The 118,620-nt window shown below is 38.8% G+C and overlaps 4 protein-coding genes across 4 annotated transcripts; 2 read left to right on the top strand and 2 right to left on the bottom strand.

Annotated features, from left to right (window-relative positions):
- Positions 1 to 9,703: 9,703 nt before the first annotated feature.
- On the top strand, positions 9,704 to 11,203 carry LOC308550744 (germ cell-less protein-like 2; the record flags this gene model as incomplete). The annotated part of the gene is made up of 1 exon (XM_081124889.1): positions 9,704 to 11,203. One exon carries the CDS (start codon positions 9,704 to 9,706, stop codon positions 11,201 to 11,203), a length of 1,500 nt encoding a protein of 499 aa, XP_080981015.1.
- Positions 11,204 to 16,299: 5,096 nt separating this feature from the next.
- On the top strand, positions 16,300 to 22,255 carry LOC308550742 (zinc finger X-linked protein ZXDB-like). Its single transcript, XM_081124886.1, has one exon. It carries the CDS (start codon positions 16,375 to 16,377, stop codon positions 18,844 to 18,846), a length of 2,472 nt encoding a protein of 823 aa, XP_080981012.1. The 5' UTR covers positions 16,300 to 16,374; the 3' UTR covers positions 18,847 to 22,255.
- An 18,933-nt stretch (positions 22,256 to 41,188) lies between these two features.
- Positions 41,189 to 51,430, bottom strand: LOC308550741 (zinc finger X-linked protein ZXDB-like). The gene is made up of 2 exons (XM_081124885.1): positions 48,891 to 51,430; positions 41,189 to 41,510 (listed from the first exon to the last, which is right to left on the bottom strand). Exons 1-2 carry the CDS (start codon positions 51,354 to 51,356, stop codon positions 41,391 to 41,393), a joined length of 2,586 nt encoding a protein of 861 aa, XP_080981011.1. The 5' UTR covers positions 51,357 to 51,430; the 3' UTR covers positions 41,189 to 41,390.
- Positions 51,431 to 68,694: 17,264 nt separating this feature from the next.
- Positions 68,695 to 109,726, bottom strand: VAMP7 (vesicle associated membrane protein 7). The gene is made up of 8 exons (XM_081124891.1): positions 109,589 to 109,726; positions 102,103 to 102,257; positions 96,022 to 96,079; positions 93,913 to 94,050; positions 91,485 to 91,575; positions 81,200 to 81,267; positions 74,178 to 74,270; positions 68,695 to 70,570 (listed from the first exon to the last, which is right to left on the bottom strand). The coding sequence occupies exons 2-8, from the start codon at positions 102,246 to 102,248 to the stop codon at positions 70,502 to 70,504; spliced, it is 663 nt and encodes a 220-aa protein (XP_080981017.1). The 5' UTR covers positions 102,249 to 102,257; positions 109,589 to 109,726; the 3' UTR covers positions 68,695 to 70,501.
- Between the last annotated feature and the right edge of the window lie 8,894 nt (positions 109,727 to 118,620).

The following is a 118,620-nucleotide window of genomic DNA, read 5'->3' as shown; positions in this document are numbered from 1 at the left end:
ATATCAAAATTACATAAGAACAATTTAAAGTCTCTCACTGGCCAAACATGGGACAATTTTAGTATCAAAATGAATGACTGGATGAATTATAACTCAAGTGGAGTGGAGATGAGGAAAAGTAGATATAGATCTGGATATTGACATAGATATAGGTAATATTTTTTGATGGTTGCAAAATGATGACTTTCTAACAATATATGAAACAATAGAGTTATATATGTTTATAATTTATAAATATATATATAGTTATATGTATATATTTTATAGATATAGCAGATATAAATACGTATAAATAAGTGTATATAATGTACAAAGTTATTTTATATTTATATATAACAAAATAATGTAGGGTTAGAAATGCATAACAGTAAATTTAGAAAGTCATCATCTTGCGACTACCTAAATATTTAATTCAGACATGACTCATCAATGGATGCTAATACCATTGGATAAAAATTAGGGAACAGTTTTTAGGAAACTGAAAAGTTGTTTCAGTCTTAAAATATCTCTTGTAAATACTCATTAATTACAAGAGTGTGGGATACTGACTTTCAAATGGAGATATATGAAATGGAGATATATAACCATCTTAATCAAATGATTAAAATTAACAGGAATAGCCCTGGCCAGTGTGGCTTGATTGGAGTGTCTTCCCATGCACCAAAGGGTTGCAGATTCGATTTCCTCTCAGGGCACATACCCAGGTTGTGGGTTTGATCCCTGGTCAGGGCTAGTACCAGAGGGAACCAATCGATGTTTCTCTCTCTAAAATCAATGAAAGCATACCCTCGGGTGGGGATTTTAAAAAATTAGCACAACAAATTAATATCATGTGTCTTCTGATGAAATGCACCTAGAAGGATGTATCATTACTTCTGTGATGCTCCTTCCAAAAATGTATCACTTGGGGGGAGGCTATGTATGTGTAAGGACGGGGTAAATGGGAAATCTCTGCACCTTCCCATCAGTTTTGCTGTGAGCCTAAAATTGCTCCAAAACAAACTAAAGTCTTAGTAAAATGAAAATTCAGGGTCAATGATTATTAAGGATTTTAAGATGGCAACAGCAGAGCATTAAACCAAGCAGGATGGTCTTCAAAGCACAGTTGCATGCCCATGAAGCCATCCCCATTGCCCACTGGATTCCTGAAAGTCACAGGGAGAAAACCAGAGAAGCTGAGTCATGTCCTCCACCCAGCTCCATGGGGATGCCCACTCATTTCCTCCACCAGATCACAAGGACTTCCCTGGTTGTCCTGTTCTCCAACTTTGCCTATAATTCTGTGAGCTCTCAGCTCCTTTCAATAAATTCCCTTTTGGTTTTGTAAACAAAAAATGAAAGAGAGGAAGATAGGAAGGAAATAAGGGAAGAAGAAAGGAAAGGAGAGACAAAACAAAATTTATGGACACTTTACAAAATAAAGGGCCCATATTGTTTAAAACAATTCAATGAATTAGAGCCAAGGACAGGCTGAGAAGCTGTTTCCAATTAAAGGTGACTAAAAGCACATTATAATGCAATGCGTGATCCTGGAAAAATAAAAAAGGACAACATTAGGACAACTGGCAAAATATGAATATGGGCTTTGTATCAGATAATGTGTGGTTGAAATTTCTGAATGTTATTGTTGCACTATAATTACGTAAAAGAATATCCTTATGAAGGGAGGAGCTGAGAGCTTAGTGAGGGGGGAGTTGCTGCATGGGTGAGACATTGTAGTAGGGTAAAAACTTGGAAATAGAGAATACAAATATATAACTATGTTTTCTGTTACGAAGATACCTTTATAATAGTAATAAAGAGCTTGACAAACATTACTTTATTTAAAGCTTTTAAGAGGAACTCTGTGAAGTACAGGTATTGTTCTTACTTCACATGTGAGGAAACTGAGGCACAGAGAGGTTTAATTCTTTGTCCATGACGACACAGCTTGTAAGTGGCAGAGTGTCTAGCCTATGATCTAGAGACTAGCTGCCTCCCTCAGAAAAATCTACATTTATTGTGTCAGTTAAGAAGCTTTTGGCTTTAAATAACAGAAAACCTTGATTCAAACTAACATAATAACCTATGTAACAGGCATCCCAGTGGTAGGGTGAATTCCAGGCAAGTTGGTTATGATTGCTTCAGGGATGGTATCCAGGGCTCAGATCTCGTCTTTCTCCCTGCTCTGCCATCCTCAGTGTTAGCCTCCTCTTCAAGCTAGTCCCCAGATGGATGTCTCAGATCCAATCTTCATATCCAGATCAGGTAATGTTCAGGGACAGAAAGAACCATCTTTTTCTGGGTCTCTTTTTTGTTTTTAATTTATCTTCATTGTTGAAAGTATTACAGATATCCCCCTTTTCTTCCCCATTGATCCCCTCCACCCCGCATCCACCTGCGCCCCCCCCCCCAGGCCTTCACCACACTATTGTTTGTGTCCAAAAGTTATGCATATATGCATATAGATTCTTTGGTTAATCTTTGCCCACCTACCCCCCACCCCCGCCTTCCCACTGAAATTCATAAGTCTGTTCCATGCTTCGTGTCTCTGGATCCATTTTGTTCTTCAGTCTATTCTGTTTATTAGATTCCACATAGGAGTGAGGTCATGTAAAACTGAATCAGGAAGAATCAGAAAACCTGAATAGGCTAATAACAACTGATGAAATTGAAGCAGTAATAAAAAAACACTCCCAGCAAACAAAGGCCCTGGTCCAGACGGCTTCGAAGGGGAGCTTTCTAATTCTTTAAGTTGTAGGGTTAGTTCACTAAAAATTTTTCTTGCTTTTTGAGATAGCCCTGCAGTGCTATGAACTTCCCTCTTAGGACTGCTTTCACTGTGTCCCATAGATTTGGGGTGGTTGTGTGTTCATTTTCATTTGTTTCCAGGAAGTTTTTTATTTCTTCCTTGATCTTATTGGTAACCATTCATTGTTTAATAACATGCTATTTAGCCTCCATGTGTTTGAATGTTTTTGAGTATTTTTACTGTATTTGATTTCTAATTTCATGCTATTGTGATCTGAGATGCTTGATATGATTTCAGTCTTCTTGAACTTGTAGAGATTTATTTTGTGTCCTAACATGTGGTCTATCTTTGAGCATTATCCATGAGCACTTGACAGGAATGTATGTTCTGCAGCCTTGGGGTGAAATGTTCTGTAAATATTAATATCAATTAAATCCATCTCATCTATTGTGCCATTTAAAGTCACTGTTTCTGTGTTGACTTTTTGTCTGGAAAAACTGCCCAGTGAAGTCAGTGGGGTGGTAAAGTCGACAACTATGACTGTATTGCTGTTGATCTCTCCCTTTAAGTCCTAAGGTTATTATTGATAGGTCCTTATTTATTGCATTTTAATTCTTTATGCCTAAGTTTCTCTATTTCTTCTTCTTATTACAACAGTCCCTTTTAACACTTCTTGCAATGCTTCTATTTCTACTTCTAATTGCAACAGTCCCTTTAACATTTCTTGTAATGCTGGTTTGGTGGCGATAAGCTCCTTTAGCCTTTTTTGTCTGGGAAGCTCTTTATTTCACCATCTATTTTGAATGACAGCCTTGCTGAATAGAGTAGTCTTGGTTTCAGATACTTGTTTTGCATTACCTTGAATACTTCATGCCATTCCCTTCTGGCCTGTAGAGTTTCTGATGAGAAGTCAGCTGACAACCTTATGGGAGCTCCTTTGTAGGTAACAGATTACTTTTCTCTTGCTGCCTTTAAGATTCTCTCTTTGTCTTGAATTCTTGGCATTTAAATTATGATGTGTCTGGGCATGGGCCTCTTTGGATTCTTCTTGCTTGGCACTCTCTGTGCCTCCTGAACTTGTGTGACTTTTTCCTTGACCAGGTTAGGGAAGTTTTCTGCCATTATTTCTTTAAACAGGTTCTCTAACCCCTGCTTATTTTCTAGATCTTTTGGCACTTCTATGATGTGAATATTGTTATGTTTCATGTTGTCCCACAGCTCCCTTAGACTGTCCTCCTGTTTTTTGTTTTTTCTTTTTGGCTCTCTGATTCATTGATTTTTTTATACCCTGTCTTCTAATTCGCTGATCTGATCCTCAGCTTCCTCTAACCTGCTGTTATTCCTTCCAAATGCATTCTTTACTTCTGCTATGTCATTCTGCATTTCTGACTGGTTATTTTTCATAGTTTCCATATATTTTTTCATGCTGTTGAGCATCCTTGCCATCAGTATTCTGAACTCTATATCTGATAGATTGCTTATCTCCATTTCATTTAACTCTTTTTATGGAGACTTCTTTTGTTTTTTCATTTGGGGCTTGTTTGTCTCCCTATTTTTGCTGTCTATTTGGGTTTGTTTCTATGTATTAGGTAGGCCTGCTAGGACTCTCAGTCTTTTTGAATGGTCTCTGGTGCAGGCCAATGTCAGACACTGTTTGTGACTGGCCTTGAGTACCTTGTTTCCAGCTATCAACAACCCATGGCTTGAGTTTCCGTCTTTTGGGACTGGGTGCATTTGGACAGGACTGAGATGCACACCAAAGTTTGCTTTTCCAAGGCATGGGTCCAGAAGCAGATCAGGCACAGACTCAAAGCACTCTGAGGTCTATCTCTGCTTGCAGGCTGATTAATCTGTTTCTCTTAATGAGCCTCAGGCTGTAGAAATTGCACCTGGTAGGGTGTGAAATTTCCAGCAGGATGGGGCAATTGCTTTCCCCTCACGGAAAAGCTGCTTGGAAGGTAAATTTCTTCCGAAGAAAGATGTCCTCTGCAGTACCGGGGAATGACTCAGCACAGGAATCCAGAGGGGTGCCCTCTGTGCTCTATCTCCAGAGCCCACAACCCTAGATTCTCCTCACACAGCTCCACTCTGCCCTCCCTCTTCTGGAGCCCCAGGTGATTGGCTGCACATGAAACTTTGTGCCTTGGCCCTTTAAGAGGGTGCCTGCATTTCCAGGCACCTCTCTCTGGCAGACAGAAACCCTGCTGCTTTTAACAGCCAGATGTTTTGTGGGCCCCTTTCTTAGTTCTGGTGCTCTGGGCTGGGAAGCCCAGCATGAGGTTTAGTGCCCAGAGTTCTCAGTGGGAAGCCTCCTCCACAGCTGAGATAGCCCTCCAGACCTTCTGGGGCTGCCTGTGGGAGCCCAGCCAGCCCCCTCAGGCCTCTATACTTCCTACCAGTCTCTATGTGGTTTCCACTTTTCCTCCTTTGTTATGAGAGTCCTCTCCAGCTTATCTTCAGTTTCAGTTGATTATTCAGTATGGTTTTTCTATATTTTAGTTGTAATTCCAGTTTGGTCATGGGAGAGTGTCAGTGTAGCTTCTACTCAGTCCACTGCCATCTTTAATCTACTCTGGGTCTTTTTTTATGGGGAAGGAAACTGTTCCAACACCAACCCCTCCAGGAGATATCGCCCATCAGCACATTAGGCAGCAGTGGGTCACACACTCATTCTAGAACTGTTCTATGCTTGGGTCTTAATTTATAAAAGTGACTGACAACATGGAGAGGTCAGTGTGATTGAAAGAAAATTTTAATGTTACTCAGAGTTTCCCTGGAAACATGTGGCACTGCTCACCATACAGGACCACATGAGGAACTCCATATTTGGTCAAGAAAGCAGAAGGAACAAAGAGAGAGGCTAGGCCAAAAGCCTTTGTTGGGGTTTCTCAGGGAAAGGCAAGGCAGGGTAAAGTACAGAGTTTAAGACTGGCTAGTTTGAATAATTTCAGTGGGCTTTGGGTTATAGGGATGGTCCCTAGTTGCCTGACAACTGGCCCTGGGGTTGTTTAAGGAAGAGGGTTATATCCCTGGGGCATAAGGGCCAGATATAGGGGATATGGAAATTGATTGATTAGTTTGCATATCACAGGCATGCTCTAGGCTATCCTTTATTATTTCGAAAATTTGGCTAGCCCTGAGGGGACAAGTCTCTCTCCAGCCAAATGGCTTTTTAAGATGTCAAAACATCATAACATAAATTGTAAAAATCACACATGGGATTAATACATGAACCTGTCAATGACAATAGAAATGACGTTATCTTGACTTGTTTCAACCAATGACTTTGCAATAAAATGTACATGGCGATGTCAATCCCATTGTCCGCTGCACAGAACTGGGCACTAATGTGAGGAAATGTGTTGTGCAGTATTCGTGTGTGTATACAAAGGAGAGCTAATTTCTAGAGCCAGGCTAAAACAGTGAAAACATATTGTTGCATATAGTAACACAAAAAGGATGAGGGTGGGGAGAGCTAACATCTGGTTTACATGTAATTTCATGTTTAATGGCAGCAGGCTTAACCAGTGAAAGTACAAAGATTCAACATCCCTAGGCCTCTATTTACTTTTCCCTTGAAAGTGCTCTGGTTGAGTATTACCCAGGTTTCATTCCAGGGGTGACCAACCATCCTCCTTCAGACTGACAAATTCTGCCTGTAGCTTTCATAATACTTTTAGTCAAGATTAGGTTTTCTTCAGATGGGGTAAGCAGTCTTTTTTCTTTCTCTTTTTAAAATTAAATTTATTGGGGTGACATTGCATAATATGATCATATAGGTTTCAGGTGTAGGTTTCTATGTGAGAAGATGTGTATATTGCACTGTGTGCCTACCACCCAAAGTCATATATTCTTCCGTCACCATATATTAGGACTCCCTTCACCCGCCACCCCCTTCCCTCTGGCAACCACCACACTGCTTGCTGTTTGTGTCCATGAGTTTCAAGGGGTAAGCAGTCTTATTCCCTAAAATAATTTTACATATCTCTGCTCTGATATTGTAGCATAATCTTAGAGAGTAACCTAATTCCCTTTATTTCTGAGTTCTGGGTCATGACATCATCCCCCCCCCCCCCTTCCTGTATTTAAACAATACATCTGCTTCTCGGTCTTTTCTATCGGGCTTCCACATTTATTAAGTGCTAGTAATAGATGTCCTTTACCTTTAACCTTACTACTATAGATCTCAAATATCAGGGCAGGATAATATTTTAACAAATTACAGAGATCTTGGGAATATTGTAACATTGTGAGGTACTGTTTAACAAGAGAGTTTTTGCTGCCTACTAATTAGCAGTTTAAAGATGGCTGATTCTGCCCTGCCGGTGTTGCTTGATGGTTGAGTGTCAACCCATGAACCTGGAGGTCATGGTTTGATTCCCAGTCATGGCCCAAGCCCAAGGTTGTGGGCTCAATCACCAGTAGGGGGCGTGCAGGAGGCAGTCGATTGATGATTCTCTCTCATCACTGATGGTTCTCTCTCTCTCTCTGAAATCAATAAAAAACATATATATTTTTTAAAAAGATAGCTGATTCTTTACAAGATGAGTAAACTGAGGACCAGAGAGCTTAAGAAATTTGCTCAAACTTCACTGCTGGGTAATGGTGGAATTAGTTTTCAATTCTAGGTCTGTTGGGTTTTATGCCATTATATGTTTTCATTGAAACCCATCAAAAATATTTATCTTACAATGGAAGTTTGTACCTTTTGACTTCTAGTTATAAATTAACTAAGTACTGGGAACATAACATACACAACATGATGACTATAGTTAACACTGCTGTATTGTGCATTTGAAAGTTGCTAAGAATGTAAATCTTAAAAGTTCTCATCACAAGGAAAAAATTAGTAACTATATGAGGTGATAGATGTTAACTAAACTTACTGTAGTAATCATTTTGCAATATATGTATGTCATTATTATCCTGTATACATTAAACTTGTCCATCGTTTATGTCAATTATATCTTACTATGGCTTGAAGGAAAAAAACAAGCACTTGCCTCTCCTTGCTGAACAATTACTCCTACTCTTTGGAAGTTAAGACATTTGATCAAGAGACAGTTTCCAAAGAAATACTGCTGGAAGCCTCTTTGTATTTTCTTGGTACCTCCCAGCAGGTGGGCCCCAGAAGCGAATGTTCTTCCCAGCTGTAAGTGGTGCAGGGCTCAGAGGCAAGATTTTCATGCCCCATTTCCAAGTATCAGCTGTTTGGAGGGAGCTGGTAACTCTGAGGATTTGACCCTGCTTAAAAGATAGGGGGAACTTCATATTTCTTGCACTGAAAACTAACTCATCTTCTCTGGAAAGGGCCTCAAGAGTTAATCCTTACAACTTCTTGATTCAGAAGATAAATCATGACAGTACACCTTAGGCTTAATGGTTTCAGCACATCTCTTCTGAGGTCTCATCCAAAGCATTGGGGAAAATACACATTCTCTGATTCCACAAATATTTAATAAGCATCTAGCAGACACTGTTCTAGTTGCTGGGGTTCTTACAGTGATTGAAACAGAAAAAAAATTCTGCAAAAATAATCTTGGACAGCCCTAGCCAGTTTGGCTCCGTGGTTAGAGCATCGGCCCACGTACTGAAGGGTCCTGGGTTCAATTCCAGACAAGGGCTCGTACCTTGGTTGCAGGCTTGATCCCCGGCCCCGGTCAGGGTACGTGTGGAAGGCAACCAATCAATGTGTCTCTCTCACATCGATCTTTCTCTCTCTCTTTCTCTCTCTCCCTCTCCCACTCTCTCTGAAAAAGTAATGGAAAAAATATCCTTGGGTGAGGATTAATAATAATAATAACAATAATATTGGACAATTCATTTTCTTTGTCCATGCATATTACTGCTACTCTTTGAAAGTGAGAGGAGTTGTCCTGCTTTGCGAAGAGGTAAAGGAGCTTGCACTAGATGACGAGAAAGCAAGACCCACACAAACTGCAGCTAAGAAGAATGGAGAATACCACGAAGCCAATCATTCACTGTTTATAGGCCCCACTGTACCTGCTGTGTGGGCTTCATTATGGTACTACACATAATTCCAAAATCCAAAGATAATGCATGGTGGACTCTTGTCTATTACTTGCAATATCTTCTCTATGCATGCATATACATATATGTGTATTTTTCTGTTTGTATTTGTCTATACTCTTGTATATTGCTTGTGTCACTTCAAATTGTAAGAACTTCCAAATGCTTTAAACTTTAATATCTAGATGTTAAAAATGATTAAATAATATTATGAAAGTTCAGCAAGGAAATACAGAACAATATTTATCTAATTTCAGATAAGGGAAGGCTTTCTAAGCAGAGATGCAAAAACCCATATTTGGAAAATCTGATTTGGCCTCTTAAGAATGCAAATGTCTTAACATAAAAGAACACCATAAAAATTAAAAGGTAAGTGAAAATTGTTAAAGGAAGCTTTTAGCAACCCATGGGACGAAAATATATGTAAACCTTTCAGAAGTCAGCAAAGAATATGCAGATGTAGCTTACTGGAAAATTTTGTAAATATCTTCCCCCCTAGTAATCAAAGGCAAATAAAATAATGAGATACCACAGTGTTCACCTGCAAGTTGTAGGTAAATGATTGTACTCAGTACTGCTGACATTGAATTCTCTCATACGCTGGCACTGGGAGTGTGTGAATGTGTTACAATCTTTAACACTGATCAAAAAGCCTTTGGTTCAGTCATTTCCCTTATAGAGAAACACTCTCAAGGAAAACCTGGAGGCGGGGGCCCTGGTAAGGTGCCAGGTTCCATGGAAGACAACAGAAGCAGGGGGCGGGGCCACAGGGATGGAGGGGCGGGGCGAACAATGAAGAATGCAGGGACTCCTCTGTGACGTTTGGAACTGTTTCTTAGGGTCTCAGTGACACTAGGGCGTAGGCAGAGGTGGCAGACGCAGCAATGCCATGGCAAGAAAGTTTGCAACAGTCTCCTTAGGGAGTCTGAAAAGTCATCATCTATGGGGTCCTTGGGCAGCCGTATCCTGAGGCGCAGGGAATCAGGCATAGCTGATCTGCATCAGCCAGAAGCCCAGGAAGGCCCCAGTTATGTACCTGCCGGCTGTAAACGCAAGCGGAGCGGAATCTCTTTGGGCCCAGTGTCTGAGAACAGCCGCGGGTCTCTAGAGCAGGAAGAGAATCTACAGTATGTCATCACCACAAACAGCGGTAAAAAAATTAAGATCACATCTGAATATGCTTACCAAACTTTATTTCTGAATGGGAAAACCAGTGACATTAAAATCTGTGCTCTGGGCAAAGTGTGGTGTTTACACAAAATATTTTTATTTCAGTCAGGCTACTTTGCTACTATGCTTAGAGATTCTTGTGAAGAATCTGACAAAGATATTATCGACCTGGAGATTAAGGACCACAATATAGATGCAGAATCCCTGAACTTTGTACTGGGTTCCTTGTACAGGGATGAATATGAATTAAGGGAGCCCCTTCAAGTCCCAAGAGTTTTGGCAACAGCATGCCTGCTTCAAGTAGATTACTTAATTCAGCAGTGTGAGGAAACCATGAAGGAAACAATTAATGTGAAAACTGCATGTGGCTATTATGCAGCAGCAGCAACCTATGGGTTAGATTCTGTAAAGACAGAGTGCTTTGACTGGCTTCTCCACAATCTGATGACACATCCAAGTGTTGAACTTTACAAAGAACTCAGTATAGATCTCATGAATCTGCTCATTTCTTCTGCTAATTTATTAGTAATACAAAAGGAAATAGATGTATATACCACACTTAAAGAGTGGATGTTCCTTCATCTTAATCCAGCTTGGAAAGGATCAATAAAACAGCTTTTAGTTAATGCAAACAACTGGTTTTCCAGTCACAGAGAGCATGTTAACCTTGCCTTCCTTGAAACCAAACGAGGTATACCATTTCAATCAGTGTTTAAAAATTTGAGGTTTCAGCATATCATCTGTGACCTGGCCTCCACAAGAGTTATTGAGCAAGATGCTCTAATACCTTCAGAATGGTTATCACAAGTTTATAAACAACAATGGTTTACCTTGCTTAGAGCACAACAATGCAAGGAAATTGGTCCCCGATACACCAATGAAACAGAACTTGAAGAACATAGCATGAGATGCGGAAAAATGATTCTCAAGGATGGAAAATACTCCTGGAAGTGGTCAGGTTTCAACTTTGGCTTTCCTTTACATGTCATTTTCACCAGCGATTACATACTTTTCAAGCAAAATACCTTCACTCAGTCATGTGATGGTTCAGTTTGTTCACAATCTCTAAGAAATATTGCATTCAGGTTAACTTTGGTATATTTCGATTCCAGTGGAAAAATAAGTTTCATGAAAACAACTGGTTATAAAACCCTTACCTTTGAAAATGATGAGGAACAACTGGTAATGAAGTTGGATAGCACAGCTCTGAGCTTCCCTTTATATATATTCTGTAACTTCCTGTTTATATCATTAGAAAATTCAGGAAATTGATCATCTTGTCAATTAGGATATATCAGCATTTTGAGAACTTCTGATGTTTCATTTCATTGAATGGCTGTTAAACACAATAAAGATGATGAATAACAGTAATGAAAATCTTTCAAATGTGGAAACTATCATAAATGACCATCTTATTTCTGTGGATTTAAGAAGAAAAAGTTTAATTCAAAGAAAATATCTGTGAAACCAGTCTTTGATGCTGTCATCTTTTGTTTTTTATTTACCATCAATAGACATGCTCCAAATGGAAATGAAAGACTACATTTCCAAGGAATAAAAATAAATTAACTAGTTAGACAAATTTACCCTAACTAATATTGATACAAAATATAGAATTCTCTTCCTTGCTGAAATTGTTGTGCAAATATGGCTTTTATTGCGGCAATATTACAGGAGAGAGTTAATCATCAGGTAAAATCTGAGATTAGGGACACTTTTGGACTCTAATATGTAGTTTTAAATAGCCAGACAATCTCAGATTTTTTAACATTACATACTATATAATTTAGTGTTATTTTACAGTTAATTTACCACATGGTCCATTTACTGTATGGTTTGGAGGACTCATATTGCTGTTTATCTGGAAAGAACTATATATATATTTTCCACACTTAAAGAGTGGAAAAATGGGTTAAAGAATATATACAAATAATATATAATTATATATTATATAAGTATTATATATTATACAGTATATAAATATATATAAATGTGTATTATAAAAATATATAATTATAATTTTATAGCAACACATATAAATAATAATGTTAGGTGCAATTTTATAGATTACATATAAATAAATACATGCAAATAAATGTTTTTATTGCTTGTAAAGACCAAAGAAAAATAATTTTTTAAATGGTTGAATAGGTACTGTAATCTAGAAGCAGCCAGTGTCCATCAGTAGATGAGTGGATAAAAAGCTGTGGGACATTTATACCATGGAATACTATGTGGCAGCAAAAAAAGAAGGAAATTTTATCCTTTGCAACAGCATGGATGGACCTAGAGAGCATTATGCTAAATGAAATAAGCCAGAGAAAGACAAGTATCACACAATCTCACTCATATGTGGACTCTAATGAACATTAATTAACAAGCAAAATAGAGACAGACTCATAGAGAACAGGCTGACAGCTAGTGGGGGGCTGGGTGAAGAGGGTGAAGGGATTGAACAAAAAAGAAAAAAAAAGAGAAAGAACTCATGGACACGAACAACAGTGTGGTGATTGCAGGGGGAGGCAGGGGAGGGGAGGTGGAGGAGTGTACAGGGGGATAAATGGTGATGGAAGGAAAACTTGACTTGGGGTGGTGAACACACAATACAGTGTATAGGTGATGTGTTGTAGAATTGTGCACCTGAAACCTGTATAATTTTGTTAACCAGCTGTGGCATGTCTACCCTGATATGCTCCAGAGGGTTGCTTCGCTTCCTGCTTACCTTTCAACTGTAGACCAGCTATGGTTCTGTAGTCAAGCTCTGGTGTGGACAAACCAGCAAACTTCTCTGCCATCCAGTGGCATCTTCTACACTTTCTCCAATGAGGAGGGAACTCCATCCTTGGGGAACAGCCCCCATTCCAAGTTTGTCTTTCCTTGGGTACTTTCCCTCAGCCCTAAAATATCTAATATAGAGTTTTCTTATATCCTATGTATTATACATTTGTCATAGTTTAATAATTATTTATGTTAAACTTCCCCTGCCCACTGTGTACTTTCTATCTCCTGCTTGGATCAAGATTACTACAGAGCAGCCTGGCCAGGTGTGGTTCAGCGGTTGAGCATCGACCTAGGATCCAGGAGATCAGAGTTCGATTCCTGGTCAAGGCACATGCCCGGGTTGAGGGCTTGATCAATGACTCTCTCGTCATTGATGTTTCTGTCTCTCTCTCTCCCTCTCCTTTCCTCTCTCTGAAATCAATAAAGATATATTAAAAAAAAAAAAAAAAGATTACTACAGAGCACAACATCTATAACAAATATCATTCTTGGAATTACTGAAAGTTTCTCTTTGAGAGCGCATCAAGTAAGGATGTCCACCATCACCCAGAGAGAGCAGCAAGGGAAAAAAAGAAACAAAATATTAGGAAATAATTAAGACTGGCATTATTTGCAAATGATATGATTGTGTACATTAAACTCTATAGGTATTTACAGACAAACTGTTGGGCTCATTAAAAGTATTCGGACACTTGAGGATAAAAAAAAATCAATATATAAAAGCCAATTGCATTCTATTTACCATACCAGCAACAAATTCAGAAAATAAAAATTTCAAAAAATAGTATTTTCAAAATATGAAGTACCTAGGGTAAAATGTCCTCTTATGGAAAAAATATAAAATATTATTGGGACACATTAAGTAAGTTCTAATTAAAAGGAGATATACGAATAGCCACAAATCAAACATTCAATATTGAAAATAAGTCAAATCTAAAAATTTAACACAAGTCTAAATAGAACTCCAAGCAAGCTTTTGGTTGACCCTTTTCTAATGGTTGGTAATTTAAATGGAGTCAAAAAGGCTGAAAATAACAAAGATAATTTGATGAACAAGGTAGAACTGATGGCCTTATCCAAATAATCAGGATTGATTAGAGATCTGTAGTAATTAATACTGATAACATGGTATTTCAAATAGATGAATCAAAGATAACCCATACATAGATACTTGATTTATGATACATGTGGTGCTGCAAATAAGTTGCAAAAGTGCAGACTTATTAATAAATGATTCATTGAGAAAATGGGGTATCCACATGAAAAAAAACACAAAACCCCTCTCAACACCATATACAAACAACAGCTGCAAGTGGATTAAGACCTAATTGTGAAAGGCAAAATCATAAATGTTTTAGAAGACAATACAGAGAATATTTTCATGTCCCTAGGACTGCGACAGATATCTTAAAACAGAAAGCACTAATGGTAAGATTGATAAATTTGACTACAGTAGTCCTCCTTTATCTTCAGTGGATACATTCCAAGACCCCCAGGGTAAGCCTGGAAACTTGTATATATTATGTTTCTTCCTATACATACATATGATCAAGTTTAATTTATAAATTAGGCACAGTAAGAGGTTAACAACTGTAACTATTAATAGAATAATTATGACAATATACTGTAATAAAAGTTAAGTGACTTTGGTCTCTCTCCCCACTCCCCCCTTTCTCTCTCTCTGAAAATATCTTATTGTACTCTATGTACGGTGTTAATATCCTGGACAAAGGGATGGTTGACATCCTGGGCAGGAAGAAGTAGGGTCAGTATGAGATTTCATCACATGAGAAATGCCCAAGAAAGTTCATTGCAGCATTGTTCACTGCGCTAGTCAAACACTAAAAACAACCCTTAGTGTCCATCCCCTAGAGAATGGCATAATCAGATCATAATCACTAACGTCATACACTGGACTTCTAGTCCACAATGGAGACAAGGGTCTACGGCTGCTATGGATGACATGGACAAATCTCTCAAATTTGATGCAGAATGACAGAAGGGAGCAATAAAAGGAAGCATGCAGTAAAATCCAGTTTATGTAACTTCATATAAAGTGGTAAACCTATGAAGAAAAGCACTGAGATGATTATCACAAAGTCAGGATAATGACCATATCCATCGGGGAGGGAGTGGGTTGAGACTGGAAGGACTTCTGGAAGGCTGGCAATGGTCTATTTCTTGACCTTGGTCCTGGTTACATGGGCGTTGGCTTTCATCAAGTATCTAAATCTGGCAGATCTGTTTTATGCACTACTCTGTATCTCAGACTTGAAAAAGCCTCCCCCCCAAATGCAACACAAAGAAAAACACATGAAGTAGAAATTTTGATGAGATTTGAATTGTTACGGATGAAAAAGTTGACCTCCTAATCAAGAGATCAGCAAGTGTCCATTATCATTACAAGAAGGGGAAGCAGGGATTCTTTAAACTATAGGTACCCCATAACCAAGTCATCTCTCTAAATCTCTGTCTCGCTAGATATTTCACTCTATATTTATATCAATTCCCAACTCACTGATGACAAGTTGGAGGATCATCTGCCTCAATGATAAGATCATCAGGCATCACAGGCCAAATCCATTACAGTGAGTCTGGGCCACCACAACTAAATGCAAGCAGGTGCAGGGGGTGGGACAGGGGGGTGGGGGTGTATCTCACATGGCCATCTGTGCATTCTTCTGGGGAGACTTCACTGCAGTGACTTAGGGTTTAACCTTATCACATTGAAGTGGTACTCCTGCCCAGAGAACTCCCTGTGCTGGAGAATCTAGAGTAAGCTGACGACTGTCCTCGTTGTGCGGTGAGACCGGACATAAAACTTACCACGGCATAACCAATGGCCGGAAGGGCAAAGAGTCGGTTTAGGTCGTGCACTGTACAGGGAGAACCCTGCATGGGTCGGGTTTTCCAGACTGCAGGGTAAACTGCTTCATCCTCCAGGCTTTGCATTTCTAGGCCAAACAGTGCTCGTCTGTTTTGCCCTCCCTCTCACCGGTTCTACTCTCCGCATGAGCAGAACAACAACAAAAGTATGGACCAAATTTTCCTGCTCAAGACAGTTCTGGATGTGGAAGTTGTGCAGGGAAAGCAAACCAAACAGAGACACCATTTTCAGTAGGAACTGCTAGCACTATGGTAGCTTAACGTTGACACATAGTGTATCCTCTGAGGAATATTGTCTCACGTATTAATCCGGCCGGCCGGCCGGCCAGTAAACGGTTTTTCACACGTGAGAAGTACTAAGCACCATGCTTAGCACTGGGAGGGCCCGGGGGGTTGTTTCGGTGTGTACACAGCGAGGTCCGGGCTTCGGTTGCACTGAGCAGACAGACACCTAGGTATTCCAGCACCATTGACCAAACGAACTGTCATTTCCCCACTGCCTGGGAAGATCTGCCGGATTTCCTACTAATATTAACTGTGGAATGTATTTATGCATGGCAGGCTCTGCCTCTGGGCTTTCTGTTCTGTTCCAGAGACCCAGGACCACAATATTTAAATCACTGTGGCGTTAAACACGTTTTAATATCTGATAGGGCCAGTTTCTGCGCATTGCACATTTTTTTTTTCCTTTCAGGAACGTGTTCGGGCCCGCGGCAGGGGGCGGGGTCGCACCTCCTCCGCGGCTCTGGTTCCAGCGGAGCCTCACGGACGCCGAGATGGAAATCCCGAGGCTGCTCCCGGCTCGCGGGACGCGACAGGGCGGCGGCGCTGGCAGCCCCGCGGGCGGCGGCCGAGTCCACGGAGGCTCTGACCCGCGGGCTGGCCAGGCCCCCGCGCGCCGCCTCCTGCTGCTCCGGGGCCCCCAAGATGGCGGGCCCGGGCGGCGGCGCGAGGAGGCCCGCGCGGCCTCGCGGGGCCCGGGCCCGAGCCCTCTGGCGCCCAGACCCGATCAGGCTGGCGGCGGCGGCGGCGACGACTTCTTCCTGGTGCTGCTGGACCCGGTGGGTGGCGACGTGGAGACCGCGGGCGCCGGCCAGGCCGCAGGGCCCGTCTGGCGGGAGGAGGCCGAACCGGGCCCAGGGCTCCAGCGGGGCGAGAGCGGCGCGAACCCCGCGGGCCGCCCTGCGCCGGGCCCCCGCGGCCTGTCCGCTCTCCCGGCCCCGACCCCGGCCCCGACCCCGGCCCCGGCCCCGGCCCCGGCCCCGGCTCCGGTCCCCGGCCCGGCCCCGGCCCCCGGCCCGGGCCTGGGCCCCGCCGCGGCCTTCGCGGGCACCGTGACCATCCACAACCAAAACCTGCTGCTGCGCTTCGAGAACGGCGTCCTGACCCTGGCCACGCCCCCGCCGCCGGCCTGGGAGCCCGGGGTCGCGCCCGCCCCGCAGCCCGCGGGTCTGATCGCCCAGCCAGCGGGGGTCCCGCACGCCGCGCAGCCGGGCGACTGCCCCGAGCTGCCGCCGGACCTCCTGCTGGCCGAGCCGGCGGAGCCCGCGCCCGCCCCTGCGCCCGAGGAGGAGGCCGAGGGCCCGGCCGCCGCCGAGAGCCCGCGCGGGCCGCTGGGCCCGGGCTCGGGCATGGTGCTCTACCTGTGTCCAGAGGCGCAGTGCGGGCAGACCTTCGCCAAGAAGCACCAGCTGAAGGTGCACCTACTGACGCACAGCAGCAGCCAGGGCCAGAGGCCCTTCAAGTGCCCCCTGGGCGGCTGCGGCTGGACGTTCACCACCTCCTACAAGCTCAAGAGACACCTGCAGTCGCACGACAAGCTGCGGCCCTTCGGCTGCCCGGCGGAGGGCTGTGGGAAGAGCTTCACCACCGTGTACAACCTCAAGGCGCACATGAAGGGCCACGAGCAGGAGAACTCGTTCAAGTGCGAGGTGTGCGAGGAGAGCTTCCCCACGCAGGCCAAGCTCAGCGCCCACCAGCGCAGCCACTTCGAGCCCGAGAGGCCCTACCAGTGCGCTTTTTCGGGCTGCAAGAAGACGTTCATCACGGTGAGTGCCCTCTTTTCCCATAACCGCGCCCACTTCAGGGAACAGGAGCTCTTCTCCTGCTCCTTCCCTGGCTGCAGCAAGCAGTACGACAAGGCTTGTCGTCTGAAAATTCACCTGCGGAGCCACACCGGCGAGAGACCTTTCCTGTGTGACTTCGACGGCTGTGGCTGGAACTTCACCAGCATGTCCAAACTGCTAAGGCACAAAAGGAAGCACGACGACGACCGGAGGTTCATGTGCCCCGTGGAAGGCTGTGGGAAATCGTTCACCAGGGCCGAGCACCTGAAAGGCCACAGCATAACCCACCTGGGCACGAAGCCTTTTGTGTGCCCCGTGGAAGGCTGCTCTGCCAGGTTCTCTGCTCGCAGCAGTCTCTACATTCACTCCAAGAAACACCTGCAGGACGTGGACACCTGGAAAAGCCGTTGCCCGGTCTCCACGTGTAACAAACTCTTCACATCCAAGCACAGCATGAAGACCCACATGGCCAAAAGGCACAACCTCGGCCAGAATCTCTTAGCTCAGCTAGAAGCTGCAAATTCCCTGACGCCCAGCAGCGAACTTACCAGCCAGGGACAGAGTGACCTCAGTGACGCAGAGCTGGTGTCTCTCTTCTCTGATGTGCCCGGCAGTAATAGTTCTGCTGCGGTGCTGGACACGGCATTGGTGAACTCTGGCATCTTGACCATTGATGTCGCTTCTGTGAGCTCAACTCTGGCCGGGAACCTCCCCGCTAGCAGTAGTGGTAATTCCTTAGGGCAGGCTCTGGACCCTCGGGCCTTGATGGCCACCACTGACCTTCCTCAAAGTCTGGATACCTCTCTCTTTTTTGGAACGACAGCCACCGGTTTTCAGCAGAGCCCCTTAGATATGGATGATGTCTCCAGTTCAGGTGCGGGGCCGTTGGGCTCCCTGGGCTCTTTGGCGATGAAAAACTCCAGTCAAGAGCCCCAGGCTTTGACCCCCAGCAGTAAGCTAACAGTGGACACAGATGCTCTGACTCCTTCAAGCACCCTCTGTGAAAACAGTGTCTCGGAACTACTGATGCCAACCAAAGCGGAATGGAACGTACACCCGGACTCGGACTTCTTCGGGCAGGAGGAGGAAACCCAGTTTGGCTTCTCCAATCCAGCAGGAAACCATGGTTGTCAGAAAGAAACAGATCTTATCACAGTGACTGGCAGCTCCTTTTTGGTATGAACTAACTCCATTCATTCCTCGCCACGTGGCTTACTTTTATTAATTACACTCAATGTTAAGGATATTCTGCACTAAATGTGTAACTGGTCAGTTTTTATAGGTTTGAAACAGAACAGAGCCCCGGGCTGCAAGTTTGGAGATTTAAATTCTGATCTTGAGTCTGGAACTGACAAGTTGTGTGACCCTGAGCAAGTCACTTAACTTATCTGAGCCTTAATGTCCTTATTTATAAAATGAGGTGGTTTCAATAGATTGTTTATAAGGTCCTTTAAGCTCTGTATTTTCATAATTTTGTGCTCTTTTTTGAAAAGTTTAGGAAATTTGTAATGATTAACTGTTGCATGAGCTTCTAATGTGATGAAAACTGCATTGAGAGTTAATAATCAGAAATCATGGAAATGCTGTTTAACTTTAAAAATAATGGAAATTTTACATAATGCCAAAGTATTTCTAAAACTTAGTGGTAGAGCTTGAAAATAGGAAGCTAAAAATATGGGCTGGTTCTTTTTGCCTGTTTATCTTTATAGCCTTTTTTTTTTTTTTTTTCAGTGTTAAGCCTGTGTTGTGGAATGTGCCAGCGCTTTGATATAACTCAGTCCCAGAAAAAATTTACTTGTGTTGAATAAGTGGCCTTAAATAAGTTATTTAGTCACACTAAGCCTCAGTTCCCTGGCTGTAAAATGGTCATTGCAGTGTACATATACATGGTGCATCTTAGACTTCTTTTTCTATACCAGTAGTTAGTGTTGGAGGGAAAATATTATGTGTTTTGGCATGTTTTAGTGAATCTATCATGTTTCCTGCCTCTCTCATTCCTTCTTTTAAGAGGACAAATGGGCATAATTTAATATCACACTTGTGCAGTCAATAAAATTTTATGAAGGTTAAGGAGTAGGGAAGGAAATCTTTTTCCCACAGATTAAGAAGGATTTTTCTCCTCAAAATTCATTTATCACATTGTCCATTAGACCAAATTATAGTGTCTTTGCTTTGTATTCAAAGGCAGCCCTTAGAGTGACTATAAAGCCTGCAGTTCCAAGAAAATCTGGGAATGGACCAGAGTGAGATTTTCTCCCCTCTCTCTCGAGAGCTCATTGTGTGCCTTCTCCCAGAGTTGGAATGAGAGGTTTTGTTTGCATTTGGAGTAAATAGTGTCTGTCTCACATGAGTATAGCATTTTACAGTTTATATAAGTCTTTCAGAAATATTTGATTCTCACAATTTTGTGAGATAGTTGTGGCCAAGATTTCACAATAACTCATATTAAAATCTACCTAACTTACAATTGAATTTTGCTTAGTAACACACACACACACACACACACACACACACACACACACACACACACACATCTATATATATATATATCATGCCCCCATTCTACTCTTCTGAATTTCATGATCTCTTTTGTTTTTAACCACTTGTTCTGGTACACTTAAATTGATGTCTGTTACCTTCTGTCAGCTCTGCTCCCTCCATAACCTATTCTCTAGCATGTGCACACCAGCACTTGCCATGATCTCTTTTTTAAAATTTTAATTAGGCTTTTTAATATTCATCATCTCTCAGCCTTTATCCTCATGGCCCATTTTTTGGTCACAAAATTTACCACAGGTCTGAGTGTGCACTAAGAAATTATTTTCTGGATTTAGATGTCATTGCATTTATATATGAATCAATAATGGGGATATTTTATGTAAGATTTTAGTGAGATATGTACTTCTTTTAGTTTCCTAATTTTTTTTGCCATATAGTTCTGCTAACAAACACTATTAGTTGCTCTGAAACATTCTAACCCAGTACTGCTTGCATGTAGATGTTTGTGTATAGTAGTTATCATAGCAGTTTGGCAGTGCACTTTAAAATTTGCCACTTTGAAATGCATCTGTACTGTCTTTCTAATTTTTAAATTGGTTGTACTCATTTCGTGAAAAAGGAAAAGTATACATAAATTTGTAATCCAAGCAAATGGTCAGAGTTTGATTGTTTCTAATCATTTCAAAATTCCCCCTTAGCAGTTTGGAAGTATTTTTAAGTCCATTTTGGAAATGTGTTGTCATTAATTTCTCTTAAATATATTACTCTTTTTTTCCTACAGAATGGAATGCAGAGGCCTGAGGTGAACATTCAGGTCATAAGCATCTGTTAAGATATGTAACCATAAAATATTTTAAAATCCATTCACTTTGTTTCCTTAATCCCTCATTCCTAGTTCCTCCCATTAAACACTACCAGAAAATACACTTTTGTTATATTGTGTGGAATTTCCAAAGGACAAGTTTTACTTTTCTTGAAGATAATCTTGTAATTGTTTGTGGTTTCACATGGTTTCTTTCAGTCAGTTTGTGTTTGTTCAAAAGATTTCTCTTTTAATACCATTTTCTTATCTGGGTGATGAAAATGGCATGAAATTATAGTCAGACCTGTGACTACAAATTAATGGTTACATTTCTCTTGGTGTTGGCACAAATTTTCCCTTTAAAAAATAATGGGATGTGATTTAATGTTAATTATCTCATTTGCCTATTGTGCCTCTTTAGTCTTTGTTTTATTAAAATGTTGACAATTGAAAACATGCTTTTGCAGGAAGGTTTGTGTCCAGGGGACTGTTGGACATTTTCATCATAGTTAAAATATGTTCATCTTGACATTTTTACCATTATCTCATTATAGTATTACACAATTGAAAGCCTTGAGTAGTAGATGTAAAACTGGATAGACTATGAGGATCATTTTTCTCTGTGGATTAAATGCTTTCTATTCCCATCCAAGAAAAATACGAGAAGGCTTCGGTAATAACAGGGTATTTATGACTATTCCTTGATTCCAGGTAAAGCATTGATTAACTCCCTGTTTGGGAATACTCATAATCCCTTAGTAATTATTGATATCAAAAAGATTCACCTGATGATTTGTTAATAAAACCTAATTTATATACAGCTCACTCAAAGTATGGGCTAATTGAAATATAAGGCTGAAATGAAATGTATGTATGTATTCCTTTTGAACAAAATATTTGCTTAGCAATTTTTTAAAAGTGAAATGTGTAATGGGGATTTAGAGAACAGATTATCTAAGCACTTTGACAGAACACAGCTACATATAAAAAGCAAATCACCCATTACAAATGAATTTTTTATATTTCTCAAATTTGAGTTGATTTTTAAGCTAGGGACCTTATTGTATATTTTAAGTTAACTTACTGACTACATGCGAAATATAAGGTGTAGTACTAGGGATATTGATAAGAGGAGGAAAATGTGGAGCCCAGCCGGGCTGGCGTGGCTCAGCAGTTGAGCACTGACCCATGAACCAGGAGATCGCAGTTTGATTCCCGGTCAGGGCACATGCCTGGGTTACGGGCTATGTCTCCCTCTCCCTTCCTCTTGTTGAAATCAATAAAAATATTTTTTTTAAAAATGTGGAGCTGAATCTTCTCTTTAGAGAGGACATAGGAATTCATATATTAAACACTGCACAGCTAAATAATTGCAGCAAACATGTTTTCCGACACCAAATTAATGGTTTGGAGGAAAAAGCAGAGCAGTAGCAATGTTTTAATGGATGGTTGTATGTAGTTATGTAGAGAAGAGAGTAGATGAATTCCAGCCAAGGAGAGAAGCACAGAATTTGAAATGGAATTGACCATACAACACTGGTAAAGACAACCTAGCTCAAATACAGAGCTCATGTTTTGTAAGCGCTGGGTGTTAGGGTTGGACTTTCAGTATGGAAGCAAACTCCGGAGAGCTGTAAAAACTAGTCACAGTGGACAGGACTTTTTTCTGGACATGATTAAGAGCCAGTGGAGATACGTAAGAAGGAAGTCAAATGATGAATATTTGTATAGAAAGTTTAATACAGTAGACATGTACAATGTGTATTTAATTGAGGGAGGTAGGAAAATCATTTAGAAGTCTATTGTAATAATTTCAGGACGTGATGATGAAGGCTGGGACTGGAGTTGTGTCAGGGAATGACACATATTGGAGATGTTTCCAAACTGAGGAAACAAACTGGGGGACTCATTGAATATATGGGGCATCCATCAGAAAAAGAAAGATCAAAAAGGATCTCTAAGGATTCCTTAGAGACTGTAAATAACATTTCATTAACATGAACAATAAGTTTGAGTATTGAAGTTTTTCAGAAATATATATGGAAAAAAGATGAGGGCATGTTTAATTCATTGGGAAATGATAAGTCTTGGTTATCGCTAAATGAACTGTAAGTCTTGTTGTATTACACGCCCTATTATACAGCAGAGACCATTTCACCTCCCTTGGCCCCTCACGTTCTCCGGTTCACATTTCATGTTTGCCTCTTAGTGTTCACAGGCTTCTTCAACCACACACGGTGCCCTCCGGAACTCTACCTCCAAACGAGCTCTGCCACCTCTGTCTGACCCTTCTTTCTGCTGCTGCTCCCTTCCCTCCTAAGGATATTCAGTGGGTATTTTATGTGGTACTTAATAATATAATAAATCATTTCTCCATAAGTTGGGAGATGCTGTTTAGTCATTAATCTCAGTAGTTCCTCAGTATTAACTTTATTAGATTGAGTTTTACCCGTATTTTTCTTAGAATAGAAGAGACAGGGCTAGGATTGCCCGAAACTTTCATGTGGTCCTTGGGGCTTCTTACTTATAATCCCGGCCACTAATTAACACGGTATGGGAACTCAGTCACAGGAACCATATCCTGTTAGCTACATACATATTATTACCATATGTATGTATTTTCTCTTAACACATTTTCTCTTTTTCATTGTTACCCTTACCAATAATGGTGATCACTCAGAAGGAATGGAGTCCAAAGAAAAAGTGAGAGTAAGTAAGCAGCATAAATGACTATGTAGCAATTACATTTTGTTTGATGGTGAATTTGCTGCCCTGCCTTGTCAACGGCACACTCCATCTCACAGTAGTTTACCACTGACATTTATAGACCTAAAAACGCATTGCCTGTCACTTAGCTACAGAAAATAATTCAGTATTTTAAACAAAGCAGACAATGATTCCTAAGAGTACTAATAAGGTGTGAATCCCTTAGGAATATCTCTTATTGTTACCAGCTTGTTAAGCAGCTGGTAATTATTGAGTCCTACTCTGTGTGAGGCACTATGAGGTTTAACACAAAAGTATATTTCATCAATTCATTCAAACAAACATTTTTTTCCTTTTTGAACAATTTTTAAAATTAAATGTATTGGGGCGACATTGGTTAATAAGATTATATAGGTTTCAAGTGTACATTTCTATGATACATGATCTGCATATTGCATTGTGTGTCCACCACCCAGAGTCAAATCATCTTCCATGACCATATATTTGGCCCCCTTTACCCTTTACAACCCCTCCAACCCCCTTCGCTCTGATAATCATCAGACTGTTATCTGTGTTTATGACCATTTTTGAGCATATATTTGACAAGTTTTGTCCTTGTACTCACATCCATTATGATCGAGACAGAGAAACAAAAATCAAGCAATGAGCTCGGCTGGCGTGGCTCAGCAGTCGAGTGTCGACCTAGGATCAAGAGATGGCGGTTCGATTCCCAGTCAGGGCACGTGCCCGGGTTGTGGGCTCCATCCCCAGTAGGGGGCGTGCAGGAGGCAGCCGATCAATGACTCATCATTGATGTTTCTGTCTGTCTCTCCCTTTCTCTTCCTCTCTCTGAAATCAATAAAGATACATTTTTTTTAAAAAAAAGCAATGAAAAATAATATATAATATATAATCAAGTTTTAAATAATTACATTTTGGAACAATATAGATTTAAATAGAATAGCAGTTCTCAGAGTATGGACTAAACATTGTGATGAGGAAAATTCAATGCATAGATTATCAAAAGCTATTTAAAAAATTCTAAGAATCTAAAATTTAATTTGGGATACAGCAAATAGAGTCAACTCTCCTATTAAACTAGAAACAGAATTTTGGGTGGTAGCTTAAATAATTATAGCAAAATCCATTGGGAGATACATTTTAAATTACGTTTTCTCTTATTTATTCTAGATGGGAATACTGGATGTAACAAGTGTTATATCTGTTAGTGATCTTTTGGAAATGATATAAGACAAATAGGTTATTTTCAAACAAGGAAACTATAGTACTTAAATAAATGGTATTAAGCTAAATAAAATTCCCTCATATTATACACAAAAACAATATTTAATTTTCTGAAACAAAAAACAAGGACCTTAATTAAAAAGTAATTATTTCATATAGCTACATAGTTGAAAAGAAGGGGATATAAATTTCATGTGCTATTTAGGACTGAGAACTGAAATTTAGAGAATTTCTAGAGAATCCTGAGAATTCACCAATCTTGGTGAGAGTCAGGGTAATCATCAAGCAAGTATTTAAGATTCTGAATAAAATTTAAGTAGCTTAACCCATTTGGAAAGGGGAACAAAGTCCACCATAATGAAACAAAACTCTCTTTAGTGACAAGCAACACTAGGTCTCCAAGATGTAAAACAGTTTAAAAATGGTAGCAAAAACAAAGACATTTCAACTGTCAGACATTTTCACTCTGGAATAAAGCCAAGAAATCAATCTTTATCAGGATCTATTTCCCTTTCCTGTTTACACATACAGTGGAGAGATATAACTGCAGTATGAGACTGTATTATGTTGGATGTGGAAGAAGGAAGCTGGGTCACATGTCTGTTTGTGGGGAAATCAGCCAAAACAAAGAGCTGAAATGGAAATTTCACAGGCAAATGACTCAGGGAACAGAGCAGCAGTTCATTCCAGGCTAGTTCCAATTTTAGAGTATTTGCTGCTGGTAGCAGTGAGTACTTCTTTCCCTGCTCATTCACGTTGGCATTGGTTAGGAATGCTAAACTTAGCACTTGGTGTTTCTAAGGAAATGCAACATTTCCCCCCTTAAATCACTTATTTTCCTGTGCTGCTTAGAGCCAATTATTATTGTCAGTTACAACTTGTTAGTTACCAATAATAGCAATAATAATTGTATCAGATGCCATGACAGATTAAAGGACCAAAGAGTTTTATTTTTGCCTCACGTTTTAAAATGTCATTAAGTACAATTTGTTTCTCTCCTTTTTTTTAATTTGAGGACTCACTTTCTCACTTGGAAATGCCACTGTCTTTTATGTACTTAGAAAGAAATAGAACTTGGGAGCAATGTTAAAGTAAGTGTTTGCAATGATAACTTTAGAAATTTGGCTGCTTTGAAAATGGAGAAGCCTAGGTTAGCTGCACGACTTTACTAGAGAACTGAGAAGGCTTACAGAACAGAATGAGGACAAATTCTTTGGGAAAAAAAGATTCATTTTTGATATTAAATCAAATTTTGTATTTATCAAACTTGCTGATTAATCTCATATATTTTATACCATATCATAGTCCATTTTTAGCACTGAGTCTTTAGAGGCGACCTTAAAAATTTGGCAGACTTGTATTATATTTAATTTTGATTATAGACATTAGATGGATAGTTCTTTTTCACTGCCAAATCTATGTACCAAATATACTGAATAGTATAAAAACTCACTGCAGAGATCTTGTTTACAAAGTGGTTCTGGTTGTCCTTCACCTTAGATTCTTTTGGGGGAAAAAAGTTCCTCAAAGATAAAATGTTACCTGGATTTGCAAAAATTACTGAAGATTGTTCCCAAAAACATAAATGAGAAAATAAAATTTAAACAGCAAAAAAGGAGGTTAAGTGTGCCCTATGGTCAAGTGTTTTGGCTTTTCCTAAGTGTCTTTGGTCAACATCTGGGTACACACATGATGGCAATTTTGAAATATGCCCAATATTTTCCAGTTACAATTACCAATATGAAAATCTTCAAATAGATGTTATTGCAGCATTGGTCATCTGTCTGTCTAAGACCATCTGGCTTTCAGAAGTAAGAAGTGAAGAGAAAAGTTTGCCAAATTTAGGCCCTGCCTGTGAAATGCCAATATATGGTCAAATTAGATGCTGTTGATTGTTCTACATATAAGACACATGAGCTTAGTAGTTAGTGCTTTTAATTACTTCTACTCCAAATAGTCTTTAAAGTATTTTTAAACTAAATGTGAGTATTTGATCCATGCCATTAAAGTTGCTAATTCATTTTTTATTTGATTTTCCTTTTTAACATCAATGCATTATTCAATTCAATAAGCATTTAGATAATCTATAGGTTATCAGTCTTGAAGCTGTATTGTATATTTTAATTGTTCCTTGCATTATTTTTAAGCTACTGTATACTGCAACATTTCATTTGTAGAACTTTTTATAATTTTAAAAAATGAACCATAATCGTAAGGGTATATCTCCATGAATTTTTAACCACTAAGCAGAGCAAGAAATAGAACACTACAGGAACCTGAAAGCTCCTGCCTGTCCTCTTCCAGTCGCTACTATCCTGAACCAAAAGTAAATATCACCTCTACTTCTAAAACTACAGATTAAGGATTTTGTTTGTTTGGTTTTCATCATATTTTTATTATTGAGATAAAATTCACATAACATAAAACATACTATTTTGACCATTTTAAAGTGGACAGGTCAGTGGTTTTTAGTATATACACAGTGTTGTGGAACTATCACGACTAATTCCAGAACATATTCATCATCCTAAAAAGAGACCCTAGTACACAGTAATCAGCCTCCCCTCATTCCTTTTATCCCCTGGAAATCACCAGTTTACTTTCTATATCTATGGACTTGCCTATTCTTCATGTTTCATATGAATGGAATGATACAATATGAGACCTTCGTGTCTGGCTTTTTTTAAGTTAACTTGATATAATGTTTTCAGTGCTCATCCATTCTGCAGCATGTATCAGGGCTCCATTCTTTGTATGGCTGAATAATATTCCTTTGCATGGATGCACCACATTTGTTTATTCATTCATCAGTTGATGGACATCTGGGTTGTTTCCACTTTTTGATTATTATGAATAATGCTGCTATAAATAGTATGTACATTTTTTTGTATGCATATATAACCATAGGTTAGTTTTTCTTGTTTTTAAGCTTTATGGTGTGTAGTCTTTTGTGTTTGACTTATTTTACTCAGTATTTTGTTTGTAAGCTTCAGTCATGCTTTCGCATGTAGAAATAGTTTATTCAGTCTTGCTGTACAGAGTTCTATTGTATGCCTATATCACAATTATTTTTATATGGGCATTTATGTTGTTTCAGTTTGGGGAAGTATTAATTACTCTATCAACATTCAAATATACTTTTTGGTGAGTACATATATTTATTTCTGTAGGTTACATACGTCTAATTTTAGTAACTACCGTCATATAGTTTTTTAAGGTTATTATACTAATTTACATTCCCACCAGCAGTTACGAAAATTCTAGTTACTCAAAATCTTCATCAACACTTGGCAATGTTTAGCTTTGTTAAAATTTAAATTTATTGGGGTGACATTGGTTAATAAAATTATATAGGTTTCAATTCTACAATATATGATCTGTATATTACATTGTGTGTCCACCACCCAAAATCAAATCTTCCATCACCATTTATTTGACCCCCTTTACCCTTTACCACCTCCACTCCCTTCCCTCTGGTAACCACCATACTGTTGTCTGTGTCTATAAGTTGTTGTTTTTCTTGTTTGTTCATTTGTGGTTTTTAGTTTTATATCCCACATGAGTGAAATCACATGGTTCTTGACTTTTTCCTGACTGACTTATTTCACTTAACATGATATTCTCAAGATCCATCCATGTTGTCGCAAATGGCAGTATTTCATCTTTTCTTGTGGCTGAGTAGTATTCCATTACATATATGTATATGGACATTTTGGTTTTCTCCATGTATCGACCATGGTGAATAATGCTGCAATGAACACAGGGGTGCATATATCTTTGTGAATAAATGTTTTCAAATTTTTCAGGTAGGTGCCCAAAAGAGGGGTTTCTGGGTCATATGGTAACTCTATTATTAATTTTTTGAGGAACCTCCATACTCTTTTCCATAGTAGCTGTACCAGTCTGCATTCCCACCAGCAGTGAATGACAGTTGCTTTCACATCAATGTGAGAGAGAAACATCTATTTGTTGCCTGTCATATGCACCCTGGCCAGGAATCGAACCCACAACCTAGGTATGTGAACTGACTGGGAGTTGAACTCGTGACCTTTTTGGTGTACAGGGACAATGCTCCACCAACTGAGCCACCCAGCAGGGCAGTTGCTTTTTCTCCACAACCTCTCCAACTCTTGTTATTACTTGTTTTGTTGATAAAAGCCATTCTAACAAGTATGAGGGTGTATCTCATTGTAGTTTTTTTCTCATCCCCATTTCTATGCCTCTTTCACCTCCACCCCCCCTCCTGCAATCACCATGCTGTTGTCCATGTCCATGAGTTCTCTTTTTTTCTTTTTTACTTAATCCCTCCACCCTCCCCCCAACAGCCCCCCAATACCAGAGCTGTCTGCCTGCTCTCTATGAGTCTGTCTCTATTTTGCTTGGTAGTTCAGTTTGTTCATTAGATTCCACATATAAGTGAGATCATATGGTACTTGTCTTTCTCTGACTGGCTTATTTCACTGAGCATAATGCTCTCTAGGTCCATCCATGCTGTCCCAAAGGGTGAAATTTTCTTCTTTTTTATGGCGTAAATGTATCACAGCTTTTTTGATTTGCATTTTCCTAATAGCTAGTGAAGTTGAGCATTCTTTAATATATCTGTTGGCCATTTGTATGTATTCTTGGGAGAAGTGTCTGTCTGTTCAGGTCCTCTGCCTATTTTTTGTTGTTGTTAATCTTCACCCAAGGATATTTTTCCCATTGCTTTTTAGAGAGAGTGGAAGGAAGGGAGGGAGGGGGAGAAGGGGTGAGAGAGAGAGAAGGAGAGAGAGAGAGAGAGAGAGAGAGAGAGAGAGAGAGAGAGAGAGAGAGAGAGAGAGAGAAACGTCCATGTGAGAGAGGCACACCGACTGGTTACCTCCTGCACATGCCACGACTGTGGCTAGGGATTGAACCTGCAACCCAGGTACATTCCCTTGACTGGTAATCGAACCTGCAACCTTTTGTTGCTCTGGCTGACACTCCAGCTACTGAGCCACACCAGCCAGGGCTGCCCATTTTTTAATTGGATTGTTTGGTGTTGAGTTGCATGAGTGCTTTATATATTTTCGATATTAATCCCTTGTTGGAGCTATTGTTTGCATATATCTTCTCCCATTTGGTTGGTGGCCTTTTTGTTCTGTTGGCCCATTCTTATGCTGTACAGAAGCTTTTCAGTTTGATATAGTCCCATTCATTAATTTTGCTTTTACTTGCCTTTGGTGTCCAATTCATGAAGTCTTCTCTAACACAAAAGTCTATAATTTAGTAATTTATTGTTACAGGTCTTATATTAGGTCTTTGATCCATTTTTAGTTAATTTTTGTATATGGGGCAAACAGTAGTGTAGTTTCAGTCTTTTGCATGTGGCTTTTCAGTTTTCCCATTCATTTAGCCATTCTGTTAGGTGGTTACTGGAATCTCATTGTAGTTTTAACTTATATTTCTCAACTAAAATCAGGAATTGTTCCATAGATATTTATAGAAGAAAACTTGAAGCTTGTGAAAATATTTAAATGTAACAATTTATTTGAAAGCTGCTTTATAGTGAATTTTCTAGAAATTTCTGTGTTTGAGGGGTATATAGTAGAAGGCTAAAGAAATAGATATTAATGTGCTTTTAGTAATTAATAATCACATTAATTGACATACTGATGTTTTAACTGTATTTCTATATAGTGCCGTTCTCTATTCATATTGGTAAAGGTTTTAAAAATAGCTAATTGCAAATTTGTTGGAGATAAAATTGAATTTGGCTTGTGGTTTTAAGTTTCCTTTGTAAAATTAAGAGAAAAACAGCAATTTTATATGGGGTGGATGAAATATCGTGCACATGAGGCACACGTTTCTATGTGATAGAAATATATCCATATTAGTATACAGCACATAGTTTGCCTGAAAATGTGTCTCTGCCTTCTCCATGCCATCTATGGATGAAGAGCCTTAAAAACACAGCAAGGTAGAAACCCAGTGCTGTCAGAAATTGTAAGACGAATGTGAAAACTTTGCAAAGAATACTGTATGTTTCAAACGAGTTCCATAATTTAAGATTAATTCCTAAGTAAATAGAGGAATACAACAATGGAGACATTCCCTTGATAGCAGTGATTATATTTTAAAGGAAGGAAATAGTTTAGAAATTGACTTTATTGAAAGTGCATCTTTTCAATTCAATTTATTATTATATTCATTTTGGAAACTAGTTTGCATTGTAGAGACCGAGACTGGTCTAACTTAATCACATTTATAACAAGGCCTTAGGAATTGCATGATGTGAGTTCAAATCCTAGCTCTGCTTCTTACTCATAATGGGACATTGAGCAAATCATTTCACCTTTCTAAGCCTCTATTTCCCTACGTGTGAAACTAGGTAATAAAACCTGACTTTTCAGGGTCACTAAGGGTTGGATGCATATAAAAGTCATTGAATATTGTGAGGTGGTACACAGATGTAAAGGAAAACCTAAAACTAAAAAATTTTTAAATCTACTTTTAGAATAAATAAACTTTGCAAAGCATTAATTTAGAAAGAAAGCAAGCAGCAAAATTTCAATCTAAATAGAATAAAAGGCCAGGTTATATTAGAATCAAGGTTAGAAAAAAAATATGATTCAGATTGGGGTTACAATAAGACAGTTATTAAGATGAGACTTTAAAAATAATATATTACTTATCCATATTTTATGAATATTTGTAGCAATATATGTAGTACAAATACATACATACACCTTAGTACAAATCTATCTATACGTATATATATATGGACTGACATATTTATTTAACACTCAGGAGAACTTAAAGAACTTAATATACACAATAAACTTTTACCTAATGATAATTGTTTCATGTAGATAAGACAAATATGACTGTTCCTAATTAACAGATGAAGGAACTGAGACAAGGAGAGATGCAAGGATAAGAATGAGTTTACGTTTTCATGAGGGGCACAAGGGTCTCTGGCCCAGTGAGTGGAGTTTAATAGTAATTCTTGCTACAACTGTGATTTCAATGTATGAGAACTTTAAGGAGAGATGAAAACACTTGAAAAATGGTCTGTTTTCTTCTGCTTTTCTCCATATTTCTTGTTTTACTTGGGTCTCTCAGGCATTACTTGGTCTTTCTGTTTTCAGACCAACTTGATGAATCCTGTTATAAGATCCTGAAAAGGGGGCTCATTCAGCGGGTCTGATGTGGTGGATGCTGTCCCTGAAGTTCTGCACATGCACGGCACAGTCTTCCATGAACACCCAAGGGAGGTCATGCTTGATCTCTACTTTTACAGAGATCCTGAAAAGATTGAAAAGGAAGAGAAGGCTATTGCTGAAAAGGCTGTGACCAAGGGGGAATTTCAGCTCCTGAGTTCACTGCTGCTCAACCTGAAATCGCAGACTGGTCTGAAGGCGCAGGTGCTCTCCGTGCCGGTACAGCAGTTTACGACCGAAGACTGGAGTGCGTGGCCTGCCACTGAAGACTGGTCTGCAGTCCCCACTGCCCAGGCCATTGAATGGGTAGGAACAACCACTGATTGACCTTAAGCTGTTCATACACAAACTCTTTTAAAAAGTGGAAATAAGGTTGACAGAAAATAAAATTTCTTTAAAAAAATGAGTACACATAATTACAGAACAAGAGTGCAATATCAGGCTCTCCGACTTCCTGTTATATGATATTATTATTAACGCTCTGCACCCTGCAACCACTTAAGCGCTTAAGCACACTTAATATCCATGGAGCCAGGCAATGCCTACTGCTACTGTTTCCAAGTTAAAAAAATAGCCCTAGCTGGTGTGGCTCAGTGGTTAGAGTGTCATCCCATACACCAAAAGGTAGTGGGTTCAATTCCCAGTCAGGGCACATACCTCACTTGTGCGTTCAATCCCCAGTTGGGTCATGTGTGGGAGGCCACCAATCAATGTTACTCTCTCACATTGATGTTTCTCTCTCTCTTCTCTTTGTAAAATCAATTAAAAATTTAAAATATATACAGGGTGTCCCCCAAAATGTATACACACTTTAAATAATCATTAATTCCAATGGATTAAATTTGAAAAGAAAGAAACATAAGTTGAGCTATCACAAAATGTGTGATGTATGTGTATACATTTTTCAGACACTCTATATATATACGGAAAATAAAGAGAGATGTATATGTATATATGTATATGTGTATATATTTTGCATAAAAACCAATGCACACACACAAAAACCCAATAGTTTTATGAAACAATGGTTAACTTTTCTAAAAGCCATGTACTCTGAAAAGTTCTATTCTATCCTATTCAATTCTATTCATTTGTTTAAAAGAAGTGCTGGGCATGACTCCATCAATTGATTTTATGACTATGTTAATTTCTGTCAACAAGAGTTTGCTGACATCGATCTAATGTCAACAAAAGTCCCAAGTCAGGGATTTGGAAAGAGGAAAAACTTTATTCAAGAGAACAGTTTGCAAACTGGGGGAACAAAGCCTCCTGGTGGAAACTGAAAGCGTGCTGCACTGAGACAAAGGGGAGGCCGCCCTTTTTAAATAAATAAATAAATCCTCACCGTTGCACTTTGTGTACATCCTTATTGAAGGTAATAAGTAATTATTTCATATATCATGGTTATAAATACATCTGTGTCACTCATTAGCTGCAGCTACCTGAGGGCAGAGATGTCATCTCTTCATTTTTGGTGTTCCCAGAACCTAGTTCAGTGCTAAACATATAATAGATGGTGAGTACATTTTTTTTTTTTATTGTTTCCCATTGCTTTTCAGAGACAGTGGAAGGCAGAGAGAAAAAGAAACATCAAAGTGAGAGAGACACATGGATTGGTTGCCTCCCACACTTGCCCCTACTAGGGCCAGGGAGGTACATGCCCTTGGATTGGAATCAAACCCCGAGACCCTTCAGTCTGCAGATTGACACGCTAACCACTGAGCAAAACCAGCTATGGCTGGGGGAGGCCACCTTTTGAAAAGAAAGTTCCCATCCTGGTTCCTAATTGGCCCATTTTTATGCACATGAGGAATTCAAATTTGTATGATTGGTCCAAATAGCACTGTTTAGTTAACTACGAGGAGTCCTTCTTGGTAGATAACTTTCTTCTCAAGGTCCACATTCCCCCTTTTGATAAAAACCTGTTACAGACAGAGTTAATGGTCATTTAGGTCAGCTTGTCCCATGTCAGTGCTGGAGTGGTTTGGCTAACTGCTCTGGGTCCATCTAGTCCCTCAGTGGGACTCCTGTGGTTGAGCAGTGGACAATAGAGTGCTAGAGCCATTTGCTTACAAGAAGTCTCTCAGGCACCTGTCAAATTCAAGGAAAATTTAGTTGCCTATAAAATGGCCAAATCAATTTGGGAAGGGTTAAAGTATAAACAAAATCAATTCATAACATAAAGAGAAATCAGGGATAATCTGCAAAAGGTAGTTAGCATCAGGAGTAAATGTTTTAACTATTGTGGATTACAAAAATGGAGGGGATGCAGTGGGTTGATGGATCATTTCTATCTTTCCTGCAAACATTTTTCAAGTCTTTGTAGGGGGCTTAGGCACCTGGTTATACAAAACATCAATAGGTTGAAAAATAAGGATATTAAATTAGAACAACATTGAGTAAAACAATTTGCAAACCACATCTTAAATTAGGCCTGAGTCAAGTTGAGAGACAGCTGAAAATATAAAATTTAAATCCTAACAAGCCAGGAGTGCTAAAGGAATGACCTTAAGGGGTTTTGCAAGTTTAAGGAGATTGTTTCTATGTTACAAACTCCTTCTTGGTCTGTGAGAAAATAGTCAAGGGTAATTCTATTGTCAAGAACCACCTAGGCTAAAGAGTTTAAAGGTGTTTGCTGAACTTGAATGGCTATTTGTTGAGCCAGCAATCCTGTCCACAGTTCTGGTTAGATTTCACATCATTATGTCTAAGTGGTGGCAAGACCAGTCCATGAGCCTACAGTTCTAAGTAAGCAGTAGAGCCCATATTAATCTCAAAATTCTACCTGCCATCATTCTATATTGATCAAGATTCAGCTACATCTAAGAATGGCTAAAAGTAATGAGACTATCTTGGATTTTCTCTCTCATGCAAAGGAATTGTTTTATGTCTTACTCTTCAGTCTTGCTTTTGTTATGACACGACACTGGATAGGAAAGAAGTGTGGGGGTGGGGGTGGAAGATTTGGGCCTCCACTTACTTCCAATCATCAAAAGTACTCTTTACCAAAAAAAACCTGAAAAATGTGGAATGTCAAATTGTGTCATAAACCATCAGCTCAGCTCAGGGACCAGCTCAGCTGTATCACCATTTGGTAAGATACAGATGTACGGATTTATTCACCAACCTCACCATCCTTGCCCAATGTACAGGGCCTCTGGTCATTGTGGGGGCTCCTGTATCATGAAGCTTCAGTGCCATGCCCCTCAGCTAACCTTGTCTACCTACTCCATTCCTTTTTCTACTCCCCCTAATCTCCAAGGTGATAGTACTAGGAGGTGGGGTCTGTGAGAGATGAATAGGTCACGATGGTGGAGCCCTTCTGAATGGGATTAGTTCCCTTATAAAACAGACTCCAGAGAGCTCCCTCACCCCTTGCCCTGTGAGGTTACCGAAACAAGATGGCTGTCTAGGAAGCCAGTTCTCAGTAGACATCAAATCTACCAGTGCTCTGATCTTGGACTTCCCAGAACTATGAGAAATAAATTTCTGTTCTTTATGTATATATAAAAGTAATGAGACTGACAAATCAGGAGCTATAAATAAAACCATAGACTTACAGGATTCTAATGATGACATTTAAAGTTATACAACAGGATTTATCTGCTATATATATAAACTACTATTGGAATTTAGAAAAAGCACCATTTACATATAAAGAAGTATCAGAATCATATCAGATTTACAGAGGGAGATAATAATCTGTTTACTATACAACTAGCTATTTGTGACACTTGTAATGGTTAAAACAAATTTTAATGAACATAGTACTAATGTGTAGCAAATTATACCAATTAAATAAGCAGCTTGAATATTTAAGGGTAAAGACCCAATATGCCCAAATTTCTAAGCATTTATCCCATTGTCAATGTGGTTTCACCTAAATATTACCCCATTTGAAAAGAAGTTTAAAATCGTTTTTCCTTTTCAATATATCATTATGCTTTCAGACTTGAAAGGGAACAATTCAATTTCTTTACCAATTTACCCATTTTTTGTGTGAATCTGTTAGTTTTATTACAATGTTTAGGCTAAGGTAGGTGTTCTGAAGAGTCCAATTAATTGAACTTCTAGGTTGCAGAATATTGCTGGTATTGTACAATGAACCTCTCAGCCAGAAAGCCATGTCTCTGGTAGAAATATATTCCTGGACCAATGATTGAGAAGTTAAGACCAGCTGCCAATGAAGTCAGACTGGTCTCTAATTGTCATATAGCAGTCTGACTACATTGCATTCAATCCCTTGGTGAATAGAGCCAGACCTCGTTATTTTCATCTATCTTCTGTAGCACCCACTAGAGGAGAACAAACTACTTAGGCTCTTTATTTCTTTGTCTTAGTCACTAAGATAATACATGGGCATGAATACCATTTGGAGTGATAATATCAGGAAAAAAAGGTTTTTCTTTCTGCCCCAAGAAAGTGCCAATCTATCACATGATACACTTTAACTGCAATAATACATCGTACAGAACCATTAACTTTCAAATTATGTTAAATGTTGTCCATATAAGTTTTTTTAAAAACATTAGGCTTATTCTTTTTGACATCACTTAAAAAGCATTCCAATTAAAAAAATTTTTATATTGATTTTAGAGAGAGAGGAAGGGAGAGGGGTGAGAGAGAGAGGTCCATGTGAAAGAGAAACATCCACTGGCTGCTCCCACATGCACCCTGACCACACCCTGACTAGGGATTGAACCCGCATCCTGGGCATGTGCCCTGATGGGGAATCAAACTGGTGACCTTTTGGTGCATGGGACGAAGCCCAACCAACTGAGCCACATGGGCCAGGGCAAAAGCATTCCAATTTTTAAACATTGGCATGAGGTCAAGACAAGGAACTCACAAAGGAAGTAATATTCAAAATACTTACCTCTATATAATTAGCCCTGAGTGAAGTATAAGACAAGTTAGAGCATTAAGCTGGCAGACTAATTACTCTCAAGATCATCTGAAGCAAATTTCCTTATATTTGAACCTTTCCCTTTTCAATTTAAGATACTGGGGAAAGAACAACACATATCTTAAAATATTCATAAAGATCATATACAACAGTTTTTCTTGGCCAACAATTTTACCTTACCATATTGTTCTAAATTACTTCAATTGAAATATGGGTCTTTTCCACTTGGATGACTGATCAAATATCAACATAGGTGTTAAAAATCCCTCTAGCAAGATAAAAGGAATGATTCACATTTAAAATGATATACTTTTCCTAAACACTTAGCAGCACTTTATCCTACCAAGACATACAAATTTGGCTTCATTGATTGGTCAGAAACAAGGAAAAAGGCATAGGTCCAAACCAACACCTTGTACAAGGGAAATGTGAGGCTGCAACTTCTCCTTAATAACTAACTATTTCCTCATTAGGTGGTTTGTGAAATAACTGGGATGTCACCTTTGATGGTAGAGAAGGAGTGCACTGAATAGGGATGTTTTCTGCCATAGTGGCTTCACAGAGGGGTTTTGTAAAATCTACAGTAAAGTTGGGGATGGTTGAAAAATTGCTAATAAGAATAACTATGGGATCATCAGTTTTACAAGAGGTAGAGGCAGGCATCAGATGTCAATCCACCATTCAGACAGGTTCCCTGAAGAGGCTAAAGCTTGAGAGTATTGTATCATATTTCTATGCTAAGGTTTCCCATTTACAGGGATTAAAACTGAAAAATATGAGGAAGTACTGTATAGTCAAGGGTTAATGATCAATATATACAACCTAACACACAGGGAAGGTGACAAGCTTGTCACAAGAGAATTAAGATCACTAATATACCCAGGAATATAATCATTATGACAATTATGAAATAAACAAGGATTACCCATAGCAGGAGTTGCCTTTACTGGCATGGCCCGGGATCTTAGAATAGGCCATTTGCTTTTCATCTGAGCAGTTGTCTGCTCTAGATAAATTTAATTTGAGGTCTCCTACAGGTCCAGTCAAGTGAATGGGATGCAAATGTGGGAGCCATTTTAAATGAGAACATAAATCCATGAGTCAATACCTTTTAACTTTGTAGCACAGGAATTTGTCAACAATATCCAGTATGGTCCCCTCCACAAGGCTGAAATGAGTTCTTGTGGGTATGCGCTTTTTAGCAGACTGTATTTCCAGATTGTAGGCCATAATATTTGATGTCTTCATTTCCCAGGAGTATGATGTAAAAAGAATTAATTCCAAGAGTTTTATAAGTTCCTTGCTATAGTCAGAAGGTCTCCTTAATAAGGAAACTTCATATATTCCCTGATCTAGCCTCATAGGTCTTCCAGTAATAGTTTTAAAGGGGGATGATCAATTTACCAAATGATGTAGATTTTAGGTTAAGCAATACCAAGGAAATAGCTTTAGGTCTAAGCAGATTAAAAGATTCAACAAGTTTTTCCAGTTGAATTTTGACTACCTCATCAGTTTGTTTTATAAAACTAGAGGACTGGGTATGATAAGCATAATGAAAATGCTGCAATATTGGCCAAATTTTGCATATCTGGTGTACAATTTGTCTTGTAAAGTCAGTCCCCTGATTGCTATGGGGCTCTGTGGGGAGTTTTGCAACTAGAACCTTTTAATGTGGAAATGGTTCTACTCAATGAGAATACATACAAATCTTGATTAGTACCTTTTTATCCTTGAGAAGGAGGGCATTTTATTAGTATCCACTTTTTGAACTTTAAAATTCTAGCACATCAAATATGCCTAATTTCCCCCTTTATAAAGACAGAGTCCCTTACTCAAATTATCTATTAAATCATGGTGACAAAGACTTCACAAACAATTACAGAAAGCTAAATTGTTAGAAGCAAAATTTAGCTCTTTTAATATTAAGGAGGTTTGGTTTACCTAAGCAATCAAAAACCTGATGATATAGGGCACAGGAAATAATTATAATAAAACATAAAATATTTACTTTCTCTTCATATTTTTTAAAATTAAGAATGTACCAATAGTATAGGAAAACTTTGTCCTTTTAATAGAGAGAAAATAAAGTTCTAATTTTGTATCAGTGTGCTACTTTTGATATGAAAAGAAATTAACTTAAATATTTTCCAATCTTAGCTTACCACACATAAAATTTCATTTTTAAGATTCCCTTTCCATGAACCGTACATCTTATTTAATATTATCTATAGATTTAGAGAAGACTTACTTTGTCAAAGATTATATTCTGTAAAAAAAAAAAAAAAAAAAAAAAAGACGAGAAAGGCTTTAAAAAATTTCCATAGTTTATCAAAATTATTTTCACAAAATATGAGTTGGATATGTAAATAGATTAACAGTTTAGATATACTCAGAAAAATAGGTAGTGTTCATTGTTATTCGGCATTTAACCAAAACATTAGAAATATTCTAATAAAAACACCAAATAAACACAATTTCACAAAATGGTCTTGAAGATTAAGGATTTGAATACAAAAACACAAAGAATTTTGAAAAAGAGTTAATATTGATGTATTTCAAAACAAATATACTGTAACAAGAGAAAAAACTTTTGAGATCATCCAGATTTGTATAAGTCTCTACACATAAGGCAAATATCTGTCTATATATATATATATATATATATATATATATATATATATATATATGAATTTATATATGAATATCAAGTGAAATTGTAAAAATACCTAAATGGAGGGAATATACTATATTCATGGATAAAAAGATCAATATTAAATCCCAAATAAAATCCAAGAACTTTCGTTGTGAAAATTGACTAGGTACAGTAATTCTAAGCATATATGAAAGACAAAGGACCAATAATGGTCAAGATATGTAAGACTATGTAGTATTGGTGCAAGGACAGACAGTTGTAACAAAATAGCACAGAAACAGACTCAAACATATATGGACACTTGATATGTGACAAAATGGGCACTGCAGAAAAACGATGGCAAGGCAGTGTTTTTTATTAAATGGGGCAGGGTAAACTGGATATCCAAATGGGGAAATAAATGAATTTTGTTGCAGCCTACCTCATGCCATAGGCAAAAATTAATTCCAGGTAGATTGTGGATAGAAATGTGAAAAGAAAAACAATAGAAAGTAGTATTATAGTAGAATACCTTCATAATCTTGGGGTATGCAGCAGTATTTTTAAAAGACAAAAGGCACAAACCAAAAAGGAAAATATATAAAACTGGACTACATTAAAATTAGAACTTCTGTTCATCAAAAGACACTGTTTACAAGAGGGAAAGGAGTAGGGTTAATATATTTGCCATATATCTAACCAGTAAGTGCTTTTATTCTGAACATATGAACTCCTAAAAATCAATAAGAAAAAAAGACAAAAGTCTTACCCACTTAACAAAGCACAGGGCTGGAACAAGAATTTCCAAATGTCCAATAAACATGTAAGAGTTTTCATCTCATTAGTTATCCAAGAAATGTGAATTTAAAACCAGAATAAAGTACTACTAGACAATCAAAATAGCTAAAGTTTTTTTAAAGATGTAAATGCCAATAGTTGCCAAGGACATGGAACAATTGAAACTCTTGCACATTTATTTATAAACCATTTTGGAACTAACAGTAACTAACGAATTCAAAACACGTTATCGTGGCTCTACTATTCTACTCCTAGGTATCTAATAAACAGAAACCTAAATGCATGTGCACTGAAATATATACACAAGATCGGCATTATTTGGTGTAGCCAAAATCTAGAAACAATCCAAATACCCACCTACTTTTGAATGCACATCATGTGATTCCATAGAGAAATTCAAATGACTGAACTGCTATACTCAATAACGTGAATGGATCTCATAAATATAATGTTGAGCAAATGAAGCTAGGCATAAAATAATATTTACTATATAATTCAATTTATATAAACTTATGAACTAGGCAACACTAATCTATATTAGAAGTCAGGATAATGATTATCTTTGGGGAAATATATAGACTTTGAAAGGGAGAGTATGTAACAGGAGAAGCTGAAGAAGTCAGTAGGGCTCTATTTCTTGAGCAAGGTGGTGGTTACACAGTTCTGTTTTTCATATTTGTGAAAATTCATCAAGTTATACACTTTTCTGTGTGTATGTAATATTTCAATAAAATATTTAAATATAAATTCTATAAATAAAATAATATGTGAAATGCTATGTGGTTACTTGAAATAAAACAAGAAATAATTAAAACACATAATATAGTTTCAAAAATGTTTACACGTAAGTTGTCATTTGATTAAATGCTCAAAATAATCAACAAATCCCCAAATAGGTAAAAATTTTTCTTGAATAGAACACCCTAAGAGGTGAACCCCTTGAGTTCAGTAACACATTCACAGGAATTTCACTAGGTTTCTCTGTTCTGGCCAATTTCCAAGCAGACCTGTGGCCAGTTTCCTTCTGTCACATGAGCCAAATCTCACCTTGAGGTTATCTTCTGTCTCTGTTGTATACTGTAAACAGAAGAGAAGGTTAGTGTAAAATCAATGGCATTCTTTTACGATCATGCTACAAGGAGAATGTTTGACATTTGAAATCCTGTTTGTTTTCATTACTTTTTTTTTTTTTGCCTGTTTTACATCTTGTACATTTAAAATTGCTTATCATTAAAGAAAGTTTTAGTTTGCTATTATGGAACAGACTGAAAGTGTTAAGCTATTGTTTTGTTTTACCTGGAAATCAAAACGCTTGCTTGCTTACCTAGACATTCCCCCACCCCAGAGCATTGGTGAACATTTAGGTTCTTCCATGTTAAACTCTGTCTCAGCCTGAAATGTTACATGAAATTAATTACTATTTCCTTCCTTCCAGCTAATGTGCCTATGTTATGAAGTTACATTCAAAATGGTGTCCTTATTATTCCAGAAAATTAAATTTTGTGATCATATAAGAAAATATTTTTCACATACATAAGTGTAGGCTATAATATTTTCTCATTCATAAAATGAGAGAGAAAAGTATAAAATCTCCAGGATCACTTCCAGCACACCTCAAGTCAAAGATTATACTCTAGAAATAAATAAAATAAAGTCTATTTTATAATTGATTTAAAATTTTTTTCATATAGTTTGTCAAATCTACTTCCAAAACACCTGTCAAAATTTTAGTTTAGAACCATTTTGTTGTAATGCTTATATCTTAAATGAAATTTTAGATTCTACTGAAATAAATATTTGATGATATTCTGTATATTGATTTACCTTCATCAAATTTATATCTACTCACAGAAAATGATACGTCTTATTCTGGTAAAATCTATAAAGTACGTCTTAGAACTCTGTAATACATTGGTTTCAATAGTTTTCCATCTAGATCATGTCTTTGAACATAAGTACAATACTTATCACATCAGAGGTAAAATATTTATTAATAGATTAATGAGCAATACTTAGGTGTAATGCCTCATATATTAGGTAATTTGGTAAATAACTACAAAGGATGGTATTAAGGGATTCAGAGATTGCCAGTGCTTTTAGGGATCCCTGTATACTTCTTCAAAAATACTAAGTTAGGATGTTTTCTTTAGAAAAATTGACAGTTAAAAGGTTTTGTATGTCTTCAAATGTTAGCAATTAACAAGAACAAAAAATTATTCTAGTTAACAATGTAAGACTTTTATCAAATTTGTCACTAAATACAGTGTAATTCCTCAAGAGTTATTTATGCTCCTTCCTTAATTTTTCACTTTTTTTTCCTTCCACTCCTAGGGTTATCTGTTTTAGTGAACAGGGAAATTTAGTCGAAATAAAATAGAGATACTACAGCAGGGATTCTCATGACTAGGTTCTCATGCCATTATTTGTCTCATGATTCCCTCCAGTGACTTAAGCAGAAGTGACTCTGGCTAAGGAGCCCCAAGCCAATTTAAACTTTGACAATCTTACTGCAACAGAGACAAATGCAGATAATACTCACTGCAAAAAAATTTATGACAAAACTTCACCAAATGATGGTGAAGTCTGCAATAATACATAGATTATTTTTACCTCAAAACAAACATAAAATACAACAACCACTGAATTGAAAGCAGTAGCAGAAAAGACACTCAATGGACAGCACAAACTGCCGAGCTCATTTTAATGCACAGTAAGCTACAAAGGTAATGTAACATCCAGATATGTGCTGGCCAATAGAAATATAACAAGAGCAATATATGTAATTTTTAATTTAAAAAAGTAATCGTGATAATATATGTAATTTTAAGTTTTCTATAGCCACATTAAAAAAGCAAAAAAAAACCCCTAATAAATTAATTTCATTATATATGTATTTTAATGTTTTTATTGATTTTAGAGAGAGAGGAAGGGAGAGGGAGAGACAGAAACATCAATGATGAGAGAGTCGTCACTGACCGGCTGCCTCCTGCACGCCCCCAACCGGGGATGGAGCCCGCAACCCGGGCATGTGCCCTGACCGGGAATCGAACCAAGATCCCCTGGATCATAGGTCCATGCTCAACTGCTGAACCAGGCCTGCTGAGCCTATATATTTTTAAGCAAATATATTCAAAATAAAATGTTCTCACAAAAAAAAAAAAAAAGATAAATATGTGAAATGATGGATGTGTTAGTTAGTTGGTGGGAATCCTTTCACAGTGTATAAATATATCAAATCACCACGATGTACATTTTAAATATCTTACAATTTTATTTTACAATTATACCTCGATAAAGCTGAAAAATATTCAATTATTATTCAATTTGTAATTAATATATAAATACTAATAAAATATTTTAATATTTTGTACTAAGCCTTCAAAATCTGGTTTGTACTTTACAGCACATCTCAACTAGAATGCTAAATTTTCAATGATTAAAGTAAAATTTAATTATATTAAAATAATAAATTGTGTTTAACAGATTAAGTTTAAATTAAATTAAAAATTCCGTCTCTCAGTCATGCTAGCTGCATTTCAAGTGCTCAATAGCCTCATATGACTAGTGGTTACTATATTGATCAGTGTGGATCTAGATCATTCCGGACACAATGAGGGGCTTCTGGTAATTCAAAGGCAAGTAAAAGGAACAGAACTGTATAGGAAGTTCTGAGCACACCTGAGGGAACCAAGAAAGAGGAAGTGACCCTCTGTTGGCCTCTAGAAAGTGGATTAACCACAATATGGATAGTTTGTGGAGGGATAACTATGATTTATCAGTTATCATCTAAATATACACCATCTTTACACATTAATTTCCAAAAAGGACATGTTGTTACTTCCCTCATCGTTAGTAAAATACAGAGCTGGGTGAAAGTGGGTTTACAGTTGTGAGCATGAAAGTTTATTCTCGAATTATTGTATTATTTTCCATACGAACAACTGTAAACCTATTTTTGCCCCACCCTGCATGTTTAAACTCCCCAAGGAAACCTAAGCTATTATTCCTGATTTCTCTCTGTCTCTCTATATCTATCATCTATCTCCCTACTAAGGCACTAACTAATGTTTCCTCTTCAGTTTGAAAATATCTTCAATAGCTGTTCCTTCCTTTCCTTTCCCACTGTCGCCACTCTAGTCCAGGGTCCCACTTCATCACATCATACCTGAATTGCTGCAAAAGCTTCCCCACTGTTTTTCTTATTCCAGTCTTTCCAGTGTAATCCACAATGTATACCTGTATTACATTAAGCTTTCTAAGACATCATTTTCATTAGCTGAGTCGTCTATTAAAACATGTTCACTGGCTCTTGCCCTGGCCGGGTGGCTCAGGTAGTTAGAGCATCGTCCCATACACCAAAAGGTTGTGGGTTCGATCCCCAGTTGGGGCATGTATGGAAGACAATGACCAATGTTTGTTTCTCTCTCATTTCCTCTCTAAAAAAAATCAATAAAAACATATCCTCGAGTTGACAATTAAAGAAAAGAAATAAAAACAAATAAACCATGTTCACTGGCTCACATCTGTGCTCAAAATAAACTCATTATTCTGTTTTTTTCACTTCTTAGTCATTTTGGTACCACATTAAACTTTTCCTGTTTTTGTTCTCCATTTGTTTAATATGTTTTTTTAATCTCTTCTCATCGACTATGATCTTAAACGTCAGAGCTGCATGTTACTCTTCTCATAGAACCTGCAATATGTTATGTTGTATTTTACACAACGATGCTCATAACTATTTATTAATTTGAATACAGTGGAATTCCCAGGTAACAAACTGCCTTCTCATGTGTTTCCTGGATAAGAACATGAAGAGTTTAGGCTACAGAGACAAATAAACTTCATAATCTATCCATGTTTTACTCTTGCTATTCAAGTGTTGTGTTATATTAGTTATACTACTTGGTAAAAATGTCAAGGCCAATGTATTTTTAACTTATGATCAACAGAGGCCCTAGAAAGACTTCTTTTTAAGTCATCATGCTATTGTGTTTTCAATTGGCAAGATTTTTAAATAAAAACCAATAACTGAGGAGAAACAGAAAGGAAATAGAATTAAATTAAAATACGTACCATTATTTAAAAGGAGCAATGGGACCTTTATGCCACCACCAACAGAAATTAAACTGCTTACATTGAAATTATAAAGGTTTTACCATTTTTCTAGAAAATGATGTTGAAAGAGAAATCATTTGAACAAATTTGTTTAGTGAAACTGTGAGCTCATAGACAAATAAAAGGTTTTAGTTTTGAGAAATGTAACATGTCCTTTGAAAATTCCAGCAAGGAGTATTAAAAACATAGATTATGATTTTTTATTGAAAAGAAGTTGGTTTAAGGAATTAAAAAATGAAGTCACAGTATTAAGTTCTCTTCATGTTTAAATAATTTATTTGATGTTTGCTACTTGTGTGTTCATGTCAATACTTAACACACATATCTGTCAGACATGAAAAATAGTGGTCTATTTAAGAGGCTTTAACGATTGACAATATTTTTGAAATGCACTTTATGAATATAAATATTTCCAAAGCAAAGAGAGAAAACCATTGAATGAGTAGACACAATGAAATTCTGAGCATTTCTTTGATTTACAAAAGTATGACTAATTTTTGTTTTTCAATAAATGAATACAACCACTGTAAAAATATATGTGTGTCTACCCCTACACACATAGTACAGAAACATTTCAAAGTGGAAAATTTTTAGTACACTGCCAAAGTGCTACAATAACTGTCATCCATAGACATTCACATGCAAACACTATTGGACAAATACACTAGAGCAAATAAGTACTAATTAGCAGAACTCCTTTGCAGAACTTTTAAAAACTGGAAATAATGAAACAAATCTACTTCTCATCTGAACAGTATAGAAAATAATCTCCTATTATCTGAGTCACATCACATACACACACATTATTATCTAAGATCAGAAAATAACTTCTTACTGTACACACAGAACTGCAGCGTACGTACACTCAGCAAATGTTATCACTGGTAGAAAATGGGCCATGAGGCAAATGTCTGCGGGGTAGTGGCAGGAAGAGATCTAACTATTAACAAATAAAAAAGGAAGGCATGGCAAGAATTGGAATGCACGTGCAAAGGAGTGAAGTGGGAAGAAAGCAGAAAGTAATAAGCCAATTAAAGTGGAAAACAGCAACTATTTGACACAGGAACAAATCATGAAAGTTGGATAGGTGGGAAGGGAGAGGCGAAAAGAATTTTCTTTTTTTTTAAGCTATATATAGAACAGTCAGTCACTAGCCAAAGCCCATTTCAAAAGTGAGTTGGCTAAATTGTCACATGAGCCAAAGCACAGACTTTGCCAAAACTACCACACAGAGTCATTCTGAACAACAAATAAGATTTCTTCATCTTCACCAGCTGTGAAGATGTTCCACAAAATTCAAAATGCTACACTCATATAAGGCGGCAGTTTACACAATATGCAGATTCAATCTTTCCTTCCAACTCTGGGAAAGTGCAAACAATGAGCTCTCCAGACCAGACCACAGAGAGGAGGAAACCTTATCTGCTCCATTATCAGTGATTCACACAACAGCAGGACCCACAGTCACAGTGAAGTCTAACTTGGGAAGCAGAGCAAAGGTGGTGTCAAACTGATCTAATGGAGAGGGATAGAGAAATACCTGTGAGGAATGTCTCCGAGCGTCTTCCCACAGAAATTCCTAGGGAGGAAATTATTCAGTGGAGGGGAAAAGAGATTCCCTGTCCTGATTTGCCTTAACCCTCACAAACCTTACTGTCTGAACATAAATAGGACTAAATTATTCCAATGTTCTCCTTAAAGCAGGAAAGAATAATAGGGTAAAAAGATTATATAAGTTCATCAAAATATGCCAAAGCACAAATTTTTCCTTACATATTAAAAACTGGAAAAGTTTAAGGTATGTTGGCTATGGGTGCATTGCTATGACCATTTGACAGCTAGGAAACTGAGGCTTTGTGACACTGATTTATTCAAGGTCACTTATCCATCACAAATTTGACCCTGGGTCGATTTCATGTCAAAGTCCTTGCTGGCCATTTCTACAAGGAAGCCTCCCATATCAAAAGAAGTAAGAAAGATAACGGCAAGAACAGCCAACATATTTTTTGTAATATTTTTTTCTTGTTAGTTCTATCATTATTTAACAAAATATTTTGGCATTGAATAAAATTTCTATTAATCCTTTACAATGCCTTAAACAGCATATCTTCCTCCACTAATAGTAAATCTACAAGAATAATTCACGGTATCAGAAGCATACGTAATCATGAATTAATGCAATGAACAGCACTAGCTGCGGATATCACAACACGAGACAGTATGAGCACCTGGATAAAAGAGCATAACACAACCAATAAAATATTCTTACACAAAAAGTCGTATTTCCAATCTGATCAAGTCTCTAGATCCAACGAAAAAGTTAAGAAAACAGAGGGTAGAGGAACTTAACACCACAGGGATGTAATCAACAAAACTTAAGACTGTAGCAAATGCTACATGTGAAACCTCATTTTTTAAACTAATAAAATTGCAAGGAAAGTAGGCAAAGGGGAAATGTAGAGATTAAAGACACTTCTTATGGGGGGTGAGCACTTTGTAACTTATATAAATGTCTGATAACTATGTTGTACACCTGAAATATGTTGTATGTCAAATGTATTGAAAAATAAAAAGTTAAAAAAAATTTAATGTAAAAAAAAAAGAGTAAAAAAGACACTTAAGAGATTATTGGTATCCTAATTATTAAAAATATTAAAACAACTAGCATTTATGAGACAACTGGATATTGGAACCCTGACTGAACACTTATTAGTATTAAGAAATTATTGTTAACTTTAAGTATGATAATGGAATTGTACTTTTTTTTCTAAAAGAGCCCATAACTTATAGAACAATATATTAAGTATTTATGGTTGAAATCAACCATAAAATGATGTGATATCTGGTATTTATTCCAAAATAATACTGGAAGAGGGTTAACGTGTAAATAAGATAAACAAGATTGCTCATGAATTAATAATTGTTGAAGATGGATGCCAAACATAGATGCACATTATATAATTATGTATTTTATACATGTTTCTAAAAAAGCACATGCAACACCATTACTGAAAAATGTCATTTTTTTAAAGAAAAGAAGCATATTATCAAAGAATCACAGAGCTTAAAGGACCTTATAAACAATCTATTGAAACCACCTCATTTTATAAATAAGGACATTAAGGCTCAGATAAGTTAAGTGACTTGCTCAGGGTCACACAACTTGTCAGTTCCAGACTCAAGATCAGAATTTAAATCTCCAAACTTGCAGCCCGGGGCTCTGTTCTGTTTCAAACCTATAAAAACTGACCAGTTACACATTTAGTGCAGAATATCCTTAACATTGAGTGTAATTAATAAAAGTAAGCCACGTGGCGAGGAATGAATGGAGTTAGTTCATACCAAAAAGGAGCTGCCAGTCACTGTGATAAGATCTGTTTCTTTCTGACAACCATGGTTTCCTGCTGGATTGGAGAAGCCAAACTGGGTTTCCTCCTCCTGCCCGAAGAAGTCCGAGTCCGGGTGTACGTTCCATTCCGCTTTGGTTGGCATCAGTAGTTCCGAGACACTGTTTTCACAGAGGGTGCTTGAAGGAGTCAGAGCATCTGTGTCCACTGTTAGCTTACTGCTGGGGGTCAAAGCCTGGGGCTCTTGACTGGAGTTTTTCATCGCCAAAGAGCCCAGGGAGCCCAACGGCCCCGCACCTGAACTGGAGACATCATCCATATCTAAGGGGCTCTGCTGAAAACCGGTGGCTGTCGTTCCAAAAAAGAGAGAGGTATCCAGACTTTGAGGAAGGTCAGTGGTGGCCATCAAGGCCCGAGGGTCCAGAGCCTGCCCTAAGGAATTACCACTACTGCTAGCGGGGAGGTTCCCGGCCAGAGTTGAGCTCACAGAAGCGACATCAATGGTCAAGATGCCAGAGTTCACCAATGCCGTGTCCAGCACCGCAGCAGAACTATTACTGCCGGGCACATCAGAGAAGAGAGACACCAGCTCTGCGTCACTGAGGTCACTCTGTCCCTGGCTGGTAAGTTCGCTGCTGGGCGTCAGGGAATTTGCAGCTTCTAGCTGAGCTAAGAGATTCTGGCCGAGGTTGTGCCTTTTGGCCATGTGGGTCTTCATGCTGTGCTTGGATGTGAAGAGTTTGTTACACGTGGAGACCGGGCAACGGCTTTTCCAGGTGTCCACGTCCTGCAGGTGTTTCTTGGAGTGAATGTAGAGACTGCTGCGAGCAGAGAACCTGGCAGAGCAGCCTTCCACGGGGCACACAAAAGGCTTCGTGCCCAGGTGGGTTATGCTGTGGCCTTTCAGGTGCTCGGCCCTGGTGAACGATTTCCCACAGCCTTCCACGGGGCACATGAACCTCCGGTCGTCGTCGTGCTTCCTTTTGTGCCTTAGCAGTTTGGACATGCTGGTGAAGTTCCAGCCACAGCCGTCGAAGTCACACAGGAAAGGTCTCTCGCCGGTGTGGCTCCGCAGGTGAATTTTCAGACGACAAGCCTTGTCGTACTGCTTGCTGCAGCCAGGGAAGGAGCAGGAGAAGAGCTCCTGTTCCCTGAAGTGGGCGCGGTTATGGGAAAAGAGGGCACTCACCGTGATGAACGTCTTCTTGCAGCCCGAAAAAGCGCACTGGTAGGGCCTCTCGGGCTCGAAGTGGCTGCGCTGGTGGGCGCTGAGCTTGGCCTGCGTGGGGAAGCTCTCCTCGCACACCTCGCACTTGAACGAGTTCTCCTGCTCGTGGCCCTTCATGTGCGCCTTGAGGTTGTACACGGTGGTGAAGCTCTTCCCACAGCCCTCCGCCGGGCAGCCGAAGGGCCGCAGCTTGTCGTGCGACTGCAGGTGTCTCTTGAGCTTGTAGGAGGTGGTGAACGTCCAGCCGCAGCCGCCCAGGGGGCACTTGAAGGGCCTCTGGCCCTGGCTGCTGCTGTGCGTCAGTAGGTGCACCTTCAGCTGGTGCTTCTTGGCGAAGGTCTGCCCGCACTGCGCCTCTGGACACAGGTAGAGCACCATGCCCGAGCCCGGGCCCAGCGGCCCGCGCGGGCTCTCGGCGGCGGCCGGGCCCTCGGCCTCCTCCTCGGGCGCAGGGGCGGGCGCGGGCTCCGCCGGCTCGGCCAGCAGGAGGTCCGGCGGCAGCTCGGGGCAGTCGCCCGGCTGCGCGGCGTGCGGGACCCCCGCTGGCTGGGCGATCAGACCCGCGGGCTGCGGGGCGGGCGCGACCCCGGGCTCCCAGGCCGGCGGCGGGGGCGTGGCCAGGGTCAGGACGCCGTTCTCGAAGCGCAGCAGCAGGTTTTGGTTGTGGATGGTCACGGTGCCCGCGAAGGCCGCGGCGGGGCCCAGGCCCGGGCCGGGGGCCGGGGCCGGGCCGGGGACCGGAGCCGGGGCCGGGGCCGGGGCCGGGGCCGGGGTCGGGGCCGGGGTCGGGGCCGGGAGAGCGGACAGGCCGCGGGGGCCCGGCGCAGGGCGGCCCGCGGGGTTCGCGCCGCTCTCGCCCCGCTGGAGCCCTGGGCCCGGTTCGGCCTCCTCCCGCCAGACGGGCCCTGCGGCCTGGCCGGCGCCCGCGGTCTCCACGTCGCCACCCACCGGGTCCAGCAGCACCAGGAAGAAGTCGTCGCCGCCGCCGCCGCCAGCCTGATCGGGTCTGGGCGCCAGAGGGCTCGGGCCCGGGCCCCGCGAGGCCGCGCGGGCCTCCTCGCGCCGCCGCCCGGGCCCGCCATCTTGGGGGCCCCGGAGCAGCAGGAGGCGGCGCGCGGGGGCCTGGCCAGCCCGCGGGTCAGAGCCTCCGTGGACTCGGCCGCCGCCCGCGGGGCTGCCAGCGCCGCCGCCCTGTCGCGTCCCGCGAGCCGGGAGCAGCCTCGGGATTTCCATCTCGGCGTCCGTGAGGCTCCGCTGGAACCAGAGCCGCGGAGGAGGTGCGACCCCGCCCCCTGCCGCGGGCCCGAACACGTTCCTGAAAGGAAAAAAAAAATGTGCAATGCGCAGAAACTGGCCCTATCAGATATTAAAACGTGTTTAACGCCACAGTGATTTAAATATTGTGGTCCTGGGTCTCTGGAACAGAACAGAAAGCCCAGAGGCAGAGCCTGCCATGCATAAATACATTCCACAGTTAATATTAGTAGGAAATCCGGCAGATCTTCCCAGGCAGTGGGGAAATGACAGTTCGTTTGGTCAATGGTGCTGGAATACCTAGGTGTCTGTCTGCTCAGTGCAACCGAAGCCCGGACCTCGCTGTGTACACACCGAAACAACCCCCCGGGCCCTCCCAGTGCTAAGCATGGTGCTTAGTACTTCTCACGTGTGAAAAACCGTTTACTGGCCGGCCGGCCGGCCGGATTAATACGTGAGACAATATTCCTCAGAGGATACACTATGTGTCAACGTTAAGCTACCATAGTGCTAGCAGTTCCTACTGAAAATGGTGTCTCTGTTTGGTTTGCTTTCCCTGCACAACTTCCACATCCAGAACTGTCTTGAGCAGGAAAATTTGGTCCATACTTTTGTTGTTGTTCTGCTCATGCGGAGAGTAGAACCGGTGAGAGGGAGGGCAAAACAGACGAGCACTGTTTGGCCTAGAAATGCAAAGCCTGGAGGATGAAGCAGTTTACCCTGCAGTCTGGAAAACCCGACCCATGCAGGGTTCTCCCTGTACAGTGCACGACCTAAACCGACTCTTTGCCCTTCCGGCCATTGGTTATGCCGTGGTAAGTTTTATGTCCGGTCTCACCGCACAACGAGGACAGTCGTCAGCTTACTCTAGATTCTCCAGCACAGGGAGTTCTCTGGGCAGGAGTACCACTTCAATGTGATAAGGTTAAACCCTAAGTCACTGCAGTGAAGTCTCCCCAGAAGAATGCACAGATGGCCATGTGAGATACACCCCCACCCCCCTGTCCCACCCCCTGCACCTGCTTGCATTTAGTTGTGGTGGCCCAGACTCACTGTAATGGATTTGGCCTGTGATGCCTGATGATCTTATCATTGAGGCAGATGATCCTCCAACTTGTCATCAGTGAGTTGGGAATTGATATAAATATAGAGTGAAATATCTAGCGAGACAGAGATTTAGAGAGATGACTTGGTTATGGGGTACCTATAGTTTAAAGAATCCCTGCTTCCCCTTCTTGTAATGATAATGGACACTTGCTGATCTCTTGATTAGGAGGTCAACTTTTTCATCCGTAACAATTCAAATCTCATCAAAATTTCTACTTCATGTGTTTTTCTTTGTGTTGCATTTGGGGGGGAGGCTTTTTCAAGTCTGAGATACAGAGTAGTGCATAAAACAGATCTGCCAGATTTAGATACTTGATGAAAGCCAACGCCCATGTAACCAGGACCAAGGTCAAGAAATAGACCATTGCCAGCCTTCCAGAAGTCCTTCCAGTCTCAACCCACTCCCTCCCCGATGGATATGGTCATTATCCTGACTTTGTGATAATCATCTCAGTGCTTTTCTTCATAGGTTTACCACTTTATATGAAGTTACATAAACTGGATTTTACTGCATGCTTCCTTTTATTGCTCCCTTCTGTCATTCTGCATCAAATTTGAGAGATTTGTCCATGTCATCCATAGCAGCCGTAGACCCTTGTCTCCATTGTGGACTAGAAGTCCAGTGTATGACGTTAGTGATTATGATCTGATTATGCCATTCTCTAGGGGATGGACACTAAGGGTTGTTTTTAGTGTTTGACTAGCGCAGTGAACAATGCTACAATTAGGCAAGAAAAGAAATAAAAGTCATCCAATTCGTAAAGAAGGATGTGAAAGCATGTTTGCTGATGATATGCTCATGGAGATAGAAAATCCTAAAACTCTTCATTAAGACTTTTAGAACTTATAAAGGAATTCAGTATAGTTGCTGAATACAGTATCAACGTACAAAAACCAATTGTATCTAAGCATTAGAAATGAACTATCAAAAATAAAAATAAGGAAATAATCCTATTCAAAATAGCATCAAAAAGTATAAAACATTTAAGACTAAACTTAACTAAGGAGACATTTGTGGAAAACTACAAAATATTGATGAGAGAAATTAAAGAAGACCAAATAAAATGGAAAGACATAGTCATAAATTGGGAGATTTAATATTGTTAAAATATCCATCTGTGAAATTGGACCCTTACCTAACATTATTCACAAAAATAAATCAAAATGGGTTAGAGACTTAAGTGTAAGACCTGAAATTATAAAACTCCTAGAAGAAAATATTAGGAAAACTAATCTGGTCAACAACGAAAAGCACAATCAAGCAATAGAAAAAGTAGACAAGTGTGACTACAACAAACTGAAAACCTCTCTGTACAACAAAAAAAAACAATCAATAGAGGAAGAAGACAACCCATGAAATGGAAGAAACTACTTGGCACCCATTTACCCGATAAGGGGATAATATTGAAAATATATAAGGAATTTCTATAATTCAATAGAAAAAAATACAAATAACTAAAGTGGGCAAAGTACTTGAATAGACATGACTACAAAGAAGACATATAAATGGCCAACAGGTATATGAAAAGATGCTCAACATCATTAATTACCAGGGAAATGCAAAACAAAACCACAATGAAGTATTGCCTCACACCTGTTAGTATGTCTACATTAAAAAACAAAACAAAAATGTTGATGAGGACTTGGAGAAACTGAAACCTTTCTATGGTATTGATGGGAATGTAAAATGGTGAAGCTGCTATGGAAAGTAGAAAATTAAAAATAAAATTACCATGTCATCTAGCAATCCCACTTCTGGGTATATATCCACAAGCATTGAAATCAAAATCTTTTAAAAAAATTATTGTTGAATGAATTACAACCCCATTGACCCCTTCTACCTCACCTCCACCCCCCTCCCCAGGCCTTCACCATACTATTGTCTGTGGCCATGGGTTATACATATATGCATATAGATTCTTTAGTTAATCTCTCCTCCCCCACCTCTCCACCCACCTTCCCTCTGAGATCCCTCATCTGCTCCATGCTTCTCTGTCACTGGATTTATTTTGTTCATCAGTTTATTTTGTTCATTAGATTCCACATATAAGTGAGATCACGTGGTACTTGTATTTCTCTGCCTGGCTTATTTTGCTTAGCATAATATTCTCTAAGGTCCCTCCATGCTGTCCCAAAGGATAAGAGATCCTTCTTTTTATAGCTGCATAGTATTCCATGGTGTAAATGTCCCACAGCTTTTTTATCCACTCACCTACTGATGTGATGGGCACTTGGGCTGTTTCCAGATCTTAGCCATTGTAAATTGTGCTGCTATGAACATAGGGGAGCATATATTCTTTCTGATTAGTGTTTTAGGATTCTTATGATATATTCCTAGAAGTGGGATCACTGGGTCAAAAGGCAGTTTCATTTTTAATTTTTTGAGGAACCTCCATACTGTTTTCCATAGCAGCTGCATGAAATCAAGATCTTTAAGAGATATTTGTACTCCCTAGATTATTGCGGCATTGTCTACAATAGCCAAGATGTGAAGGCAACTTAAATGTTCATCAACAGATAAACTGAAAAAGAAAATGTGGTATGTACATACAATGGAATAACATTCAGCCTTAGAACATAAGGAAATTCTGCCATGTTGATCACCATGAATAGCCTTGAGGACATTATGCTAAGTGAAGTGAGCCAGTCACAGAATAACAAATACTGTATGATTCCATTTATATAAAATATAAAATAGTCAAACTCATAGAGGAAGAGATTTATTTTTATTAAGACTTTATTTTTTAAGAGCAGCTTTAGGTTCATTGTAAAACTTATGGTAATGTACAGAGATTTCCTATATAACCATGCCCTCAGGTATGCATAGTCTCCCCCATTATAAACATTCCCCATCAGAGTGGTGCATTTGTCACAATTGATGAACCTACTTGGGCACTTTATAAGCACTCAAAATCCATAGTTTACATTACAGTTCACTCCCGGTATGCATTCTATTGGTTTGAACAAATATATAATGACATATACCCATCATTATGGTATCATACGGCGTAGTTTCACTGCCCGAAAATTCCTGTGTCTTCCCTATATATGCCTCCCCCAGCCCCTGGTAACTACTGATCTTTTTCCTCTCTCCATAGTTTTGGCCTTTCTTGAATTTCATTTAGTTGGAATCATATATTATATAGCCTTTTCAGATTGGCTTCTTTCACTTCATAATATACATTTACAGTTCCCTCATGTCTTTTTAGCACTGAATAATTTTCCATTGTTTGTATGTACCATAGTTTATTCATTTATCTGTTGAAGGACATCTTGATTGCTTCCAACTTTTGACAATTATGAGTGAAGCTGCTATAAACATGTATGTAGGTTTTTGTGTGGATATAGGTTTAAAACTCATTTTGGTAAATACCAAGGAACATGATTGCTGAATACTATGGAAAACGTATGTTTAGATTTGTAAGAAGCCACCAAATAATCTCCCAAATTGGCTGTACATTTTTGCATTCCCCACCAGCAATGAATGAGAGTTCCTGCTCTTCCACATTCTCACCAACATTTGATACTGTCAACATTCTGGATTTTGCTATTCTAATAGGTGTGTAATGGTATCGCATTTTGCTTTAGAAGCAGAGATTTTTAATGGTGTTTGCCAGGTGCTAGTGGGATGGGGAAATGGGAAATTGCTTTTTAACATGTAAAAAATTTTAGTTTCACAGGATGAATGTATATAGGGGAAACATAATTCAGCCCATAACACCACACCAACTTGTGTTGGACTATTAATGTTGCCGTGTGTCCTCTAACACTCTAGGATCCAATTATTCCCCATTATGTTTAGGTTTCTCAATTCAGTGTTATCTCTTCCCACTGCAAACTCTGGCCTATAGAGAAGAGTGACCACAGAGCTCTTCAAGCATGTTTGGGTTACCCTCATAAATTTACCTTTTACAATCATGGTATAAGGTGTGACTTCTGGACCTTCCTAGGTTAGGTGGGCAGTTCTTAAATGATAAATCAACTATAATAACCCCATCTCTCTAGTTTTTTTAATCCTTTCCTTTAGTCTAAGCCACATTTTGGTCCATGTTTCAGCCAAACAACAAAAAAACTTAGAGCCCTTTCTCACTCCGAGTTGTAACATCAAATTGAAAATCTCTGCTTAGTAGGCCCATATCAATGATTTTGTCCCGATCCAACTTTGTTATCTTCTACCATTATCCCAGAATTGTCTGTATAAACTTGAAAAAATCATGCAGTTCTCTTGGAGTATTACACACGTACTCATGGGTCATATTTTGTACCCCACATTTCAGGGCCTGCCGGTATTTGAGTCTAGTTATAGGACTAGATACAAAGAAGGATTGTGAGGTTGGGTCCTAAGGGCAATCAGAAGTGTGTTGCAAGGCAACTACCTCAATGAAGACCATTAGAGATTTCTCAGGCAATATTTTATATATATATATATATATATATATATATATATATTAATATAGAGGAACCTCAGTTCCAAAAAGCTGTTCAAGAAGCAATTTGTTTGAAAACTGAATCATTTTTTCCCATTAGAAATAACGTAATTGAGTTAACTAATGATTGTCTGCTTTAACATTTCTTATATACAGTAGATATCTAATGTACTGTTTAATTTATAAACACTTTAAAAACAAAAAGGACATGAAATGTAAATGAAAATTTAACAAACAGGAAATGAAATGTACAGTAAAAAAATGAAAATTTAGCCCTAGCCGGTTTGGCTCAGTGGTTAGAATGTCGGCCCATGGACTGAAGGGTCCCGGGTTTGATTCTGGCCAAAGGCACGTACCTCGGTTGCAGGCTCTATCTCCAGCTCTGGTCAGGGCATATACGGGAGGCAACCAATCAATGTGTCTCTTTCACATCGATGTTTCTCTCTCTCTCTCCCTTCCACTCTCTTTGAAAAGCAATAGAAAAAATAACCTCAGATGAGGAATTAAAAAAAAATGAAAATTTACGTACACACTAGAACTTACCTTTAATGTTGAAAGCTACCGATGACTGAATATGGACAGGAGGGATGGAAGGATGTTTTTGTTTGGAAGGGGAGCCTCGTTTGTCTCTTTGCCCCGCTAGAACTTGCTTCAGGCTCACTGGGCCTCTGTCTCACTAAGAACTTATCCAAGGATGTTTGTTTTTTGTCTGTGTTTTAACACTTGCCTGAAGTGAAACACTGCACTGTCATTGAACAAGTTTATGGGAAGGTTTGCAACTTCTTTGTCAAGGTGACATGTCTCAATAAATATTCACAGCACAATTTCCTGAGATGTTAACTGTGCGAAGTTTGGTGGTAAACTGACTCATACTAGTGCATTCTCTCTTTTGTTTGTCACCTGAGAGACACGTGACATGATCATACAGGTATCAGCACGAAAGGGTTGTCTAGTTGAGAACCAAAGTATTTTTTGACAACCAAGACATTTTTTCCCTGTGAACAATTTGGTTGAAAACCGAATTGTTTGAGATGGGAGGTGTTTGAGAACCAAGGTTTGACTGTTAGGGGGGGAGAGGTTTAAAGAAATTAGCTCATGTGATTGTGGGGGATGCAAGTCTGACATCTTCAGGGCAGACTGACAGGCTGGAAATTCTGGCAAGAGTTGATGTTGCAGTTTTGGGTCCAAACCTTCTGAAGGCAGAATTTTTTTTCTATTCTGATTATCTCAAACTTTTCTCTTAAAATCTTTTACTGATGGAATGAGGTCACCACATTATAGAGGGCAATCTGCTTTACGCCAGGCTTACTGATTTAAAATGTTATTGTATCTAAAATCACTTTGCAGCAATATCTAGACTGGTATTTGACCAAAAAACTGTGTACTATAACCTCACCATTTGCCACATGAAATTAACCATAACAGTGTTAAGCATTAGTTCATAATAATTATGAACATAAGAAGTTGGCGGATATTGATATTTTATTCATAATGTCTGAATATTTTCATTTTCTTATTAATTTTTCACTCATTATACAAATACTCATTGATGAATAGCTTAGAATCTAGACATATCTATGCATGACAAAGCAGAAATTCTTCACCCTAGGCCCCCTTTTATTACCCCAATGCAAAGATCTTCAAAATGCAAAGGAAACAGGTGGCTATTCCTCTTAAATGTTAAAAAATAATAACACAAGTAACACTCTTTTTTTACTCTCGGTATGGAAATAGAGAGTCATTTGCACAAGAGCCACTTGTCCTGACCAAGATGTCAAAGGTAAACACAGCTCAATCACCACTTTAAAAAACCTGCTTTGGTTCTTTATGACAGTGCTTGTGTTTGAATGTATATTAAGAGAGCACAGCCTTCTGGTTTCCAGGTCTACATGTCAGGAGCTTGGAAAGCAGCAATCCTATTCTTACACACACACAAAAATATGAAAAATCAATTCTTATGCTTATCAGAAAATTGAGGTCACAAGGGCAAACCGCTTCCCTGAAAATTGGAGAGTCAGGCAAATACAGACAAATGTGCCATACCAGGAGCAATGGAACCAGCCTCTGGTAGGAATACTTAGAATAATTGCTATAGATTTATCATGGATTAACTTGGGAGATAAGAAGTCCTGGAAGCCCAGACTTAGGGGGACTTCCATACTTTCCAGAGTTTTCTTCCAGAAACCCAATCAGGCTCTCATTGTAAAGACCATAGAAAAATCCCTACATTGTTACAGAGGGGAAGGAAAATATCCATTTTGAAATATGCTCGAAGTATTCTGTTCTTCTTAACAAAGGCCTGCCTCCAAAGGAAATTATTTTACCAGAGCCTAGTCAACCCATGGGAGTGGAAGTACCCAACTGTAGCCCTGTTTAGCCTTCAAGGTAGGAGAATGATAATAGGAAACCCTGACTCCTTTCATCCTGCTTGTTGCACCTAAGAGGTAAAAAAAGGCTGAGAAGTCCTTGTGGAAGTCATGAGCCAGGGCAGAGGGTCCCCAAAAGGCTGAGGCCTAATCATGGGCTGCGGATCACTTCCACTCCCCACCACACATCCTGCCACCATATCAATTGTCCTCCTGCACAAGAACAAAAGATGACAGCTAAAAAGAATTGCAAGGTTTAGATCCTGTTTAAAAAGGAGGTTTTAGGGCAACCCAACCCAAGGGAAGATAAACAAGGACAGCAGAGGCTTCTAGCCTCTGACACCTGCAGCTGCAGTAAGCACAGTCTAATTTCTAGCCTGATAAAAAATACATTGAAGGCCTTAAGAGTCATGCTAATATGCAAAAACAATCTGAAGAGATGGAGTGAGCATCACAGCCAGACTAAGACATGGCAAATATTTAGGAATTATCACACTGAGAATTAAAGATAACCGTGATTCATATTGCTAACGGGGAAAGTGCAAGACATGCAATGGCAGATGGCTGAAGTAAACAGAAAGGAGACTCTGAGACTCAAAAGGAAATGGTAGAAATAAGAAAAAACACTAACAGAAAATTAGAAAGTATAATTTTTAAAATAGATGTGTACCTCTTACTGTTTCTAAGAAGTGCTACCAAATTCTGAATAATAGTAACCATCAGACAAACCAGGTGATCTCTTTTTGAATTTTTGTTAATAAGCTAAGCAATATGACATAACTTGACAGAATCCTACCATATAACTTCATGACTTCTTAACTAAAATAGTAGACTACAAAATCTTAAGGTGTTTTAACTATCAGCAGAGGATTTTACAGATCCCCAAACCTAAATGAAGTGGTATGCTGTTTTTATCACTTGTTTTGAAGATAGTTCATTTAATTAAGTCTTTTATATATGAAGAAATTGTGTTAAATGACAGATGAGTTCTTCTTGTATGTGAAATTATATGAAAACTACATTATACTTGACATATTAAATTATCATTAGGGAAGTTCCAAGTAGCCTTTTCAAAACTAGTAAGGCAAAGAGATCCTGATGGAGAAACAGAACATATGGAGAAACAGGTGTAAAAAGATGGAGGAGCTTGAGAAGGATAGAAATGGAGATCCTAACTGAAAGGGAAATTATGTAACATATCTTAAAATGATTGGTGATGTGAGAAATTAATAAATGAGAGTCCATTTCTTTGAGGAGATGCTGATTGTACTGAACCAGGTATCCAGAGAGTGAGTGGTGGAGGAGGCATAGCAGGAGAAGCTAAGACTGGATGAGAAAATGTTTTACACCTTGTGGGTTTCACTAAATTTCTTCTTCTTCTAGCGTTCTCATGACTGCGAATAAGACTTTTGCCTCACCTCCCTAAAGGTACAAAGTGTTTTCTTTCTTCAGCATGTCTTCCATGATTTGCAGCTCCAAAAGAATATGTTTGTTTTTTAAAAATGTTAAAATTGTGTTGTTAGTCTTAAATCTCTTTCTTCTGCTGCCTAAAATGAGCCAAATGATTTATTCAAATTATCATGTTACCTTGTAGAGCTCTTGAGTTAAGGTCACAGAGTGGCTATGCACCTAGTCTGGGTGGAGGGAGGAGGTCTTGCTCTTCCTCAACAAACCTTCCTCGATGCTTCCCTATATTTACTGCTTAAGTAGAAATGGTTATAAGGAGAATGAGAAGGAAAGATAATTTCTTTCTCCCGAACATGTGTTAAACCTTTGGAATCACCTGAAAAAACACACATGATGTCTAAAATTACTTTTAAATGTATTACTTGTAATGACAAGCCTGAAGCTGCAATTCGTTGCACTTTATTCTAAAAGAAGACAACCAAAAAAATATAGTTGGAGAGAGAACTTATAATTAATAAGTAAACACACTTCAGATTACAATGTTGATGCTTAAAAATGACATAAGATGATTTATTTGGATACCTGACTGCTGAATTGACCATTTCCACACAGTGATAGTGTTTAACCTGTAATAGTCAGATTATTTTTTTAAAATCAGACTTTTGGGTTGCCTCTAAACAATTTTTGCATACGTAAAAATGAAATCAGGTTATCTTTCAGGCAATTTTTCTGGTAACATTGAAAAACATCTTTGGTCCAACTGAGGTCTTGGGAAAATATAGAAGCAGTGACATTTGTATTTTTCTTGTGAATAACCACAAGTAAACTTTCAGAGGGAATTTGGAAATGATAAGATCTTGTCATTTACCCTGAAAATTTGCTGGGAATATTGGGTGGAGGAGGTAAAATTAGACTATTTATTGTGTACAAACTATGAGCAGATATGTTATAATGCTGACATAGGGATTGCATCTCCCTAATGGGCATCCGTCCACCTGGGGTACATTTTTGCAGCCCCAGCCAGAGTAACCTAGGGAGCTGGGCTGTTACTGGTCGAGAGTGGTAGTGGGGACCTCACTGTTGGTGCTTCACTTTTCATTGGGTTGAGCAGCAGTCTCTGAAGGTCCCTTTTGGATCTTGTCTTCCCTTCCCTTGGGGTTGCTGACCCGGGCTTCCAGTAGTCACTCTGGATGTCAGCACAAGTCATTGAATCGACAGGGTCTACAGCGCAGCAGGGGCCTATACTGTGGGTTACCAGCATCACACAGGCTCTCCATGGCCTAAGCTTTAGGCTTCTTGGTGGTGGTTGGTGAGACTCTTGGTCCTGGAATGGTGCTGGACCCTTTGGTTGGCTCAGCAAGTAGCTGGGGCCCAGCCACCAGCACAGCCTTCCGCTGCAGCTCAAGCCCATCCTCTCCAGTTACTGGGGGCTGCCTCTCCAGTTATGCGATTCCACCCTCCGGAGTACAGGCCCCAAAAGTCCCTAGGGGCCAGAGAGCAGAGTAGAGGGTGAGGAGACTGGCTAAGAGGTTAAACTACTCCACCACAGTGATAGGGAAGCCACAGTGGCAGTGGCAGAGATGAGAGAAAGGGCCAATACCAGCAGATGGGCCAGCGATAACAGATGCCCAAGGCTGATCCAGCTGATGGGTGGCAGAGATGAACTGCAGTGGCAAGGGCTGAAGAAATGGTCAGATGTTGACGGAGAGGAAGGCCACGGGTGCTGTGAAGAGCCAGCATAATTGGAGAATGACGGACAGAGACGGAGATTAAGGAAGGGTAAGGAGGGTCAACAAAAAGTGCCAAAGCTGGTGATGTAGAAGAGGGATGAGGACTGGCACGAAGCAGATATCTAATGACAAAGTGAAGAAGTGATAGGGAGGAAGGGACAGGAGAGAGGGAGGGGGGATTGACCAAGAGCAGGAGTTCAGCTTTGTTAGAGAGTGAAGATGTGGGATGAAAAGAGTGAACCTTGAACCTAGTGGGTGAAAATGGACATTGACCAAGAATGATGGAAAATGACAAAACTTGACTGAGATGGTCAGATAGAGATGGAAATAATGTAGCCAGCCTATGGTTGTTGACTGCGTGCATGGCCTATGGGTTTGGGATCTCTTGGGAGAGTCTTCACTGTTTTCCCAGGTTTTCCATATATCCCTTTAGCCGCCCCCCACCCCAGCCTGAAGTTCCCACACCAAGGACATCTCTCTGAACCTGAGAGTGGCCTTGGCCAAGACACGTTCTGACAGGACAAAGCTGATGGATTCTACCTCAACTCTCCAGACACGTCCAGCTACCACAGGTGTGCAGGAAGGGGCAGGGAGGGCTGTTCAAGAAAAGCTGTCAGAGGACCCTGGTGTTCAGCTCTTTCTGAAAATATTATAACTGGAGTTGAGCCCCCAAGGTCCCTTCAACCCCAAACCCCAGTCCAGAGCCCACGATTCCTCCACAGCTTGCCTCCCCAGCTCTTTCTTGGGACTGCAGTCTGGCTCATGTAGGCATCCCCGTGTTCTTTTCATACCAAAACTTTCTGCTTTCAGACATACCTTCCTCTTGATTAGGTTCTCCTGGGCTACCTCTCTTACATGCAAAATAAATCTTTAGTTTGCACCCCACTGCCCCCAGATATGGTGACTACAGAGGCTCTATAAGCACACTGTTAGTTCAAAAACTGACCTGGGAAAATAGGGAGACATGAGGGGAGGGTGCGCCCCAGGTTTCACCTAGAGGACTCCACACTGGTGTGGGAAGCTTCCAGGGCACAAATGACTGAATCTGGGGCATGGCTTTAGGTCTGACATATTTTTCATTGGCTTGGAAGCCTTTGGAGAGAGAAGAGCTTTTCCAAGAGGCCTACACCCTGAAGTTATTTCCAAGGTGACCACTAGATGGCACCAGAAAAGAGCTTTTCCTGGTTACCTCCGCTAGGGTGTTATTTCCAAGATGCACACTAGATGGCGGCAGAGAAGACCGTTTCCCTGCCTTAGGGACTCTGCCCACTTGGTTTATTTTTTTTAAAAAATAGATCTTTATTGATTTCAGAGAGAGGAAGGGACAGGGAGAGAGAGAGATAGAAACATCAGTGATGAGACAGTCATTGATCTGGGGATCAAGCCCACAACCCGGGCATGTGCCCTGACTGGGAATCAAACCTTGATCTCCTGGATCATAGGTCAATATTCAACCGCTAAACCACACTGGCCGGGTTGCCCACTTGGTTTAAAACGAGAATCCAGACCCTTGGTATTAAGCTCACTTTGAGATAAATCCTGCTTTAGGCCCTTTACATGCCTTATCTCGCCAACTGTGCCCATTTCCCAGATGAGACAGGGACAATTATTATCTCCATTTTATAGGTATTTAATCTCAAGACTGATTCTAGCACAGTTCAAAGTCCAGAACCATTTATGGGCCAAGATGGGCCAGAAGAACATGCACACACAGTATCCTGGACAAGCAGAGTAATCCAAATAGTCCTTGCAGCTTTGGGTTGAATCTTGTTCATTGTACTTAAAGAAAACCTTCACATAACCTAATCGTTCAGCTTGCCATTCACTCAAGCTGGTTTATGGGATGGGACTAGGGCAGGCAACTGGGGATGGGGACCGGTCCAGATCCCTATAACAATGACTTCCTGTCTTCTACACCCTGCCTGTCCTCTGACCTTTTACAATATGTTCTTCAGTCCAGAGCACTGGTCTGCTTCTGCCCATGATTCCTTCCTCTGAGGTCTCAACTGACAAGAGCTTTCTAGCTACTCAGAATGGAGTCTAGGGTGGGGTTTTCTTTATGGGAAACAAGACAAACACAGAGCTCACTACTGGCTCTACCATCCACTAGCTGTGTGACTTCAGGCAAAGAAATGGAAACTCAGTCTCCTCATCTGGCACATAGGGATAGCCATTCCCTCTCAGGGTGGCTGTGAAGATTCAGTGAAGTAGTGCATGTTTGCTCCTGCCCAACATGTGATCAGCACTCCCTTTCTCTCCCTTTTCCCTCCTTAGTCCTTTCTTTACCTTTTATGGGCCAGATGAATAAAAAATTTAGCAAATAGTCTCCTTTTAGCAGAATGAGCTATCCTATTAGTGTCAAAGCAGCCAAAGCCCCCCTAAGTACTAACTCTTGCATCTGCGCTAGCTTTATCCTCAGGATAGTATTAACCACAGCCTCTCTCTGGTCTTTGTGCTCCTGCTCCTCTTCAAAGACATGATCCCTGTCTCAGCCCAGGCCAGCATCACCTCTGACCAGTCTTCTCAGTGTCTCTCTGCTTTCTGCTCTGTCTCATTCAGTCCAGCCTCTACACTGTGACCAGTTTGAAATCCAGCCACTTCCTGTGTATAGAACTACTAACAGCCCCCCCCCCCCCCAGCGTAGAGAATAAAGTCTCAATCATCAACACAATGTTGAGACTATCAGGCCAGTTTCTTCTCCTGGTCTCATTTCCTATCATACCACCACAATCCAGTCACCCACCAGGTACTCCAGCTATCACCATTAACCTTTTTGGTTGATGATCAGTAATGGCTTTAACAGATAGAGGTGCTAGCATTGAGACTGAGCCTGAATGCTGGAACCTGAATAAAATATAGACTTTCGTGAATAATAATGCATCGATATTTGTTCATTAATTGTTAACAATTCTATTAAAAAAACTAGAGAGGAGAAGTTAAAAGTGAATTAAGATAAACCTATTGAATTCGAACTGGAAACCTAGAGGAAATGAGTGATTTCCTAGTAAAAATAAACACTAATAAACTAGACCCTAAAATAAGGAAAATATGATGATAATTTACCCATCTAGGGACCTCTTCCCGCAGCTGGTGCTCTTCTCATTGTTCTGGGGTTTCCCTTTCCCAGGACAGAGAAGGAACAGGAACAGAGGTGTTCAGCAGCTCCCCTAAGAGCTGACCCCACACAGGTCTTCATCCCCCCCAGCTGTGCCCTGCCCAGTGAGGACACCATCCTGGAGGGAGTCTCAGGTATTATCTTTTTCCTTTTTATTGAATTTCCTGGGGTGACACTGGTTACAAAATTATCGTTTTCAGGTGCACGATTCCACAACACACTATCTGTACAATGTATTGTATTCACCCCAAGTCAAGTCTCCGTCCATCAACATTTATTCCCCCATCCCCTCCTCCACCTCCTCACACCCCTCTCCCCCCAGCAATCACCACACTGTTGTCCCTGTCCATGAGTTTCTTTCTCTTTATGATTTCACTCATATGTGGAATCTAATGAACAAAATGAACTAACAAGCAAAATAGAGACAGACTCAGAAATAGAGAGCAGGCTGACAGCTGTGGAGGGGAGGAGCTGGGTGGGGTGGGTGGAGGGATTGAGCAAAAAATTCTCAGGGATTATTGATTCCTGTGTGTGTCAGCTAGGACTTGTTTTATTGCTAGGAACTGGACACACTTACTAAAGAAAAATAAATAATTTTTTAAATGGTAAAAATATTTGCAAGAGGCAAGTTTAAGAGTGGGTTTGGACCTGGCAGGTCCAGGTTCTCACATTGTTGCAGTGGGACCTGGTCCCTCTCCAACCCTGCACCCTGTTAAGTGCCTTTGGGGGGTGCCATTCACAGGCACAGGCTCTCTCCCTGCATGGAGAGTGTCCAGCAACTCCCAGCTGACACCCACTCATGGGGAAGAGGTGTTTCCCTTCCTTTGGGCTCCATGAAAAGTCACAGTTTAAAAATGCCAGTAGGGTACTGAAATGTCAGGGGGACCACTTTGTAAAGTATGTGATTGTCTAACCACTATGCTGTACACCTGAAGTCAATACAAAGTAATATTAAGTGAAAAAATATATCAAGCAATCCCTTTGGTCTGGCTTGGTCACATTATCATCTTTGAATCCATCACAGCGCTCAGAGGATGGAACATGGGTTCGGCTAGGCATCGGGTCAGCCCTTTCGAGCTGCTTGGACTGGGAATAGGTAGATGAATTCCCGAAGGAAAGCTGAGGTGCTGGATTTGCACATGAGGACAGATTCTGGGTTGGGTAAAGCAGCAGATTCCACACCACCGATGGCCCACTGCAGAGGTTGGAACCTGAAGCCCAAGAAAGGAAGGGGTTCACTTAGGGTCAGGAGCTCAGCCACCCATCCAGTTCTCTGCCGTCCTCCCACAATGACAAGAAGCAATTCCACTTGCTGAAAAGGCAACGCTGTTAGTGGTAAACTCAAAGCTTCTGGCTTTGGCATTGGGTCCTTGCATCTCCTTTTTGGAGAAGAGATATATAAAAAATCACAACATATATAAAAAATCACAACATTTAGATGTTTTTAAAAAACAGCATGAATCCAAAATAATTTTGTACAATGTATCTTGACCAAAAGAAAATAGTCTTTGTCCGTAAGATAAAGCAGTTAAATTGATCCAATGAATTAATCTGGGTACCACTAGGCTTTACTGGACTGGCACCATGGCCCTTGACAGAAGCTGGGTATTTCATAGGGAACCTATACCCCTTTAGGATTATGTCTGCCAGTGAAATAAACTTGTGTGACTCGGAAAGCAGAAGGGAAGTGGAGGCCAATACTCTGATGGTCATGGCAGTTAACCACGAAGATGCCAAGATGCCCACTGTACCCCAGCTTTTTCTTAATCTCCTCCACTCAACATCTAGCTCATCCTCCTGGTGACTGGCTCTGCTGACAATGTGGGCACAAGTTAGGTACTTGGTATCAGGTCTACTGAGGCTGTGGCTTCCACAAACCTTTCCACGTCAATCTTCACACCCACTTTGGCAAATAGATATGTAGCAATCCTCAGGTTTTTCAGCAAGCTCCAACATGCCCACCAGTGCCAGTGCTTCAAGTGCAAGTGCTTAGGACAGTTCCTCTGATTCCTTGCTGCCTCCATTTTAGACTTTCCTTTCCAAGTTTGTCAGACACCTGTGTAAGCTTGAATCCTGTATGAAACCCCTTGTTTCCATAATACTTGTCTTGGCTGTTTTCCTCACTGAATGCAAACTGAATCATCAGTCAACCACATCCACCACCATTCTACCCCATTTATTATTCTTGAAAGATGGAGCTGTCAGAAAGAGACCTGCTTCTAATGTAGAACATTGTAGGGGGGCGTCTAGGGCTATTATTGTTGATACACCTATTTCCATCAAGATACCCTGGGAAGCAACCCAATTTCTTCATCTATCTCAAGGTCAGGAAAGGTAAGCACTAGCAGAGTTAAGCGAGGAGAAACCATTATCTGATGTACAAGCCATATCAATTCATTCAGAAGAAAACATATAAATTATGACACTATTTGACCTTGTGGCCAAGGGTTTGAGGTGAAGTGAAACTTACCATCCTTGGGGTCCTTTTTTTGTTCTGTCTCAACCACGGTCTCAAGATGATGGTTGTGGACGCTGCATGGTCATTTCAGGATCTTTCATTGCTTTCAGCATGACCTACATATTTTATTAAGTTCTTTTGTGTCTTTCGGTTTTCAAGAAATTTTATAAACCTAAGACAATGGTATTGCTCTATACTGAAAAGCTACAAGTTGCACTTCTTTTTAAAAATTTTTAAAATTGGCCCAGCCGGCATGGCTCAGTGGAGGAGCATCGACCTAGGATCTAGGAGATCACGGTTCGATTCCTGGTCAGGGCACATGCCCGAGTTGTGGGCACAATCCCCAGTCTGGGGCGTGCAGGAGGCAGCTGATCAATGACTCTCATCATTGATGTGTCTATCTCTCTCCCCCTCTCCCTTCCTCTCTCTGAAATAAAAACATTAAACACAATTTTTAAAACTGATTTTAGAGAGAGAAAAAAAACATCGATTGGTTGCCTCCCTCATGAGCCCTGACTGGGAATTGAACCAGCCACCTTTGGGTGCACGGGATGATGCTCCAACCAACTGAGCCACCCAGGCAGGGCACAAGTCACACTTCTTAATGTATTTTCAGCATAAGTAAAATACTTTTATTCTGTAAACTATGGCAAAATGTCATTGCAAGAACTTAGATTCCAGGAAGAAATTCTAAAACAAGCAACTCATCATATTACTCTTAAACTTTATTAATGCCTTCAGTTTGTGCATCATTTAAAACAAGATATGTGCTTTATAAAGCATTCTTATACATAAACAGATCAAGGGACTGTTGAGGAATTTATCCCTAAAACATGCACATCAGTTCTTTTCAGTCGTGTATAAGAAAGGGAAATAAATTTTAAGTCTTTTTCTTTGGATTAAAGATATTTGGAACTTATTACTCAGGAATGCCAGCTGTTTTCCTGGAACATATGTGTTTCTCAATAGGAAATGCTGATGTAATTAAAAGGCATTAGTGTTGATAAACAGAACATTTGGGGAAAAAAACATTTGCGCTATGCCTGATCACCAGGAAAAGTGTTCTAGTGGACCTAAAGCACACGTCAAATAAATGAATCTGGTAGCATGAATCAAACGGTTTAGACTGCAAAACAGGTAGCATGAGCCAGATTATGTGACATATATATATTCAAGGCACATGACTAGGCTAAACAGGTGGCTGGGTTTTATTGAATAATTTGTTCTTTCATTGGGAAAATAGTCAAATGTAATTTAATTTCCATTTACTGGCACTTATTGATAAATAAATGCATTTAGATCGAGGGCAGCAAATGTCCCTTCAGATACACATTAAAGGTATGTACGTACTAGCTAACAGATGCCAGACTAGCCAAAGCAGTATGACTACACTCCAGTTTTGCTACAGTGCATTTAAATGAATGTTAAACTGTCTTGCATTGTTTCGATACATCATACTGCCTGCCCTCGTTTCACAAAAGAATTATTCAAAACCAGGCAGTTAAAGAACTTCTTAAACCACAAAGGAAGTTCAGACTATTATTCAATAGCAGTCGAACCCAAACCCTGGAGTTGACTGTTGATTATATTGTTTGGGATTTTCCCAGACTGGAAAAAAATTCCCCCACTACCTCCCTTCATACAGCAAAAACGCCAGCATATTCGCTGTGGTTTTCTTTTTCTTTGGCGAGGCAGGGGAATTTGCCTCCCCACTCCCTCCACGACATACTCCATTAACTATACAATTGCCCTAAATATCAACTGAAGAAAAATATATAAAGAACCATAACCTTCAATAACATTTAAACCATCCTCTTCTCAAATCAACTGCAGTGGGGAAACAGAATATCAAGCTCTGTGAGGTTTGTAAATGGTAAAACTTTCTTCTTGAAAGTGAATATTAGGAGGCCAAAGATAACTCCGTGCACTTCTAATGGGCTAGCAAACTGTTCTCCATCTGACTGAGGTAAAACGTCCAATACTTCACCTGCTTGGGCTCCTAGGAGCAAGCAGCACCAACAGTTTAATTACAATTCCCCAAATAACAATGCCTCTCCATTTATAGTTTTGAAGCACCTAAAACTCTTCAAGGACAAAAAAACAACGATGAGATGTTAGCAATACTATCTGTCTCTTGAATACTTTTGTGTGCACATACGAAACTCATCTATAGTTATAGTAGACAGCTCATAAGACGGGTGCTTTCCACCCTGGTGATAGCTTTGTGCAATCACAGACAAAAATTTCTTTTAAGTAGATGACAGTAGTTAACCAAAGAAACAAAACAAAAAGCCCATTAAGGCTACTGTTACAATAAATGGTTCAATCTGAAGTATATTGGAATAAATTGGTTGACAGGACAAAGATCAATCTGGATGCATAGAACAAGATTATAAACAGAAAAAGAGGAGAGTTGAAGAGGCTGGCAGACACCATCTGTCAGTATTAAAAGGCTTAAATCGCGTGGAGCTTTCAACTTTTTGTTCTCGCATATTCTTGGTTGATGATAACTTTTTATTTCTTCACACAGCTTGGCCATGTAAATCCACCACAGAGAGGTGACACGATGATATAAATGAACACCTGGAGGGAGGAGGAAGGCAATTTTATTTTTTTGAATCTATCAGAGGCCCCTAAATAATACATAAAACAGTGTAAAGACCTACTAACAAATACTGGTTCTATCAGAGTAGCAGTTGTGTAATAATACAATACACTAACCTAGTATTTTCAAAGATAGAAGCTGAATTAAAATGATACTTTCTGATGTGATTCTCACCAGTTTGAATTCCATTATGCTTTCTTCAGTGGGAGAGAAAGCAGTGGGGTTGTTCCTCTTTACTGGAAACTAGAAAGAATCCATTTATATGACCAACTCTTACTGATTCACCATTAGTAGTCATAAAGCTCACAAATGATAATTCCTTTGACGTATGATTTTACTACTAAATACATTCTTAGGTTTTACATATGGATTAATTTTTCATTTTTAGGATAAAAAATTAAAAAGCATGAGTAGAGACTCCACATTTATATTACCTATGAGCAAGAATGTTGTCACTAACCTTTCAGCGGATAATGACACAATAATTATAATTACTAAATCAAAGGAAAGCTGATGATAAAAGACAGCAAAAACACTAGTTTTATTATAGATGTGCTAGCTCTTGAGAGTATTGTAATTTTAAATCATGACAGTTTAATTAATTTTTTAATGAATTTATTGGGGTGACCTTGGTTCCCAAAATCATACAGGTTTCAACTATACATGCCTGCTCACGTTACATTTCAAAAAATAGATTTATTTTAAACATTAGGTTCACTGTATTAAATTAGTCCTTTTGTTTTGCTTGAAACTACATTTTGAGATCTTTTAGTGACTGATTTCATTATTCACGTGCTTGGAAAAAAGGTTCTAAACTCTATGCCCCCTCCCAAAAGTCATCAAAGTGTTTTGCCTTACTTCTCTACAAATGTTGGGGGTGGTTTACGGCAAATTCCGATTATTAAAAAGCAGATTACACTACTCACATCATATTCATTCACACACACTCACACATATTCCAATATGATGTGAAGTTGACAACTGGCCAGATGAAATATAAGGACTTTTAAAGCTGAAGTACAATATGTTAGGTGAAACCACCTTTGGCAAAGACTGATTTTGCAATTAGAGTATTGTTCTCCATGTAATTAAGTAATAAGTATATATAATGTGAATTTAACAATAAACCGGCTTCAGAAATCCATCTAAATTCCCACACCAAAGAAAAAGAAAGAAAAAAGCTGAGGAGCCTAGAATGTGCCACCTGAGCATCCTGAGCAAAAAGACATTTAAGGGCATGACACAATTTCCAATGTAACACCAACAGATCTATGGCTGTCCTTCTCTGTTAGGTAGGTCCAGCTGTCTAAGGTGAAGGACCTCCAAGAAGGGATGAGGAAAAGTGGAGCCAAGTCAGTATCTGCTCAGAGTTAACTTTGGGCTTCTGCAAATGACAAGAAGAAAGGCTGCTTTGCCCCAGTCACAAACTACCTCCGAAGTAAAGCAACCCCCTCTCAGAGCAGCAGCTCTAACTTTTGGTTCAGGGTACCCATACTCTTAAAAATTAGTGTGGACTCCAAAGAGCTCTTGCTTAGGGGTGTTATAACTGTCGACACCATGTTAGAAATGAAAATTTAAAAAACAGCTATATAATTCACTTAAAAATTAAAATAATAAATCCATTACATATAAACAACTCTATTTCCGTGAGGTCAGTTTTATGTGTCAACTTGGCTATGTTACAGTGTGTTGCTTTATTCTGCACATGTGATTAAAACTCATACATAATATGAATGAGCCTGACTCAATCAGTTAAAAGTCCTTAAGAGAAAAGCTGAGGTTTCCTTGATGAAGAAGAAATGCTGCCTGTGACTTACAGCTTTCCTCCTGCGCCAGAGGCCCAGCGTGCCCTTCCTGACAGCCTGTCCTACAGATGTTGGATTTGCCTAGCCAGCTCTCACCAGCATGTAAGCTATGTAATTTCCTGTGATATATCTCTTACTATATATCTAGAGAAATTCAAGGATAGAGTAACATCTGTTAACAAATACGAGTTCCATGGGAAAAAAAAAAAAAGATTAAAGTATAATAAGAGTTCTTAGAAATTTAAAACATGGTTATGAAAAACAAATAAAAGAGCTGGACAGCAGAATGAACAGAGCTGAAAATAAATTTAGTTTGCTGGAAGAGTTAGCAGAATGATTCTCTGAAAATGCAATGCAAAAAGAAGTTTAAACATACTAAAAAGGTTACAAGACATGCAGGATAGTTCAAAGAGGTCTAATATCTGCTTACATGGGGTACCAAAAGGAAAACAACACACAGACTAATTTATACTTATAGATAAGAGAACTACTAAGTAAAAATTAGGAAATTGAACTCATCGTGCATTAAAAAATACTACATAATAATCTCTTAGTATTTATTCCAGAAATGAACGAATAGTTCGTCATAAATGCATTTATTAATGTAATTCAATCTATTAATATTAAATGTAAATAGTCACATTATCAATTCATTGGGTAGAGAAATATCATTTCCTAAAATTAAATGCCTATTCCTGATCAAAAGCTTTAGCAATCTAGAAATAAAATCATAGCTCTTTAACTTGATAATAAAAATCCAACAAGAATTCATAGCAAATGTCACTCTTAGAAATAAAATATTAGAAGCATTTTAATTAAAACTGAGAATAAAGACGCTCATTGATATCATGATTCAACACTTGCTAGTAAATGCAAGAAAAAATATATAATTATATAAAATTATATACACAGTGTATGTGTGTGTGTATGTGTGTGTGTATGTGTGTGTGTGTGTGAATTTGATAGTTAAAATTATTAACAGATGGTATTATAAATTTTCCTCTATAGCAGGGGTCAGTAAATACAGCCCACGGCCTATGAGCTAAGAATGGTTTTTATACATTTTTTTTTTTTTTTTTACATATCCTTATTGATTTGAGAGAGAGGAAGGGAGAGGGAGAGAGTCATTGATCGGCTGCCTCCTGCATGTCCCCTACTGGGGATGGAGCCCACAACCCGGGCATGTGTCCTGACCAGGAATCGAACTGCAATCTCCCGGATCATAGGTTGATGCTCAACCGCTGAGCCATGCCAGCCAGGTGATATGTGACAGATTGTATGTGGCTTGCAAAGCCTAAAATATGTATTATGCTTGCTGACTCCTGACATATAGTATACAGAAAAATCAACTGACAAACCATTATCACTAATGAGTTATGCAAATTTGCCAGACATAAAATACATCAATTAGAAAAGAGAAAACAGCAATAAGTAGAAAACAAAATAAACTAGAAAACAGAAATATAATTAGAAAGTATGGAATCAATTAGAAAGTGCAGTTTTAAAAGAATCTCATTTCAGTAGTGACAAAAACATTAAATGTCCAGGAATATTTGGAATGCCTTGTACAATTCCTTACATATAAAAATTCTAAAAAGGGATATGGGGCTTAAGGAGAGATACTATTTCAATGTGACTTCATAGGAGAGCCTGGTCATGTGTTTCACTATTAAAAGGTATATGTAGCTCATTTTAGAGTGCTAATTATTAGAAAGAATTCTAGTACCTAGTTTCTTAGAGATTAAAAAATAAAATCACACACAAAAAAGACAAAACTTACAATTGATACGATGATGATGATAATAGTGAGCTTGAGATTCTTCATACACATGGCTCGGGCAAGATTTCTGCTGGTTGTTTTGAAGGTGACAGACTAGGGGGGGAAAAAGAATTGTTTGAACCTTGGCACTGATTATATGATTGATTTGCAGTAATACCTCCAAAATTTTTACTTTCATTAATTCTGTTTTGCCCCAGTGTTCTTTACCACTTCCCTCTCTTCCCATGTAGAGAAAGCCATCCGTAATCACTAGTTCCCCAAAGCAGACTCTGCCAGGTCTATGGTAAGCAGCGTGAGCCCATCAGAAGGCTTCCCTCCTTTCTCTTCTCCACCATAGCTATGCAGGTGATATGAAGCACCAGAAGTGGTTTTTTCCTGCTAGTGGAAAAGCCTTACCCTCTTTATGCTTCCAATAAGAAAGGCTCCTTTTAAACCAGTGTCTACAAACATATTTGCCTATTTTGCCCAGTATAATCCGGTGATTTTTGGGTCATAACACCTGTTCAATTTCCATCAGAAGATATGTATTTACTTGTATGAGGGCCAAAACCCAAAGAACTTTACCCCTTCAGTTATCCAATTTCTTCTGAAACATCGATTTCTCAAAATATACTGAACTATTCCCACCAGAACAGAAGCAGTTCAAAACAAGCAAATAACAAAATTCCCTAATAGCCCAGCAATTCCACTCATAGCTATATACCCAAAAGAGATATATGCACAAGTTCACCAAAAGACATATACAAAAATATTTCCAACTGTACTATTTGTCTTATCTCAAAACTGGAAATGACTCAAATGCCCATCAACTATACTGTGTAGTGAAGAACTTGCACTTGCCCCAAAAGGGGGTCTGACCTTTGCCCTTAGCTCCCGGGAGTTAAAATCTCTGCCTGTTATATGGGCTAGCCAAATAGTAACAATGTGATTTAGTGTGGGAGCTATTCACTACTGAAAGACCGATTTACGGTGGAGGCTTTGGGTCACACAGAGAAGCTGGAGACTGAAGACAAATCAAGCAAGTGGGCAATCAATCAATTGTGCCTACATAATAAAACCTCAATAAGAACTGAACACCAAGGCTTGGGCAAGCTTCCCTGCTTGACAATATTCTATGCATGTTGTCACACATCTATGCTGGGAGATTAACGTGTTCTAACTCCATGAGGACAGGACAACAGAAACTCTGGGTTTGGTAACTGCCCAAACTCCCCACTGTGAGCCTTGCCTCTGCTTAATCTATATCCTTTACCTGTAATAAATCATATGGTGAGTATAACAGCCTTCATGGAGTTCTGTGAGTCCTTCTAGTCAATTATCAAAACTGAAAGTGGTTTGGGAACAAACTTGCAGTTGGTGTCAGAAGTGAGGGCAGACTCGGGGACCGTGCCCTCTAAACTATATAGTTTGTGAATTTCTCAGCTGCATGAACACTGAAATTACTCAGAAACTAAATCACAATAAAGAACTCAAGAAAGAAGAAGAAAATGTGGATAAAAAAAGGAGTGAGCAATGAAACTAATAAGCCTAAATATAGTTACGTCATTCAATAGGTTGGAGTGGAGATTCCTCCACAATCCTCAAGTCAATATTTGAACATTGACAAATCACCTACTGTTTTAAAATTTTATTTTATTATTTATTTTCTAATTAAATTTATTGGAGGTGGCACTGGTTAATAAGATTATATAGGTTTCAGGTGTACATTTCTATGATACATGATCTGTATATTGCATTGTGTACCCACCACTCAAAGTCAAATCATCTTCCATCACCATATATTTTACACTTTACCCTTTATTACCTTCCTACCCCCTCCGTCTGGTAACCATCATAATATTGTCTGTGTCTATAAATTTTTGTTTGTTTTTATTGTTTGTTCATTTGTTTCTTTCAGTTTTATAGCCCACATATGAGTGAAATCATATGGCTCTTGACTTTTTCTGTTTGATCTGTTGTGCTGAGCATGATATTCTCAAGGTCCATTCATATTGTTTGCAAATGGCAGTATTTCATCTTTTCCTATGGCTGAGTAGTATTCCACTACATATATGTACCATACCTTCTTTATACAATCATCTATTGAAGGACACTTTGGTTGTTTCCATGTCTTGGACACTGGGAATAATGCTGCAATAAACATAGGGGTGCATATATCTTTATGAATACATGTTTTCAAATTTTTCAGGCAGATGCCCAGAAGAGGGGTTGCTGGGTCATAAGGAAACTCTATTCTTAATTTTTTGAAGAGCCTCCATGCTGTTTTCCATAGTGGCTGTACCAATCTGCATTCCCACCAGCAGTGAACGGATGTTCCCTTTTCTCCACAGCCTCTCCAACACTTCTTATTGCTTGTCTTGTTGGTAACAGCCACTTTAACAGGTGTGAGGTGGTATCTCATTGTAGTTTTGATTTGCATTTCCCTAATAGCTAGTCAAGTTGAGTATCTTTTCATATATCTGTTGGCCATTTGTATGTCTTCTTGGGAAAAGTGTCTGTTCAGGTCCTTCACCCATGTTTTAATTGGATTGTTTGTTTGGTGTTGAGTTGTATGAGTTCTTTATATATTTTGGATGTTTAGTATCTATGCTTTCTTCTATATAATTTATTGTTTCAGATATTATATTTAGGTCTTTGGTCCATTTTGAATTAATTTTTGCACATGGGGACAAATTCTAGTCTAGTTTTGTTCTTTTGCATGTGGCTTTCCAATGTTTCCCAGCACCATTTACTGAAGAGGCTTTCTTTTCTCCATTGTATGTTTTTGGCTCCTCTGTCAAAAATAATTTGCCCATATACATATGGGTTTATTTCTGGGCTCTGAATTCTGTTCTATTGACCTGTGTGTCTGTTTTTCTGCCAATGGCAGGCTGTTGTTGTTTTTTAAGTTTATTTTTTATTGTTGACAGTATTACAGATGTCCCCTACATTTCCCCCACTTCCCTCCTCTACCTAGCTTCTGCCCCACCCCAGGCCTTCACCACAGTATTGTCTGTGTCCTTGGGCTATGCATATAAGTTCTTTGGCTAGCCTCTTCCTGCCCCCCCCCATCCCCTTCCTCTCTGAGATCTGCCAGTCTCTTCCATGCAATACCACGCTGTTTTGATTACTGTTGCTCTGAGGTATAATTTGAAGTCAGGTAGTGTGATACTTCCAGCTTTGTTCTTTTTTTTCATGATTGCTTTGACTATTCAGGGTCTTTTGTGGGTCCAAATAAACCTGATGATGTTTTGTCCTATTTCTTTAAAAAATGACATTGGGATTTTGATGGGGATTGCATTAAGTCTGTATATCACTTTGGGTAATATGGACATTTTAACTATGTTGATTCTTCCATTTCATGAACACGGGATACCTTTCCACTTCATTGTGTATTTTTAAATCTCTCTAAATAATGCTTTGTAGTTTTCAGTATATAGGACCTTCACATCCTTTGTTAATTTATTCCTAGGTATTTTATTATTTTTGTTGCAATTGCAAAAGGAATCGTTCTATTTTCTTTTTTCCCCCCTGAAATTTCATTGTCACTATATAGGAACGCAATAGAGTTTTGTACATTGATTTCGTATCCTGGAACATTGTTGTATTTGTTTGTTTTTTTCTAACAGTTTTTTGGTGGAGTCTTGACGGTTTTCTATATAAAGAATCATGTGACCTGAAAAAAGTAACACTATTCTTCATTTCCAAACTGGATGGTCTTTTATTTCTTTCTCTTACTTTATTGCTCTGACTAGGACTTCCAGCACTATGTTGAATAAGGGTGGTGAGAGTGGATTTCCTTTTCTTGTTCCTGATTTTAGAGGAAAAGCTTTCAGTTTTTCACCATTAAGTATATTAGCTTTGTCATATGTGGCCTTTATTATGTTGAGGTGCTTTCCTTCTATACCTATTTTATTGTTTTAGTTATACATGGATGTTGTATCTTATCAAATGCTTTTTCTGCACCTATTGATAAGATCATATGCTTATCCTTTGTTTTATTAATGTGGTCTATTGCATTGATTTGCATATGTTGAACCATCCTTGTGCTGTATTATTTTTTAATATATTGTTATATTTGATTTGCTAATATTTTGTTTAGAATTTTTGCATCTGTATTCATCAGACATATGGGACTAGTTTTCTTTTTTTGTGTTATCCTTGCCAGGTTTTGGTATCGGGCTTGATTGGCCTCATAAAATGTGTTAGGAATTATTACCTCTTCTTCAATTTTTTGGAAGAGTTTGAGAAGGAGAGGTATGAAATCTTTGAATGTTTAGTAGAATTCACTAATGAAGCCATCTGGTCCTGGAGTTTTTTGGGGGTGATGTTGCTTTTGCTGTTTTTTTTTAAAATATGTTTTTATTGATTTTTTTAGAGAGAGAGGAAGGGAGAGGGATAGAGAGAGAGAAACATTGATCAACTGCCTCCTGCACACTCCCTACTGAGGATCCATCCCACAACCTGGGCATGTGCCCTGACTGGGAATCGAACCTGTGACCTCTTGGTTCATGGATCGATGCTCAACCACTTAGCCACACTGGCCGGGCATGGGGGGAGGTTTTTGATGGTTGTTTCAATTTCCTCACTGTTAATCAGTCTATTTAGATTTTCCAATTCTTCATGACTCAGTCTAGGAAGGTTATATATTTCTAGGAACTTATCCATTTCTTCTAGGTTATTGAATTTGGTGTTATATAGTCTTTCATAGTATTCTAATATGATCCTTTGCATTTCTGTGATGTATGTGGTAACTTTTCCTCTTTCATTTCTGATTTTGTTTATATGAACCTGTTGTCTTATATTATCAATAAATATTGGAAAATGAAACTTAAAAATTTACAAATAGGATATAAGGGCATGAAATTCTCAAGGGTAAATTTCACAAAGTATGTGCAAAACCTGCACACCAAAAACTACAACATTGCTGCAAAAATTTAAAAAATCCTACACAAAGCAGAAATGTGCCATGTTTATGGATAGGAAGACTCCACGATACCAATGCTCTCTAAATTGACCTATAAATTAAATGCAATCACAATCAGAGATACAAAATTTTTCTAAAGATGGAAAACAACAAGCTTATTCTGAAATATAAATGGAAATGCAAAAGACCTAAAATAGTGAAAATAATCCTGGAGGAGAACATAGTGGGAAGACTTAGGGAATTCTATGAAGCTACAGTATCAATACAGCGTGGTATCAGCCTAAAGGTAGACAAACAGATCAATGAAATAAAATACAGTATCCAAAATTAATGCTCCACAAAGGAGAATGTATAAACTAATTTTGGTAGGTAGATTTATATAATTGAATAGTAGAAAACAATAAAAAAGAATAAACTATTACTACATCCAACAATGTGGATGAATCTCACAAATATAATAGTGAACAAAAGAGGCCAGACACAAAAGATTTCATTTCTATACATTTTAAGAATAGGCAAAATATTGTCTAGGATGATGTAAATCAGAAAAATGGTAATAGTTTCAACAATAAAAATAAAGTTAAAAAAATGGTTATCTCTATTGGGGATTATCAACTGGAAGGGGCATGAGTCAGCCTTCTGAGGTGTTGGAAATGTTTCATATCTTGATCTAGGTGGTTGTTACAAGGGTACAGACATATGTAAAAAATATCTGAATTGTACATTTGTTAAAAATAATATACTTGCTATACTTTATTGTATGTATGTTATTCCTCCAGAAAAAGAGACACCTGTTAGTTAATTAGCCCCTTTTGCTATCCTGGGGCATATAGTCAACAAAATTAAAAAGACTTTTATTTGGAAAGTACAAACTATATTAGTACTGGTCAAATGCAGACCATTCCAATCTTAATCTTAGGATTAAGAATAGCTAAGAGATGGACTGGAAGTACCAAAGAAATTAATTGGTCTGCAGATCTGGGATCAGATACTTCTTTTCCCTCTTCACACCCCAGCAATGGGTTATAAAGTGAGCCATTATAGAACCCTGGGGTTTTGAGTTCCTGTATGGTGCCACCCTTCTTCCAATTACTATGTGCTTTACCACGTGCTTTGATGAAAAAAACTGTTATGCTTCTAAGACCTACTGTTAACAAATATCCTTGTAAAACTAACAATAACAATAAACATTTAAATAGCACTTACTATGTACTAGACACTGTGCCAGGCACTTTGCATGCACTATCTTATTTAAGCCTCAAAAGACTATGAAGTAGGTACATCTCCAATTTACAGATGACTGAGGCACAGTTAAGTAAACTTCCTGAGGTCACACAACTAGGAAGTGGCAGAGATGGGATTCAATCCTAGGTAGGCCGACTTTAGAGCTTGTGCTATTAATTACTACAATCTAGCTGCCAGTGAAAATGAACATGAGCACTCACTGATCTGTTTCAAGGTGTAAACTTCCATTCTGTATTTAAATTTGTAATTGTGCAGACCCAAGATGTAACTGATCTCTGCCCTTTTTCTATTCACCATTTATCTATCACCTTTTCTCAAAACCTTCACCCACGAACCAGATGGAGAATGCAAAAATTCATGTAATTGTAGCATATGTAGGTCACAGGGACACACTCCCTCCCTTAAGGCTCAGTGGCCCTTCCCAATCCCTGCCTCTTGCTTGACATAAGGAAAGCTCAAGCTGACACAGTAAGCAAGAAAGTGACTGAACTGTCCAGGTTTCAGGATTCATACTGGGTCGCAAGTAGCCTGAAAATTTATTTTTTCATGTTTTACAAAATGTACAGAGGAGAACAAACTGGTATGTGCAGCTGAGGTGCTAAATTATATAGGCTCAATCCAAAGCTTTAAAGAATTGTTTCTACAAACTGAGTATGTTTTCCAAACCAAAGCTTCCTTAACGGCTATTAATGGGTCATGGCTCTTTTTCTATGCTCATTGTTATCCTCATAATCACAATGTAATCACATAATGGAGGTCAGGACAAAAAATACTGCAGTATGGAAGTTAAGACATTTCCCTATTAAGTTAGCCATCAACCAGTTTCTCTACTTTACATCCTGAAAAATATTATCATATCCAGCATACTTACCGAATCCACGAGATTTTCTGTTTTATCTATCAATAATTCCAATCTTTCTCCTCGCTGAGCTACCAGGTCTAAAAATGTTGGAAAAACAGAAAATATAATGTTTATATTAAAGATGTGCTATTTTTGTCTTTGTTTTAAGTCAAATCTGATTTTAATTATAGGTGGTACTCTTGAGAACTCATATTTACAAAGAAAGAAGCTATGTTTAAGTAATAAAAGGCATTAGTAAAGCTTATCAACTAAAGTGGGGGTTGGCAGTTTTTGTTTTTTTTTCTGTAAAAGGGCCAGATACTAAATATTTTAGACTTTGTGGGCCAAATAGTCTCAGTTGCAATCACTCAACTCCTGTCAGAATAGACAATATGTAAACAAATGGGCATGACTATGTTCCAAGGAGAAAAATAAGCGAGATTTGATCCAAGGGATGTAGTTTCCAAGCCACTAAGTTAAGGGTATATTCTAAGAGTGAAAAAAAGGAACTGTCAAAATGCGTGAGTTTGGACACTTCAAGAATTGTAGTGTGTGGAGCTCCACAGATCCTCTCTCCAACAAAACAACTATAACTGGTAAAAATTATAAAAAGTAGCAAACAATTCACAGCAACCATTTAAAGTCTCTGAGCCCTGGCCAGTGTGGTTCAGTTGGTTGAGCATCACCCCATGCACTGAGAGGTCACTGGTTCAATTCCCAATCAGGGCACATGCCCAGGTTGCAGGTTCAGTTCTGGGTCAGAGTGAGTATGGGAGGCAACTGATTGATGTTTCTCTCTTACATTGATGTTTCTCTCTCTTGTCTCCCTCTCCCTTCCTCTCTCTCTAAAATCAATAAAAACATATTTAAAGTCTCTGAAAACTGTGAATGTCCTAAGGACATACAGCAAATAAAAAAATATTTATACAAGAAAATCAACTAATTCTCAGAATAGTGAGAATCTATGGCATTTAAGCCATTACCTGCTTCCATACCTCAGCTCAGTGAGACGGAAGCTCTACTCCTGGCAAGTAAAGCCTGGGGGGTTCTCTTTCTCCTCAGGTCGCAGTCAAAGATTACGCTTTCTCCCAGGAGGGGCAAGTCAGGGCAAATTGGGGCAAGTCGTCACCATTTCTCCTCCCACCCTGCCCCATCTGAGGCTAAATGATGCAGAAGTTATATTGCAGCAAGGCATGGTTGATAGGTATGGGTCTCACTTCCTCTACCTAGCCCCAACACATAGGGCAGAAGCTCTACCTCAAGTGGCCAGCCAAGAATAATACTGGGTCCTGAGTGCCCCTGCTCGGACTTATTCATAGAGCAGAGGTCCCATGCTGGGAGAGGCAAGCCAAGACCATGATTACCCAGCACTCCATAGGCAGAGCAAGCGTGTCACTCAAAGAAAAGCAGTCCACTGTCCCTATCCATAGCTCTAGAGCAGTGGCTCAGAGATTGTTCCCAGGGGGAGAGGCAGGCCTTATGAAGAGAGATTTCCTTAACAGCACAGACTTTATTTGGAACAGGGTATGGGGAAATTCAAGCCTAAAAGTGCTGTCAAGAACAACAGAGATTTTGGAGATAAGCAATTAAGATGTAGCTGGTAGCATCATGAGAACCACAAGTTAAACCACAGGCCAGAGAAAAGTTGAACAGAGTATCAGGGAAAGAGACAGCTAAGAAGAACTCTCCTGAGGTCAGAAAAAATATCTAAGACTGGGCCACAAAGATAAGGGAGCCCAAGTCTAATTAGCTCATACTGGAGCCATTTATGTTTGGGGAACTACTGGAAAAAAATAGAGCAATTAGCCTGCAATTAGTGAAGGCTGGGTGAGATACCACCAGAGGCAGACCAGCTAGAGGCATAATGGGGAGATCAAGAAAAGAGACACTCAAAACGAGCCATGTCATTTCAGAGTAAATGTGTGCATATCCAAGGTTGTTCCCTCTGAGAAGTGACCTTATAGGCTGAACACTATGGGAAGAACAGACTTCAAAAAGTACAGCACAATCACTAAACAAATAAATAAGCAAACCACAAACTCTGGGGGTTGGAAATCAGAATCCAGAGTTGCTACAATATATTATCTAAAATGTCCAGTTTTCAACAAAAAATTGAGATATGAAAACAAACAGGAAAGTGTGACCCATACACAGGAAAAAGAGCAGAGATTAGAAAAAAAGAGCAGAGATTAGAATTTTACTTTGAGGGTGCTCGGCTGTAGGGCTTAGCAATGGAATGAAATGAGAAAGCAGTAACAGAAGGAAAACATATGGGATGAAGTCAAAGCAGTGTATGGAAGGAAATTTATAGCAGGGAATATATAAGGAAATTAAACACCCACATTAAAGAGAAAGTGTTATAGATTGACTTGTGTGCCCCACCCCCTCCGCCACTAAATTCATCTGTTGAAGCCTTGAAGCCTTAACCACCACTGTGATGGGATTTGGATATGGGACCTTCGGGAGATCATTAGGTTTAGACGAGAACATGAGGTCTCTCTCTTTTTCTCCCCACCCCCCATTCAAGAACACCATGACAAGGCAGCAATCTGTAAGCCAAGGAGAGAGTTCTCACCAGAGGGAAGGAAATAATGCAGATTAGGGCAGGCAAAATTAAATACAGAACAGAAAAACAATAGAGAAAAATCAACAAAACCAAAAGTATATTTAAAAAGTGAACAAAATTGACAAATCTGAAAAAGCTAACTAAGGGAAAAAGAGAAAAGATTCAAATTACTAAAAGAATCACTATCAAATTCACAGAAATTAAAAGGATCCTAAGAGAACACTATGAATACAAGTATGTCAACACATTAGATAACTTAGATGAAATAAATTCCTAGAAAGACACAAACCACCAAAACAGATTCAAGAAGAAATGAAAAATCTGAATTAGACATACAACAAATTAAATATAGAACAGAGACTGAATCAGTAATTTTTAAATTTTTCACAAAGAAAAGCCCAGGCCCAGATGGCTTCAAAGGTGAATTCTACCGAGCATTGTAAGAATAATACTAATTTTTCACAAACTCCTCCAAAAATACAAGATGAGGGAACACTTCTCAATTCATCCTAAGAGGCCAGTATTACTCTGGTATCAAAACCAGACAAAGACATCACAAGGAAAGAAAACAACAGATTGATATCTCTTATGAATATAGGCATAAAAAGTCTCCAATAAAATATTAGCACAATAAATCCAGCAATATAGAAAAAGGATTGTAGACCGTGATAAAGTGGCATTTATTTTAGAAATGCAAGGTTGCTTTAATATCCAAAATCAATGATTGTAATATACTGTATTAATATACTGTATTAATAGAATAAAGGACAAAAACGTATGATCATTTCAATAGATGCAAAGAGGCACTTGACAAAATCCAACACTTGTTCATTATAAAACACTCAACAAGCAGGAAATAGAAGGGAACTTCCTAAACCTAATAAAGGGCACCTATAAAAGAAGCACAGCTAACATCATACTTAATTGTGGAAGACTCCCTAAGATCGCCTTAAGATCAGGAATAAGACAAGGAAGTCTACCCTCACGACTTTTATTTGACATTGTACTGGAGGTTCTAGAGAGGGCAACTGAATAGGAGAAAGGAATGAATGGCATCCAGATTATAAAGGAAGAATTAAACCTATCTTTATTTTCAGAATGTACGATCCTGTATATAGACAACCATAAGTAATCCACTAAAAAGCTATTAAGACTAATAAATGAATTCTACAAAGTTGCACAATGTAAGATCAATATACAAAAATCATAAGCAATGAACAATCCAAAAACGGAAGAGAAAAATTCCATTTACAATAGCATAAAAAATAAAATACTTGATAACAAGGCAAGAATGTTAGAAGAGAGATACTATTAAAGAGAAATTATTCTGACACTTGTCAAAATGGTAAGGAAGACTTTATTTAAGACGATAGCGGCAGGGGTCAAAACTATCACAAGAGGGGAAAGAGACTGAGCTCAACTCTGAATGTAACGAGGACAAATGGGTAATGTCAGAATTGTGGCAGCCCGGTGATGGAATGCACCTTGTCCAGGGTGGGTTCCCGCCTTGCACTCTAAGCTGTCAGGATAGGCTCCAGCCAACTGCAACCCTGAACTGGAATAAGTGGATTGGAAAATAATTTTACTTGTTTTTATTCATCTTTCTTAAATGTATGTATAGCTCATTCATTTATTAAACATTTCAATGTTTAATATTAGAAGTGTTTGGGGTCTTTATTTAGAAGTTTGCTGATGTTTTTGTGACCAAAACTACTATAGGAACTTCATTTATAGCAATTAACTTAAGGTAAAATTGGTTTCATTATATGTTGTTTCTCTTCAAGTTGCAGTTTCCAAGAAACTACTGATGACATTAAGTGAGGACTTACTGTACACCACTCAAAAAATTAACTTGAAATGGATTAAAGACTTAAATGTAAGACCTGAAACCATAAAACTCTTAAAAGAAAACATGGGAAGACGGTACCTGACATTGGTCTTTGCAATATTTTTTAGGATACGACACCAAAGCACAAGCAACAAAACCAAAAATCAACAAGTGGGACTATATCAAACCAAAAAGCTTCTGCAGAGCAAAAGAAACTATCAACAAAATGAAGAGACAACCTACAGAATGGAAGAAAATATTTACAAATCATATACTGGATAAGGGATTAATATATAAAATACATAAATAATTCATACAACTCAGTAACAAAAAAACAAGCTGATAAAAAATGCACAGAGGGACTGAATAGACATTTTCCCAAAGACATATGAATGGCCAACAGGTACAGGAAAAGACACTCAACATCACTAATCATCAGGGACAAGCCAATCAAAACCGCAACGAGGGGAGGGGAGACCACAGGTGGAGCCAGTACGTGGTGTGGTCACAGGCCAACATGGGCTATCCTCAGTTTGAGCAGCTGGAAAGTGTTCAGTGCAGGCTTTGTGCCACAAACCACGTAGGCCATTCCTTGCCTCCCTCACTGCTAATCCCCAAAGCTCTGGGCCCCTCTGCTCTCCAGATCTCACCCCACCATGCACAGCTCAAGGACAGGCGATGAGATTTGCAGATCAAAGCAAAGGCAATAAAACCACCCTCCAGCCTGCAAAAAAGAGGGGGAAAAAGAATGAAAATGAAAATGAAAAGAAAAAAGAAAAAAAGAGAAAAGAAGAAGAGAAGAGAAGAGAAGAGGAAAAGAAAGAAAAGAAAGAAAAGAAAGAGAAAAGAAAAGAAAAGAAAAGAAAAGAAAAGAAAAGAAAAGAAAAGAAAAGAAAAGAAAAGAAAAGAAAAGAAAAGAAAAGAAAAGAAAAGAAAAGAAAAAGCTCACACCTTTTAGAATGGCTATCACCAAGAAGACAAGAGATAACAAGTACTGGCAAGCATGCTCTATTGGTGGAAATGTAAATTGGCTCAGCCAGGTTTCTCAAACAATTAAAAATACAACTACCATATGATCTAGCAATTCCACTTCTGAGTATATATCCAAAGAAAATAAAAATAGGATTCTGAAGAGCTATCTGCACTCCTTTGTTCACTGAGGCATTATTCACAATAGCCAGGATGTGTAAACAACCGAAGTTCCATCAATGGATGAATGGATAAAGAAGATGTGACACACACACAGACATGAAAATTATTGAACCACGAGAAAAAAGGAAATCCTGCCATTGGCAACAACATGGATGGATCTCGGGGGCAATATGCTTAGTGAAATAAACCAGACAGAGAAAGACAAATATTGTACATTATTTATATATGGAATCTAAAAATGCGAAACTTGTAGAAACAGAAGAGAATGGTGGTTACCAAGGGATGGGGGTTGGAAAAGTTGGGGAGATGTTGTTAAAGGGTCCAAACTTGCAACTAGAAGATGAATAGGTTCTGGAGATCTAATGCACAGCACACCAATTATAATCCACAATTATGTATTATATACTTCAAAATTGCTAAGTGACTAAATCTTAAACGTTCTCACCACAAAGAAAGTAATTTATGTGACAGATGTTAGCTAAAGCTAAGATGATAATCATACTGCAATATATAAATATATCAGATCAACATGTTGTATGCCTTAAACTCACAGGATTTTGTGGGTAAATTGTATCTCATTAATAATAATAATAATAAATAATAATAATAATAATAATAATAATAATAATAAAACAAGCAGAGTGAGTGGGTGGCCAGTGCATGGAAAATTACTAGGAAGAGAAATCAAGGGTAGGGGAATCTTGCTAAACTGGCCTAAAGGATCTCCGTAAAACAGGCCAAAGATTTACACATCAAAGGTAGGGGCTGAGGAACTTTGACCAGCTATCAAGGGTGATCAGATATCAAGGGTAGGGGATTGACTTAGCCGGATTCTCTGCTAAAACTGGCTGAGGCAGGCCAAGGACAGAGCCCAAGAATGAAGCCTAGTCAAACAGAGGGTTCAGGAGAGCCTGTTTAACCTTTGGTCAAGCATAGTATTTGTCACGTAAGGCTTGTACACTGAAAACTACAAAACATTGTTGAAAAAAACTTAAAGAAGACCTAAGTAAATAAGGCATCTCATGTTCATGAGGAGTTTAATGTTGTTAAACTGGAAATACTACCCAAATTGATCTTCAGATTCAACATGATCCCTATCAAAATTCCAGCTTTTCTGGTTTCAGAAACTGACAAGCTCATCTTAAAATTCTTACGGAAATGACAGGTAATTAGAATAGCCAAAGCAATCTTAAAAAAAAAAGAACAAAGTTGGGAGACTCATACTTCCTGATTTTAGAACTTACTACAAATCTACAATAACCATGACAGTGTGGTACTGGCATAAGGACAGACATATAGTATTGGCATAGAACTGAGAGTCCAGATAAACCCATACCTTATGGATAATTGATTATTTATAAGGGTGCTAAGACCATTCAATGGGATAATAAAAATATTTTCAACAAATAGTGTTGGGAAAACTGGATATATACATTTGAGAGAATTACGTTGGACACCTTCCTTGCTTTATACACAAACATTAGCTCAAAATAGACCACAGATCAAATGAAATAGCTACAGTTATAAAACTCTTAGAAGAAAACAAAGGAGTAAATCTTTGTGACCTTGGCTTAGGCAATGGTCTCTTAAATGTGACATCCAAAGGACAAGCAACAAAATAAAAAAATAAATTGGACTTCATCAAAATTAAAAACTTCTATGCTTCAAAGACCACTATCAAAAAGTGAAAAGACAACTCATAGAATGTGAGAAAATATTTGTAAATCATATTTCCATTAAGAATGTAGTATCCAGAGTATACAAAGAACTCTTATAGCTCAACAATAAAAAGACAACCCACTTAAAAAATGACAATGGATTTTGAATAGACATTTCTCCAAAGACGTACAAATGGCCCATTAGCACAAGAAAAGATGCTCAACATCATTAGTCACCAGGGAAATGCAAATCAAAACCACAATAAGATACCATTGCGCACATACTAAATTGGCTATAATACAAATAACATAATAAATGTTGGCAAAGATGTGAAGAAACTGGAATCCTAATGCATTGTTACTGGGGATGTACAGTAGTGCAGCCACTTTAGGAAAGTTTGGCCTCACTTAAAATGTTAAACAATCCAATGGTTTTGGGGAGAGGTGGAGGCGGGGGCTGGGTGAAAGGTGGGCAAAGGGGGATATCTGTAATAGTGTCAACTATAAAAAAATTAAAAATTAATAAAAAAGAAAATAACATTAAACATGAAGTTCGCATGTGACCCAGCAATTCTACTCCTAGGAATACACCCAAGAGAACTGAAAACAAGTACTCACACAACAGCTTGTATACTAATGTTCACAGAAGCATAACCAAAAAATAGAAACCACCAAAATGCCCATCAACTAGATAAATAAAATCTATCAATAAAATGGAATATTCAGCCATAACAAGGAATGAAATACTGATATTGTAGCATCTACAATATGAATCTTAAAATCATTATGCTAAGTGAAAAAAAGCCCAGATACAAAAGGCCATATACTATTATGATCTCATTTATATGAAATATCCAGAAAATGCAAATCTATACAGACAGAAAGGAGGTTAATTGTTGCTTAGGTCTGGAGGTTGAGGGGAAAAGATGAGTGACTGATTTTAAGTGGATACAGGATTTCTTTTGGGGGGTGATGAAAAATGTTCTAAAATTGATTGTGGTGATGGTTGCACAACTCTGATTATAGTAAAAAACATTGGATTGTATACTTGAAATGGGTGAATCGTATGGTATATGAATTGTATCTCAATAAAGCTGTTAAAAAATCAAAGGGAGATAATTAGAAATGTTTTTACTACATTTTTAATTTGCTGTTTCTGTTATTCTAAAAATAAGTCATTTAGAAGGAGTTGATTAAAAAGTTTCATTTTCTGGAAACTATGCATATATCATGAACAATATTGTAGTAGTTGGTTGCTTCCACTTTCAGGCAAAATAAATACATTCAGTGACCAAAAGAAAAGAGGGAAAAAAGGAATGTATTTTTTAAATAGGTTTCTCTAGCCTGCATCTAGACATATAATTAAAACTGAAATCAATGAAAGGAAATCACTTCAAATAGCCAAGAAACATACATATCCAGAACCGTAAAAAATGTTTCTGCCTTTTGATTATTTAAACCAATTCCAGGAATTTAATCATAAGAAAATCATAACAGCCACAAAATCATTTATAACAGAACTGTTATTATAACACAAGCCTCTAAATCAGTGCTACCTAAGTGTCTGCTACTGCTGTAAGTCTCTAAGTACACTGTTCAGTCCAATTGAGATTTTCACGGTAAGACGTTCTCAATGAAGGAAGTCCAGCATTGACTTACATTCTGAAGCAAGCTCCTTATCTGGTTATAAAACAGCACTCTGAGTACCACTGCTCTACAGAACCAGTGTCCAAAATAAAGACATGATTGGTAACCTATGATATAACTCAATGAAATACTGTATGAACATAAAGTAGATTAACAATAGCTAACAGTCATTCAGCTCTTACTATGTGCCTGGCACTGTAAAAGTGCTTTACATACAATACCTCTTTTATCCTGATATCCTTAGGTTCTATTATCTTCTTTTTGCAGATTAGGAAATAAAGCTCAGAGATATTAGCGGGCTGATCAAGGACTAACAGCAAGTAGGAAGTGAAATCCAGACTCAATCTCAGGCATGTATGACTCCAAATCTTGATCAATATATTATACTGCCTCCACAAACGGAATATAAACTATGATTACAACTATGTATACATGTGGATAAAAATTTAAAGGAAAGAAAATGTAAATAAATCTTAGGATGGTGAGACCAAGGATACATTTTAAAAAATGTCTTTTCTCAATGTGTAACTTCTAACGACATAAAAATAATTCAAATAGTAAATCCAAGATTGTAAGTAAATGGACATATATGCAATTTGACAATGTCTCAATTAAATATCTTATAAAGAAATTATATAATTCTTTGTTCAATTTTATAGAAGTTATTGTCTGTGAGATATTCCCCTGAGAAGATATATTTAAAAGAGTGGTTCTCAAACTTGAGTGTGCACTGGAATCCTCCAGAGGGCTTGTGAAAACACAGACTGCTGGGCCCCAATCCCAGAGTTTCTGATTCAGTAGGTCTGGCTGGGACCTGAAAATCTGTATTTCTAACAGGATGCCAGGAGATACTGATGCTGCTGGCCCAGGAACTACACTGTGAGAATCAGTGTTTTTAAAAATAATCAGCATCATCCTAAATCTAAATACCATTGAATAATCAATTTAAAAATAAACTTTATGCATTTTTCTGGATTATTTTAATGTGCTAAATAGGTTCTTGACAAAACACAGGCTGATGAAATTTATATATATCAGAGTTCATAATAAATTTGAAGAATATAACAGTTTTTGGTTCAATTCTTTCTTTCTCTAAATCAAGAGCTACAAACTTTATAAGGAGGTTAAATAGTTATACTTTAAGGTATCTACTGATAGTATCAGTTATCTGGGTATCTCCAGCCAAAATTGACTGAATTGTGCTAAACTGCTGAACTGTTGTGAGGATCTTGGAAATTAGTCTTGCTAAGCAAACTAACAAATTTAGAATATTGAAGTCATAAGTACTAAAAAGAAACCATTCAAACAGTAGACAGCATCATAGGTAAGTAATCTCTGTATCTTAGCTTCCAGTAGTAAGAAAAAGGAAGTTCTGTTTCAGTCTCTCCAGAATAATTTGACCCTAATCAAGTAATCTGTTATCATTTTTGCCCACATTCGTGTGGACTATGCCATGACACATACCTATGTTTCTGACCATGATTCCTTTCAGTTCATCCACTTGGGCTTGAGTCTCCATCACTTTGTCTAGGCCCTTATTTTCAGAGTGATGCTTCTATAAGAAAATAATATTTAACTTATGGTACCCAGACATTATTTACAACAGGGAAAAAAAAGAAGACCAATGACATTGAGAAATGCTATAAAATTATATGTCTATTGATACAAAAAATATGTCACTTTATTCAAAAATTGTTATCAGACCTAGGAAAAATACAGACAACATAAAAATGCGACCATATGAAATATGAGAGTTTGGTATAAAAAGACCCCCTTATTTTACATTAAGGAAAGCTAAATGTATTATAATATATCAAATATACATCTGGGACTCTTGGAACAGAAGTAGGGGGTTCAAAAAAGGAAGAAAGAAGACTGTAGTTGGGGCAGGGGGGAACAGGACAGGGAAGGGGTATGCTAAATTGTTCCCCACTTCTTGGGTATGATGAGGTAGGAGATGTCTCAGCTTCTAGGCATCTGTTCTTATACTGTTGGGATCAGGGTATGCGTCCTATTTTCATTGGCTTTTTATAGGATATAGAAATGTAAAACATTGCCCGGCGGGGCGTGGCTCAGCAGTTGAGCGTTGACCTAGGATCCAGGCGATTGGGGTTGCGGGCTCGATCCCGTCAGGGGTGTGCAGGAGGCAGCTAATCAATGACTCTCTCATCATTGATGTTTCTAACTCTCTCTCTCCCTCTCCTTTCCTCTCTCTGAAATCAATAAAGATATATGTAAAAAAAAAAGAAATGTAAAACACTGATAACAGTATATATTTTGAAGTTATTATCCATGGCTAACGATTGTGGAGTGCTTAATACACAATATTCCAGTCACTTGCCCGTGCTAAATGCCTCAAGTAAGGGATATTATTTCATTCACCTCAAAACTGTGTAATGAAGATGTCATCATTATTATCTCCATTTACAGATGAGGAAACTATTCAGAGGATCACACACAGAATTGGAGCTAATGTCAAACCAGCTAAGTTGAAAGTCTGCTGCCAGCTGACCCTATTTACTTTTGACCATGCACTGGTACACTTTTTGTTGGTGATGTTTTACATAGTTTCACATATATGAATGTTTCCTAGTGGGAAGTATAAAACAAATCAACTGATTGAATAATAAAGATTTATAACTATTTAAAGGAACTTCATCCCCAGAGTAATATATATTTAGAAGTATAACATCAAAAAGAGTATTAAAAAGAACACTCACAGAAGTGAAAAGGAAAGTATCTAATTACAGTAAGTTGTTTTCTCAGCCATAACACAGTCATAAACAGAACTTATGTCTTTGCACTCAAATAGTTGCATGAATAAAAGGTAAGCATTTTTAAAGGTCTCAACATCATTAGTCATCAGGGAAATGCAAATTAAAATCACAATACAATATCACTAGACACCCACTAGAATGACTAAAACTGAAAAGGATGCAGAAACTCTGGAACTGCTGGTGGGAATGTAAATGGTACAACTACTTTGGGAAAAGTCTGATGATTATTATAAAATTAAATAACACTCACCATATGACCCAGCAATTTCATTCCTAGGTATTTACCAAAGAGAAATAAAAATACACATTCGCACAAAGACTTGTACATGGATGTTCATAGGAGCTTCATTCATGATAGCTGGAAACTGACAGCAACTCAAATATCCAGCAACAAGTTAACTGGATAAACAAATTGTGGTATATGCATACAATACTATTAGGCAAAGGAAGGAAACTACTGATTTACACAACGTGGAAGAATATCAAAAGCTTACACTGAGCAAAACATGCAAGAAACAAAAGAGTACATAATGTATGATTCCATGTATAGGAAATTCTAGAAAAGACAAAACCATAGTGAAAGAAAACAGAGCAATGGTTGCCTAAAGCAGTGTGAGGGGGAGGAACTTTTAGTGTCATGGAGATGTTTTCTATCTTGAAAAGGGTGATATTTCACAACTGTATACATATGTAAAACCTCACTGAGCTGACAGTTAGATAAGCAGAAAGATAAACAGACTTTCAAAGGACTACTTTGAGCTGTTCAAAAATTAAATTTGTCTCATGGTATGGTAGAAGTCCCTGAATAGGTTAAGAGGCCATTTGGCATGTTGAATGGATTTACACATTATGTGGGTAGTTTAAGTAGATGATCTTTAATGTCCTTCCCAATCCTGAGATACTCTGACCACTACTAATAGAGAATATCACCAACTATTAGCTTTCTACCCTAAAATGACCCCATACTTTTTTTTATCAGAGAAATTTTATTATGTTGGTATATAATAACACAATCAGAAAATGGCAATTGCAGGTCAGGGTCCTCTATATTCATGGTACTTTAAGGTAATAAAGAAGATATGAATAAAAATACTATATCCTGAGAAAGATCTTACCAGCTGTGCAGCCAAGACACTTGAGAACTCACTATTCATGGCATATGGGAGTGCTGTCTGTGCTCTTGAACCGTATGTAGTCTGGAACCTCTTCTTTATCTCATTCAGAAAATTAAAGGCTCGGGAACGTTCAAAATCCTGAAGAGAGATCAACACAGAGTCCAAAAGTAAACAAAAGATGACATAGGTGATTAACAACCATAAGAACAGCTAACATTTACTGAGCAATGATTCCATGAGGAGGAACTAACACTGACCTCATTTTACAGATAAGGAAACAAAGTCTCTGGAAAGGTAACTAACTAGCCAAAGGTCAGACAACTAGTAAATGAATGAGCTGAGAGTCCACTCCAAACATGTTTGATTACTGCCAACTGACGATAACAGGAACTAGGTTAGCTTCTTGAGAGCAGGAATTGGGTTTTACTTCTTCCATATCTTTCCCAGGATCTTTTAGATGGCCCAGCACAAAATGTTTAATAAATCCATAACAACAGTATGGTCTTTCATACACAAAGATAACACTACTGATATAAACTTTGAATTGATTTTTTTTTCAATAGTGGTGATACATTTGAAAAGATCAAGTGATATACTCTTGTCTAATCCCACAGTCAAAAAATATTTATATATACAAACACCTACACACACACATTATAGTGCAATAAATATAAGATTCAATTCTGACCATCCCAAACTTAGTGAATTTCTTTCTCATCTACTCCAAGCCCTTTCACATCCATCATTTCAGATGCAGCTGAAATTTTAAAAATAATTTTAAAAAATACTGTGAAACCAGGGATAAAAATCACTGTAATGATCACTGTGGTTGACACTCACCTCTACTTCACCTAAGATAATTAGTCTAAGCCAAAGGTTCTTAAACTGGGGTCAGTGGTCCGAATTCAAGGGGCCTATATACTTGGATGGAAAAATAAGACTATACTGTTATTTTCACCAATCTTTAACTTATATTTCAATTGTGAATGCAGGTAACAAACCAGAGTAGTATTATTAGATGGTACCTGTGACTTTGTCACCAACAGAAATCCTTTTTCATACACTATCAATTACAGACATCTCAAAATATTATTTATAATCATCACTTCAAAATTATTAGTCATTGGACTCATGACTAGATCTTGTTAACAAATTCATAAAGAAGCATATATCTTACCATGACAATTTTAAAATCTGTGAATACTGTCTTCCAATATTCTTGGTTTAGTTTATAGTCATGTACTTTACTTCATATTATAAAACATTCTGGATGGGGCCCATGAGTGTCAAAGGGGTCTGTGACACAATAAAGGCTAACAATCATGTCAATTCCGTGCCTCTTGTCAGTGACCAATTTAGAAATAAGTATGTAGCCTAGTCCCAGCCAGTACGACATGAAAGGAAGTCCACTTTGAAAGCAGGGGTAGGGGAGAGTGTGCTTCTGGGAAGCTTCCTCATTCCTACAATAAGAGACTGGAGAAGACATAGTCCCTCTTCTCTGGATGCAAGTAAATCAGCATGTGGCTACATGCAACCATAAGAGGAATGCGGAATGTGTCTAGGAAGGAGCTGACACTAAGGATAGCAGAGGAGAGAAAGGATCTTGATGGCAGTAAGTTCTCTAGCATTTTGAGTCTAGAATCTACATATACTCAAAAACCAACCTACCAATGTGAACTACAGGTTTACAAAGCTTATCAATAGTGTACTGTAATTTTCCCAAAGTCCATATATATTAAAAAATTCACTACTGATTGAAGGAATGAAATAATTTGATTTAATATTTCAGATAAATTTTGAGAGTTGGATACCAAAGAGTCATAATTATGAACACCAATTTTCACTACACAATACAATAAATGTAGAAGTTGCAAGAGGTTAAGCTGAAACTCAACCCAAACCAAGCTGATTTGCATATACCCAGATATCAACTTTTCTTGTTATTTGCTGCTCTATATCATAAATGCAAAGTATAGAAAAATATGTCCAGCTATGGACAGTTATATCCATGTCACCTTCATCCACCACAGATATAGATAATTAAGAACTAAGAACTGACTCTATTAACAGTACACATAATTAAATAACAATATGACTTAAGTTACTTACATCATCAGTGATACAAAGGTATACAATCCTGTCTTGGCAGATGTAATGAAACAAATAACTGTAGGATAAAAGATATAAAAATGATGTGGTTACGAGTAACATCTTTTTCACTTCTATCTTCTTTCTATGTAAAAGCAAATTCATACTGCTAATGTGACCATATTGTTTACAGATACTGTCTATTCTCTCTCTTCCCCTCCCCTATACGTACCTTTCTCTCAAGTCAAACTAATAGGAACAAACAAGAAATTAAAGGAATGTTTCTACCCTAGCTATATAGCACAACAGTGTGCACATTACCCATTAAAATGATAGCTACACAAGCATAATCGGACTCTTAAGGCCTGGATAAGAGATGGCATCTTATGAGGGACACATAATTAAGATTAACCCCCAATGAGTCATACGGTCTTCCTTGCCTTCTCCTAAGATCTCAAAGCAAACACTTTATTTCTACCAAATACTCCATGATAACATTTGTTTGCTATCTGCTTTGAGTCAGTTGTTAAGCTGGGTGCTGAGGACAGAAATACGCAAAATCATCAGTCCCTGCCTTCAAAGAGATCCCTTCAAAGGGAATTACAGAGTAGCAAGATTTAAGTAGGATGAGGAGTTCAAGTCAGTACACGGTGCTCTGGGGACATAAAGGAGATACCTAACAGAGTTTGGCTAAGGGTAACAGGAAGGATATCCTAGAATAAATAAGAGATGGCAAGGTGAAGAGTGAGTAAAGTGTTCCAGAGTGAGAGACCAATAAGTATAAGGGCCTGGAGCATATAATGGGTTTAGGAAAGTAAAATTAGTTCATATGACTAGAGTATAGAATGTAAGGAAAAAATAAAATGACTGCATAGATGAGGCTGGAGAAGTAAGCAAATCCCAGGTTACACAAATCTTTAAAACCTCACTATGCATTATCCTAAGAACAGTGAACAAGGGGAGAGTGTGATTAGATTTACAATTTAAAAGGATGCTTTGCCTAGAGTGTGGAGAACTGACTGAAAGAAGGGCCAGACAGGAGACCCTTCTACAGTAGAGCAGGAAAGAAACAATGAGGGAAATAAACTAAAGTACTATAGGCAGCAGCAGAAGGGACAAAAAAGAAATAGAACAGAACCTGATGATTGGCTATTGGGGGTGAGGCACAGGATAACTCAACTTTGTCTCCCAGATTTCTACCTTGGGCAAGTAGATAGACAGGAATATCTGTTGAATTATATTATTAATGTTCACATAGAGGCTTGATATGAATTACAGGGAGGTATAGGAACTCAGGCAAAATGTCTTTCTCCACTGATCTGAAACCGTTTACATCAATTCCACTAATGACTTCCGCACTGCCATATCCAGTGGCTCGCTCTGAAACATTTGATGGTGGTGACCACTTCCTTTTTCTGGAAAATGTTTTCTATCCACTAGATTTCTTGACAGCAGGCTCGCCTAGTTTATATGTTCATCTCTTTCCTTCCCTGTTAACCTTTATCCGATGAAAGGGAACTTTAGTGCCCGGCAAGGAGTGGGTCCTGCTGGCCGAATTTAAATGCTGACGGAATTTAAATGCCGTCTTTTAAAGGTTAAATACTCAGAAACCTAAGCATATACGTTCTTTTTTACAGGCAAAAGGAAAGAAACCATTATTTGTACAGTTGATCCTGGAAAATATATGGAGTTTGTATGATGCTGTCTTTTAAATGCCGTCTTTTAAAGGTTAATGTTTTTCAGCACCCTTATCCCCTGCTTCCCTCACACATACTCCCTGGGAGGTGGCATCACCCTCATGTTTTGTTGTTGATGCTTGTTTTCAGCTACCACAATTATGATTCCTAAGTCTAGATCTGACCTATTTCCTGAGCTCTAGGCCTGTATATGCTACTGTCTACCAGATATAACCAACTAGATGTACCACAGACAACTTAAACACATGTCTAAAATGGAAGTCATCCTTTTCCCTACAAAATTATTTCTCTTAAATCACACTTGGGAGTAACTTGGTGCAAAAATAACAAAAGGTAACGAAGAATGGTCCCTGCTATCAAAGAGCCTACAGTCAGGGGACAGAGACAAAAAATAATGATTGCAATTATAACAGTGCGAAAATTCTACAATATGAACAAACCCAGGATTCTATGGAGACGCACAAAAAGGGGACACCTGGCCTGGCTTGGAGTTCAAGGGTTTCTAAAAGAGGCTGGGTGAAGGGGGGCAAAGTGGGGGAAATGAGGGACATCTGTAATACTGTCAACAATTCAAAAAAGAAGACAAGGTTAGATTTTTTAAAAGTAAGACAAGCATATTTCAGTAAATGGTACTACTAGCTATTGAAAAGGCTAGGAGGAGAGAAAGAACCAGGCATTGAAATGTAAATAGCTAAGTTTGGTTGAGAACAAAACTGAGGGTTAAAGTAGTGAGAAATGAGGCCAGAGAAGGGAGTAGGGGCAGATTTTAAAGAATCTTCCAAGTCAGGTTCAAGAACTTTAGCCCGAGGACAAAGAGTACCCACTGAAGGGAGGGACAGGAAAAGAACTTCCCTTTTTGAAGGACTAAAGTGATAATTAAGAAAGTATTTCATTTTGAGACCTGTAAAATGAGCAAAAGTTTACTAGGGGGCCTAAGGGGGAAGGACATTCCAAGATGCAAAAGCATAAAAAAATACTAAAGTCTGAAGTAATACGACTAGGTCAGTGAAAGGCAAGGAGTCCTATAGAAGAAACAAGGATAGAAAGGTTAGGAATGGTCAAAATTGTGAAGGCCAAGTTTGGGCTTTATTCTATTTTTTAAAAATGTTCATTTATTGATTTTAGAGAGAGGAAGGGAGAAACATTGATTTGTTGTTCCACTTATTTACGCATTCATTGGTTGTTTCCTGTATGTGCCCTGGCCAGGGATTGAACCCACAACCCTGGTGTATTGGGATGACGCTCTAACCAACTGAACGACCCGGCCAGGGCCTAGGCTTTATTCTCAAAGTAATGGAGCCTGGCCCGCGTGGCTCAGGGGTTGAGCATCGACCTATAATCCAGAAGATGTAGGTTCGATTACAGGTCAGGGCACATGCCCGGGTTGCAGGCTCAATCCCCAGTAGGGGGCGTGCAGGAGGCAGCGGATCAATGACTTTCATCATAGATGTTTCTATCTCTCTCTCCCTCTCACTTCTTCTCTCTGAAATCAATAAAGGCATATTTAAAATAAATAAATAAATAAAAGTAATGGGTTTTAAGCAGGAAAGTATAATAAAAAATGTGAAATACAGATTTAAGTAGACAGCAGAAAAACCAGTTAGGAGGAGGCTATTAGAAATGAGAAACAATGAAGGCCTGAACACTGACAAGTGGGGAAGGAAGAGAGGGGATGGATTGAAATACTTCTTTGTGGGAGAATGGCAAGTATTTGGTAAAGAAGTCAAATATGATTTTTAACTTTCAGGTTCAGCCAGCTGAATGGTGGTGATTCTGCTAAAGAAGAGAATAATAGCAAGCGGAGGATCAGATTTCAGGGGGAAATGATTGTCCTACAGTAAAATGGACTTTTTTATTTGAGTGCAGTAATAAAATATATTTTTGATTGGGATGATGGAACATGATTATAGGAAAGAGACCAAGGCAGAAGGTTAAAAGAAAAAAACAACTCGGTGATGGAGCCTCACTCCAGAGGATACTGGGTAGGACTGCATCAGGATGCAGGTGGAGAGGCACTGCAGATGAATAGCATTGCCTTTTTGTACCACAACCACATTTTCACTGAATTACGTATTCTAGCTTTCCTTGTAGCTAGCTATGGCTATGCGACTAAGTTCTGGCAGATAAAATTTGAGTGGAAGGTACATGCCCTACTTCCTGGTCTTGTCTGTAAAAGAAATACATGTGCTTCTCTTGGGCATTTTCCTGGGAACTGACTAGAAACACACAAATAGCAAGCCTCATAAGTTTTTAAAGAAACTATAAAGCCATTAATCACAAGAAGCTGGCTTTATTTCACCCCTAAGGCAACGTGTAGGCCTCTAAACCACACCAGCAAGCAGAAAACTACAAAACCTGAACAGTTCTCAAAGATGACATACTCTCTAAAACCCATGTTGAATGTGGCAAGAGAGGATAATGGACCAGGAAGAGACTCCTGGAGAACAAAGCCAGGAGTCAGGGAGAAAAGATGAGGGAATTTCTCCAAGAAAACAGAACCACTGCCCTGGCTAAGTGGCTCAGGTGGTTGGAGCATCATCCTGGGAACCAAAAGGTTGTGGGGTCGATTCCCCGTCAGGGCACATACCTAGGCTGTGGGTTTCATCCTCAGTCAGGGCATGTGCAGGAGGCAACTGATGGATGTTTCTCTCATGTAGATGTTTTTCTCCCTTCCTCTCTCTCAAAAAAATCAATAAAAACATATCTTCGGATGAGGATTTAAAGAACAAAACAGAATCACTAACCATTCCTTGGGTCACAACAGGGAGTCTTTGAAATTGCTGTGAAATAGTTATTTTAATACTGTTAAGCAGCAGTAACTTCTACATACATCTCGTTCTTCCTGTTTCTAAAGGGGCATTTGTAACTTCCACTACGGTGATGTTCTTATTTCACCATTGTCTATTGGGTGGAGCTAGGGGAGCAGGGGGAATATATGACTTGTCTTTAAGTTTATGGTCAATAGGCCACAGGAGCCACCCCTGGGCCTATAGGCCACAGGAGCTCACCCCTGGAGAGAACTGTTTACTACCCAGAGTCTCTGGACTTGGAGCTGGACACAATAACTAGATGAGTCTTCAGGGCCACCTCCTACAGAGAGGAGGTGTGTTCTACATTTGGGAAGAAGAGTACACCCAGATATTTGGGTGGCCCAGAAGAGTAGACTGGAAGATTGCAAGTTGTCTTCTGATATCCTAAAACTTCCTCCAGAGTAAGAGTTTTAGCTGAGCATACAGGTGCACAGCTAGAAATGACAAATCCGAGCTTCCCTTCCAGATAGATTAGCTACATAACTACACCGCAAACAATAAAATGTAAGCAAAAGCTTCTGAACAATAAAATATCAGGCCACTTATGGGATTCACCTTTAAAAATACTGGGCAACCACAGGGAGGTAACAAGAACTAAAGAAGCTGCCTTGGCCAGAGTTGGAAAGCAAAATTACAAATGGCTGAGCCACCCCACCAGCCCTGAAGTACTCACCTCTGGGCTATCTAATTTAAGTTGATGCTGTATTTTGGGGTCTCCATCTTGCATGGGTTACGTAACAAACGTTTTTAAAGTATTGATGAGAAAGGTTAAGGTACTTTTTATCTGATTACTAAGATTGCCCATTCAAGCCCTGTCCAATCCATTCTCCAACCAGCCACCAGAGTGATCTTTCTAAAGCAAAGCCTAACCATGTCAACCCTGGCTGAAAACCTTCAATGTCTTCCCACTGCCCATAGGGTAAAACCCAGTGTCTTAACATGGGCTATAAGGCCCTACATGGCTTCTCTTCTACCCATCTCTCTAGCTTTATCTTCACCATGCTGGGCATCAGTCACAGAAAAGCACCTGCAGTTCCCTAAACATGCCCTTTGATCTCATGCCTCCATACTTCTCTACTAGTTATTCCTTCTACCTGGAACACTATCCCCCTAACCACTACCTCCTGTCCTCTACTATAATTATCTATGGATTTGACTATTTCCTTCATTAAACTATAACCTCTATGAGGGCAAATACTGCAGAGTTTCTTGTTGTATCCCCAGCACCATGCAAGGTAGTTGGCAATAGTCAAGTGCTCAGTAAATATTTACTAAAAGAACAAAGAAAGAAATATATCTTATCTGTATCAAGTTTCACACATCCTAGAGCTCTATAGCAAAGTCATTTTCGCATCTCACATTTCCATATCTTTCTTTAAAATATTAATATCACTTCAAATGATAGAATAATAAAATAATTACAAGTTAAATTTATAATTAATAGAACTAGACATGTTGTAAGCTGGTAAAGGTTACTGTTCTGTCAGCTTATTCAAATTATCTACCAAGAAGTTTCTTTTCTAGTTTTATACTGTCCTGATTATAATAATAGAATTCACTTCTTTCGCCCTTTATCCATGCAGAGCAGAACTCACCTGCCATGAGAGTACGTTAGTTTGTTATTTTCAGAAGGTATCTTAGCCAGAATCTGCTCTGTCACCTCCAGGAAGTTTCCACCACACCAAGCATGTTTGGCAAGGATAGTGGTTCCCCTGGCAACAACAGCAAAAAGAATGGCCATGGCTCCAATCTATCAAAAGGAAACAAGATACACAAGACTTAGAATATTTCTTTGACGTGATCTTTCAAAAGTAACTTACTATCATTTACCAACATCTTCCTGGAGACAGCACTGACCAAGGCACTATGGGCACTATAATAATAGCCCATATTTATTAAGTGCTTACTATGTGCCAGGTATCGTTTTAAGAATTTTACAAATATTAGCTCATTAAATGTAACAGACTTAATTACAAGTTTAACAAAAAGATCAGTCTTGTATGAGCTTACAACCTAATCCATGCTGATATGCATACATATATAGACATACCAAATATGTACATATATATTTATATGTGTGTGTATACATTTTGACATATATGTGACACACACACATACATTACATTGATAGGTTGCCTTCATAAATGATACAGCACAAATTCTTATCACCCTTGAAAAAGCAATGACCACAGCAAAGGGACATAAAGACGTCTTCACCCTTTAATGAAGTAATCCCATCCTGAACATTTATCCTTGGGAAATAGTTCAACAGAAGTTAGACTTTAGATTCATAAAGATTCCTATTAACAATAATAATAGCTCATATTTACTATGTGCCAGGCATCATTTTAAGAATTTTACAAATATTAGCTCATTTAACCCTCACATCAATGAAATTATATGCTATTATGAAACAAATTAAAATGAAGAAACTGAACTATAGATGACTTATATAATTTGCCCAAAATTAGAGCTACTAAGTGATAAGAGCTGGGATTTAAACCCAGGTAGTATGGCTCCAAAATCCACAATCTTATCCTTATATATATATATATATACTGCCTCTACTAGAAAGGCATTAATTACTCATAATAGAAAGGAAGTGAAAATAACCAACCTTCCACAGGAGAGGAATGCGTCTATAAATTATGGTAAGATCCTTCAGAAACAAAACATTTATAAAACAATGCACTATGCATTTAAGATTATTTTTCTCATATTTACGAATTTGCAGCATTTTCCTACATAACAGCCCAGTCTGTCTTATCTGATATAAACTTATAAAAAGAGATGAAAAAATGCCTTCTTAGTCTTCAACTAACTCTTCAACTTAATGTTATTTGTGAACATGTTCAGTTTCATCCAATAAGCCAGTGGTTCTCAAACTGCAGTGTGAATGAGTCATCTTAGGTGGCAGAGTAAGAGTCACTTGTTAAAATTTCATATTCTCATCATCCCCTGAAATTCTGATTCAGTAGGCCTGAGGTGGGGCATCGAATATGGACTTAATACAAGCCTGCCTGGATGCAGCTGATTCACACAGCCATATTTTGTGTAACACAGCGACAGATATAAAGTGTTTGAGGTCAGAGGATCCACTGATTCCTTCCGGGAATCCTAGCATTGAAGGACAGTACACAGAGCAGAAGTGCTCATCTGTCTCCTGAACTGAACTCCTCTCATTCCACTCTCTAAATGAGGGTGTTCCCCAGAGTTATGTCCTCAGCCATCTTCTTTTTGGATTTCTCCTTTCACATATGCAGCAAGTTATAATTTCTAAGTCACTTTTCATGTTATATCCCTTGATTCTAAAATCCTCAACTGACTCTGTAACATGCTCCAGGTATTGCTCCATTTCTTAAAATCATAATCTATATGCCCTCTCTGCTTCTTTACCTCCTTTTAACTCTTCAATTTACTATATTCTGGCTTTTGTCCTCAACACCCCATAAAACCATGCTTGCCAAGATCAGTAACAGCCTCTCTGTTGCAAAATTTAGTGGTAACTTCTCTATTCTCACCTTACTTGACCGCTCAGAACAGTCAACACCGCTGACTAAACTCTCTTTCTTGAAATACTCCTAAATGTCTGGCTCTCCTTCTGTCATGTTGCTGAGTCCTCCTCCTCTAGTTTACCTCTAAATGTTGAATTTCCACAGGGATTGGCCTGTGCTCTTATCCCTAGATGAGCTCATCTGGACTTACCATTTTAAACATGATTTAATTGCTGAAGACACCCTGCATGCAAAGAAACAAAACAGCCCTGGCTGGTGTGGCTCACTTGGTTGAGCGTCATCTCATACACCAAACGGTGGTGGTTTGATTCCCAGACAGGGCACATACCCAGGTTGCGGGTTCGATCCCTGGTTGTGTGCGGAGGCAACCGACTGATGTTGCTCTCTCATATTTCTCTCCCCCCACCCGCCTCCCTCCCCCTCTTTCTCCCTTCCACTTTCTCTAAAAACAAACAAACAAACAAAAAAATCAATGAAAAAAATATCCTCAGGTGAGGATTAACAAAAACAAAACAAAAACTCAAGATGCAATAAATAGTTGAGGGAAAGGTAGATGAACAGGGACCCGCAAAGAAGACTGGGAAAATGAAAGGAAAGCCAGAAGAGTGTGGTGGCCTGAAAGCCAAAGGGAAAGAAAACTGCAAGAAGGAACAAGTATCAGTTCCTAGCTGCGTTCACTGATGCACAGTATGATGACTCTAAAACAGTCACTGAAATTTTATAAGGAAGGAGGTCATTGGTTAGGGTCAAAGAGAAATGCAGTGGAATGGAACAAAAACACAAAGAAAAAGAGAGATGAAAAATCATATGGGTCCTGATACAGAGAGATGAAAAAGTAGTAGCCTCAGTTCCTCAGGAGCTTCAAGAAGAAAACTGAGTTTGGCAACAATACAAAAACATCTAGTGTCTTAGTGGACCGTAAGTTCATTATGAACTGACATGAGGTAATTGCTTAAAAAGCTTATGTAATCTTAAATTACATTAAGAAACAGGGTATCTTGATCTCTTTAAGTACTACTGCCATTATACTCTGTGGCAGTTAGCACACAAGTGGAATACTGAGTTCAATTCTGGGTATAGTATTTCAAGACTGCACAGAAACACAACAGTATGGGTGAGAGACCTGGAGATTGTATCATTTAAGAATGGCTAGAGGAACTAGAAATATTTCACATGAAAAAGAGAAGACTTAGAGGGAATAGAACAGCAGTCTTCAAGCTTATATAAAGTACAGTCACCTGGAATAGGGTGCATTATTCGAAATATAACTAGGAACAATGGATATCAGTTATAGGGAAGCAGTGTTTTGTTCAATAAAAGCAGTCTCCAATTAAGATTGCCTTACTGTTATACACTGAGTACATAGCAACAAACTTTACTTTCCTCTCACATGTCACTAATAGGAATTTCTTACTCTCTCCTACACTGCTAAAAATCCCACCTATAATCAATTCTTACCTGCCCCCACTGCAGATCTCTTGCAATATAATCTGTAATGTCCTAATGAGTATTGGGATAGTAGAAACAACTGTGGCAGAAAAAATACTGCATTTGAAATCAGAAAACCTGGCTCTGCTAATTAGTAGCAGTATATGAATGTCCAATAAACCACTGAGTGCTATATAAATATAATATTCAAGAAGAAAAAGAATGAAAAGATAAGCCAGATAGAGAAAAGAAAAAAAAGATAATGGAATATAAAGGAAAGCCCTGTCTCAACACTGTTCTTCCCTGTCCTCTTACTCACTGCTTGCTGAGTCCCACAGCCATCATTCCAACTCTACTTTATTCCTGCTAAAAAATGGGTATGAGTTTCCTGTGGCTGTCATTTTAAAAAGTACCAAAAGTTTCAAGGCTTAAAACAACAGAAATGTATTGTCTCATAGTTCTGGAGGCCAGAAGCCCAAAATCAGCATGTTGGTAGGGCCATGCTCCCTCTGAAATCTATAGGGGAGAATCCTTCTTTATCTCTTCCTAGCTTCTCGTGCTTCAGCTGCAAGCCATTCAGTCTCTGCCTCCATAGTCAAAGTGTCCATGTCTTCACATGGCATTCTCTGTGTCTCTTCTCTTCTTATAAGGACACCTAGTCCAGTTTGACCAAATTTTAACTTACAGCTTAATGACTACATCTGCAAAGACCCTATTTCCAAATAAGACCACATTCACAGGTACCAGAAGTCAGGATTCAACATATCTTTTTGAGGACATAAACCCCCATCTTAGAAACTGTTGCTCCCAAACCACTTCTACTCTCCCTTCCACATATTCACATCACTCCAACTTGCCTCTCCCTCCTCTCCAAAACCTTTCTCCCATCTCTTTCCTTATTTAAGAGTCCTTACAGCAATGGGCCAGAAGGGAAATCTCCAATAGCTTGGAGTTAGAAAGGTCTGTTTTTATAGTCTAGACGTTTTCAAGGAAAGGACATTTTTGTTCCAGTTGCTAGGATTCCAAAAAAAAAAAAAAAAAAAAAAGGTATGCCATGGGGGAATCCAAATGAGAAATCTGTATGTAGTTCTTTATAGAAGAATTATTATAAATTGTGGTGAAGGTCTTTAAGTCCACTAAAATGAAGGTTAAGTAGGATGCTACTGGTTGGCGTAACAATCAAAACACCATAAAGAGCATTGTTTATAGAGAAACCTGCATCCAGAGTGTCAAACAATAATCTTACAAAGGAACCTTTGGAATATATCCATTTGAAAATAAAGGACTGCCTGTATTTTAAAAAAAAAGCTAACAAAATAGCACAGCAATGATGCAAATGCTCCTCCTCAGTGGAGGCATCTTCAAGTGGAGGTTGAAGAGTTTCAGGTAACTGATTAGGGGGAAAGGCCAAGTCAGTGTTTCTCACACTCCAGTCTGTGTTCTGAGAAATTTCTAAATTCTGTATTTTAATTTTGATAAAATTTTAAAATGTATATGAATATTCTGGATCACCCGCATGCATACCTTATAAATGAGTGATGACACACAATTCAGTGTTCTATTTGCATTATGAAGTCATAGGTACCAAGAAGTTCCCTAAAATGACAATGCTTAATTTTTAATGTATTGGAAGCATGTCTGGCAGCTCTTACGTTAGCATATCCTAAGTCATAATGACAATCATAACTCAAGCACTCTTGAATTTCTATTGTGCTTTTTTAATTAGTTATAAAGATGAAATGTATCTTTCATAGTAACAATTTACAGCTGAAAGATATCTGCATGGAAAAAACTTTTATTTTAAGAATTGACACTTTTATCTGACATCCTGAAAACGACAATGTGGCAGAATAACATGAACACCTACATTTTCTCAGGCTAAGGAGAAAATAATACTCAAAGATGTGTTTGTACAAAGTGGAAACCAAATGATACCATAATGTGCTGTATAAATAAAGGCTGTGCAACTGTTCAAACAGAAAAAAAGTGGAAGAATTAACTCATTACATAATACAAGGTAATGGTCAATGAAAAATAAAAAGTATTCTGTATCATTATTCATATTATTGCAAGGGGATGTATTATGCTAATCCTTGCAACAGTTCATTAGCAGAATGTTTCACAGGAAATACATAATGGATATTAAATACTTTCCACCCTTATATCATGGGCCATACTATTAAACTGGCCCATTAAATTAAATGGGGAGGGCATGCAGGGTGCTCAGGGAAGAGATGGGAACTCATTTTAGGAGGAAGCTATGGAACAAGAGAAGACACAGAAGTGAGAACAAGCGAGGGAAGGTAAATAAACAAGCCTGATGAAATGGAATGGTCCACAATTGATTAATGAGAAGGTTTAGGGATAAGTCTAATGGCCTCATATAAAGAAGGTCTTGTATAAATTAAGTAATTTGGGTCAGATCAAACAGTTTTTCTATTTCAGTTCAACACATATGTTCTGAAGGTTTACTATGTGGCAGTCAATGAAGTAGATACTGGAATATGAAGACCAGTAAAAAAAATCTCTACACTCGAGGGAGCCATAGTACAATGGGGAAGACAGACACAAATAAATGCAATAAAATGTAATGAGTGAGTAATGTAAGAATGTACACACTGTTTAGGAGATTTCTTAAAACTCTGTGTTTATCACACCTTGAATGAAGAAAAAAAGAAGGCAGGTGTCAGCCTATGTATTAGGAATTTTTTCAGTATACTGCTACAACTACTTCTCCTTGAAAGAGAGGTCAAAGTATCTATTTTATCCTCATAGTGCCCAGCACAGTGCCTGGCATATACTATTCCCTCAAATATTTGTTGAATAAATTAATGAACACTGAGCATGATTTGGTTTTAAATACACTATAAATGATAGATAACTTTATTAGTAGGATCTGGCAAAAGGAATATTTTAATTACCAACTATCTCCCTAAGAAAATAAAGCAGTTGATCTGAGAATAATCCAATCCCCAACTCTTCTGTCTGGGTCTTAGGAGGAAATAAACCAACGACAAATAAACCACTAATTCTGATGTAATAACCTTGGAGGAGACAGAAGAATGAAGAACAGGCATTGAAATGACAGAGAAAAAGAAGTGTTTATGAAAAGCCTTATGTCTGGTCACAGCTCAAGACTGTTCTTGTTGGAATTGTAAATGCTCCTTTTGGGTGATGCTTAGTCCCAACCCAATCCCTCTGATTTTCTCAGAATAGTAGCCTACCCTGTTGAGTGAACCACTTGTTTTATTTTACATTGATTACCACTGCCACCATATAACGTGATCTTGATTAATCCTCTTTGCTCCCATACAAACATGTAAGCTACTGAGAGTAGTGATTTCCTATGTCTTGTTTCCAACTATATCCCTTGCGTTTAGAAGAGTGTCTAACACATATTAGCTATTCAATAAGTGCTCTCAGACACAGCTATACAAAGGGAAATGTCCCAAACATGACAGTATCTTCTGGGATCAAGGATGGGACAATGGAGGTACAGGTAGTTGAGAACAATTAATAAGACAGAAAAGGATTTGATAATTGATTGTAGGTGTTATGGAAGAGGGACACGTAAAGCATGTACCAGAGAATCTATTACATGGTAAGAGTTTGTAAAACATTGGCCAATAATAACATTATACATGTCTGACTGACGTTGAGAAAATAGGTCTGGGTGGAAATGGAGTTCCCAGCCGAACCGAGGAAGAAGAATGTCAACACTGAGCGGTGGAGGAAGGGCACGCAGAGGACTCGAAACCCACGTAGGAGCTCCAAACGAGGTGGTGAAGCAAAGAGTGACGTCATAAAAACGAGGTCGTCGAGAGTTTTCAGAAGACTCAAGAAATGTCAGGACATTCAAATACTACCGAAAGGTCTCTCAGAATGCAAACTGAAGTAAAGTTGTCATTTTCCCCTGCTGTAAGTGACGCATTCTGACATTCTTTATCTCGAGGCCTTTTCAGCGGCATAAAACTCACTTCGCCAAAACCGTACCTGACTGACAAAACTGTCGAAAACAGAGAAGCCCCAGTCACCCTCGCACTGCCTCCTCTTTCTATGCCAGTACGCTCAGGTGACACCTCTGCCCTCCCTCTGCCGTCGTTTCCCCGCCTTCCGCCGAGCGCCCCGCTCCATTTACCTGTCCGGGCACCCTCAGAGAGCGCGGAGGCTCGAGACGGAGGGGCGCGGTTCAGCGGAGAGTCGCTAACTGCCGGCTCCCAGAGAAGGCTGGGACCGGACGCCGCCAGCTTCCGGGTACGGAGCCCCGCCCGCGCACGGCCTCCTGGGAATGTGAATGCTCCTCCAATGGGAGCAGGCGGAGAGGTGGGGCCTGTGCGTGCCTAGCTACCGCACTTCCCAGAAGCCGCACTGCATTCCGGGAGTGGTAGTCCGGACTGGCGTATCACCTAGTCTGTCACATGTTCAGTCAACAACTCTTGTAAACCACGTAAAGCGCTGTTCCTCCGGGAAAACGAGAGTCTACCAGTCTTCCAGTGCCACAGAGTCTACCAGCAGTGAGTTGGTGGGATAAATGAAGAGCCGATCTTGTCCCACCATTTCCCTGCTTAGTCTCAGCAAGTAATGTCACCTGTTATTTTCACATACAAAATAGAATTCATCTGGCAGAGACTCCCTCTACTTTCGCCACGAAATTTTCTAACCTTCTTGGAACCCTCGTAAATCTTTTATCCCATTCTTTTGCAATAACAACTACTACTACTATTATACTTTGATCTAAGCTCCCTATCTGCTTTACATCCCCATTCCCTTTTGCCAACTCTGAGTCTAGCTCCACTGATGAATTCTTCTGTCTCCTGACTTTTCAATGGCTCCCTGCTAATTTGCCTCTTATTATTAGCACCTAAAGATTGTAAAAGTTTCTCTCATCTAAAATATTTCAAAATCATCTATTTAAACCCCCTAACTATACATAGACTTAACCTTGTGGTCTTTCTCCCACCTCTCCTTTCCAGTCAAAATTCTTAACAGTGTTGCTAAAACAGACGCTTTTCAACCATTACTACACTTCAATTCTGCAGGATTTTACATGTATTATTCCCCTCCTTCTTGAAACCTTAGTTCCAGCTGCTTTAACAAAATACCACAAATTGGATGGCTTAGACAACAGAAATTTATTTCTCACAGTTTTGGAGGCTGGGAAGTTTCAGACCAGGTGCCAGGATGATCAGGTTCTGGTGAGGACCTGCTTGCTAGCATGCAGACTGGCTGTATTCATGCTGTATCCTCACAGGCAGAAAGACATCATCTCTTTCACATCTTTTATAAGGGCATTAATCCTATTCATGAGGGCTCCACCCTTGCGACCTAATTACCTCCCAAAGGCCCCACATCTAAATGCCATCACTTGAGGATTGGGGTGCAAACATATAAATTTGGGTAGGTAGCACAAATATTCACTTCATAGAACCCTCTAGTTTTTTAGCTCTAAGACGTTGCATTTTCCTGGTTTCTCTTTCACTTCTGTGGCAGCTTCTCATTTTCCTTTGAAATGTTCATGTTCCATAGGACTCTGCCCTAGACTCTTTTCTTACTCTTCACACTTTTTTTGGATCATCTTAACGATTACCATTGCTTTAGTTGTCGTCTGTATGCTGATTATTCCCACATATAGATAGCCCAGACAGTACTCCTGTAACTGAGACTAAAATATCTAATGACAGCTGGGCATCTCTTTCAGGCACCTAAAACTTAACATAGTATTTAGTTGGCCTAATGCATTTCTACTCTCCCCTCTCCCATAACCTGCTCCTCCTCTAATTCTATTTCAGGGACTGGCACAACCATGCAATCAGTTGCCCACACTAGAAAACTGGGCGTTATGTGTAATGCTGTTACCCCTCAGTGCTCACATCCAAACAATCATCAAGTCATTAATTCTATTTCCTAAATATTTCACTTTCAAGCTTCAATTTTCTCACTTTTAAAAAGAAGATAATAATAGTACCTATGTTCCAGGATTATTGCAATGATTAATAAGCAGTAGTGCAGGCAGAGAGTAAGCACTCAGAAATAATAAGCATTTATTGAACAAGCATTGTGTTTGTCATTAGTTCTCCTTTATTAGGTCTTAATAATGATATCTGGCATTTACTTTTATTTAGTTTATATTTAGAGAGAAATAAAAGGGTAAAAAACCCTCACAAGAGATGGTGAGGTACTTTGTGCAAGTTACCCCCACTCCATTCCTCAGTATTTTTCCAAGCATAACACAACATAGTACTGGTCATGAGGCACTGTGTACATGGTTCTACTCTAACGTGTACAGTTCTGGATAAGCTATAGAGAAACTGAAGTACATTCAGAGAATCATGACTAAAATGATCTGTGCACTAGAAATCAGAATTCATGTCTCTATGCCTATTGTGTCTTCTTCAACACCCCCTCTTCTCACTTGAGATTGCATCTAAAACAAAATCTGACCACTTCAAAATCCTACTTAAAACTTTCATTGCCTCTCCATTATATAGGGGATAAAGTCTAAGATTCAAGGCCTCCATGAACCAACCTCTCTCTATCTCTCCTGCTTTATATTCTGCTTCTCTCACCAACACATCGTGTGTTCAAGCTTGCTCCTGTATGGTGGTATTCACTCACCCATCCATCCATCCATCCATTCACTCACTCACTCACTCATCCATCCATCCATCCATCCATCCATCCCTCCCTCCCTCCCTCCCTCCCTCCCTCCCTCCCTCCCTTCAACAAATGTGTACTAAGTGCCTACTATGATACTGGATACTGGAGATATAGCCGTGAACAAGAAAGACAATGTCCTCGACTACACTGAGTTAGCATTTCAATACTATGCTCTTCCATGCCTCAGTGCCTTTGCATATGCTGCCTCCCCTGTCTAAAACTTATTTATTCTTCAAGACCTATCTCAAATATCCCCTCTTCATTTTCTAGCAAAGTATATGATTCTTTTCTCAACTTTATCCACCCTCTGCAAAGGTTTACTTTTCATATTAACATTATTGTTATTCAATACGTATTCTTTGAGAGACAATATAGTATCTTAGAAAGAGAATGGGTTTTGGAGCCTAAATTACTCCGTAGTCTCTTCTAAAGTAATATCATCTGTGCTCTAAAATTTGTATATCTAGCATATACAAATCTGGGAAATCAGAGGTCTCTCTGAGGAGGTAACATTTAAGCTGAAACCTGAATGTCAAGGAGGAATCAGCCACAAGAAGATGAGAGGGAACAGAAATAAAGCCAGAGTGACTGATGGTAGTGGAAGTGAGGGCAGAGTGGTAGGAGAGGAGATCACACTAGCCTTCTTTCTGCTCCTCAAACATGTCAAGCTCCTTCCTATCTTACGATCTTTGCACCAGCTTTTTCTCCTTGGAGTCCTGTTCTCTCTTATCTTCTTGTGGCCAGAGGGTCTTGCAAGTCTGTGTAAGCTAGGATAAGAAGTTTGGATTTTATTCTAAGTGTAATGGGAAATAGAGAGGTTCAAGCAAAGGAGTGATATGATCTGATGTATGGGTTTATAAAAAAAATTATCAGCTTTATTTAGCATTCCAATACATTGTCTATTCTGGCAGTAAATTAATGTGTACAGCTTTCAAGGTATGTTGGTTAGTTTCCAAGAAAAATGCTTCTGGATATGTACATGAAATTACATGTGGAACCATTTAAATAGGTGACTTTATAATTTTATAATTTCCAATTTTAGAAGTCCTGTTACCATTTTACGAAATTACTAAAGAATAGAAATTCTTTCTTTACAATCTATGACTTTAGATAGTTTGAGTTTATGGAATAAAAGTTCCAATTTCCATTTTAGTTCCTGCAGCTACAAATCCTAGAATTATAGAACTGATGGTTTAGATAACCTAATCCAGTCTCCTCATTGTACATGTGAGAAATTTTCTGGTCTTGACAAAGATTATAAAGCAAAGAAGAGATGGAACCCGGATTACAAATCAGCTCACATATACTAGATTCTCTAGAAATGTCTGTTGGGCTAAAATAAGATACATGTATCACACAGAGCTCTAGTTTTTATCTGGGATACCCTGTTTTTACATTCTGTTTACCATGATTGGATCTTAATGTGTTCTTTTATGGTTCACAAAATAATCTAGTGACTGTTGCTTTGGCACCAAAATCATTGCCATTGAGCCCAGCCGGTGTGGCTCAGCGGTTGAGCATCGACCCATGCACCAGGAGGTCCTGGTTCAATTCCTGGTCAGGGCACATTCCCAGGTTGCAGGCTCGATCCCCAGCAGGGGATGTGCAGGAGGCAGCTGATCGATGTTGATGCTGATGTTTCTCTCTGTCCCTCTCTCTCTAAAAATCAATAAAAACACATTAAAAAAAAAATCATTGACATTTAATAAATTAATAAGTGAGTACCCTGAAAAAAAATCATGACATCATTGCAGTTTATCACTGATTACCAGTGCTGCTTATGCTGCTTTCTCCTGAATATTTGGATTTGGGCAACTTCTCTTCTCGTCAATGCTTGAAACAGACCTACCTCAAGAATGCCTGTTCTCCTTTGAAATTTACCATCAGCAGAGGGAGCTAACACGTTATCAATATGTATAAAATCATTGACATTTGAGTGTGGGACAGTTTGCTTCTCTTTGTGGCTCATTCCAGTCAGAGTCATCACATATCCTGTTCTGTTCACCTAAGCCATCAGTGGTTCCAACACCGGCTTTGGCAATGTAGTTATGGATTACTTCTGAGTTGTCTATCCCACATAGCAATGAAATTTCTCATCATATCAAAACATACCATTCCTTTATATCTGTGATAAAACAGTGCTTCTCATAATATACCAAGCACTTACAGCATCCAACTCTTTTGATTTATTATGTCTCAGTCTAATAGCTACACATAGCCATGGTACTGGTAGGCAAAAGAAAAAAGACCACAGACTTGTTTTAATTTAAACCTCCAGTGTCTGTGTGCAGCTATCAGTAATAGAATGTTCACATTCTGGTAAGCCACTTTTCTCTCTAATTGCAGGAGGCATTTCCCAAACAAACTGCCAGACGTCAGTGCATTTTTTCACTTTATATACACAAAGGAAAGTTGTATATATAAAGGCAGTTTTCAAATTTCCATGTAAGTGATTCTAATTTCTTGCTCCTCTTAGCATTGTAACAAAGGAAAGCTGATGACCCATTTCTCCATATATATTTGTTTTTCTCCAGGACATTTTTTTTTTTTCTGTCAGAGTGTGCCTCTGGTTTTGTTGCAGATTATAGAGGTACATAGATGTGCTGTCATGGGAGTATCTATTCAGATTTGGCCTCCGGTTTTCAAGATGGTCTTCAGCAAATAGAGTTGTTAGATGCTTCACTTTTTAGGTGAAGTGACATGATATTGTGATAATGCTGAAAGTGTTATCTTCAGCCATAAAGACCCATCTGGAGAGCAATTTCATTAGCTTTTTCTACAACTCAATGAGCATCCAGATATGGAAATATCTGCTTTAGTCTTGCAAAATTATTCAAGTGTTTTATTTACTAAGTTGGCATATTTTGATCCTCTCATTCTGTTATAAATTTTACCTCCCATGACTGCTTGACTTTTATCTTTTCTTAGTTTTAAAGAAACATACAGAATATTCATAAGGAGATTCCAAATTTTGTGACCATTTCACTTTTTTACTTTTCTTTCTTATCCACTAGCTTACAGTCCTAGAGAAATTGGGAACTCACTATATTTTCTCTTTACTGGCACAACTTAGTCTGGATGGAGTGTAACAGAAAAGGCCAGCTTCACAGAACAGGAACATTTGAAAAAAGACAGGACCAAGGGCAAGCCCAAGGCTTGGTACAGCAGATGGAAGTGCATGCAGTGCTGATGAGGCAACTTATTATTTTTTTTAAGTTTTGAAGTTTCTAAAGCAAAGGTTATCTCAAATTACGAAATGGGCTAATTTGAATTATCTTAATAACAGAATTAAAAGTAAGAGATAATAATGACTTTGAGGTAGATACCGCTGCTATCAGCAAGTGATTAGGTTTAAGTTATAAAAATGATGAAATGGAGGGAAAGAAAGCATGGATTTGAAATAATCTTCCCTTAAAATTCTGATGGAATATTAAGAACACTTCCCGTTCAAAGTTCTAAGCCTAAAATCCAGGCATGTCCCATCTGTCGACTCACTTATAATCTGATGTAAAGACTCCGCATTCTAATGGGATAGCAAACCATAAAGAACTGATCTCTCTGAAGTGGCCTGTAACTTGGCTTTTTTTTTTTTTTTTTTTTCCCCACTTTGGCTCATTCCCAGTTATTCAGGATTTTGACTCCTCAAGCATTCAGCATTTAACCAATTTGTTGGTGGAAGGGCCTGGAGTTGTTTCTCCACACATTAACTGACCTTTGTCACCAATCACTTTTATAATTAGAGAACATCCAGGACACATAGCCCTATCTTCCCCATTCTCCAACTCTTCCTTCCTGAGAATGCAGATGCCCATGTAAGTTATCCTTACATGTGCAGCAGTAGAAATACATCTCTGAGGCATGATCATATGCAAGTCCATGATTTCCACCTTGGAATGGATCAAGTATGTTCTCACTTTTGAGTTTTTATGTCAGTTGTTTACTTAGCACTGAATGCTGAACTTCCAGATCTGTACATATGTCTTTGTCATTCAGGTCCCAGTTTATACTGCCGCATGTCAGATGGACTCTCCCTGACCCCTGATCACTATACATTTTCTGTTTTATTTTCTATACAAAATTTATGATAATCAAAATAATTTTTCTTATTTACTTGCTTATTGTCTGTTTGTCCCATTAAATTTTATTCAATGGTGGAAAATACAAATTCCATATGGGCCTGACCTTATTGCTCTTGTTCACCATTCTATCTCCTCAAGGTGGCACAGAGTGGGTGCTCAATTACAGTTGTTGAAAGAATGCATACTAATGAGAGGAGCTAATACTCCTCTGGTACCAAATAGTATTCTAAGGTAAATATATATTACTGCATTTAATCATTGCTGTAATGGTGTAAAGTAATTATCATCAACCTCCTTTGCCTGGGTCTTGGCTTCTTGCCCCAGTCCCTCTTGAATAAATTTCAGAGGTACGTTAGGAGGGAACACGAGGAGGGGTGGGCAATCAATGTTGATTTGCTAAATCTAGCAGTTCCAGACCCATACACAAACTGTTTACTTCTGTACTCCTCCTCCATTTTCATTCCTGCCTCCTGGGCCATGTCTCCCCGAAAGCTGACAAATAGCAGGAAGACACCAAGACGGGAGGTGGTGGAAGATAGTAAATGCTAGTGAGGGGTAAAGTATTTTTGAGTACACAGCCCAGGGACCTAGTCAGAAATGCCTGCAGGGCCACAGAGCTTTAACTGGGGCTCAGGATAGGGTCAGGGAACAGGGACCAGGGACCAGGAAGCCCTGGTGGTCAATGATGAAGGCAGCTCTGCAGCAAAATGTGCACTGAAGGAATGGGGCAGGGTGCCCTCCCTGTAGTTCTTTTCCCTCCAGTGGATTATAGACTCCAGGATGGCTTCCCTTAGATATTGAATGTGGCCACTGAATGTGAGCTCTTGACCCGGGTTTGGGAGAGCGGTGGAAAATGGACCAAAACTGTGATCTTCTTCGAGGGGCAAGGGTATGTAACAGTCATGTAGACCCGGTTAGCTTTGGTTTTCTTTTGTCTCATTCATTGTTCCTGGAAAAAAGAGTGGATGAGGTTTCATCTCCCTCCTAACCTGTCTCAAGATTCAGGTGGAGCAATTCTATGAAAGAAAGGAGGCTGGGGTTAAAATGAGGCATATATGCATAACCCACAGACACAGACAATAGTGTGGTGAAGGCCTGGGGTGGGGTGCGGGGTGCGGGGTAGAAGGGGTCAATGGGGAAAAAAGGGGGCATCTGTAATACTTTCTTCTTTTTTTAAATTTTATTTTTGTTTAAAATATTACGGATGTCCCTGTAATACTTTCAACAATAAAGATAACTTTTAAAAAAGTGATGGACAAAACCACAGATGGAGTCCACCTCTATAGTCTTATACAGTAAGGCTCAAGGGGGTTGCTCTAAATCACCCTGCAGTTAGAAACTGCAGAGATGGGTCTACAACCCGAGGTGGCTGCTTCCTGGACCCTTCTTTTCCCCAACACATCTCAAGGATTTTTAAAATTCCCACTACAACCTTCAATTTTATTTAAAATCTGTGGCCACGGTGGTTCCCTGTAAGGTTAAGAACAAAAGCTTCAGATAGCTCGCATGTAAAGATAATGATTTTCATGTTATGTTTTAGAGTATTTGAAAGCTGTTCGTCACACAAAGGAAATCAAAGAATATATATTTTTAATTTGTCCATCTTACTCCCTTCCGGAAAATAATTGCACAGTATTTTGGAAGCTCTGTAAAAAAGTGACTGGAATTCATTCACATCCTGTGGCTCACAGGATCACTAGGATACACTCTTGCTCAACACTACATTGACGATTACTATATCTTCACACATTTGTGCAGACCATTGTTGAGAGATGGAAATACTATTTTTGTAAGACAGTAATTTTCTAAGTATTAGCTGATCTTTTAGAAAATTTTTTATTATCTAACTGTATTGGAATCTGGCAAAAAAAGTTTGCTTTAAGTGATTACTTTTCTCTTTAAAATTTTGCTGCATTTTTTTTGTTTGGTACTTGATACTGAGCAATAACACTTATTCTTTGCTTTCTCTTGGTTGGCAGGTGCTGGAAGTTGATACAGATAGAAATTGCACATGTTTGTATTGCCTAAGGAGGACCATACCCTAAGAAACTCTCCCATTATATGATCATGGCGAAGTGAGTTTAAATTCCATCCTCCAAGGGTTTGGTGGTTTCTTTCTAGAACCACTGGACTAAAACATTGATTCCTTAACACCACTATGTGGGTGGGCTACATCAGAATCACCTGGGGTGTTAGCTGTTAACATAGATTCCTGGCCTACAAAGTAACTTTTAAAATACATATATATATTGATTTCAGAGAGAGGAAGGGAGAAAGATAGAAACATCAATGATGAGAGAGTTGTCATCATCAATCGGCTGCCTCCAACATGCCCCCAACTGGAGATCGAGCCTGCAACCAGGCATGTGCCCTCACGGGGAATCGAACCACGATCTCCTGGATCCTAGGTTGATGCTGAACCGCTGAGCCATGC

Source organism: Miniopterus schreibersii (genome assembly GCF_964146895.1).
Source record: "Miniopterus schreibersii genome assembly, chromosome: X".
NCBI classification, from domain to species: Eukaryota; Metazoa; Chordata; class Mammalia; order Chiroptera; family Miniopteridae; genus Miniopterus; species Miniopterus schreibersii.
Note: the sequence above shows the minus strand (reverse complement) of the source record. Positions and strands in the feature narration are given on the sequence as shown.

Coding starts and splice junctions, on each gene's coding strand:
- LOC308550742 (XM_081124886.1), top strand. CDS start 16,375: ATGGAAATCCCGAGGCTGCTCCCGGCTCGCGGGACGCGACAGGGCGGC.
- LOC308550741 (XM_081124885.1), bottom strand. CDS start 51,356: ATGGAAATCCCGAGGCTGCTCCCGGCTCGCGGGACGCGACAGGGCGGC. Junction 41,511..48,890: donor TGACTGGCAGCTCCTTTTTG/GTATGAACTAAC, acceptor TTCTGTTTACAG/TATACAACAGAGACAGAAGA.
- VAMP7 (XM_081124891.1), bottom strand. CDS start 102,248: ATGGCCATTCTTTTTGCTGTTGTTGCCAGGGGAACCACTATCCTTGCC. Junction 81,268..91,484: donor AATCATGGTCAGAAACATAG/GTATGTGTCATG, acceptor CAACATTTTTAG/ACCTGGTAGCTCAGCGAGGA. Junction 74,271..81,199: donor CAGAAAATCTCGTGGATTCG/GTAAGTATGCTG, acceptor TTCCCCCCCTAG/TCTGTCACCTTCAAAACAAC.